General features: G+C 43.7%; 2 protein-coding genes across 2 annotated transcripts in view; both read left to right on the top strand.

Moving 5' to 3' along the window:
* The window catches only part of LOC137527607 (myosin-4-like), a 16,517-nt gene extending 12,776 nt beyond the window's left edge, over positions 1 to 3,741 (top strand). Inside the window, exons 28-38 of the mRNA XM_068248234.1 lie at positions 53 to 236; positions 321 to 486; positions 658 to 782; positions 895 to 1,203; positions 1,292 to 1,495; positions 1,589 to 1,714; positions 1,798 to 1,968; positions 2,050 to 2,154; positions 2,345 to 2,440; positions 2,578 to 2,712; positions 3,697 to 3,741. Of these exons, the coding sequence (XP_068104335.1) occupies positions 53 to 236; positions 321 to 486; positions 658 to 782; positions 895 to 1,203; positions 1,292 to 1,495; positions 1,589 to 1,714; positions 1,798 to 1,968; positions 2,050 to 2,154; positions 2,345 to 2,440; positions 2,578 to 2,712; positions 3,697 to 3,714 (1,639 nt within the window). The 3' untranslated portion in view covers positions 3,715 to 3,741. The remainder of the gene's footprint in view (positions 1 to 52; positions 237 to 320; positions 487 to 657; positions 783 to 894; positions 1,204 to 1,291; positions 1,496 to 1,588; positions 1,715 to 1,797; positions 1,969 to 2,049; positions 2,155 to 2,344; positions 2,441 to 2,577; positions 2,713 to 3,696) is intronic.
* Positions 3,742 to 64,890: 61,149 nt separating this feature from the next.
* Positions 64,891 to 141,994, top strand: LOC137528471 (myosin-4-like). The gene is made up of 39 exons (XM_068249760.1): positions 64,891 to 64,902; positions 67,826 to 68,038; positions 68,134 to 68,277; positions 71,551 to 71,707; positions 73,457 to 73,599; positions 86,474 to 86,566; positions 86,674 to 86,737; positions 86,808 to 86,906; positions 87,019 to 87,122; positions 91,431 to 91,569; positions 91,659 to 91,777; positions 91,867 to 92,016; positions 92,542 to 92,712; positions 92,815 to 93,121; positions 93,216 to 93,286; positions 93,374 to 93,461; positions 94,519 to 94,636; positions 94,790 to 94,913; positions 96,772 to 96,908; positions 96,998 to 97,253; positions 97,351 to 97,593; positions 97,697 to 97,873; positions 98,850 to 98,995; positions 101,465 to 101,555; positions 102,382 to 102,771; positions 102,854 to 102,980; positions 105,287 to 105,405; positions 105,495 to 105,691; positions 105,776 to 105,959; positions 106,037 to 106,202; positions 125,108 to 125,232; positions 130,300 to 130,608; positions 130,701 to 130,904; positions 131,354 to 131,479; positions 131,563 to 131,733; positions 138,207 to 138,311; positions 140,621 to 140,716; positions 141,627 to 141,761; positions 141,859 to 141,994. Exons 2-39 carry the CDS (start codon positions 67,838 to 67,840, stop codon positions 141,877 to 141,879), a joined length of 5,817 nt encoding a protein of 1,938 aa, XP_068105861.1. The 5' UTR covers positions 64,891 to 64,902; positions 67,826 to 67,837; the 3' UTR covers positions 141,880 to 141,994.
* Positions 141,995 to 144,179: the final 2,185 nt, after the last annotated feature.

Below are 144,179 nucleotides of genomic sequence, written 5' to 3'. Positions count from 1 at the left end.
TAAGCTATCACCACTTTATAAATGTGACAATAAATCTTTCACTGCCTTACAGGAAGAAGCTGGCTCAGCGTTTGCAGGATGCTGAGGAACAAGTAGAAGCTGTGAACTCCAAGTGTGCATCATTGGAGAAGACAAAACAGAGGTTGCAGTCCGAGGTGGAGGACCTTATGGTTGATGTGGAGAGAGCAAACAGTGCAGCAGCTTCTCTTGACAAGAAACAGAGGAACTTTGATAAGGTACACATGCAAACCTCATGCTCTGGTTCTTCAACTTACATTCAGGCGATGTAAGGTTTTTTTTTAACTGGATTGATTTAACAGGTCCTGGTAGAATGGAAGCAGAAATATGAGGAGGGTCAAGCTGAACTGGAAGCTGCCCAAAAGGAGGCACGTAGCCTGAGCACTGAGATCTTCAAGATGAAGAATGCTTATGAGGAGTCTCTGGAGCAAGTAGAAACACTGAAGCGGGAAAACAAGAACCTGCAGCGTATGTTATCTCTTAAATTACAATCTATTTAACTTTTATTTAATAGGAGACATAGAATTTACAGACAACTTTTTGAAATTCTATGATTTTATTAATGTAACACATGGATGCTTAAAGCAATAGCCATTTGTAATCAGAGTTGTTTAAGAAATATGGTTATGTTTTATTTAGAGGAGATCTCAGATCTGACTGAACAGATTGGTGAAACTGGAAAATCCATTAATGAGTTAGAGAAGGCCAAGAAGCAGATTGAGCAGGAAAAGAGCGACCTTCAAGCTGCTCTGGAGGAAGCTGAGGTATGATTAAGATTAATAAAATGTATTTTTAAGGTAGATTTCTGTAGTTTTTTTTAGAAGACTTGAAATTAATGAATGTAACCTTAACTTTATCTTAATTTCTTTATTGAAGGGATCACTGGAACATGAAGAAGCCAAGATCCTCCGTGTCCAGCTTGAGTTGAACCAGATAAAAGGTGAGGTAGACAGGAAGATTGCAGAGAAGGATGAGGAGATTGAACAGCTGAAGAGAAACAGCCAGAGAGCTGTTGACACCATGCAGAGCACTCTGGACTCTGAAATCAGAAGCAGGAATGATGCACTCAGGCTGAAGAAGAAGATGGAAGGAGACTTGAATGAGCTTGAGATCCAACTCAGCCATGCCAACCGCCAGGCTGCAGAAGCACAGAAACAGCTTAGAAATGTGCAAGGACAACTGAAAGTATGTTTAAGAACTGCTTAAAGTACCTCAAATACTTGGATATCTTACACATATTAGTTTTAGGCTTACATATTATATATTTTTCTAGGATACCCAACTGCATTTGGATGATGCTCTGAGGGGACAGGAAGATTTCAAAGAACAGGTTGCTGTGATTGAACGTAGAACCAATCTGCAACAAGCTGAAATTGAAGAGACCAGGTCTGCTCTGGAACAGACAGAGAGAACTCGCAAGATAGCAGAACAGGAACTTCTGGATTCCAGTGAACGTCTGCAGCTCCTGCACTCACAGGTAAGATTTGTTTCAAAACGTTTTTCCATTATCATTTACGTCTGTCTGTCTACAATATAAAATATACTTAATATATATCTTTTTTTACTCCAGAACACCAGCCTTCTCAACAGCAAGAAAAAGTTAGAAAGCGACATCAGTCAGCTCCAGAATGAAGTAGAGGAAGCTGTCCAGGAAGCCAGAAATGCTGAAGAGAAAGCCAAGAAGGCCATCACTGATGTATGTAGCCTTTAATAGCAGTGTATGGTTTAGCCATTGTATGATCAAACACTCTTACTTATTGCTTCCAAATATTACTCAAGGCTGCACTTATGGCAGAAGAACTGAAGAAGGAACAGGACACCAGTGCTCACTTGGAGAGGATGAAGAAGAACCTTGAACAATCCGTGAAGGACTTGCAGCATCGTCTGGATGAAGCTGAGCAGCTGGCCCTGAAGGGTGGCAAGAAACAGCTCCAGAAACTGGAATCCAGGGTAAGTACAAATTCAGAAATCACATTGGGTAATGAGAAAAAAAAATCAAAAAGCAGCAATTAATTTAATTGATCCACACAGGTGCGTGAACTGGAGAATGAGCTTGACAATGAACAGAAACGCGGTGTTGAGGCAGTGAAAGGTGTTCGCAAATACGAGAGGAGAGTGAAGGAACTCACCTACCAGGTAAATAGTATTTAAAAAATGTTATTTCTAAGACATTTGTAGTTAGATTTACTGCAAGTCAAACACTTTTGAATATTATGCATTGCATTCATACAGTACGGGGACTTTATATATAAAGGCAAGTATGAGACTATTTGTTTATAGAAATTGTATATTAAAAACAAGGGTTAAAACTTATATTTGTTTCCAGACTGAAGAAGACAGGAAGAACGTCCTGAGACTGCAAGACCTGGTTGACAAACTGCAGCTGAAGGTCAAAGCCTACAAGAGACAGGCTGAGGAATCTGTAAGTGTTTTTTGTTCCCATTTATAATAAAACAACACTGCTTTGCCCTTAATTTACTGGATTTACACTTTCTAGAGATGGTTTAAGTAATGAGAAATTTAGATCTGGCTATTGACTTTGTGATTGTTCTTTTTCAGGAGGAACAAGCCAATTCCCACCTGGGCCGCTTCAGGAAGGTCCAGCATGAACTGGAAGAAGCTGAGGAAAGAGCTGACATTGCTGAGTCCCAAGTGAACAAGCTCAGGGCCAAGAGCCGCGATGTTGGTGGAAAGGTATGTTTTCATTTTTAATATGATTAATTGTAGTTTATCCAGCTATAGGCAACAGCTCTATATCCAAACTCACCTTTTTCTTGACGTCTCACTGACCTCCTGCACCAACTCAGAGGAAAAGTGTTTTACTAGATTCAGATTTCCCAATGCTACAGGCCTTCTAACATCCCTATGGCTCCTCCACATGAGAGATTGTGCACATTTAGTGACCCTATGCTCTAGCTTGTGTGTTCACATGCTTGTCTTTCATAAGAAAGATCTGTGTAGTCAGATGTTGTTTTTTCCATGACTTCAGTAGCAATCGACTACTGAAACTAACCATATAGGAGTTTATAATACAATATGGCAAACTATCTGATACTCCTTACCAACAAATCATTGGATATTATTAATTGATACTAAAATTAAAAAACTCATCTTGATTAGATTTCCACAGAAAGTGAGAACTGATTCGACCACTAGTGTTTTACAACTTGATGCAATAAAAAGCCTTGTGACGATCAGTCTTAGTCTCGCTTCTACTCCTCATAGTTCCATAGTTGCATAGTTAGCTTGGTTAAAAAAAGACATCCATCCATCATGGTCCTCCTCCTGACGCTTAATGAACAGTTGTCAGTTAACAATTTAAAATTGATGAGATGTTGATATATCTGGTAAGCTGGTCAATGAGATGCAAATAATTTCAAGTTTCAGCAACTCTTACTAATATGCAGTACCAGCCAGGCTGGATTTGAGACCTTTTGCCACCTAATAGCAGACCACTCTTCAATGAAACCCAGATCAGTTTTGCAGGATCACTTATGTTTTTCAATACTCTACATCTCCAGTAAACTTTCTTTACTTTAATGAAAAATCTGCGAAGTAGAGATAAAATATATCATACAACTTGCTTTTCTTTTTCACAATACATTGACATTTATTTTTATGTTTACTAAGTTATAGCAAGGCAAAATATAACAAGATGAGCCTCTCTTTTGATTACAGAAAGAAAGCGAAGAGTGAACATGAATAAAGGACGGAAGACTGAAGAACTCTCAGAATGGGACTTTTTCAATCTGAAGACTGAACTTATGTCTATATAGTAAATAAAGTTAATGTTTGCTGATTATAAACTGTGTTGTGTGAAAGTTTTATGAAATGGTCACTCACTAAGAATCATGAGCAATTTAGAATTATCAAGTAAATGAATTTGGTTATTGTTTGATAAAGAAGAAAAGGCAAAAAGGAAGGAGGTCGTATAGAAATTAAATGCAATAAATGAAAGAAGGAAGAAAGGATATATGTGCCACCAAATACCACCTAGGAGAAAACTGGACCCTGGGCTCATATGCAATTCACTTTTTCTCCTAAGTTTTCTCCTTGGTGATATTTTCACATCTTGTCATAAAATTACTTTTAAGCCACCAGAAAGCGATAAAATACTCCAAATAAATGAATAGTACTTGTTTACCAACTTTTGGGTACTTTTTCAATTGTAAAATGCTCAAAAATTAGTTTAAAGAGAAGATGAAAATGATCTCCTAGGAGATAAGTCAGGTGAAAAAGCTAACTGCATATGGGCCCTGGTTTCAAATCTCTGCTCTTCCAGTAAGCCATCACCTATTCAGTAGGAGACCTTGGGCAAGACTACCTAACACTGCTACTGCCTATAGAGCACACCCTTTGGGTTCGCCAGGAGAAAAGTGCGCTATAAATGTTATTTGTCTAAGTTAGAGTATTTTTTCATTGCAGGGAAAAAATTGATAAGGTGTGAAAATATCTCTTGAGAGAAGACTTAGGAAAATAGGTCATTGCATATGGGCTATGCCATGGTATGAAAACATCAAGCAATATTGATGCATGTTCATTTGAAATATTTGAAACAGGAAACACTTGGGGGGGGGGCCCTTAAAGGAATCATCAGGCAAAATAAAAATGAGTTTCACTTACCTGGGGCTTCTACCAGTTCCATGCAGCCATCCTGTGCCCTCGTAGTCACTCACTGCTTCTCCAGTGCCCCACCACCAGCTGGTTTCGTTTTTGCGTACATTTTTACTAGTGCAGGAACATTAACGCATACATTTTCGCGTTGTAACGCTAACACTAAAATTTATTAGCGTTGCAATGCTAACACAAAAAAATATATGCGTCAATGTTCCTCCACTAGCGGGAATGCGTAAAAATGTATGCAAGTGGTTGCATGGGGCTGGTAGAAGCCCCAGGTAATTGAAACTCATTTTTTTTTTTTGCCTGACGATTCCTTTAAGAACTTACAGTGTAGAGGCGGTTGAGGCCCTAAGTAGGCTGACAAAAGAGCTAGCAGATGAGGCAGCAAGTCTTCTGATTTCTGATACATATGTGGATAATTGAAGGGGTATTATTACAAGGTATATTGGAGCAAAAGTAAAATACTGTATATTCCGGCGTATAAGACAACTGGGTGTATAAGACGACCCCCCAACTTTTCCAGTTAAAATATAGACATTGAGATATATTCGCCGTATAAGACTACCCCTCTTTCTATAAAAGATGTATCATAGGACATAGGTAAACAAGACATATCAAATATAAGATTGGTGCTGTAGAAAAGATAGTGGCAACTGGCTTTACCGTGTGCTGCAGTCATCCGGGGGAGGGAACAGAGATTGCGCTGTGCTGGGCAAAGCTTGCAGTTCCCTGTATCATTCCCTGTAGCTTTTTGCGAGCAGCTGCTCACGTGAGTAGCAGAGCAACTTCCTAGTTACGGGTCACCTGACCGGTGACGTGTGCGCTCCAGAATACAGTGTGTTCCGCCAGCAATCTCTTCCAGCGTGAGCGCACATGTCACCAGTGGAGCACACATGTCATCAGTCAGATGACCCCCCGAATCAGGAAGCTGCTCTGTTACCCGCGTGAGCGGCTATTTGCAATATGTGATGCCTGCAACGTTTCCCAGATTACCGCGGCACACGGAAACTTAAAGTCAGCCTGGCACCCTGCGGATAAGACGACTGCCGACTTTCCAGGAGATTTTCAGGGGTTAAAAAGTCGTCTTATATGCCGGAATATATTGGAGTTATCCAGAGCAATCAGGTTTCATCCGTGGAGTGAAACAAGGGATGCTTGTTGGGTCAATTGCTCTAATGATGCTTAAGTTTTTAAGCACCTGACTTGATAAATCAGTCGCAACAAATGATGATTTTCACAACCTTATTGGAATATATATTTGATTGTTTTTTCTTAATCGTGATGAAACTACATCTATGGGCTAATTAATTAAGTACAGCATAAAACTAACAGGAATAAAATATATCACTGGTTTTAAAGCTACTGGAAGGGTTGATACGCAAACCCCTACTTCACTCATAAGCTAATTGATAAGCTTGCCATTGCCATACCAACATTATCAGATTGTGTTTTGCTATTCTAAACTGTGTAAATAATGCAGTAAACGTTCTGCTGTATCCAAGGGGAAAGCAGAGAATTTTATCTTTTTTTGCACAGCAATTACTTAATTACAATACAATCTAATAATTTTGCCTGTAATTGCAATCTTATCAATTAGCTTCAGTGAAGTATAATTATGCCTGAAATCAGACCAGTGTATTTTTATGATTTATTTTTTTCTATTCAATTTCCTGCTGTGTTTAATGTTTTAGAGCAAAATTTAATTTCGAGTTTCTTACCACTTAAAGTCACCCTGTCAGATATGATTCAGGAAGTTTTACACACACACACACACACGCACGCACACACACCACCACCACCACAACCAGCAAACTGTCTAAACAAAGTTTGAGATGCTCAAGTCAGAGCTGAATTGTGGGCCATCCTCATGCTCCTATGTCAACAGCTGGAGTACGGTCACTCCACCAAAGGAGTGGGCATGGTTAGCACATAGACCATTATAATGAGTGGACATTGTGCAAAAACAAGCTGTACTGGAATTTGTAAGTTCAATTAGCTTTTAATTTATAAAGCAAGTAAAAAGTATCTATGTATAGAGACAGAGAGAGGGGAGCTGTATAAGTACACTGCTATTTAAAATTGACCTAGGTGGTATACTAAAATAACAATTGGAGAAATCTAACTCCCTGTATGTTCAAATCTAGAAAACATATGTTACCTCATAGGAAATATAACCCCTACAAAGGTATGTATAATATCTGAAAGAAAGGATTCATTTCTGAATCCTGCCACCCGTGAAGAAGCTGATAACTGCATCCAAGACAACACTGAATATGTTAAGGGATTAAGCAATCCATTTTGAAACACATTAATTGTATCACTTCAAATACACCACTGTTCCAGTATCATCAGTGCACTTTTGGCACTTAGCGGCTTCATTACTTCTAGCAAAGGTGAACTTGAGGTAAAACTCTTGTGGGTGATGGTCACTAGCTATCCTTAATCCTGATCTGGATTAAATACTATTAATTGATATAATATAATGACTTGTTTGCTCTAGCATTACAGTGAAAACCAATGTTCTACTTATAATACTTGCCAATGAAGCCAGAAGTTGGATGTATTTATAAATAAACAAATAAAAACATCAATACAGTAGAGTCCCGTTTAACTGGAAGTCAGGCATTCGGCAGTCCCAACTATCTGGCTTGCCGGGCAGGACACAATGGGGGCGTTACTTAATAGGTGTGCATCAGAAACTGCTTACGATTCCTCCAGGTGCTATTCTTTTCAGTTCTTGCAGCTCCTAGATGCTTTGTGGTGTCCTTGCATGGCTCTCCGGCCTGTCACCTTTCCCGCATCGGGTCACATGACACATTGGGGTCGTGCAAGGAGGAAGCTGCTGGGAGCTGGAAAAAGTGAAAAGGATAGTACAGGAGGATTTGTAAGCAGCTTCTGATGCACACCAATGTGCAGTTAATCCTTTGGGGGGAGGTTAGTGTTATTTTAATGCTGGTTGCTCGATTTCGCAGTCAACCGTCAAGCACACATATCTGGCATCAGGCAATCCCCACCTGTGCCGTGTATGTTTTCTATTTTATGTTTAATTCGAGAAGGGAAAATCTGAACCAGGAAACTATATATCTACAGATTCAACACATCTATAGTTGCCTGGTTCTGCTTTTCCCCCCTTCGTGAATAAGAGGAAAATATCAGCTATGCTCCAGTCAAAGGGAACTGCCCTACTTGAAAGAGAATTACAGAAAACAATATAAAGTAGCTTATCACCAGTTGTGTGTAAATTGTTTGAAAGTATCCCAAGTGATGCTATATAAAATTATGCACTACAGAATAATCTTATTTCAGTTCAACAGCATGTACTGTATTTACTAAAGGCAGGTCCTGTTTCATGCTCAGCTTTTATCAAGAGAGAGAATTAAGATTTTGGAAATAGATGTAGTATACTTGGACTTTGCAAAGGCTTTTGACACTTTTCCCATAACAGCCTGGTGCAGAAGCTGAAGATACAGGGACTAGGAGAAATATGTGTATGTGGATAGAGAACTGGTTAAGGGATAGAAGGCAAAGAGTGGTGGTAAACGGAACATACTCAAAACAGCAATGGCTCTAGGCTTATGGTGGTCGTGGGCAGAGAAAGAATCAGTGGCCCCTTCGCCCACTTAGGGCCCGTACACACTGCTACGCTTTTAAAATCGCATGCGATTTTTAAGTCGCAAGCCTTCATGAGAATAGAGATGGCCCGAACCGTTCGCTGGGTGAATCTCTCTGGGCCTTCAACTACTTCCGGGTTGCAATGACCCGGAGTAGTACGCCTGCGCTACCCGGCGGAGCGCGTCCTAGATCGCGCTCCTGTTGCTGGGCACTTTCTGCGCATGCGCGTGACGTCACTCATGACGCCATTCTAAAGACCTTCATCTGAAAAATCTAGAAAGTATATGTGATATTTGGCATTTACTCAAGAAAAAAGCCTTTACGTAAAGTATATATATAATGTAACCACTTGCCGACCGCGCACTCATACCGCGCGTCGGCAAAGTGGCAGCTGCAGGACCAGCGACGCAGTTCTGCGTCGCCGGCTGCAGGCTAATTAATCAGGAAGCAGCCGCTCGCGCGAGCGGCTGCTTCCTGTCAATTCACGGCGGGGGGCTCCGTAAATAGCCTGCGGCTCGAAGGCTAAATGTAAACACAAGCGGAAATAATCCGCTTTGTTTATATTGTACGGCGCTGCTGCGCAGCAGTGCTGTAAGGCAGATCGGCGATCCCCGGCCAATCAGCGGCCGGGGATCGCCGCCATGTGACAGGGGACGTCCTGTCACAGGCTGCACAGGACGGATAGCGTCCTGTGCAGCCCCGATCACCAGGGGGCCAGGTAGGAGAGGGGGAAGGGACTATCAGAGAGAGTGACTTGAGAGGTAAGTGACCCTCTCACTCTCTCCTCACTGTAATCATTCAATCCTCTCTCTCCCACCTACCCTTCAATAGCCTCCACTCCTCACATCCCTTACCGACTCTAGATAAGCCTTTCTTTCCCCACCCAAAACCCTCAATTGTCAATTGAAAAACAGACCCTCAGAAAGCCCCCTCCCTGCATCCTTAATAGCCTAAAACCCTAGCCATACACACGCTCAAGCAAGGATGCTCAGTACAAAAGAGAAAACAAATTTAAGTGGTAAAAAGATACGCCTTGATGTGCACACGATAATAATACATACCGCACGACAAAACGAGCGACTTCCTTAAAGACGCGTGATTGCCATATCGTTAAAGCCCCACAGTGACGTCTCTTCACCATAGTGCATATAGCATACAATTCAACCTCTTCTTATCTGTCATTCTCGCTCAGTTGTCCGCACGTCTATATGGGAAGACTCGTTCAATTTTCCCAAAACGTTTGATTTTCACTCACTCTAAAAGACGGCGGTTGAGCGTGTGTAAGAGGCTTAACTCTCTTCCCTCCAGACTTTGAATAAGCCCTCCCACACTTCAGTAGCCTCAATCTCTCCCCTCAGACCCTCAGTAAGCCCCTCTCTTTCTCTAAAGACTGAAGTAGGGAGTCAACAAACTCACTTAAAGAGACATTGAGCAGTGCCTTAAAAACAAATCGGGCTTTACCTGGGGATTCCTCCAGCCCCCCGTAGCTCATGAGGTCCTCCATCATCCTCTTGGTCCCTTCTGTGGTCCCGCTTATGGTTCCGGTTATCCGGCGACTTCGGCTGAAATCACGCACACCCCAGGCGTGTCATCATGCTGGTCGCCATAGGAGTCCTGCGCATGCGTGGTTGTCTAGTTAGAGAAGGGCGCTTACAGCGACCGGCGTGATGATGTGCAGGGAGCTCGCACGCACAAAGAATAACCGGAGCCACAAGCGGGACCACGGAAGGGACCAAGAGGACACTGGGAGACCTTGTGGGCTACAGGGGGATGAAGGGAGCCCCAAGTAAGTCCAGGTTTCCTTTATATTGCACTGCTCAGGGTCCCCTTAAGCGGTCACCTAAGGAGCCAATACCTGCCAGAGTAGGGAGAAGGGCTTACTGAGGGTCTGGAGGGGAGAGTGTTTTACAATTGACATATGAAGGTGCTGGGCGGGAAGAGAAAGGCTATGTCCAGGACACCAAACGCCTCTTCACCTATCAGGAACATTTCAGATGACAAACTTTAAGTGGATTGCCAGTGATGTTAGATCACTTTACTCCTGCATCTCTCATGTCCAATCTTAAAGGGTGTAGAGTACCCATGTGTACTCCACTTTCCATGTTGACTTACAGAGGTTCATCTGTCTGACTGACCATTGAATATCTGACCCACAATTATTTTATGTTTGATGGGGAGTTCTACTTCCAGAGGTGTGGGGCCTCCATGGGGGCAAAATACCTTCACTAGCCAATCTATTTATGAGTTGGTGAGAGGAGGACCACATCTTTGGGGGAACCAACTCCCTGGTTGAACATCTTTCATGGTACTGGAGATGCATCGACAAACTTCTAGTGATATGGAGTGGCCCACCAGAGGATGTATAGGATCTTTAGGGCTACTTGAATCGTGATAAAGTCTTGACAACTGGATGAACCTCAAGTTCACTTTAGACTGCCTTTCGTACGCAATTCATTATTTGGATATCCCACTTGAGTAGAGATGTCAGGAACATAGAACTTTCCATTCGCAAGTGGCAAACACAAATTTCCTCAAAAGTTTGTGAACCGCCTGTTCGAAGCAGGCTCCATAGACTTATATGGCAGGCGAATGGCCGCTGACTTTAACAGTTAATAGCAAACCCCCCTTATATGCTAGAAACACCAAATTTGCAGGGTATATGGAGGGGCAGTGTGAACAAGAGGATTTTTTTTTCAAAAAGAGAAAATAGATTTTTAACCACTTGCCAACCGCACACTCATACCGTGCGGCGGCAAAGTGGTAGCTGGAGGACCAGCGACGCAGATCTGTGTCGCCAGGTGCCTCCCTAATTAATCAGGAAAGGCCGCTTGCGCGAGCAGCCGTTTCCTGTCAGATCACGGAGCGGGTCTCCGTGAATAGCTTGCGAGCCGCTGATTGCGGCTCGCAGACTAAATGTAAACGTAGGAGACATATGTCTCCTTTGTTTACATTCAGCAGCGCCGTGAGGCAGATTGGCGATCCCGGGCCAATCAGCGGCCGGGGATCGCCGCCATGTGACAGGGGACATCCTGTCACTGGCTGCACAGGACGGATAGCGTCCTGTGCAGCACGGATCACCAGGAGGGAAAGGTAGAAGAGGGAGGGGGGAATTTCGCTGCGGAGAGGGGTTTTGAGGTTCGCCCCCGCAAACCTCAGGCAGGCAGGAGCGATCAGACCCCCCCTGCACATCATCCCCATAGGGGGGAGAAAAGGGGGGTGATCTGGTCGCTCTACCTGCACCCTGATCTGTGCTGGGGGCTGCAGAGCCCACCCAGCACAGATCACTAAAAACAGCGCTGGTCCTTAAGGGGGGGGTAAAGGGTGGGTCATCAAGTGGTTAAGTTTCATAGGAAAAAAGTATACATTTAAATCTGGTAAATGGCAGATAATGTAGCAAACAGTAGTTCAGATTTACATATATCAAAAGAAAGAGCAATGAATTTCATGACTGGGTTTCCAGGGGGTCCATACGCATTGCATACACACCCTCTGGAAACCCCTCTGGAGCCACAACGCTTTGGCCAGGGATCACCATACAACCGCAATATGGCTGTATAAAGATACCTGGCAACTTGACCTATTGTTGGAAACTTTTGTTTTAAATGTTCAAAGTGTGGGAAATAAAAAAAAATGACATGGGGTACCCCATCCAGAGCCTCTTTAACCTATTCTCCCCCATGCAGGCTAGGACATCCAGAATGCGGAGCCCCGGCCGAGTGGGGTTTCGCCCCCTGAGCTATACCAGCCCGCATGGTCAATGGTATGGGAGGGCTCTGGGGATCAGGGGTGGCCAAGCCTCCACCTTCCCCCACCCCCCAGGGCCCTTCTCCAATCCATGGACAAGGGGCCCTTCCCTGCCTCCGGTGCCCCAGGAGTAAAGTTCTTTATTAATTTTAATTAACCAGTAATACTTACCTGTACCTTTAAAAAAGTTCCCACTCCAATATCCTCAGAAAAGGTCGCACACCAATATCCTCTATCTTGCGATCTACTGTTACATTGATTAAAGATCTTAGCACACCCGACGTCACACACCGCCGCTCACCGCGCACAGTCTGCTATACTAAGTATAGCAGAGCTCAAAGCATCTTTGAATTTGGCTCCAAGGCTCACCCTTGGTCTGTTAATAGACCAATGGTGAGCCTTGAGAATACTGGCGTGGGACCTTTTCCAAGGATATTGGTGTGGGAACTTTTTTAAAAGGTAAAGGTAAGTATTTCTGGTTAATTAGGATTATTAAAGGACTTTACTCATTGTTGTGTTTTTATTTCATTTAACCCTTTGTGGAAATGGGTAAGGGGTACTTTGTACCCCTATACTCATTTTTCCTGGGAGGGGGCAGGCATTTGGGAGTCCCCTTCTTCTTCTTCACTTACATCTTCTCATAGGTTATATTTTCACATCTTATAAATAAAATACCATTTAAGCCACCAGTAAGGAAGGAAATGGTCAAAATACTTTGTATTTTTTCACCTACTTTTTGGTACGGTTTCAATTGCAGAGCACTGAAAATGTATTTTAAACAAAATAAGAAAAATGATCTCATGGAAGAGAACTTAGGAGAAAAAAAATGAATTGGAAACTGGAGAAAAAGAAGTGTGTGCTCTGACCAGGTTCATTTGACTATATACTGGCCGCCTAGTTGTCTATTGACTATGACTAACTAAAATGGCATAGCATTTGCTGAAATCTTCTGCCTGCCAGAATATGCAGGGTCTAAACTCACTGCTGTTCCCTGCAGGAGTTTGTCCATGCAAAATACTTTGTATCTCAATAGGGGCGCCCTCTTAAGGCCTCTTTGTGTCCTACACGTGGGGCCTCTGTTGAGATGCAAAGTATTTTGCGTGGGCCATCTCCTGCAGGGAACAGCAGAGAGTTTAGACCCTGCATATTCTGGCAGGCAGAGGCTTTCAACAAGTTCCAAGCCATTTTAATTAGTCAATAGACAAACAGGCAGCCAGTATATAGTCAGGTGAACCCGGTTAGAGTACACACTTCTTTTTCTCCAGTTTATAGTAAAAAATTAATTGGAGTGTGTCCAATATGTCATGTGGTTGTGCAGGAATGGTCTGCACACAACCTGAAAGTGTGAGCTTCTGTGGGCACTGGGATGGACATACCAGAGCTGGCAAAATGAATACCTGTCACAGATAACACCTTATATTGTCACTTGCTGACTGTGTGTTTCAAGGCACTTTGTAATTTGGAGGGTCAGGCTTATGTAGATAAATATGAGTTGAAAACTAGTTAGTTTACCAAAATGGCTAATCTCACAGTACTGTACAGCTGCTGTAATAACACTGGTTACTATAGCAAGAACACGCACAGCAGATACTGCATGTGTTAAGCCTCACGAATTAGTCAGGATGTGACTGACACTGAAACTAGTGCTGGTTTTGGCATGAGAGTCCATCCCAGACCCAGAGGACTGAAGCAATGTTTAGTGCACAGAGTGTCACCTTTGTATGCTGAAACCACAGAAACAGTTGTAAACAAAGATTTAGATTCACAGTACAGTCAGGTCTCCCACCCTGCTATATTTACAAGTCAGGTGCACCGTATTAAGGGAAAGGACACTAATTTATTAAAATAATGAAACTTAGAAGCGAATATACCTTTTAACTGAAATTATGTAGAATTATATAAACAAAGTGACCCAGGGAACCACCTGAAGTTTATACTCACAAAGTTTGGTTGCAAAGAATGCAACCATTCATATGAGCAGGTGAGGAGATACCGCCCTCACTCGGCATTGTCATCGTGGTTTATTGGTAGCAGCTCCGAAAAATCCACTCTTTGTGGGTCTCTCCTCGTAGAGAAGGTTCCCCTATACAGGAGTGACTAGATCTGAGTACAAGCAAGTTAGGTGCCCCCCCCCCCCCTCCCCAAAAAAAGGAAGCTGTATATATTTAAAAAAAGGATTAGAAAGTGATAATGTAGAAAGAGTAGGGTCTCCCTTAAATGAAGACCTTTCACGTGTATGGTAGTTTGCAAGAAGTTTAACTTTATTAATAAGCACTTTTGAGACAATGCGTTTCACAGCATTGTGAAAACACAACATTGTGCTTAGAGCTAACATAAAACCTCTAATATATAAATACACACATAAAAAGTAAGTATAGCAATATGAACACAAAAAAATGATGGGGATACCTAAACAATACTTCTGTAGCTTAAAATCAGTTAAATAACTTGAACTGTTATACAGTATCCAAATGGTACATATAAGGCATAAAAATGTTAAAATAGAGGATAAATATATGAATCATTTTAAGAGGTGGACTCAATGCTTCAATGCTTTATAATTTGTATGCAAGTAAGTTACACATCAATACACACTAAAGTAACTTTAAAGGATACCTGAACTGACATGTGACATGATGAGATAGACATGGGTATGTACAGTGCCTAGTACATAAATAACTATGCTGTGTTCATTTTTTTCTTTCTCTGTCTGAAAGAGTTAAATATCAGGTATGTAAGTGGCTGACTCAGTCCTGACAGGAAGTGACTACAGCGTGACCCTCACTGATAACAAATCCCTCTTTTTATCTCTTTCTTGCTCTCATTAGCCATTTTCTGCTAGGAAAGTGTTTTATAGTTGGAATTTCTTAGCAGTGAGGGTCACACTGTAGTCACTTCCTGTCTGAGTCAGGACTGAGTCAGCCATTTACATACCTGATATTTAACTCTTTCAGGCAGAGAAAGAAAAAAAGGAACACAGCATAGTTATTTGTGTGCTAGGCACTGTACATACACATGTCTAGCTCATCATGTCACATGTCACTTCGGGTATCCTTTAAGGTGTCCACATTCATATATATATATATATATATATATATATATATATATACTGTGTTTGTGTATATATATATATATATATATATATATATATGTATATATATATATATATATACATCCTAGAGGTATCTATATCGGGGCAACTTCCCATATATGTCCCCCAATAACTGGGGACCTATATGCTGGTGGGGAACAGTGCATAGCATAGGTGGTTCTGGTCCTTTAAAGAGGAGCTGTTAGGTATAAGGTCTCAGAGAAAATAAACACATATATCAGTAGCTAAAGATTGGCTGTACTTACATTACATATGCATTTCACTGTCCACGTTTGTACTTCACAGAATTTTTATATAGTATATGCAGAGAATGATGCTCCTGACAGCTCATGGCAGGTTCCATGTTTTTCTGTCTTCTATGAAGCCAATTGTGTCATCATGTCCTGCCTGCTTCCTGATCACAGAAAAGCTCGTACTGAATAACACAGTGTGCAGTGAATATTAATTAGCCATGTGGCTAGGAACAATAGCTGACTCCTGCAGTGTACTCTGCCTGGAGATTTATCAGTGCTACGCGCTGGACTGATTACAAGCTGCTGTAACGTCTCATTAGCAGCCGAGGGGAGGGCCCCAGAATGCTTTGCAGGATAGTATGCGGCTTGCGTCCTGCTTGGGTCTAACAGCTTTGCTGATAAGCACACATCAAAGGTAAGAGGATTTTTATCTTCACTAATGCCTTTTTGGCTTCCTTCTAAACTGTTTAACACAGGAGAATAGAGGTTTAAATTAGCTTCTGCAGCCTGACAGTTACTCTTTAAGAGGTCTCTGCCAGTTACTAATTAGTTTCTGTTAGGAAGACCATGAATGGTTGTGTTTTGTTGCTTGTAAAAGCAAATGTAAGTAGGCTGAAATAGTGTTTGCTAAATTTGCAATAATCAGAGCTGAACTGGAGAATTCATTAACCTAGGTTAGGAGGAGCGCCATAACTTATCTACGGGGTGCTACTCCTCTGGTCACCCCCGTCCCCATCTTCGCTTCACACCAGTCGCACCGACAGCAGTTTGTATCTTCCGGTAGTGTGTGCGCAGAGAATGTACTTGCATCCACAGACTAAATCTCCCAACATGCATTGTGGCGCGCATGCATGTGCTTGCACACTCATAACACTGCCAAGTTATTATACAAACTGTAGTTGGTGAGGCCGGTGTGAAGCAAAGATGGTGACGGGAGACCAGAAGAGCAGCATCCGTAGGTAACTAATGGTGTTCATCCTAACCCCCGCCCCTCAATGGCAGTGTAGGATTAGAACCTCCCTTAGGCCTCTTGCACACTACATGCAATTCCGATTTTTTATCTGATCCGATTTTTGATTCCAATTAAAAAACGTACTGCATGCTGCTACGTTTTTTAATCGGAATCAAAAATCGGACGTCTAAAAAAACAGAATCGCATGTAGTGTGCAAGAGGCCTTAAGGGGAGGTTAATTAAAAAAAATAATAATAATTATCAGGGCTTGGTTCCCTTTAACAAAAGTCAAATTTGCCTTTAAAGTAAATCTAAGAGGAAGCATAGAAGACGTTTTATACATACCTGGGGCTTTCTCTATCCCTCTTCATGCTAAGGCAAATAAAAAAAAATGATGGAGACTTAGTTCCCCTTAAAGTAAATCACAGAGGAAGCATAAAAGATGTTTTATACATACCTGGGGCTTCCTCTAGGTCCCTTCACACTGATCTGTCCCTCGCCGTTCTTCTCCGCCACCTCGTTCCTACGCAATCTGGCCAGTAACTTAGGGAGTTGGGGCTTACGGCGCATGTGCGGCCCAGCCAAGCTCGTGCACCCCTTTGCACTCCTGTCACGCTCCCATCGCTGGGAGAGTTCTGTGTCTGTGTAGTACTACTGCACTGGTGCAGAACGCTCCCGGCCACGGAAGAGCAACGGGAGAGCACACCTGGCCGTACTGCACCTGGGTTTACTGGTCCCGACTAGCCGAATTACCGGGCCAGATTGCGGAGGAACAAGGTGGCGGAAGAGGACGGCGAGGGAAGGATCAGTGTGAAGGGGGCTAGAGGAAGTCCCAGGTATGTATAAAGCATATTAATCTTACTGTCAGGAACCGGCCCGCGGGACGCCTGCATATATGGTTCCCGACTGCGGTTTGACCAGATCGAGAGGGGAAGCAGCCTTAGTCAAGCTAAAACAAGGCTGGGACCCCTCAGAACACCTCTCACTGCCACCACTAGCGGTTCGCTAGACACTTCCACTCTGCTGTCGAGTCCTCAGCGCGCACTCCGCGTTTTCGTATTCGGGTCAGCTTTGCTCTTAGGCCGAATACGGGAACGCCACGCACCCACACACACACAGTTGCAATCTTACACTGTAGTGAAGCAAAACCACTAACAGTCATTCTGAACGATACTGTTAGCCACTCAGCTGTTGAGCTACTCGCACTGGCGTTTTCGTACGTTGGGTCAGCTGCGCGCTTTAGGCCAATGTATGACAAACGCCCCACACACAATGCAATTACAATCTTATACGGTAGTGTCGCCCAATCATACAATCAGGCACGGACTTATACACACTTCAATCTCTTCTAGGCCATGAGTGTTAGTTTAGTACAGCAGAAGTCAAGCTTATTAAATAATAATTTAATATTCCAGGAAAAATGGAAGTGGAACAATGCAGAACAGAATATATACAAAAGATTACAAAAAACAAAATAAAAAGTTACAAAGATAAAAGTTACAAAAATAAAAGTACAAAAATACAAGTTACAAAACACACGGATATTTGCGTAAAAATAAACGTGGGAAAAAAAGAACGTTACCAGCTTAGGTTAGAACGTTGTTTGACGGGAGGACGCCGTTTCGACCAGGAGTCGCGATCATCCCTAGCTAAAGCGCTACCTCCAAGAGAAGATTCGTTCTAGGTATTTGGCTCTTCTTTTTATACTCTGAAGTGTCCCCTGGGGCATTTAATGTCCAGCCCCCAGGAACTAATGCAATTTCCCCGTTTGTGACATCACCGAACGCTTGTCATAATCTTCCTGTGATATGCAAACGTCAAAGGGTTCCTGTTTTAGCTTCTTGAAGGTTGCAGAATTCAATAGGTAAGATTGTATCCTACCAGACATCAAAAGGCTTCCTCAACATTATTTCCTAGGTTAAAGTGTATTTTAGCGCATACATGAAAAGACTTCCCTAGTCCACGTTACAGGTGACAACCCCAATGTTGACAGTATTTCCTAGCTGATCAAAGATAAGGATATAGTTTGCACCTCCACCAATAATTTAATTTCCTCACAACGAAATAGTGTTTGACACACAGGAGGCTCTTCCTCAACAGAAGTGTAAATGTTTCAAGTGTCAATGACTTCCACACTTCACTTCTACCATTGTCTGATTACCCCAGCTTATTCACTGAAGTCCCTTTAGATGCAAATGTAGTACAGCCAGATGACCATCACTTCAAAGCAGAATACACATGTGAGATATAGCAGACAGAAAAATGACAGAGATATGTTCCTGTACTCCCTAATATCAGCAGCACCTCATTATATCACCACACTTACTACAAGTGGTGCGCTTTAACCACAAAAACAATTTACAATACTTTCTCATTAGAGACAAATAATTTCAGTTTAGTTGGATCGCCAGTAACCAGGGTGTGTATATCCCTTTAAATCTTAAAATTATAAATGAAGGTATGGCGCTCAATCAACCTAGTCCCTGAAGCCAGGAAACACTAGTCTCTTTAGATTTATGCAAAACAGTTCCTTATGGTGTTCTTCAAGATATTGTCCCCATAAATGCACAGCCAATAATACTAGATTATGCACAACCGGTCGTACTGTGCCTGCGTTGACTGGCCCCGACTGGCCGAATTACCGGGCTGTATTGCGGAGGAACAAGGTGGGGGAGGAGGACAGCAAGGGACGGATCAGCGTAAAGGGGGCTAGAGGAAGTCCCAGGTATGTATAAAACAACTTTTATGCTTCCTTTCAGGTTTACTTTAAATCTAATTCAGTACAATATTTAGAACATTTCCAGTTTCCACTTTGAATAACACAAGCTATACAGATGTACATCTGAGACCACTCAGTGGCAGACGGAGGAGAGGGAGGAACTCCCTAGAAACGGGCATAAACATTTACACTTCTAAAATTCAGACCGCTGATGTACCAGATTAACACCCTCTCAGAGGCAAGCTTCTTATATAGCAACCCGTGCTCAGATTCTGAAGTTACAATCTAATCACTACATCTGTCAGTCCCTAAGATATATGGAATACTACATAAATAGCAACTTCAGTCAAACAATGAAATATTTTCTGCCAGCTGCCGGAGACATATGTAGAGGGTGCACTTATCTTGCGCAGACTGTCCGCAACTGGCTGAAGTTATGGGAGCTGGAGAAGGCTGAGGACGGCGGCGTGCGAGCGATCCGTGCGGATAGGGCTGGAGGAAGCCCCAGGTATGTATAAAACTTTTATTGTTACTGGTCTCTGGTTTCCTTTAAAGAACCACTATCACGAAAAAAGTAGGCAGTTAAAATGTGACAGAGCTGACAGGTTTTGGGCCAGTCCATCTCCTTATGGGGGATTCTCGAGGTTTTCTTTGTTTTCAACAGCAATTCTTGAACAGCAGTTGCAAAGTCTAACTGACAAAATAGTGTGCAAGTGTTATTTGTACATTGTAATTTTAGAAGACTTGGGCATTGATAGTATTCCTTTAAAGCCTTGCAACGATTCCTGGGTTTTGCCAATTTCTATAGGAAATGTATCAATAATTTCTCCAGTAAGGCCCCGTTCACACTTGCGGTTCTCTGCCAAATGGACCGGATGACCTGACTGGATCCGGACCGGATCCGGATCGGAACCGTACGGTTCTGATCCGGATCCGATCCGGATCCGGTCAGTTTGCATCAGGTGTTCATCAGGATGCGATCCGGATCCGTTTGGCAAAAGATAGTAGAAATAGAATAAAAATGTTGTGGTTTGGGAGGTCAGCAGAAGGTGGACCTGTGGAATCAGGCCCTCCGCTGTTTAGCACTCACCTCCACCTCCGACATACTGCCAACATCTCCAGCACGTTTAAAGTCACTGCTGCTCCACTCCAAAATGCTTGCCCATGTGTCCCCATCCAAAATCGCCGCTACAATACGCATAGGAAGTGGGGTAGAACATCCGGATTTTATAGCCAGTGTGTTGTGCGCTCTCCGGTTCTCATTGGTTTGTATTGGCCGGATGGCGCAGTCCGGCTCCGCTCCGGATACGTCTGCCGGAGGAGCCGGACCAAAAAATAGCGCATGTTGGGTCTTATGCCGGAGTCCGGATCCGGTCCGGATCCGGTCTGGACGAAACGGACGCATGTGAACGGACGCATAGACTTTCATTGCTATGCCGTGCGTCCGTTCCGTCCGTTCCGCATGTGGTCCGGCTCCGGCACGGCGATTCCGGACGGCGACCGCTAATGTGAACCAGGCCTTAAGTGGCTCTCAGTTACTGATCTCACTAAAAAAGGGGCTGGCCCAGCAAATTGGAATCCTAAGGCTGTTGCAGCTTTTAAAGAACTAAAACAGGCCTTCTGCTCTGCTCCCATTTTTAACCATCCAGATATAGAGAAATGTTTCATTGTGGAAGTTGATGCATCTGATGTGGGAGTTGGAGCAGCATTATCTCAGTTTTCTGGTAGTCCAGAGAGACTACATCCATGTGCTTTTTTTCTTGAAAGTTCTCTCCTGTGGAGAGAAATCATGACATTGGGAACCGAGAATTATTAGCTATAAAACTGGTTCTAGAAGAATGGAGACATTGGTTGCAGGCGCGGAGCTAGGGGGGGTCGGGGTAGGACAAGTGCCCCGGGGCGCCTGGTCCCCAAGGGCGTCCAGCTGAGCTTCGGGGGGGTTTTATGTTTTTTTTTTTGTTTTGCGGGGGGTGAGGGGAGCAGCGCAGAGAAGAGGGAGAGCTGTGCGGACGGTGTGGAAGGGGGGCCATCTCCCCCCTCCTTCCCTCACCTTAGGTGCTCTCCCTCCCTCGCTGTCCCCTCCAATGTCTGGGTGGCTGGCAGCGGCGGGCGGAACTCACCTCCATCTCGCTCCAGCGCCGGCCGGAAGTTCGGGTGCGCAGCCGCTGCTCTGGTCTGGACCAGACCAGAGTAGTGGCAGATCCATCCGGCGCTGCGATGAGACGGAGGTAAGTTCCGCCCGCCACTGCCAGCCACCCGGACATTGGAGGGGAGAGCGAGGGAGGGAGAGCAGCTCTTCCTCTTCTCTGCGCTGCTCCCCTCCTGCTGGGGAGGGGGACACCTGACCTGGCTACCTACTCTGGGCACATATACCCCTGCCTACATATATTGGGCACATATACCCCTAACTACATATACTGGGCATATACCCCTGGCTACCTACTCTGGGCACATATACCCCTGGCTACCTACTCTGGGCACATATACCCCTGGCTACATATACTGGGCACATATAACCCTGACTACATATACTGGGCACATATACCCCTGGCTACATATACTGGGCACATATACCCCTGGCTATATATACTGGGCACATATACCCCTGACTATATATACTGGGCACATATACCCCTGGCTACATATACTGGGCACATATACCTCTGGCTACATATACTGGGGACACATACCCCTGCCTACATATGCTGGGCACATATACCCCTGGCTACCTGTTCTGTGGACATCTCTACCCCTGGCTACCTGTTCTGGGGACATCTATACTGCTGGCCACCTATTCTGGGGACACCTATAGACCTGGGGCTACCTATTTTTGGAGAAGCACTGCTGTCAGATTGAATGTATTTTGGGGAACTGCTGCCAGGTGAGAGGTGTCTACCATATTAAGGGGGCATTCTGCCTATTTATGTGAAATGCTGTCTATTTATGTGCCTCATGACTGCTGAATTTGTCTTGTTGGGGGCCTCATGGTTACTGAATTTGTCTTGTTGGGGGCCTCAAGATCGCTGAATTTGTCTTGTTAGGGGCATCATGATTGCTGAATTTGTCTTGTTGGGGGCCTCAGGATTGCTAAATTTGTTTTGTTGGGGGCCTCAGGATTGCTGAGTTGATCATGTTGGGGGCCTCATGTTTGCTCATGATTGCGGAATTTGTCTTGATGGGGGGGGGGGCTCATGATTGCTGAATTTGTCTTGGAACATGCTGGAAGGTACATACTGAGGGAGGGTGGGTGAGCATGAGCCTGCTAACCTCCATGTACATTTAAAGGGGTGTGACCAAATGTGGAGCACCCATAACCACGCCCACATTTGGTCACGACCCTTCACCTTAGGGGGCGCATTAATAGTCTTTGTCCCCGGGCGCTGAAAACCCTAGCTACGCCTCTGATTGGTTGGAAGGTGCAGAAAATCCTGTAACAATTTACACGGATCATAAGAATCTCAAGTATATCGAAAGCTAAAGCCATGGAGATAAAGGAAAATGAGTCCTTGGCACATGGAAAAGCACGTTTCCACTCCACTCGCCACTCTACAGGTCAGGGGGTCTGCCATGGGTCTACATGAGTCGTGCAGCAGGCTCCTTTATTGCAGGGGTCCTCAACCTTTTTGTGCCCGGGGCCCACTATACCGACCAAAATTTTCTCCGGGGCCCCCTGGGGCGGGTGGGTTTGGGGTTGGAGGGGCGTGGCTAGTGGCAGCGGCAGTTAGCCCAGTATAGCTAGTACAGTTACCACAGTATAGCAAGTACACTTAGCCCAGTATAGCAAGTACAGTTAGCCCAGTATAGCAAGTACAGTTACCACAGTATAGCAAGTATAGTTAGCCCAGTATAGCAAGTACAGTTACCACAGTATAGCAAGTACACTTAGCCCAGTATAGCAAGTACAGTTAGCCCAGTATAGCAAGTATAGTTAGCCCAGTATAGCAAGTACAGTTAGCCCAGTATAGCAAGTACAGTTACCACAGTATAGCAACTACAGTTACCACTGTATAGCAAGTACAGTTACCACAGTATAGCAAGTACAGTTAGCCCAGTATAGCAAGTACAGTTACTACAGATTAGCAAGTATAGTTAGCCCAGTATAGCAAGTACAGTTACCACAGTATAGCAAGTACAGTTACAACTGTATAGCAAGTACAGTTACTACAGTATAGCAAGTATAGTTAGCCCAGTATAGCAAGTACAGTTACCACAGTATAGCAAGTACAGTTACCACAGTATAGCAAGTACAGTTACCACAGTATAGCAAGTACACTTAGCCCAGTATAGCAAGTACAGTTACCACAGTATAGCAAGTACAGTTAGCCCAGTATAGCAAGTACAGTTACAACTGTATAGCAAGTATAGTTAGCCCAGTATAGCAAGTACAGTTACCACAGTATAGCAAGTACAGTTACAACTGTATAGCAAGTACAGTTAGCCCAGTATAGCAAGTACAGTTACCACAGTATAGCAAGTACAGTTAGCCTAGTATAGCAAGTACAGTTACCACAGTATAGCAAGTACAGTTAGCCCAGTATAGCAAGTACAGTTACCACAGTATAGCAAGTACAGTTAGCCCAGTATAGCAAGTACAGTTACCACAGTATAGCAAGTACAGTTACCACAGTATAGCAAGTACAGTTAGCCCAGTATAGCTAGTACAGTTACCACAGTATAGCAAGTACAGTTAGCCCAGTATAGCAAGTACAGTTACCACAGTATAGCAAGTACAGTTAGCCCAGTATAGCAAGTACAGTTACCACAGTATAGCAAGTACAGTTAGCCCAGTATAGCAAGTACAGTTACCACAGTATAGCAAGTACAGTTAGCCCAGTATAGCAAGTACAGTTACCACAGTATAGCAAGTACAGTTACCACAGTATAGCAAGTACAGTTAGCCTAGTATAGCAAGTACAGTTAGCCCAGTATAGCAAGTACAGTTACCACAGTATAGCAAGTACAGTTAGCCCAGTATAGCAAGTACAGGAGGAAGCGGCCGCCCGCTCATAAGTTAACAGGAGCGCCGGCCCCGGGGGGGAGAGGGAGAAAGGCCAGATCCGCCGTGGCCCCCCAGAAATTTGCCCATGGACCACCAGGGGGCCGCGGCCCCCAGGTTGGGGACCTCTGCTTTATTGCGAGATGGGCTTGAGGCAGCTGCTTTTTTTTTTTTTTTTTGCCTTGTTCGTGGAATCCACACCTTGATGTGTCAAAGCTGTTTTGGTGGTGCAAGTGAGACCAAAACAATATTAGACAGGTGGATTTAATGTTTTGGCTGACCAGTGTGAAATGATTGAGTTCAGGTATGGAGTGTCCATGCTTCTCTCAGTCTGTGGCATGCCATGGCATAGTGCGCAGCAACTTTCACTGTGATTTCTTCTTTTTCAGAAGAGCATAGCATTTCCCTTCTTCCTCTAAGGAGATGAAGTCTGGGAAAAAAGTCCAACAGTTTGTTGAAGTGGGTGTCCCTGCTTGATGTATACTAGGGGCAGTGCAGCATGAAGTAGATCTTACCTTCCGAGATCTCCTTATCACAGTGTTGGCATAGTATGTTCTCCCAGGGTTGATTTACAGATTGTGGGCAATCAGTCTGTATAGACACAGGACTTGCCTCTATTTTAGGTGTTAGGACTCGATTTTCCAGGTAGGAGGACAGTTTATAGGCTCTCTGCAGTCACTGCTATGTGGTTAGCTTCTGTGCTTTTTAAATTTCACCGCTCCATTCACTGACAAAGTCCTCTTTGCTCCTGATTATATTGGATATATCTGGACTCTAGTAAGACACTGTGAATCAGTGGTGTAGCTAAAGAGCTGTGGGCCCCGATGCGTGTTTTACATTGGGGCCCCCCAAGCACTCTATACATAACAATTGATACGGCGCACCAAAACCTGCCAATGGCAGCTACAGTGTCAGAGGTGTAAGAAGGGGATGGGGAACAGTTTGTTAATGATTACCACTATTCAAAGTATCTATAGAAGTGATTATTACCAGCACAGGACCAACAGAGAGCTAATACTGCAGTTGAGTGAGGTCCCTTCGGGGCCCCTCTGGCCCAAGGGCCCCGATGCAGTCGCAACCTCTGCAACCCCTATTGCTACGCCCCTGCTGTGAATGTGAATTTGGGTTCAGCAGGGAACAATCAGCAGGGAGCCGATGACTTTTCCTGGTCTTCATTATGCAGCAATGTTTTTTTGGTGGATTGAGTCGACCACTGTTTTGTAGGTGAGCATACACTGTTTCCCCAAAAAATAATACCTAACCCAAAAATAAGCCCTAGTGTGATTTTTCTGAATTTTTAAGGATGCTCGAAATATAAGCCCTACTTCAAAAAATTTGCCCTAGTTACAGTTTGAAAAAAAAAAAGTAAATGTAAATAGTTTCAGGTAAAGTAAGAAAAATCAGTTGGCAATAAAATGAAGTAGGACAATAGTCCCTTGACCAAGGAAAGCAGACGCCTCCAAAAGAATTGCACTCAAAACACCTTGCGACTAGAAACAAAATAATAAGGGTGGACAAATGTAGATTGTTGTATAAGCAACAATGAAATGGCAGTGGCCTCTGACACAGGAGACCAGGGTTCGAATCTCGGCTTTGCCTATTCAGTAAGCCAGCACCTATTTAGTAAGGAGTTCTTTGGGCAAGACTCCCTAACACTGCTACTGCCCACTGAGTGCGCTCTAGTGGCTGCCTCACAAGCGCTTTGAGTCCAACAGGAGAAAAGCGCTATACAAAAATAGGAATTAAAAAAGGAATTATGAAATACTGTAGAGTTACAAGAAATTCAGGGTTTGAAGAGTTATGATAATGTCCCAGAATGTGATGAGATGACTATATTTTAGTATTTTATTTGTTTGTTTGTTTAACAATAAATGTAGATTGCTGTGCATATAAAAAATAAGACATCCCCTCAAAATAAGCATCTTTAGGAGGAGCATTTTATGTAAGACCCTGTGTAATTTACAGGGAAACATGGTAGTAAGACAGGTCCTTTTTTGTATGTCAAATGGTGATGGACTCTACCCAACCTTTCCCGACAGTCACTGCCTGAGATACTCCAGTGAATGTAAAGGTGGTGCTTGCAAAATTTCAGCGCTGCACCTAGTAAATAGACGGCGTGATCGCCGTCTAACAGTCTCCCGAGCGGCAATAGCCGCTTGGAGACTAAAGGCGGGGCGGAGCTCCGCCCTCCGAGCATGAGATGCGCGTGCACCATGCGCGCGATCTCATGCAAAACAGAGCCCCAGGACTTTACGCCAATTGGCGTTAGGCGGTCCTGGGGCTGCCGCCGCGGCCACGCCTACTGGCGTGACGCGGGCGGCAGAAGGTTAAACCCCCGGGTATTAAAGGAGTTGAGTTCAGTTATTGATGATAAGCCACTTTATATTGTTTTCTGTTATTTTCTTTCACGTGTGTCAGTTCCCTAAGACAGACATACAGCTGTTGTTTTTGCCTTATTCAAGAAGGGAAAAAATCATAACCAGGAAACTATAGAACTGTAAGATTAACATCAGTTGTGTGTAAATTGTTTGAAGGCATCCTAAGAAATGCTAAACAAAATTAGATAGCACAGAATAATCTTTTTTCAGTTCAACAGCATGGGCTTATTAAAGACAGTTCCTCTCTCACAAACATGCCCAGATTTTATGAAGTGGTGAATGAAAATGTAAATCTTGGTAAAGCAATAGATGTAGTATGCTTGGACTTGGTATTTGACACTGTTTTCCACAACAGCCCGGTGCAGAAGCTGACGACATAGGAACTAGGAGAAAATGTGTGTATGTGGATAGAGAACTGGTTAAGGGACAGAAGGCAAAGAGTGGTGGTAACAACTGTAATCAGAAAAGTGTGTAAGTAATGTGATTCAGTGTTGAGAGAATCGCAACGTGTTGAAATACTTGCTAGTTGCATTCAAATGCTACATCAATAAAAAGATACATAAAAAAAGAGTGGTCGTAAATGGATCATACTCAAAATGAGAAACTGTTAGCAGTGGGGTCGTGCAAGGGTGAGTACTAGGTCCATAATGTCTAGTCCCCCAGAGGGGATGCGCATACGTAGTTGCGCACGACTTCGGCAAAAGTGGCCACTCAAGTGGAGCTGCCGGGGGAAGAACGGTGGGAGCCAGGAGGACGCTCACGGACTACGAGGGGCTGGAGGAAGCCCCAGGTAAATTCATTTTACTGTCCTGCTCAGGGTCCCTTTATGCAACCATGAAACAGTGAAAGACAGGTTGAGATAAGGTTTTACAGCAGGAAACTTCAAAGAGTCCTTAGCTCTGCTCTTTTTTATACTTTAAAATACAGAGCATGGTTTGTAAACTGCAAATATGACAGAAGGACGCAATGATAAAAAAAAGCAGTATAACTGAAAACAAAAATATGAGACTCTTTTCTTTGCTACTAACGTTCTATTCCCTATCTGCACTACACATACAATTGATTGTATCATAAGTTTTTTTTCGCTTCAGATTTGCTTTAAAAGTATGTGAGCACCAGTGAGGAAGGTGGCCTGACTTCTTCCTTCCCTCTTACCTCTGGGGCCGCCCTCCTGAGAGAGCATGAGGAAGAGAGAGAGGAGTGTGTGAGAGAGAGGGGTGTGTGAGAGAGAGGAGTGTGTGAGAGAGAGGAGTGTGTGAGAGAGAGGAGTGTGTGAGAGAGAGGGGCTTTTTTTTTTTGCTTTGGTCACTTTATTATATATTAAATTATGCATAAAGAATCTAGATCTATAAAGTCTACAGAGTGCCAACAGCCTATATACTGTCAACCACCTGTCAACAAATGTCACATGGGGTTGGTCAAATGATCCACACTGTTTAAGTGGATAGTGATTAACCAGTTGGCTATCTAGATGTCCAGTGAGATTCTTGGCTGAGAAGCTGCGAACAAATTGTCTTCAAAAGAAGTGGTGATATGAGCAGCTGTGGTGACAGAGTGGAAGCTGCAGCATGTATTATAGTCAGCACTTCCATAACCGTCAAGGAATGACACGACAAAACAGCCCACTGCCATAAACAGATCAGCAGAAGCCAAAACTGTAGCTATGACTATATCGAGGGGTCTGGAGAGAATTACTCACATTTACAACCAGTCCAGTATCAGCTGCTTCTGGTAGTGTGGACTGACTGACTGGCAGTCTGTTAAGGTCTCACTTCCGACCTTCAGAACCATCACTAATGTCCCCCTGATTGGGAGAATCATCAAGCTCTGAGGGCAGCAGAATACAGCAATGTTATTGGTCTGTCAGTAGATCTGATCTACTTATCCCTTTTTTGTTCTATTTGGCAGGATGTGTAAAACACCTTGTGAAAGTCCATTTAAAATCACTTCTTGACAAACAGTGGGCCTGATTTACTAAGCCAAAAGATTGTTCCAAATTCCAGTCCTTTGGCTAAGGCTAGGTTCACTGTAACAGGAGGGACGCAACGCAAGGGGTAAGTGGCACCACGCGTTATCCATGCATATCATTGCGTACAGTGAAGCATAAAAGGAAAAGTACACTTCACTGTTATTGTTAAAGCTTGTGTTTTGTAATAATGCACTGTATGCACTGCAGTATAATGCCTCATGCCGCAATGCATCCACCGCACTGTGAATGTCGCATAGGTGGTGAATTGTAGTAGTAGAATTGTAGTGTAGCTGCGTTACAAAGCGGCCATTGTGCTGCACTGCAACACACCACTGTCAACATAGCCTAGGGCCCTTTTACACTTAATGCGTTGGTATGCGTTAGTGTGCATTAGTATGCGTTAGTACGCGTTAGTGCGCATTTTTCCATAGCAGTGCATTGTGAAAAAGCTTCCAGTTAAAACGCGTATAGTGGGAACTGTGCCATAAGAAAACATGGACATTACTTTGAAAATCAGTTGTTTTTTTTCAGTTATAATTGAGAGCATCTGATTAAAGGGAACCTGAAGCGAGTAAAATTATTTAAAATAAACACATGATGTAGATGCAAATGAATATTACATACTAACCTCACCATCAGTTGCTCTCAGAATCTCACCATTTTCTTCTTACAGTGATCCCTTCCAGTTCTGACAATATTTTGTCAGAACTGAAATATACCAGTTGTTGTCAGTTATGTATCAGCAACTGTCACTTTTAAACTGGTGCGCGTTCGAGGTTCGCGAACCAAAAATCAGAGATTCGAGCCATCTCTATTAATCACTACTAATCACAACAAAATGATCTATATATTGTTCTTTTCACCACCAATTAGGCTTTCTTTGGGTGGTACATTATGCTAAGACTTATTTTATTCGACAAGCATTTTAATGGGAATAAGAAGAAAAAAATGGGAAAAAAGTAATTAGTTCTCAGTTTTCAGCCATTATAGTTTTAAAATAAAATGTTCTACTGTGGATAAAACCCAAACAATGGTTACAATATTTCAATATTTTATTTAGAAATAAAGGTGCATTTTTTCAGGTTTGTGTCCATCACTAATTACAAGCCCATGCTTTAAAAAATAACATTAACATTAAATAACATCTTGACATACATATTAAAAATACTTCAGTCCCTAAGGTAAATGTTTATGTATTTTTTTAATTGTCATTTTATTTTATTTTTTGTGCAAAAGTTTTTTGGGGGTAACTATGGGAGAGTGGGGTGGTAAATGGGTTAATTTTAAATATATGTGTAGGTGTTTTAGTAAAAAAAAAAAAGTATGTAGGTGTAATTTTACTATTTGGCCACATGATGTCCTCATTATTTCCTGTTAGTGTACTATAATATGCTAACACAAAGTAATGCATGGACATGTAACTTCCATAATTACAATAACCACAGGCATCTCTTTGAAGCCGGCGGTCATGTGCATGGAGACTTAAATCAATGAATGGGAACTGCATTTCCATTCATCTCCCCTCTAACAATTTGCGTCGAGAACGCGCACAGGAGCGAACGGGACTGCACGGCGGCAATAGATGAATATCTACATCCCTGGAACGTCAGATGAAGTTTCTCAGGACGTAGATATACTGGACAAAGGAGCAGTAGTGGTTAAATAATAAAGTGGGGTTTTTTTCCCCTGTGGTTAATTTTAACCCCTGCCTAAATAATAAACCCCTTGTGTCACCTATACTTGGCCTTAAGATTCATAGACACATGTAATAGCTGCCGTCTGTAGTGATTGGAGGAGATCGCTAGGGTGATAGTTAGGGAAACCAACAGTGTATAGATGCTTTGTTATGCTGTTGCCTAGCAATGTTTGTATGGCATTGGGGTCCACAAACTATGTGCTATAGCAATCACATCCAGTCAGTACAGATGCACAGACTGCCGATAATGGTATGCTACTGTACATGTGCAACTAATGATGAAATATGGCATGTATGGTATAATTTTAATCGAGACAAGACATGTATTTTAAGGGGTTTTACAAATGTGGCACTTGTCATGTAAAAATTAGGAAGAGTGAAATATGAAAAAATGTGTCATCTTTATGCCTAATTTTCATCGATAAAATGCCTATAAAATTAAACAATTCTTGGAAACAAATATTACCTAAAGAAAGCTTAGATTGTCCTAAAAATAATATATTTTATCAATACACTTTAGTGGCATAAGTAATAAAAAGTTATTGCTATATCAATAGTGACACAGCCAAAACGCCAAAAATGTCAGTAATCTTAAGTGGTAAAAAATGTGAAGTGGTTAAAGAGAGATAAATCATGAGTAGCAGTGGCTTGCAAAAGTATTCGGCCCCCTTGAAGTTTTCCACATTTTGTCATATTACTGCCACAAACATGAATCACTTTTATTGGAATTCTACGGGAAAGACCAATACAAAGTGGTGTACATGTGAGAAGTGGAATGAAAATCATACAGGATTCCAAACCTTTTTTACAAATCAATAACTGCAAAGTGGGCTGTGCGTAATTATTCAGCCCCCCTGAGTCAATAATTTGTAGAACCACATTTTGCTGCAATTACAGCTGCCAGTCTTTTAGGGTATGTCTCTACCAGCTTTGCACATCTAGAAACTGAAATCCTTGCCCATTCTTCTTTGCAAAACAGCTCCAGCTCAGTCAGATTAGATGGACAGCGTTTGTGAACAGCAGTTTTCAGATCTTGCTACAGATTTTCGATTGGATTTAGATCTGGACTTTGACTGGGCCATTCTAACACATGGATATGTTTGTTTTAAACCATTCCATTGTTGCCCTCACTTTATGTTTAGGGTCATTGTCCTGCTGGAAGATGAACCTCCGCCCCAGTCTCAAGTCCTTTGCAGACTCCAAGAGGTTTTCTTCCAAGATTGCCCTGTATTTGGCTCCATCCGTCTTTTCATCAACTCTGACCAGCTTCACTGTCCCTGCTGAAGAGATGCACCCTCCGAGCATGATGCTGCCACCACCATATTTGACAGTGGGGATGGTGTGTTCAGAGTGATGGGCAGTGTTAGTATTCTAGAATGCAAAATCGATACACCACTGTCTACTATACAAATACACTTTATTTTCCATTGCTAATACAAAACCCCTCACAACCCATTAAAAAGCAGATCTGCGGAGTTCTTCCTAAGCTGACTAACAGCCGGCTGTGTCACCCATTCCAGACGAAGGCCGGTGGGCGGCCGATACTAGTGATGAACTGAGCAGAGGCGGTGACGTCACTTCCAGCTCCCACACGGCTGTGTTTGTTACATGCTGGGATAGCGTGCACCGAGCGGCTGGCTGATGAGCGGTGGAGCTGTATGCAGCGCGGAGTGGACAGAGCAAGGACGGCAAGCAAAGAGGGGCTGTGTAACAGGCCGGCTGAGGGAAGTTCTGCGCACGGAGGGATGGTGAGAGCCCGCAGTGGCAGACCCCACAGATTGCTACGCAATGCATGAACTAATGCTTATGCCCACTTACACCTATAGCGCTTACTAACAAGCTCATGACATGGCCTGCCGGCGGGAGGGGAGCTGTCCCTGCAAGTGACATTTTAGAAAAACTGCTACCACAGGAGGGAATTCCGAAATCTTGGAGTACAAAAGTGCGCTGCCAGTGCGGTGGCCTAGTGTGTGTTACTCCCGGGAGTATGTGGACTTCCTCATATGTGTGAATGCGGTGGTGAGTGAGTCTGGAATGGGTGACACAGCCGGCTGTTAGTCAGTTTAGGAAGAACTCCGCAGATCTGCTTTTTAATGGGTTGTGAGGGATTAGCAATGGAAAATAAAGTGTATTTGTATAGTAGACAGTGGTGTATCGATTTTGCATTCTAGGATAACATATTCCCCACTGGCTCCCCGAATAGGGTGCACAAAACAGATAGTTTGGGCGCAGGATATTGTTGGGATAGCTCGGATGATTGTAAAGTTTCCTTCGCTGCCCAGACGTTAAATATAGCTTATTGTGCAAGAGCACAGCAAAACCCCTCAGGGGTGTTTTTAATTAGATTGAAACAACCGATGGCATTTAGAACAATGGCATACTCACTATCTGTTGAATTGGAGACTGATATGGCTTTAGCTTTTGAACAAATTACTGTTACATCCACTGGGCAACAGGGAGATGACAACAAAGAATGGAGACGTACCTTTCGTACACATAGGAGGCTGACACTTAAGATGCTGAGGCGGAAATGGACGGTGGCTACACTTGAGTCTTATATCTCTAAAAAAGTCATCCCATGGGGATTGAGAGAAAAAATTAAACCGTCGGGGCATTTACTGAACCCAAGATTTCTGCCAAAGTGGAAGCAGGAATGTATTGAGAGGGGGTTGAGAACTATGCTCATGATGAAGGAGGAGGAGGAGGCCCAGGTAGAGGAGCTGCAAGCCGAAATCGAGGAGAGTCTCGAACGAATGAGTGGTTTTGAGGCTCACCCCGAGTTCGAAAAATTTAACGCCCAGCTGAAAAAGGAGATAGAAACCACCCAAAGAAAAATCAAAAATGTAAAAAGGGAGAAGTTCCTGATTGATGTAGAAGAGTGGGGGGAGGGGGCATGCTTTGAGCACCACCCCGGGCAGCCCAGAACAAGATCGGGATCGAAGTCAGGTGAATCAGTAGGTTCAGGGAGGAGAGATTCCTCAGATAAGTCTGTGGGTTTTTTAGACGACAGTGGAGAGGACGAAGAAAAAGAGGGGGGAGGGGAAGGGGTAGGAGAGGGGATCAAGAAGAAAAGGCCAAAGAAAAAGAGGAAACAGAAAAAAGATCCAAAATCCATTTTGAAAAGGGAGCATCTACCGAGAGCAGTCAAATCCAAGGGCAACATGTAACCGGGGAAAATCAAGAGGTAGCCACCGTTTATGAGAAGCTCAACATTGTCAATCTGTCAGATTTTAAGGTGGAGGAGTCACATAGGAAAGTGTTAAATAGAGGATTGTCCTTCTGTCCCACGCATCATGGAGATCACTTTGAAGTATACAAAGATTTGCGCCTGTTTCTGCGGAGGGTTATGTTTAGAACAATGTGGGCTAAAAAATCAAAACAGCCAGAAGAAGGTATGGAAAGGCTAGATACTGACTTAACCGTTTCGGATAGACAAGCTTTGATTGACTTAGAAGCCCTCATGGACATCAATACAGTTGAAACACAGGACATTGATGCACGACCAATAACATACACTAACTTGAAGCCGAGATCTAGGTACTTTCCTCCCTTGTCGCTGAGCCCACACTTGAAAACGTTCGGTGAGGCAGTTGAGAGGGAATTGAGATCCCTAAACTGGCAGCCGTCGGTTTCCAGGAATCTACCCCCAGATGAAGATCGAGCGTTGCAGGAATTGCGACGGGCTGATTCTGTTGTGGTGAGGCCCAGTGACAAGGGAGGTAATGTAGTGTTGTGGGGAAGGGACATGTATCTTAATGAGGTAACACGACAATTGGGAGAACAAGAGGTGTATAAGAAATTGACAGCAGACCCTTTTCCGGAAATTGTTAAAAGTCTAAATGGGAAATTGGATAAGGCGTTGGAACAAGGTGACATTAGCCATGACGAGTGGAGGTTCATGAAGGTTGACACCTATAGAATTCCCGTCTTGTACTTAATCCCAAAGGTACACAAGAACAAGGAATGCCCGCCGGGTAGGCCGATTGTATCGGCCATAGGTGGCCCATTCGAGAAGGTCACTGAGTTCCTAGATGAAAATTTAAAACATCTAGTGGAGGAGTTGCCGTCATATGCGCGCGATACACGACATGTGCTGTACCTACTGAAGGATATACGGGTTGGTCCTAGTGACCTACTTGTAGGTATAGACGTGGAAGGGCTGTACACTTCAATCCCACATCATGTGGGACTGAGGGCGGCTGAGTTCTTTCTGAGAGAGGTCGCCAAAGTGCAGAGGGCTAGGTGTCAGCTGATCATGGACCTCTTGGAAATGGTCCTCACCTGTAACTGTTTCAGGTTTGATGCCTCCTTCTATCGGCAGATCAGGGGGACTTCGATGGGCGCGGCGTGTGCCCCAGCCTATGCGTGCCTTCACCTGGGCTTGTGGGAGCGCCAGGAGGTATACGCGAATGTGGCATTTGGGGCGCACGTCGCGTCCTGGATCCGCTATGTGGATGATGTCTTCCTGGTCTGGAGGGGCACGCGTGAGGATCTCGCGGTCTTCCTGGATCATTTAAATATGAATGACAGGAACATTGCGTTAACGCACACAGTTGACGAAGGGGAAATCAGTTTCCTTGACCTGACAATACGAAAAGAAGGCCATAGTTTGACCACTGTAACTTTCACTAAACCAACAGCAGGAAATACGTTGCTCCATGCAACAAGCTTCCACCCTCCATCCCTGATAAAGGGCATACCAGTGGGACAACTACTAAGAGTGCGTAGGAATTGTACAAATGACGATGACTATGAGAGGGAAGCATCAGACATGTGTGAACGCTTTAAAAGGAGAGGCTACAACAATGAGACCCTAATTAGAGCTAAACAAAGGGCAGATGCGACTGCTAGAGATAACCTGTTGACGGGAAGTACAAATAAACAACGACCAAAAGATAGTCATGTGAGACTGGTAACGCAGTATGGCACGCACTGGAATCAATTACGCAAAGCAATGGCCAAGCATTGGCATCTCCTACAGTTGGATCCTCAAATTGTTGAGGCTGTGGGTGACTATCCAAAATTGGCCGCGAAAAGGGCGCCGAATTTACGTGACATGCTTGTGAAGTCAGACTTTCGAACGGTTACACCGCAATCGGCACGGATGTGGCTTGGACCATCGATGCGTCCGAATGGTATGCACCGATGTGGAAAGTGCAGTGTGTGCCATCTGTGTGACCGAGTAAGTGAATTCCAGGACACACGAGGACGGAAAACATACGAAATACAATCATTTATAAACTGCGAAAGTAAATTTGTGGTTTACATGATTACATGCCCGTGTGGGTTAAAATATGTGGGAAAAACGACGCAGATGCTCAAAAAACGAATACAGCAACATGTGTGCAATATAATTGGAGGTGACGAAACTAGCCCTCTGGGGTTACACTTTAAGTTAAACCATGGAAAGAATCCTGAAGGAATGAAATTCAAGGGCATCATTAAGATGACGATTCCTGGGAGGGGAGGTGACCTAGATAGGAAACTCTGTCAAATTGAATCTAGCTGGATATTTAGATTGAATACTGTAATCCCATATGGCCTCAATTCTGACCTCCCCTTGGCACCTTTCTTGCCCCAATGAAGTAATAGGATGAGTAACACTAGGAGGCCTTTAGAACATAACGCGTGATAAACGCGGTCAGTAGGCGGTCAGCACCTGATATAGTTCAGACAGTGAGTGCGGGTGAGTGGTCTGCATGATGTCTGTAAGAATATAATAGAATGGTAGTGCTGGAGCACCCTAAAGAAGATCTAATCTAAGTTAAGCTGTCTCAGAAATAAAGCAGTATAGGAAACCATAAGACACATTGGAATTCCCCCAGATGATCGAGAAATGACTTTGAACATACTAATTGTGAATGAGGCACACGTCTCTTTAAGAAAGCAGAGGGGAGGAGTATGCAAATTGGAAAGAATGCTGGGGATTGTTTTAAGCAAGGTTGAAACAGCCGCCCACCATCATCTGACGAAGGCCGGTGGGCGGCCGATACTAGTGATGAACTGAGCAGAGGCGGTGACGTCACTTCCAGCTCCCACACGGCTGTGTTTGTTACATGCTGGGATAGCGTGCACCGAGCGGCTGGCTGATGAGCGGTGGAGCTGTATGCAGCGCGGAGTGGACAGAGCAAGGACGGCAAGCAAAGAGGGGCTGTGTAACAGGCCGGCTGAGGGAAGTTCTGCGCACGGAGGGATGGTGAGAGCCCGCAGTGGCAGACCCCACAGATTGCTACGCAATGCATGAACTAATGCTTATGCCCACTTACACCTATAGCGCTTACTAACAAGCTCATGACATGGCCTGCCGGCGGGAGGGGAGCTGTCCCTGCAAGTGACATTTTAGAAAAACTGCTACCACAGGAGGGAATTCCGAAATCTTGGAGTACAAAAGTGCGCTGCCAGTGCGGTGGCCTAGTGTGTGTTACTCCCGGGAGTATGTGGACTTCCTCATATGTGTGAATGCGGTGGTGAGTGAGTCTGGAATGGGTGACACAGCCGGCTGTTAGTCAGCTTAGGAAGAACTCCGCAGATCTGCTTTTTAATGGGTTGTGAGGGGTTTTGTATTAGCAATGGAAAATAAAGTGTATTTGTATAGTAGACAGTGGTGTATCGATTTTGCATTCTAGGATAACATATTCCCCATTGGCTCCCCGAATAGGGTGCACAAAACAGATAGTTTGGGCGCAGGATATTGTTGGGATAGCTCAGTGTTAGTATTCTGCCACACATAGCGTTTTGCATTTTGGCCAAAAAGTTAAGTTTTGGTCTCATCTGACCAGAGCACCTTCTTCCACATGTTTGCTGTGTCCCCCACATGGCTTGTGGCAAACTGCAAACGGGACTTCTTATGCTTTTCTGTTAACAATGGCTTTCTTCTTGCCACTTTTCCATAAGAGCCAACTTTGTGCAGTGCACGACTAATAGTTGTCCTATGGACAGATTCCTACACCTGAGCTGTAGATCTCTGCAGTTTGTCACCATGGGCCTATTGACTGCATTTCTGATCAGCGCTCTCCTTGTTCGGCCGGTGAGTTTAGGTGGATGGCCTTGTCTTGGTAGGTTTACAGTTGTGCCATACTCCTTCCATTTCTGAATGATCGCTTGAACAGTGCTCCGTGGGATGTTCAAGGCTTTGGAAATCTTTTTGTAGCCTAATCCTGCTTTAAATTTCTCAATAACTTTATCCCTGACCTGTCTGGTGTGTTCTTTGGACTTCATGGTGTTGTTGCGCTCAATATTCTCTTAGACAACCTCTGAGGTCGTCACAGAGCAGCTGTATTTATACTGACATTAGATTACACACAGGTGCACTCTACTTAGTCATTAGCACCCATCAGGCAATGTCTATGGGCAGCTGACTGCACTAAGACCAAAGGGGGCTGAATAATTATGCACACCCCACTTTGCAGTTATTGATTTGTAAAAAAAAATGTTTGGAATCATGTATGATTTTCGTTCCACTTCTCACGTGTACACCACTTTGTATTGGTCTCTCATGTGGAATTCCAATAAAATTGATTCATGTTTGTGGCAGTAATGTGACAAAATGTGGAAAACTTCAAGGGGGCCGAATACTTTTGCAAGCCACTGTAAATTAGATTAGGAGAGATAAATCACAAGTTAAGTCATTTAAGGAGAGAGAAATTGTGAGTTAATCAGTAAAGTGAGAGAATGCAACAGAAAAGCTTTGTGAATCAGCCTCACTGTGTGGTTTCTAGCTACTGGGTAATTGCATCGGGTGTCTAACGCTGATATTAAATTGCAGCTGGAAAGTACTTGGTGGCTAGCAGATGGGAGGCTGAACTGCTTGACAAGCTCACAGTTCAACCTCCCGCTGAAAGAGGCCTGAAGGATATCCCCAGCATTATTAGGTGGAGTGACTTTAAGGAATGTAGTGCTTCAGCTGTGTGCCATGCAGAAACGGAAGGACACTGGGGCATTTGCCAAGAGAAAAGGACACCATATGTGTATAGTGCCAGCTTGTTCCTCTGTGAAAAAGAGCACCAGAGGTGACAAATGTCAATAATTTACATGGAACTATATCTCAGTAACAGACAAAAGACTGCCGAGGCTGAGGAAGCAGAGGTCAGCCACTGGTGTGTGTTTTACATCAAATAAGTTAGATATTACTGCATTTCTGAAGAGATACTGAGGCAGCAAGTTCCGGTAAAATTATTGTGCCTTGACAGCGCTCTGCAATTTTACCCATACTTACACCAGGTACATAGTGTATGTTGCACAATTGGCACAACCCACATTACCTAGTTAGCGTGTCTCTTCCTAGGGTAAACACACTTAGCAACACATTGTAAGGCTTGACAGGTTATGTCCCCAATCTAGTGCCACAGCTCTGATGCGGGCCCACGATCTTCACCTATAGGCAAGTCCCGCGTGAACAGGACATTTTATTTGTCTCCTGACTACGGTTACCCCCAGGTCTTAATGTGCAAGGCATACAGACTGAAGTAGAGAGGACAATAACCTGCCAGAGCCCCACTGAAGCAAGTATAACACAGTTCAATAGTCCATAAGTATCACACAGGACTAGTACCTTGATTTTAGGAGGATGAGGCCCTCAGCGTCGATTGCCAGTAATGACAGGTAGCTCAGGGCACAGGCAGTGGTTGATCCAAGCAGCATGTGAGAGAGTTCAAGCAAGGTCAGCATGCATGATTATCCAAGTAATAAGCAAGGGTCAGTCCAGGTAGCATGCAAGAGTATCCAGGAAACAAGCAACGGTCGGTCCAGGCAGCAGGCAAGAGTATCCAAGTAACAAGCAAGAGTTGGTCAAGGCAGCAGGCAAGAGTGTCCAGGTAACAATAATGGTTGGGGTGATACAGCACCCTATGGAAAAAGACACAGGAGACAGAAAACGGGAGCCCAGCAGTGCAATATGTTAAAAACCACAATATGAGTAAGTAAATGAAAGCACTACTCACAAAGGAAGGTTGCTGGGGGCAACCAACCACGGGAAGCAGGTGGAGACAATAAACCCGACTCCACTCGGGGTGGTCCTAGCCAGGACCGGAAGGATGGTCGCTCTCTTAATAGAAAAAAGGTTGAGACAACCACTGTGGGGACCCCACTGGTGGTATGTCCCCTCCCCTCGAACAGATTCTGTTCGGGGGTATACTTAGCACAACGGAGGAAAGAGGCGCCCTAGTGTCATTGAGGTAAGACACCTCATAATACTTACTATTTTAAGCTGTTTTAAAATGCTTTTATCACACTAGGGCGCCTCTTTCCTCCGTTGTGTCCAGGTAACAAGCAAGGGTCGATCCAGGCAGCAGGCAAGAGTGTCCAGGTAACAAGCAAGGGTCAGTCCAGGCAGCAGGCAAGAGTATCTAGGTAACAAGCAGAGGTCGGTCCAGGCAGCAGACAAGAGTATCCAAGTACAAGCAAGGGTTAGTAAACAGAAGACAAGAATGGTCAAATACAAGCCAATATCAAATCCAGATAGTTATCTGTCATATGAGTGCGCACCCAGCAACTAGCCACAGCTATGCTTATCACGGGCGATGACTGGGAGCACTCTGCGTGTTTACATACAACTTTCATCCAATCAGTGGCGGCCGGCCACACTCCGCACATCCAATCACAGCAGACGGTGCCAAGTGTCAGCCGAACAGTCAGCTGACACTGAACTGTCAGCTGACCGAAGTCACCTGACTATTGTTTACCTTTGCAAAGGGTGTACTGAGATCGCATCCTCTGCCTATCAGGAAGTGCGGCCTGTGTCTCAGCCTGCACGTCATCAGCGGGGAACAAGCGCAGAGACCCAGTAGCGGTGCATTATGCCCGGTTCTCGGCACAAACATCAGCATTCACAGGCAAGTTCCTTATACACATGCATTAGTTAGGTAACATAGGTTGCTCTAGTTGTGCACTGCAGGCTATATAGCTGCCTGTAATACTTTTGTGCTCTCCCTGCACACAATAATTTACCAGTATTTGCTAAATATGCCACAATGTGAGCAGGGCTGTGGACTCTGTCACCCTTGGTAGCTGTGTCTGATGTGAAGGTGAATGGCACATTGGAAACGGACAATAATATATTGAGGTTTACCTGAAATAGAGCCATGCTTTGATTCTACATCTGGTGGTCACCTCCAGACTTTTTTTGTTCTGCACCCCTTCATTCTGAAGGCTTAGATCAGTGAAGCAACACCTCAGGCTCGGTTCACACATGAGCCTAAAAATATTCTGATTCACAGAACAGAGCACAATGGATGATGGACGTGTTGGATCCATTGTTAACCAGTTCAGGTTCCTGGCAATTTCGATACAGCAATCATTTTTTTTTTATTACTGATGACATCTAAGTGATACATATGTGACAATGACTCAAAACACACAGCCAAGGCAACAAAAGAGTGGCTCAAGAAGAAGAACATGAAAGTCCTGGAGTGTCCTAGCCAGTCTCCAGACAAAAAAAATATAACATTTTTGGAGGGAGCTGAAGGTCGAGTTGCCGAACAACAGCATCAAAACCTTACTAACCTGGAGAGGATCTGCAAAGAGGAATGGGTCAAAATCCCTCAGATGTAAAAGGGGCTTTCCTGGGGATGAACAGGGCGGGTATAGAGGAGGATAACTTTCACTTTCTTACAATATCCTTCATTCTTCTTCCCAGTTGAAGATTTTGGGATAGTAGTGTGGGGACTCTTGGGGTCACTGGATGGTAAGGACATATGTCACAGCACCACACACAAAACCAAATTAACAAAATGTAAACCCCACTCTCAGTTCAGAAGTACTTTAAATGGGCAATCTGGCTGGATTACCTAGACACAGATGAATTTATATTAGTTATACATGTCCAGGGTAGAGATGGTCCGAACCTCCAATTTTCGGTTCGCGAACTTCTGCAAAAGTTCGGTTTGCGCGAACTTTCGCGTACCACAATAGACTTCAATGGGGAGGCGAACTTTGAAAACTAGAAACACTTATGCTAGCCACAAAAGTGATGGAAAAGATGTTTCAAGGGGTCTAACACCTGGAGGGGGGCATGGCGGAGTGGGATGGACGCCAAAAGTCCCGGGGGAAAATCTGAATTTGACGCAAAGCAGCGTTTTAAGGGCAGAAATCACATTGAATGCTAAATTGCAGGCCTAAAGTGCTTTAAAACATCTCACATGTGTATACATCAATCAGGGAGTGTAATTAGAGTACTGCTTCACACTGACACACCAAACTCACTGTGTAACGCACCGCAAACAGCTGTTTGTGTAGTGACGGCCATACTGGACTAGTGCGCACCATGGTGAGAGTGCAGGCTGTGGCGGTTTTCAAGCCCATATGGTCGCCGGGCTGGGGTAGCTGAATGACAGAACAGTGACTGTCCAGCTGATCAAATTTGGTCTGTCCACAATGAAGCAACGACCTTATTATCTTGGGTGTGCCCCCCCCCGACACACTCATATAGCCGTCAGTCATTGCTTCATTGTGATACGCAAGCCCTTTCACCGTGGCAAGGTAATGATCACGAAGGGGAATTGGCACATGTACATGCCTTTTGTTTTGTTGTTGCAGCTGAAATTCAGGAATCTGCATGGAGTCCTGGACCCTGTTGGTGGTGGCGGAGAAGACAGTCAACCAGCTTGTGAGCAGAGATGCTGTGTGGGGACTGACTTAGTCTTGGGGCAGGCAGTCACACGGTGTGCAGGCAGAGATGATGTGTGTGGGGACTGACTTAGTCTTCGGGCAGGCCTGAGCGTGCTTTGCAGACCAGGCATCCGTGGTCAGATGAACCCTTGACCCAACACTGTGTGCCAGAGATGTCACCACTTGCCTTTCAACATATAAACATATAGTTAGATAAACTGGGTTTATTTAGTCTAGAGAAAAGACGCCTTAGAGGAGATCTAATTAACATGTATAAATGCATCAGAGGGCAATATAATAGCTTGGCGGATGAGCTTTTTGTCCCTAGGCCTTCTCAAAGGACTAGAGGACATGATCTGCGCATGGAGGAAAAACGTTTTAGCCACTTATTTAGGAAAGGGTTCTTTACAGTAAGAGTGATTAAGATGTGGAATGCATTGCCACAGGAAGTCGTTATGGCAAACTCTATACCTGCATTTAAAGGGGGCTTAGATGCTTTCCTTGGGTTGAATGACATCCATGGCTACAATTACTAGGTAAGGCCTAATGATGTTGATCCAGGGATTTTATCTGATTGCCATCTGGAGTCGGGAAGGAATTTTTCCCTTTTGGGGCCAATTGGACCATGCCTTGTAAGGGTTTTTTCGCCTTCCTCTGGATCAACAGGGATATGTGAGGGAGCAGGCTGGAGTTGTACTTTGTACTGGTTGAACTCGATGGACGTATGTCTTTTTTTCAGCCAAAATAACTATGTAACTATGTAGCTATGTAACATCACGGTACAGTTTAGGTATTGCCTTTTTTTAGAAGAAATTGCGGCCTGGTATCAGTGTGTGGCTTATCTTTTGTGTGCTGCTTTTCCTCAGGTGGTCATCCTATTGCAGTTTGTGCTTTGTAATCATGTGCCTTCGTAAGGTAGTTGTCCCTACACGGGTCTTGGTCTTTCCATGGCTCAATTTTTGGTGGCAGAGAGTACAGATGGCATTGCTCTCATCTGAGGCAGACACACAAAAAAATTTCCACACCGCTGAGCCCTGGGGTGATGGTACTTTGGTGGTGGCGGCCGACTGAATGTTAAGTGGGGTGCTACAATCAGAGCAGGAGGAGGAAGATATGTCACGCTTCGGTGCGGAAGCTGAGAAAGATAAGGTGTTCTGTGTTAAATAGTCAACCACGTCCTGACAATATTGGGGGTTGATGGCATGTGCCTTCTTCTGAACACTGTACTTTGGTCGAGGGCCGCATGAAATCACGACCTCGAACAGACCTGCCAGGTGGCCTGCCTCTGCCTTTTGTTTTGTCCATATTGGGGGGATGAAGTGAAAGGTATGCACTGACGTGTCTAATACAATGTGCAGTCACACAGGTGCAGTTAACAGGTATGCACGGAGTGGTATATCACACTACGTGCACTCACGTAGGTAGGTGGGTGCACTGACCACAACAGGTAGGTATATGCAGTGATGGGTATTACAATGTGCACCTGTCACACATAGACAGGTACCGGACAGGCACAGTGACAGTGACACTGCATGCACTCACGTAGGTAGGTGGGTGCACTGAACACAACAGGTAGGTATATGGAGTGATGGGTATTACAATGTGCACCTGTCCCACACAGACAGGTACTGGACAGGCACAGTGACACTGCGTGCGCTTACGTAGGTAGGTGGGTGCACAGTGAACAACAGGTAGGTAGGTATATGCAGTGATGGGTATTACAATGTGCACCTGTCACACACAGACAGGTACCGGACAGGCACAGTGACACTGCGTGTGCTCACGTAGGTAGGTGGATGCACTGGGAACAACAGGTAGGTAGGTATATGCAGTGATGGGTATTACAATGTGCACCTGTCACACACAGAAAGGTACCGGACAGGCACAGTGACACCACTGCGTGCGCTCACGTAGGTAGGTGGGCACTGAATGTGCTGGGCCTGGCAGTGGCACACACAGTAGGAATTAGCAAGACTGTCTATGCAACACAAGTGTCAGTGGGACACACACACACACAAAAAAATAGATCACAAGAACAAGATTAGCTCTCAAAAGAGCTGTTGAGGGGTGCTTTTTTAGCAATAAGAATCAGCAAGGAGCAAGCTAACAAGCCTACAAGAGCCTAACTAAGCTTTCCCTATGAGAGTCTGCAGCAGCTTTCCCTTCTCTAATTAATGAAGGCACACGAGTGAGTCCAAAGCCTGACGCTGCCTGCCTTTTATAAGTATGGGAGTGGCTCCAGGAGAGAGTGTAGCCTGATTGGCTACAATGTGCCTGCTGACTGTGATGTAGAGGGTCAAAGTTGACCCTCATGATGCACTATGGGGGCGAATCGAACTTCTGGAAAAGTTCGCGGTTCTCCGCGATCGCGAACCCCGGAAGTTCGCCGGGAACCGTTCACCGGCGAACCGTTCGGGCCATCTCTAGTACAGGGTTGATTACTAATTACTGTATTGGTGTTGTGTGTTCTCATATGATAGAATTTGGGGGAGATACTTAAAGGTACCCATTAGCAGTACAATTCCAATAATTTCTGATCAATTACTATGGCAATGGGAAACGATTGCTCAGCTGCAGTATTCAATCAGAAATGACTGGTTGTGCCCATTCACAGACAAATTACCACTAACCAGTTCGATCAGAGTAATGGAATTCCATGCTTCGGAAACAACCAATCTGCTGCTGAATTGTACCATTAATGGGTACCTTTAGTGACATGTGCCCTCACTGTGTGTAGGATTTCATTATGTTTTTCTACCCATGGACAGCTAGAGGAATTTGGATGCGCAATCAGAGGAGTAGCTATGGGTGGGCAAAGGGGAACATATGTCCCTGGGCGCAGCACTGTTAGGGCACTCAGCACGGCCATTGCACCCCCACGTGCATGAGAGGCGGCTCGCTGGCGGCCCATAGTGCACCGGCTTCTCTCCCTCCCTCTGCAGAAGCATTAACAGTAGCAGAATAAGGCTACCTAAAGGGGGCACATCTGGCTATCTAAACAGGCTGAAGGGGGGCACATCTGGCTAACTAAAGGAGCTCACATTTGGCTATTTAAAGGGGGACATATATTACTATCTGAATGGGGTGAGGGGGCACATATAGCTATCTTAATAACTTTTGACTCCACCCATGACCACAGTTTGATGTGTGGCCATGCCCATTTTGTCCAGAGGGGGCGCGCAAAAACTGTCTTTGTCCCCAAGCTCTGAAAACCGTAGCTACGCCTCTGTAATGCGTTTAAATGCAGCGTGCTATCTGATATTTTTCTCACATGCGATTCAAAGGCAGGCTATTGATTTCAATAGGCTGTGTTTCCCCATCCAAATTTGCATGCAGGGAAACACAGCTAATTGCACACAATGGAAACGGGCACTAACTGAGAGCTTTGTCATGTGAACGCAAACATTCTTTTTTTTTTTTTCTCCATTGTATTGGTTGCTACCTGTGGCATTATTGCTGAACTTCTCAGACTCATACCGATTTGCTTGTGGTTTTTGTCAGAGCTAAAAACAGCAGGCCTGACACACTCATTGCAAGTGGCGCTTCTATTTTAGAGTTGAGAGTTTTTCTTCATTCGCAGCTTCTTCAGCCTAGCTCAGTGTAAAACAATCCTTTATTAATTGATTGATTGCAAATGTTGCTCTCAGCATTAGCACATACAAAGTCCCCTGCTGATTTATGCGGGTTATTTTTACTTATGATGAACTGACAAATTTTGGTGGAAGAACTCGGTTAAGGCAAATCAAGGACTTCTTCCTTAAGAGGAGTGTGAGCTGAACAGGCACAATGACGGCTTTATATAAACTTAATTGGGGGGTGTTGGCCTGGTTAGCTTCAGAACTGGTGAGTAACATTTGTGCATGCTGTCCTTGTCTGTGATACAATGGATGTTTGAAACAATATTATACTGATAGAGCAAATCACAGCTAAAAAGGGTTTTTATTCTATGTGTCAATGATAAAAAGGTATTAATATCACTTAAAGGAAACATGCAGTGAGAGGGATATGGAGGCTGCCATATATATTTCATTTTAAGCAATACCAGTTGCCTGGCTGTCCTGCTGATCCTCTACCTCTAATACTTATAGCCATAGACCCTGAACAAGCATGCAGCAGATCAGGTGTTTCTGACACTATTGTCAGATCTGGCAAGATTAGCTGCATGCTTGTTTCTTGTGTGATTCAGACACTACTGCAGCCAAATACATCAGCAGGGCTGCCAGGCAACTGGTATTGCTTAAAAGAAAATAAATATGGCAGCCTCCATATTCTTCTCACTGCAGTTGTCCTATAAGGAGAATGCATGGTTGTTTTTACAGTTTTTGTTTCATGTGATTATTAGGCTCAGTGTTGTTTTCGTTTTTCTATTTATGTCTTATTAATTTTATCCATTAGCGCTGGTGTTCAAATTCGGCTATTGAAATTTGGAAACCCACACTTCACACTGAACCACACTTCAGTACCCAGACATGTGGACAGGGTCAGCAGGGGAAGTTCACTTATTTGCGCTTCATGTTGCCTTTCACATGACTCACGTGAAGTGCAATGTGAAGCACAAGTAAGTGAACTACCCCTGACCCTGTCCACATGTCTGGGTGCTGTAGTGTGGTGAGGGGCAAACTTCAATGACCCACATTTGAACTCCAACACTATTCTCTCTCTCTCTCTCTCTCTCTCTATATATATATATATATATATATATATATATCATTGACATATTTTCTGCTGCTGTAGGAATGAAAATATACTGTCTGTCCTAAGAATTGTTTAGGGACAATTGAGGGGGAACCTTCTGGTGCAATTTTGGTTTGTTAATCTGGAGCACCTGAAATAAACTTTGAGAACATACAAACTATTCAACCTGGGCCTCTAGTGAGAAACTTGGGCCTCTATAGAGAAAGGGTCAACAGGACAGGTGAAATGAGAGTAATTTACACTGCTGTTTCAGTCACCCCAAAATTAAAAGGCGATAGCAACACATTTCCAACCTCGCCAATTGAGAGATATGTTTTTATTCAGTATGACTGGACAAATTGATCAATTTCGGGTGAAAAACAAATAAAGGGTGAATTGTTTGCAGTATTGAAGATCTAGCAGATTTGATCAAATTATATAGATGGAAAATATTGACCAGTGTAGGCCACCATAAGAATTTGAGTACACAGATAAAGAACTGGCTAAAGAGTTGTAGTAAATAGATTGTTCTCAAAATGGGCCAGTGTGCGCTGTGGGGGTCCCACAAGGGTCAGTATTGGGTCCTGGTCTCTTCTTTTGTTTTCAGTATAGAATACAAAATGACATTGCTATTTTTATGCTACAATTGTGTGTAAAATGATCAACACTCAGGTGACGTACTACAGAAATACATTGATAAGGTTAGTATATGGACACCTAAAAAAGGCACATGAAATGTGCCGGTTGGTGTTGATCAATGTAAAGGTGGCCACTAACAGTCCAATTTCTTGTGAAAAATCTTTTGAGCGATCAGAAATTCTGATCGGATTGGTTGTAAATAATCTCAGTTGATGGGCACAATCAATTATGAACGATTATAAAAATAGTTGTCCGATTGGATTTTTGTCAAACCAAAATTTGGATTTTCTTGTTGGTTGTGATAGATAGGAAGCAAAGATTGGTTCGTTGATGGTGTAGTGAACAAATTTTCCTCCAATCAGAATTTCTGATCGCTCGAACGATTTTTCTGTTAAAAACCACCTTAGGGTTATGCGTTTTGGCTGTGCTAACAGCATAGCACCATATAAACTGAATGGAAACCAGTGTTGAACAACACACTCACACTTGGAGAGAGAATTGAAAGTACAGACAGCCCCCCTACTTATAAACTAATCGAGATACACTGTTTTGTACATGTACAAAATGTGCAGTACTGTTCCCGCAACAGAACCTGTTTGTAAGTAGGGGACAGCCTTTAGTGGTGACAGTAAGTGAAACAATGCCAGCAGCATAAAAGAAAATTTTGCGATACCCATCAAAAGGAAATAAACACACGTGTTTATACACTGCCCGTGTATAAATTATTTGTAGCTTAACCTATGAAGTACTGTATGGAGTAGAGTTTTGTGTACTACGTAGCAAGAAAGACATTGAAGGACAAAATGCAGGCATAGAGTAAAGTAGATGATGTCATCTGGTTGGAAATGGATTCAGTGAACTATATGGAGAGCGGGAGGAGCATAGAGCTGTGGAGGACTACTTACCTTTCCTCCTTCCCTCCAATGCAGTGGCCCAACCTTCAGATCAGGGGTTTTGTGGTGACACATGATTCGGGTAGGGGGATCTTGATGGTCACACTTGTTATATGGCCCCTGGTAGATGGGATCCCAGGCTGTGGAGGTTAAAGTGAGAAAATGGGTTTGAATGTAGGAGGGAGCTATCAAAGATTTATTGGGAAGGCCACATGATGAGAGATTAAGATCCGGGCTTCTCTACAAGAAGTAGTTATGGCAAATGCTATATCTGCATTCTCCTTTCCTTGAAGGACATCCATAGCTATAATTACTACAGTAGGTATAAAACGGTCACACTGTACTCCAATAGGGGAAAAAAATTTACCTTTGTGACTTTTCCATACTTTAAAGCAATAGTAATATACAGTGAGGCTTAAAGAATTGAAATGATGGGCACATGATTTTTTTTATAAACCTAGATAAACATGAAACTATATTTTTTTAATCTCCACCAGCTGGTTTAACAAGCAAGTTTTATTACTATGAAATACTCTTGCTTTACTGCTGTGTAACAGAGTAACCAAGCAGCTCGGGGTGACACAAACCACTAGGGAAGTATAGGGGGACTAAAAGAGACCGAAAAAGCCCTCCTACTAAAAAGCAATGGTTGGCGTGATTTGCCTTCTTAAAGGGGTTCTCAGGCGGGGTTGAAAATAAAAACAGACACTTACCTGGGGCTTCTATCAGCCCCCTGTAGCTGAAATGTCCCACTCCGGTCTAGCGCGGCATCCCATCCAACTGCGGCTGTGCGGCCGTGCGCACACTTGCTCCCGTGCACGTTATCGGAAGCTTACTGTGCAGTACAAGAAAACTTTGTACTGCACCTGCTCAGTAGTGTTGGGCGAACAGTGTTCGCCACTGTTCGGGTTCTGCAGAACATCACCCTGTTCGGGTGATGTTCGAGTTCGGCCGAACACCTGACGGTGCTCGGCCAAACCGTTCGGCCATATGGCCGAACTAAGAGCGCATGGCCGAACGTTCCCCGAACGTTCGGCTAGCGCTGTGATTGGCCGAACGGGTCACGTGGTTCGGACCCGAACGCGCTCTGATTGGCCGAACTGTCACGTGGTTCGGGTAAATAAATACCCGAACCACGTCATATCTCCGCCATTTGTCTGTGGGTTTAGCTTTGGGTAGGCAGGCAGGGTAGTTCGCGCTCCAGCCACGCTAGCCAGGGTCCCCCCCAGTCATTGTGTGTCGCTGCTGGGAATAGTAGTACACCGCTCGCTCAGCATTCTGTTTACTGCCACTCTGTGTACCTCGCTCAGCCACACTATATAGCATTCTGTTTACTGCCACTCTGTGTCTGCTGGGAATAGTAGTACACCGCTTGCTCAGCCACACTATATAGCATTCTGTTTACTGCCACTCTGTGTACCTCGCTCAGCCACACTATATAGCATTCTGTTTACTGCCACTCTGTGTCTGCTGGGAATAGTGGTACACCGCTCGCTCAGCCACACTATATAGCATTCTGTTCACTGTTCTGTGTCTGCTTGGAATAGTGGTACACCGCTCGTTCAGCCACACTATATAGCATTCTGTGTACTGTTCTGTGTCTGCTGGGAACAGTAGTACACCGCTCGTTCAGCCACACTATATAGCATTCTGTGTACTGTTCTGTGTCTGCTGGGAACAGTAGTACACCGCTCGCTCAGCCACACTATATAGCATTCTGTTCACTGTTCTGTGTCTGCTGGGAATAGTGGTACACCGCTCGCTCAGCCACACTATATAGCATTCTGTTCACTGTTCTGTGTCTGCTGGGAATAGTGGTACACCGCTCGCTCAGCCACACTATATAGCATTCTGTTTACTGTTCTGTGTCTGCTGGGAATAGTGGTACACCGCTCGCTCATCCACACTATATAGCATTCTGTTCACTGTTCTGTGTCTGCTGGGAATAGTGGTACACCGCTCGCTCAGCCACACTATATAGCATTCTGTTCACTGTTCTGTGTCTGCTGGGAATAGTGGTACACCGCTCGCTCAGCCACACTATATAGCATTCTGTTCACTGTTCTGTGTCTGCTGGGAATAGTGGTACACCGCTCGCTCAGCCACACTATATAGCATTCTGTTTACTGTTCTGTGTCTGCTGGGAACAGTAGTACACCGCTCGCTCAGCCAGAGTATATAGCATTGTGTTTACTGCCACTCTGTGTACACCGCTCAGCCAGACTATATACCATTGTTTACTGACACTCTGTGTACACCACTCAGCCACACTATATACCATTGTTTACTGACACTCTGTGTACACCGCTCAGCCAGACTATATACCATTGTTTACTGCCACTCTGATTCTGCTGGGAACAGTAGTACACCGCTCGCTCAGCCAGACTATATACCATTGTTTACTGACACTCTGTGTACACCGCTCAGCCAGACTATATACCATTGTTTACTGACACTCTGTGTACACCACTCAGCCACACTATATACCATTGTTTACTGACACTCTGTGTACACCGCTCAGCCAGACTATATACCATTGTTTACTGCCACTCTGATTCTGCTGGGAACAGTAGTACACCGCTCGCTCAGCCAGACTATATACCATTGTTTACTGACACTCTGTGTACACCGCTCAGCCAGACTATATACCATTGTTTACTGACACTCTGTGTACACCACTCAGCCACACTATATACCATTGTTTACTGACACTCTGTGTACACCGCTCAGCCAGACTATATACCATTGTTTACTGCCACTCTGATTCTGCTGGGAACAGTAGTACACCGCTCGCTCAGCCAGACTATATACCATTGTTTACTGACACTATATAGCAGACTATATAGCATTGTGTGTACACCGCTCAGCCAGACTATATGCCATTGTTTACTGACACTCTGTGTACACCGCTCAGCCAGACTATATACCATTGTTTACTGACACTCTGTGTACACCGCTCAGCCAGACTATATACCATTGTTTACTGCCACTCTGATTCTGCTGGGAACAGTAGTACACCGCTCGCTCAGCCAGACTATATACCATTGTTTACTGACACTCTGTGTACACCGCTCAGCCAGACTATATACCATTGTTTACTGCCACTCTGATTCTGCTGGGAACAGTAGTACACCGCTCGCTCAGCCAGACTATATACCATTGTTTACTGACACTATATAGCAGACTATATAGCATTGTGTGTACACCGCTCAGCCAGACTATATACCATTGTTTACTGACACTCTGTGTACACCGCTCAGCCAGACTATATACCATTGTTTACTGCCACTCTGATTCTGCTGGGAACAGTAGTACACCGCTCGCTCAGCCAGACTATATAGCATTGTGTTTACTGCCACTCTGTGTACACCGCTCAGCCACACTATATAGCATTGCGTACTCTGCCAGTCAGTGTGTATATTGCTGGGATCAGTAATACTCCACTCACCGTCAACCACTATATGAGCTCAACATGAGTTCCCCAGAGACCTCCGCTGTGAGCAGCACTCCCAACAACAGCAACAGCCAACGCCCCACGCAAGCTATAACATCCACCCCAGCAGCCAGTGGTCAGCAGCAGCCCTCCCCGGAGGAGAACGTTGTGTCCATCAGTCCGTCGCCAGAGCGATTAATGAGGGCTGCCATTGAGGAGATGATGGGGCCTGATGTGGAGGAGGAGGTCTGGCTCAGGCCAGCATCCCAAGTTAATGTTGAGGACGATGAGGGGTCTGTGTCTGGGGATGTTGGGGTGGCAGAGGTGGTGGGTGGGTCAGACTCAGGAGAAGAGTTGTATGATGAGGATGATGATCGGGACCATCTGTATGTGCCTCAGAGTCCGACCCCGGAAAACATGTTGTATCGTGTGTTTAGGTACTAAAATCTGCGTTCCCTCCCAGTAGTGTTGGGCGAACAGTGTTTGCCACTGTTTGGGTTCTGCAGAACATCACCCTGTTCGGGGTGACTATATAGCAGACTATATAGCATTGTGTTTAATGCCACTCTGTGTACACGGCTCAGCCACACTATATAGCATTGTGTTTACTTCCACTCTGTGTCTGCTGGGAACAGTAGTACACCGCTCACCCGCCACTGTATAGCATTGTGCTCTGTGTCACTGCTGACAATAGTGGTACACCGCTCACCCACCACTGTATAGCATTTCTGTACTGCCACTGTACTGCTGCCAGTCAGCGTGTACTTTAAGGATAAGTGAAATGAGGAAGAAATCCGGTGAAAGAGGGAGGGGCAAGGGAAGAGGTGTTTCCCCTGACGGTTCACGTACAGGCCACAGGGGAGCACCCAAGAAAACCCACTCAATACTGCCCATGTTGTCCAGGACAACAACCCTCACAGATCCAAAAGAACAGGACCAGATAATTACTTGGATGACCTCTCAAGCGTCCAGCAGTGGGTTAAGCAGCACCAGCACATCACGCACGAGGTCCGAGTCCTCAGCCAGTTAAAGTCTGGGCTTTCTTTGAAGACTGCACTGAGGATGTTACCATGGCGATTTGCAAGGTGTGCAAGACCCGCCTGAGCAGGGGGAAAAGTATTAACAACCTCTCCACCACCAGCATGAGCCGCCACATTCTATCCAAACATCCCACTCTGTGGGCAAACGCGGCAGGACAGGGTACCACCAGCAACACTGCCTCCCTTGGGTTCACCAGACTCACCACCAGACCCGCCTCAGCAGCAGCAGTAGCCCAGCCATTGCGTGGTTCACAACATTCACAAACATCAGACGATGCTGACACTGTCACTTTCCGGACTAGTGCTCTTGAGGTCTCCCAGTGTTCATCAAACACAACAACCAACAGCCCTTCGGTGTGCAGCGCTACGGTTGAGTTGTCTGTTTCTGAGATGTTTGAGCACAAGAGGAAATTGCCAGCAAATGACCCCCGGGCCGTGGCAGTAACAGCCAGCCAGCATAGCCAAGCTTCTGGCCTGCGAAATGCTGCCATATCGAGTGGTGGAGACAAACAGCTTCAAGGGCATGATGTCAGTGGCCATCCCACGTTACGTGGTTCCCAGCCGCTACCACTTTGCGCGCTCTGCAGTGCCTGAGTTGCATGAGCACGTGGTCAGCTAAATAACCCGAAGCTTGAAGAATGCCGTTGCCTGCAAGGTTCACCTCACCACTGACACCTGGACGAGTGCGTTCGGCCAGGGTCGATACATCTCCCTTACCGCGCACTGGGTGAACCTTGTGGAGCCTGGCAGCGATTCCTCACCTGCTACGGCGCGGGTGTTGCCCACGCCGCAAACAGCTGGATAACAACAGCAGCACCTACCTCTCTGACTCCTTCTCCTCCAACGCATCTCAAAGCTGTACCTCATCCGGAAATGCTAACCCAGCACCAGCAGCAGTAGGATCGTGGAAGCAGTGCAGCACAGCTGTTGGCATGCGTCAGCAAGCGTTGCTGAAGCTGATCTGCCTTGGGGATAAGCAGCACACAGGGGAGGAAATTTGGAGGGGAATAAAGGAACAGACGGATTTGTGGCTGGCACCGCTGGACCTGAAACCGGGCATGAAGCTAGACACCTGGCACGAACTGGCAATGTACGCAATAGAGGTGCTGGCTTGCCCGGCAGCCAGCGTTATGTCGGAACGCTGTTTCAGTGCTGCCGGAGGCATCATCACAGATCGGCGTATCCGCCTCTCCACAGAAAATGCAGACCGTCTGACTCAAATTAAAATGAATCAATCCTGGATTGGAAACGACTACGCAACACTCCTGGACCCCAACCAAGTAACATGACCGATGAACATCTGGGATGGTTTAGCGTTTCCGGTCCCTGTTTATTGAACCTCTCATCTGTATTACATTTATGACTGCATGGCGGCAAAAAGCATTGCTGCTATATCCGCACGCTTTTTGTCCTCATGCAAGGCCTGGGTTGTTGTGTCTCACAAAGCGTGGCCTTCTCCTCCTGCGCCTCCTCCTGTTCCATCACGTGTGCTGCTGCTGCTGCTGGGTTACCGTTGCCGCGTGGTCCCTGTTTATTGAACCTCTTATCTTTATTACATTTATGACTACATGGCGGTACAAAGCATGCTATCCGCACGCTTTTTGTCCTCATGCAAGGCCTGGGTTGTTGTGTCTCACAAAGCGTGGCCTTCTCCTCCTGCGCCTCCTCCTGTTCCATCACGTGTGCTGCTGCTGGGTTAGCGTTGCCGCGTGGTCCCTGTTTATTGAACCACTTATCTTTATTACATTTATGACTGCATGGTGGTACAAAGCATGCTATCCGCACGCTTCTTGTCCTCATGCAAGGCCTGGGTTGTTGTGTCTCAAAGCGTGGCCTTCTCCTCCTGCGCCACCCTCCTCCTGTTCCATCACGTGTGCTGCTGCTGGGTTAGCATTACCGGTCCCTTTTCCTGGAACCTCTTATATGTATTACATTTATGACTGCATGCCGACAAAAAGCATGTTACCTGTGCAAAGAAAACAGACATTTCCCGCATTTAAAAGACAGTTTTCCCTTTGAAACTTTAAAATCGATTTTCTCAAAAACTATAAGCTCTTTTTGCTAAATTTTTTTTCCTCTTGTACCCACTCCCAAGGTGCACATACCCTGTAAATTTGGGGTATGTAGCATATAAGGAGGCTTTACAAAGCACAAAAGTTCGGGTCCCCATTGACTTCCATTATGTTCGGAGTTCGGGTCGAACACCCGAACATCGCGGCCATGTTCGGCCTGTTCGGCCCGAACCCGAACATCTAGATGTTCGCCCAACACTGCTGCTCAGTACGTTTCCGTTGACGTGTGTGGGAGCATGCATTGTTCGACTTGTTAGACTAATAATTGCCCGGTGCCGGCGGCGGGAAACGGGTGATCGGAGGAGGACGGCGCAGGACATTACAGCTACAGAGGGCTGATAGAAGCCTCAGGTAAGTGTCAGAGTTTTTTTTCAAACCTCTCCTGCTCCCCCTCGGAGAACTCCTTTAAAACAGAAGGTACTTTCGATAATTCAGCTTTAAATGAAATTTTACAGAGCCACATCAACCCCACATGTAGACAGCCTTTTTCAGACTTTTGGTCCTCTTCAGCACATTGCAGGGATGGTTCACTTAAAGCTGAATTATTGCAAGTACCTTCTGCTTTAAGAAGGCAAATCACTCCAAGCATTGCTTTTTAGTGGGGGACAAATAAAGACAAGTAAACATTAATAAAATCACGAGATGGAAAAATTAGAATATTGTGCAAAAGTCCATTTATTTCAGTAATTCAGTGTAAAAGGTAAAACTAATATATGAAATGATTATTATTATTTATTTATAAAGCGGCAACATATTCCGTGGTGCTGAAATAGGAAAATAGGAACCCCTTGCAGGTGTTTTGGATTTATTAGCTGATTAGAGTCTGCCACTCTGAGCCTAGAATATTGAACATTTTCACAATATTCTAATGGTCTGAGATTTTGATGTTGGGGTTCTCATAAGCTGTAAGCCATAATCATCAAAATTATAACAAATAAAGGCTTGAAATATCTCGCTTTGCGCGTAATTTCATTACATGCAAGTCTATTTCTATATTACTTTCACCTGTTAAGCTGAACTACTGAAATAAATAGACTCTTGCACGATATTCTAATTTTTTAAAATTCACCTATATAGGGAAATACAAACCCTCCTTCCCTTGTAGTGAAAATTGCTACTAGAACCCCACCAAAATGTCTTTGACACGCGCTCATGAGTATCCATTAAATGTACAGAATGTTTCATTATATCTACAATTTCAGGTAGTCAGTTGTTTTGCCAAAGATGCTATAAAAGAGTTAATGTCTCTAATCTTTTTTTCATTTTACATTTTTTCTTATTTTTTTCTTTTAGGCAGATATTCTTCCAAATCTCATCTAACATGTAAGTACTAGAAAATTGCATGTTTAATTAGTTTGGACCAAGTAAAATCACTGAGAGTTGTTAAATGTTCGAGACCCGAACTGGCTTGAGCCTTAGCAACTGACAAAGTGACTGAATACCCATGAAAGAATTCTAGGTGGCCTAGTCTTATCGAAAATCAGATATCTCTAATCAGATACAACCTTATTTTCTTTCTATGCTTGCTAAATAGCTTGGAGGCTGTAGTTGGCAAAGGTATTGTAAGGATCCCCCCTGTAGCGTATTCTGTCTGTTGCAGTGGAGCTGCAAACGGACAGTTCTGGCTTATCTGCTTGCATTCGGTTGTGCATTCGCAATAAGTCTCATTGTCATTTGCAATCGCTCTGCAGTTCTGGGCAGCTCAGGATGCTTTCATCAGTCCACCAATTGCTTGTTGCAGCTGAGCTGCGGCCAGATAGCCCTCGATTTCCTGCATACATGTTGTTACATAATACTGCATGTATTTCTTATGGGAGTCCTTTGCATTCAAAGCCAGCTAGCAAATGGTAATCAAGCCAGCTCAAGATTGAGTGATTACCATTCAGCTGTGTGGAAATTTGCATGCTTGCATCCATTGGCTGATGCCGGTTTAAAAGTCTGCCTCCCATTGTAGACCCTGCCTGTCATAGCGGTCAGTACGCTGGTCTGCTGGGCACCTTGTTACTCTGTATAGTTCTGTTATTGTAGTTCTGTGCGACCTTATTACTTGTGCTTTAGCTAGTTTCTTGATAAATATATGTGCAGACTTGCTAATATATATTTATCCGTTAGTTGAGCCGTTTGTTATTTTTCTTATTATTGTGTATTGCCTAGTTCCATGCTTGATGGACATTCGCTGTATCCGCGGTGGATGAATGAAGTCCATTATCCAGATAGCTTGGATTCTGCCATCGCCATGTTGGTGACTGGTAGTATTCCTGCTACTCTAGTTTCTGGGAACGTAACTATAGGCTGCAGTTGCTATTAGTTACGTTATATCCTGTAGTCTTGCCTGGGTGGATGCTTGCTGGTGACTGTTGTTAGCCTGCTTGCTCTGCTTCTGTGGACGTGACTGTGAGCTGCGGTTGCTACTAGTTACGCTCCAATCTATAGTCCTGCCTTGTACCTGTCTGAATGCTTGCTATCGCTAAGGCAGCGCAACATCGCACTGCGCTGCCATTGTGTTTTATTTGTAGCGATATCGGAAGCCCAGAGCTGTAGTTGCTCTGGGCAGCCTGTGTAGCCTCTTCCGTTATTCAGCTACCAGCCTAGTTGCTCTGGGTGGTCAAAGTATAACCCCCAAGCATTACATTATGACGGGCTCAACACAAAATCACATGGAGGAGGCGTCTAACACTGTGTGCTATGGTTCCCTGTCTTTTGAAAGATTCGAAAAGGTTGGTTGACTGTGAAACAGCAAGCAAATTTATGCCAGAATTGGTTAGATTTTTGTTAAATCCAGATTTTCAGGCTTCAGCATTTCCTACCTGGGCTGATCAGATAGTGTCAGTGGAAGTAGCTGCTGCTTACTTTTTTTGGCAGTTGGAAACAGCTGTTATTTCCCACAATGCAACAAGGTTCCCACAGTGTGATGTCAGCACCATGGTCCTGACATCACACTGTGGGAGGGGTTTCAACACAATTTCAGCCATACAGAGCCCCCTGAAGATCGGTTTGAGAAAAGGAAAAGATTTCTCATGGGAAAGGGGGTATCAGCTACTGATTGGAATGAAGTTCACTCCTTGATCATGTTTTTTCTTTAAATACTATTCCTCCTCCAAGTAGTAGCAACTGAGAGGGAGATGTAATTCGAGGGATCACCATTGCACTAGTGCGATGACAGTGCTCAGCTTCAGTGCTGGCCGCTAAGTGCCCGGCACAAAGATTACCTGCTTTAAAGCGTCAGCCCAAGGCACTTGCTCAATTAAAAATATGTTCAGTACTCATAATAATCCTATGGCTGTATATTACAGTTATCAGATTATCACCATGATAAACTGAATATAGCCAGCCAGAGCTTATACACCAAAAAGTCTTCATGCATGCATACAAATTAGACATACAGCAGCTGCCTCCCTTCAAAAGGGACGATGAAAGGTACCGGCAGTATGTATATCTTCATCGAAAACCTTGACTACAAGTCCATCTGACACAAAAGCCGATGTGCAAATCAATGCTTTCTCTGGCTAAATACTGACAAGATTTGAGGTAACAGCTTGGTGGCCAGACAGACGTAGGCAATGAGCGGCAGAGACATCATTAGGATATAGGTAAATTGAGACTCCAGTGTTCTCAGGCCCGTACAGTCACCTCAAAGACAGTCCACTTGCCTGCCGGTGATGCGGTCCATGAAGCTGGCATGGCATGTTTGGTTGGATTCTGGAGCTGTCGGTAACTAACAAACAGCCATTCAGAAAGTTATAGAAGGGTGGAAACAAAGCAGAGAAAAAGATGAAAACTAAAGTAAATAATACAAACATATTTCACAATATTATTATATAGTAATTAAAAATGATTAATAAGATACTAAGTAAATTGTATGCACCTTGGACTGGCACTTTACTTGTCAGTATAATAAATAAATGCTATCTGTATCACATCTTTTATCCATTCTCCCTGCACTGCAATAATCAATCAAATCCCCCCAAAAATACCGCATGATTTCTTAAAATACAGAATTAAATACTACATAGGTTAAAAATCTTAGTGATGTATTTTTGGGTAAATTACTGGGTTATTACTGCATGTGTGAAAATCATAGTGAATTCGGGTAAAAAAAAAGTTTTTAAACTACCGAAAGGGGTATTTTACTGACTATTTATGAGCTATTCACGAACGTGTCTCGTTGCGTTAAAGCCAAAAGACCATATACTTTTTTTTTGCTTTAAATATTTTTTACATACTTTCTTTTCTCCTAACTCACATCAAACATCAAACAATGAACAGAGAATACAACAGTATAAGAGAAAGGTCCATATTCAATTCACTTTTTCTCCTAGATGATATTTTTACAGCTTATCACTAATGCCTTTTAAGCCACTGGCAAGCAAGAAAATACTCAAAATAATGTTGACAGTACTTTTTCACCTAAACTAAAAATGAAACTGTATCTCCTATGAGAAAAAAAGTAAATTAAATAAGGGACAATTGCCCATATACAATTACATTTTTCTACTAGGTGATATTTTCACAACTTGCCAACAAAATGCCCTTTAAACCAGTGCTGGGCCGAAATTACGCATTAGCGTAATTACGCATCGTAATTCACTACAAATGCACCGTAAGTGTTACGTGTAAGGTTACGGTATTACGCGTAATTAATTACGCGTAGACCGTAGGTTACGTTATTACGCGTAACAAATTACGCGTAAGACAGTAAACTCCCATTGAAATTACACAGTCTGCTGTAATCGCGTAATATTACGCTCCCGTATAATATAAAAAAGCCGCCGACTTTAAGGGTTAATAGCAAAGCCCCCTTAAGTGCTAAGAGCCTCAAATTTGGAGAATATATTAAGGAGATCAGAAGGAATAAGAGGAACATTTTTTTTTTCAAAAAGACCTTATAGTTTTTGAGAAAATCGATGTTAAAGTTTCAAAGGAAAAATATATACATTTAAAAACCCGCCGACTTTAACGGTTAATAGCAAAGCCTGCTTAAAATGTAGGGACACCAAATTCACAGGGTATATTAAGGGGATCAGTGGGAATAAGAGGAAATTTTTTTTTTCAAAAAGACCTTATAGTTTTTAAGAAAATCGATTTTTAAGTTTCAAGGGCAAAAATGTCTTTTAAATGCGGAAAATGTCCGTTTTTTTTGCACAGGTAACAATAGTGTTTTATTTTCATAGATTCCCCCAAGTGGGAAGAGTTTTACTTACTTCGTTCTGAGTGTGGGAAATATAAAAAAAAAACGACGTGGGGTCCCCCCTCCCAGACCTCTTTAACCCCTTGTCCCCCATGCAGACTGGGATAGCCAGAATGCGGAGCACCGGCCGCGTGGGGCTCCGCACCCTGACTATACCAGCCCGCATGGTCCATGGATTGGGGGGTCTCGGAAGGGGAGGGGCAGCCAAGCTTTCCCCTCCCCCTCCGAGCCCTTGTCCAATCCAAGGACAAGGGGCTCTTCTCCACCTCCGATGGGCAGTGGAGGTGGAGGCCGCGATTTCCTGGGGGGGGGGGTTCATGGTGGCATCTGGGAGTCCCCTTTAAAAAGGGGTCCCCCAGATGCCCACCCCCCCCTCCCAGGAGAAATGAGTATAGAGGTACTTGTACCCCTTACCCATTTCCTTTAAGAGTTAAAAGTAAATAAACACACAAACACATAGAAAAAGTATTTTAATTGAACAAAAAACATAACCACGAAAAAAGTCCTTTAATATTCTTAATTAACCATTAATACTTACCTGTCCCTTTAAAAGCCAGTTCCCACGCAATATCCTCGGAAATATACTAATCAGTTACAATGTAACAAAGTTGTTACAATGTAACAACTTTGTTACTTTGTAACACCACCGCACCCGACGTCACTCGCCGCTCACCCGCTGGCCGCCGCATACACGCTAAGTCCCCGCCGGCTCCCGCCGTCCACTCCGCCCACACCTGTCACCCATATACATGCTGGCACCCATGGGTGCCAGCATGTATATAGGTGACATGTGGGAGAGGCGGGGAGGGCAGCGGAGCCGGCGGGGACTTAGCGTCCTAAACCTATTTTTTTCCCTGTATTCTTTTTTTCTTCTTTCTTTTCATTTTTATTTATTTATTTTTATATATTCTATTTTCCCTTTGTTTTTTTTGTTTTGTAACAAACCATGATGTTATAGAATAGCCCAATTCAAAGAGCGCTGTGACAAAGCTTATTTACTATGCTGGGCTTTCATTTAGCTCAACTGATAGGTTTGCAAAAAAAAAAAAAAAAAAGTACTTGTAGAGTTACCGATAATCCTGAACTACTGTTATTACTCAGAAGACATTTATAAAAAGACCTGTTTACAGCTATATAAGGGTCCATGGCATTCTCTACCACCCATAGTGGTGGATGGTATAGGAAATAGTGGAGAGCAACGGTGATTGTTTTAATAAGTCACCACTTTTTCCTCAAGTGAAAAACTAACAGCTTGCCATACTTGCTTGCAGCTTGCTGCATAAGTCAGGTAAATAAAGCTTCTGATGCCATTTTAGGGAATATACAGTTCTGCAGTTCTGAAATTTACAAGACCTGTTCACTATGGGAACAAAAAGTTCCCTCAGGACTTAAAAAGTGGATATGTTTGTTCAGATGGCTACTCTCAAAATAATCCCAGGGTGCTTGTCTGGTCACAGAGCTGGGGAAACAGCTTTCAGTGCAACTGGGCTAAATATACTCAAACCTGTTTGAAGACCTTTTTTATTACATCCCAGAATTCTATCTGTGTAGGGTCCTGTCCTATATGACCTTGACTTATATGTGAATACCTTCTCAGTGCAGCAATCAGAGACACTGATGCTGATTTATCTGGCCAGGTGCAAAGACTAGTTTCCTCGAGCAACCAATCAGGTTTCAGCTGTTCAATAAAACAGGAAGCCGACAGCTTGCTTTGGACAACAGCTACACTTATATTTTGCATTCAAAGATTGCAACTTCTGTAAACACTGTCAATTATAAAGTCAGTTTTAAATGACTTTTAGAACGTGTTTTTTTTCACCTGTTTTTTTTCCAGCAATTGCCCATCCATTCTGTTGACTAACTTTATTACTACGTTTTACATCAATCAAAAAATCTAAAATTATTGGCCATTTCTTTTTTGTGCAATCATTTAGTGGCAGCTCATGTCTAGCAGTATCCCTGTGTGACCCTCAGGTCTTCTAATTTTTGAATAAATTGTTTGTAACTATGTGCAAATTATACAATTTTAACCACTTTACAGGGCCGGATTTACCATAAGCCACTGTAGGCATGTGCCTACAGGCGCCTGATGATGGAAAGGGGCTAACTCCCCTCCCCGAGTGCCTCCCTTCCTCCTTCCCTATGCAGAGTCCCGATGAGATAATAAATAAGATATTATTCAACCTGTTCTTGGCATTCAACTCCCTTCAGTCAGGGGCACCTCTAGCTACCTGATACTTGGGGGCACCTCTAGCTATTTATTGTTGAGGTTGCTTTAGCTACTTAAAACTTAAGGGCAACTCTAGCTACTAAATGTTGAGGGTACGTCTCCGTGTACGTTAAAAAAAGGCGCCGGGAAAAAAGGGCGCAGGGTTTTAAACGATAAGCATGAATAACGTTTAAAAAAATTGTGCTATATTTCGTTTAAAAATAATGTTTTATAAAGTTATAAATCATTAAATAATGTGTATGAAATCGGGAATTGTAAAAACGTTAATCTTCCCTGTTAAGAAAGTGAAATGTATAATAACGTTTTATAAAAGATTAATAGGAATGTTACTAAAACTATACTTAACCCTACTCTCACACAGAACCCTCCCTGTACCTACCCCTAAACCCTAGACCCCCCTGGTGTTGCCTAAACCTAAGACCCCCCTGGTGGTGCCTAAACCTAAGACCCCCCTGGTGGCGCCTAAACCTAAGACCCCCCCTAGTGGTGCCTAAACCTAAGACCCCCCTGTGATAAGCATTAATAACGTTTTAAAAAAATATTGTGCTGTTTGTCGTTTAAAAATAACGTTTTAAAAAATATTGTACTGTTTTCCGTTTAAAAATAATGTTTAAAAAAATTATAAATCATTAAATAATGTGTAATCATGAGAAGCAGTTATAAAACATTAAAAGTCTCTGGGCGCCGCTTGTAAAACGTTATTTTTCTCCGGCGGGGGTTTGTAGATTCCTAGAGGGCAAAGTCTAAGGCGCCAGGACATCTGTGCCTATAGGCTCCTCTGAGGTATATCTGGGCCTGCCACTTTACCTCCAAAAGTTTTTCCCCTTACAAAACACCAGAGCAATTTTCACCTGCCAGCGCTCCTTCCATTCATTTGCCTATAACTTTATTACTACTTATCACAACGAAACAATCTATATCTTGTTTTTGGCACCAATTAGGCTTTTTGGGGTGGGGGGGGGGGGTACTTTTTTCTAAGAACTATTTTATTCTAACTGCATTTTAACAGGAAAAATAAGAAAAAAAATGAAAAATATTATTATTTCTCAGTTTTCGGCCATTATAGTTTTAAATAATACATGCTACCATAATTGAAACCCCACACATTTTATTTGCCCATTTGTCCCGGTTATTGCAACGTTTAAAATTTTTCCCTAGTACAATGTATGGCGCCAATATTTTATTTGGAAATAAAGGTGCTTTTTTTTCAGTTTTGCATCCATCTCTAATTACAAGCCCATAATTTGTATAGTAGCAATAATATACCCTCTTGACATACATATTAAAAAAGTTCAGTCCCTAAGGTAACTATTTATGTATTTTTTTAATTGTACATTTTTTATTTTTTTTTACAAAAATATATTTGGTAACTATTGGGGAATGTTGGAGGTAAGGGGTTAATTTCAAATGTTAGGAAATGTCTTTCAAATGAAAAAAAAAACGACACAAAGAGAAAGTTACATAGTTACATAGTTATTTTGGTTGAAAAAAGACATATGTCCATCGAGTTCAACCAGTACAAAGTACAACTCCAGCCTGCTCCCTCACATATCCCTGTTGATCCAGAGGAAGGCGAAAAAACCCTTACAAAGCATAGTCCAATTAGCCCCAAAAGGGAAAAATTCCTTCCCGACTCCAGATGGCAATCAGATAAAATCCCTGGATCAACATCATTAGGCATTACCTAGTAATTGTAGCCATGGATGTCTTTCAACGCAAGGAAAGCATCTAAGCCCCCTTTAAATGCAGGTATACAGTTTGCCATAACGACTTCCTGTGGCAATGCATTCCACATCTTAATCACTCTTACTGTAAAGAACCCTTTTCCTAAATAAATGGCTAAAACGTTTTTCCTCCATGCGCAGATCATGTCCTCTAGTCCTTTGAGAAGGCCTAGGGACAAAAAGCTCATCCGCCAAGCTATTATATTGCCCTCTGATGTATTTATACATGATAATTAGATCTCCTCTAAGGCGTCTTTTCTCTAGACTAAATAAACCCAGTTTATCTAACATTTCTTGGTAAGCGAGACCTTCCATCCCACGTATCAGTTTTGTTGCTCGTCTCTGCACCTGCTCTAAAACTGCAATATCTTTTTTGTAATGTGGTGCCCAGAACTGAATTCCATATTCCAGATGTGGCGTGGATGTGTAGGTATCGGTTTTGTGAATGGCGGCGCCCTCTAGTAGATGGCTGCGGTCATTCACACAGGGATCAATTAACGGGAACTGTGTTTTTTATTGTGATTGATATAAAACTTAGTTCTCAATATTAATTTGAGCCTCAGACTCTTTTGGTCTCATTGACACCCCTCTCAAAGGGTTTACATTTTTCTTCCCATCCCCTTTTTCCCCACTGCAATGACATTATCCTTAGGACTGCAAACCAATGAATCAATTTCTATACAGTAGTTATCTCCTCACTTAAATAAATAGAATGAGTTGGGCAATTGACTAAGGGCTGGGACTCCCTAGGCTCTCCTATACACTTTATATCATTTTCAATGAAAGTGGGGTCCACCACTAATGTAAAACTCTATCAGAAAAAAACATGTGAGCTTGTACTGTTGCTACATTTTTGCATTTTTTTGGGCAGCTAGCAAACAATACATTTCAGAAACTGACAGTAAGTTCTGTTAATTTTCAAAGTGTAATCTGTACTCTGTGTTGCTCTAGTTTTTAGTACAGACAGCCCAATTACCCCTGAAACATAATAATAACACGCAAGGGAGGTTTGTTGCCTGTAAATAGGTTAATAAGCATTTATTGAAATAGACAAGCATAAAAACAATGACTGCATGCAAAAGTCAGCAAAGCATACAAAAACAGGGACCAGGGCTATACATTGAGCAGGTGCAAGATGAAACCATGCTAATAAATAGTTATTCTACACATCAGAAATGACTGTTATTTTAAAGCACACATTAATCACTTGCACGCATGCATCACATGCAGACTGCTTGACTTGGTATGCAATGAGCAGGGAGTGGAATTCTACTGAAGGCCACTGATAACATAGCCATACATCAAACAATGTCCTACAAAAGAGGAAAATCCACTTGTGGAACTGCAAGTATTTATGTATGAAATCTTGATTTTCAAAGTCACCATTGTGAATCATGTGCACAGAACTCACCATAGTACTGTGGTATAACAAGGATCTGTGGGTACCCAATGTTGGAGAGGTTTTGGTGCATTGAACCACATCTTTCAGTCTAAGTGGAGTTGCTCAGAGACTCAGGCAGCCTGCAGTGTGCATCAGGCACAAGCTCTGAAAGCCCTAACAACGCATTTCATTGGTTTCCAAATTACTGGAAGGGTTAATACTGAGAATTTTCACTTCACTTAGAAGCTAATTGATAAGATTGTAATTTCCTATCAGAATTATCAGATTGACTTGAACTATACTAAGCTATGTAAACAATGCAGAAAAGTCTCTACTAAATCCATGGGGAAGCAGAGAACTTTCTCTCCATTTGCTCAGTAGTGACTTGATTACAAGTCAGTCTGATAATTTACAACAATTAGGAGGATAAGTGCTACACCTATACACGTAACCAGTAGGTCAGTAGGAGCTGCCCCTTCATGTATTCACATAAACATAAATACTAGAGGGTGACGCTTACACAACACATAGCACAAAATCCAATAGGGCACACAGAGAAGGACCTCAGAGCCAGACAGTGCCCAACATATCAGGGGAAATCCTGTCATAAAAACTCTGTGTGATCATTTTATCAAAGACTCTGAGAGTGCAATATCTTTTTATATTTTAATAAAGTAGTACATTTTTACACTATGTGAGGCCTTTCCTTTGAGGTTTCAACTGGATGGTGGTTGGAAGGAACCTTTTATATTGAAGAGAAGATAATTTGTCTATCTGTTTGTCCTATCTGTTTTGGGCTAGAGAGGTGGGGGGTGGCCCAAAGTGTCCCAAAGTGAAAATAGACCTAGGGAAAGGTTGTTTGGTCTGGTAAGTCAATTCTCATAGGGTAAGGTGGTGGTCACCCTGTCCTACATTGTCACATCAAAGACACAGTGTTTATGACAAGACATCAATAGGAGCTTATGACATATTGAACACACCTCATCTGGGACTCTCTGTTACGCTTGTCCCCTATTGGACTTTGTGCATACATCCTCGGGTCCTAAGGGAATTAAGTTCAGTTATTGATAAACCCCTTTATCTTATCTTCTGTGACTCTCATTCAACTGGCAGAGCTCCAGCAGATTGGCGTACAACCCACGTTTTCCCATTATTTAAGAAGGGCAAAATATCAGATCCAGGAAATTGTAGATCTGTAAGCTTAGCATCAGATGTGTGCAAACTATTTGAGGGGTTACTAAGAGATACTATACAAGACTTCATAGTAGAAAATAATCTTATTTCTCAGCATCAGCATGGGTTTGACTAATATGCTCAGCTTTTATGAGGTAGTGAACGCTAATGTGGATATTGGGAATGTTTTAGATGTGATATACTTGGACTTTGCAAAGGCTTTCGACACTGTTCCCCAGTCTGGTGCAAAAGTTGAGGATGCAAGGACTGGGGAAGAGTCTGTGTGCATGGATAGGGAACTGGCTAATGGACAGAAAACAAAGAGTTGTGGTCAATGGATCTTATTCAAGATGGGTGACTGTTAGCAATGGGATCCCACAGGGGTCAGTACTGGGTCCAGTGCTCTTCAATGTATTTATTAATGATCTAGTAGATGCAGTAGAAAGCTATGCTGCTATTTTTGCAGATGATACAAAATTGTGCAGAATCATCAACTCTCAGGAAGATAGTGACATATTGCAACAGGATCTGGATATGATGGCTAAATGGGCACATAAATGGCAGAAGAAATGTAATGTTGAAAAATGTAAAGTCATGCATTTTGGTCGTACCAATGGTCTAGCACCATACAAAATAAACGGGATACAGATGGGGACATCAAACTTGGAGAAGGACTTAAGAGTACTCATCAACAACAAGTTAAATAATCGTATTCAATGCCAAGGTGCTGCAGCTAAAGCTAATAAAATTTTGGTATGCATTAAAGGGAAATAAAAACTCGAGATGCTAGCATAATATTGCCCCTGTTGAACTCTCTAGTAAGGCCACATCTGGAATATGGAATTCAGTTCTGGGCACCACATTATAGGAAATATATTGCAGTTTTAGAGCAGGTGCAGCGACGAGCATCAAAATTGAAATGAGGGATGGAAGGTCTCACTTACCAAGAAAGGTTAGATAAAGTAGATTTATTTAGTTTCGAGAAAAAACGCCTTAGAGAGGATCTAATTAAAATTTATAAATACATCAGAGGGCAATATAAAAGCTTGGCGGATGAGCTTTTTGTCGCTAGGCCTTCACAAAGGACTAGAGGACATGATCTGCACATGGAGGAAAAACGTTTTAGCCATTTATTCTTTACAGTAAGAGTGATTAAGATGTGGAATGCATTGCCGCAGGAAGTAGTTATGGCAAATTCTATATCTGCATTTAAAGGGGGCTTAGATGCATTCTTTGCATTGAAAAACATCCATGGCTATAATTACTAGGTAATGCCCAGTGGTGTTGATCCAGGGATTTTATCTGATTGCCACCTGAAGTCAGAAATAAATTATTTCCCTTTTGGGGCTAATTGGACCGTGCCTTGTAAGGGTTGTTCGCCTTCCTCTGGATCAACAGGGATATGTGAGGGAGCAGGCTGGTGTTGTACTTTGTTTTCTGGTTGAACTTGATGGATGTATGTCTTTTTTCAATCTAAATAACTATGTAACTATATGTGTTGTGTTAGCGCCACCTTCTAGTGTTTTGGGAATCTGATAATTTGTCCTGAAACCAACAATGTTATGAGTTAGTTTCCATGTAGTGTTAGTTTGCCTTTAAATGTCATTAGTATCTTTCACAATTTCATGTTCATTTTTTAACTATGTTTAATAGTTCAGAGCAAAAAGTGAATTTTGATTCTCACTCCAATCTAAAAAGTAACATGGAGAAAATAATTTCTTACAGAAATCTGCAAACATGAGTGATGCTGAGATGGCGGTTTTTGGGGAGGCAGCTCAGTATCTCCGTAAGTCTGATAAGGAGAGGCTGGAGGCACAGAACAGGCCCTTTGATGCCAAGATGGCCTGCTTCGTAGACGATGATGCACAATTGTATGTGAAAGGTATGATCACTGCTCGAGAAGAAGTAAAAATAACTGTGAAGACCGAAGATGGAAGGGTAACTATTTCTACCATTTACTAAATTTTTCTCTTTAAATTCAGCATCAAACTGCATTAGGGAATGGAATTAAATCATATTTGTTTTCATTTCAGACTGTAACAGTCACTAATGAGCAAGTTTATCCCCAAAATCCTCCCAAGTATGATAAAATCGAAGACATGGCGATGATGACTCACCTGAATGAAGCTTCTGTGCTGTTTAACCTCAAAGAGCGTTACGCAGCCTGGATGATCTACGTAAGTCACAAAACATGCTCTGTTTTTTTTACACATATATTATTAAGCCTAACATAAGATGAAGCAAACACAAACATGAGTAATTTATTGATGCTGAAAATGAAAATTGTTCTTATAATTACAATCCTTGAAGTTAAAGTAAACCTGAGATGATGGAATGCAAAAGTTTTATACACACTTAGGGCTTCCTCCAGCCCACTTCAGCCTGATCATTCCCTCGCCGTACTCGTCCGTTGCCTCATTCCTCCGCTATGGCTCCCGGTAACTTCAGGAGCCGGGGTTTACTGAGAATGCTCTGGCCGGCCTAGCTGCTTGCCCTGCTGCGCTCTTGTTGCTGGGAGCGTTCTGCACCTGCGCAGAACTACTGCGCAAGCGCAGAATGCTCCCAGCCACAGGAGCGAGATGGGGAGCATGCACACCTGCACTGCCCCTGCATCGGCTGGCCCCGCTGGCCTTTTGAGGGATCCGGCTGTGCTTACTGGAAAATAAAAGCATAAGGCAGGGAACACACTTGTCTTTCAGTTTTCTGCGCACGTTTTTCTGCGTTCGTTTTCTGCACACCAAGTGTGTTTCTATGCAGAAAAACGTGCGTGTTTTTTCACTACAGCTAATGTGATAGATACAGAAAACTGACAAAATGCAGAATCATGATGCAGAATGTCTGTGCACGAAAACCACATGCGAAACGCAAGAACGCACGCAAAATCACTACCTCAGCCATGATATGAGTTATCAAGGTTTAGTGGATCGAGCCCATTAAGTGTGAACTAGCACATTGCTTAACATGATTTCTTAGTTTTTCTGTGCAGAAAACGTGTACGAAAACAGTCAAGTGTGTTCACTGCCTCAAAGTTACTGAAGTGCTGATGAGTGAGTTCTTTGTAGGAGACAAAAAAGACACAGAGAGACCGGGAGCCCAATCTGATGTATTATCAAAAGGACACCAGAATATGTGTGCAGATCATAGGAAATACACTCACAAGGTTTGGGTTGCTATATATATGCAACCACTTTTGATCGCATGTGAGGAAGTACCGTCCTCACTCGGCCTTGCTTCTAGCAGTGTGGTTGGTCGCAGCTCCAAAAAAAGTATGCCACTGGGAGAACCTTCCAAGTGTGCACGCCCCTAGACAGGGGTAGGATAAACTGGGAGGAGAATAGGAGGCGCCCGTGGACATGTAACTGTAAGTTTAGTAATAATTAAGATAAGGTACTTAAGTTCCTACCTTAACACAGTAGGACTCATACGTACAGTAGTAGTTGAAGTTTTTCAAGCTTTATTAGGGCACTACTGTGTTAAGGTAGGAACTGAAGTGCTGATGGTTTTTGTGTGTACCCTTAAAGTGTACCCAAGGCGACGTGTGACATGATGAGATAAAAATGTGTATGTGCAGTGCAAAACATATTAATAACCGTATTAGTAACCAGGCTGTTTTTCAGGCAGCAAAATAAAAAAAGAAAGAGTTAATGTTCAGGCATGCAAGTGACAACTTCTGTCTTGTCTGTAACTTGCCGGGAATATTGTAAACCTTACTGATGAGCAAATTACAGGCATAAAAGTTTTCCTGGCAGTATACAATTTCTGAGGGCAGGAGAGAGATAAAAAAGGTCAATAGTTCATGTATTTTAACTCTGGAAGTCTTGATAGGCTGGCACTGAGCAGAGGAAATAAACCATTTAATTTACTTTGTAAGTGTTTAAATATAAAGTAAAACCTAGGGAGAGCTAAAAAATTTCATTTTTAGGAGTAAGAGGATAAATACAATTGTTTATCTCATAAGTTCACTTTGAAGAGGCGAACCTTAGGTTAAAAATCACATATTTACAGAAGAAGAGGGAAGCCTCTGGATTCTGTAGAGGCTTCCCATGTCCTCTGCGCCGGGACCATCCACAAGATCCATTCCAGCCCAGGCCACACTCCTCTTCATACATAAGCGCAACTTATACACACTCATGTGAGCATGGCCACCCACAGTAGCACATAGCTGCTCATGCACAAGAGGCTCCAGCTTACTGTGCAGGCGCAGCCATACTCACGCAGGAGCAGTATGGCCATGCTCGTTCTTGAAGAGGTGGGCAGCCCTGATCTTACATCCGACAAGGCCTTGTTGAATCCCTTCGAGGGGGGAGGGGGGAGAGGGGTCTGTGAGTGGCAACTATGCAGGGTCCAGAGGCTTTCCTCATCTTAGGCAAGTATGTGTTTTTTACAGGTACACTTTAAAGGGCAGAACTTTAAAGGGCAATCTTGTGACTACCAGTTAAAAATATTTGCCATGCAAACTACAACAGTATTCATATAAACTCTTATCACACCTGACACAGCAGAAGCTTACACCCAGCACAACAGATGCAGCACACTATTACAATGAACACATTCAGCGCAACTACATGTTGCACCAAACAAAACAAACCTGCCACCAGCAGCGTCGCTAGCCCTATTTTAGGGGGGCCTGTGCCCCCAACATGTCCGCGGGTGCCCCCAATCTGTTTGCAGGGGTGCTTGCTGCTCCCCCGGCCGCCGCTGCACAGTTTAGTTTCTCCATGTTTTCTCAAAACTACACACACCTGTCTCTTTATGGTTCTTCACTGTTTCCAGTTATAGCATTTACTCTCTGTAAGGGCCCCATCATTAGGCATGGTCAGTGAGAGGCAAATGATTCCGAGTTGATGCAGAATCATGCAAAGCCTGTATGCAAATGTATACAGCTCTTAAGAACCAATCCTTCCAAGATAGAATTCAATTGGTCCATTTTCAAGCTGCGTACTTTTGCATACATAACTTGTATAATCCTGCATCAACTCAGAATTATTTGCATCTCATTAACCAAGTGAGGGCTGGGTCAGGTTAGGTTAAAGCCAGATATACACACATACAATTTTGATTGGCCAATGACTAGCCAATTTTACCACCTCCATGTAGTATGAGAACTTACTTGCACAATCTGTTCGTACTATTCAAAATCTTCAATCTCCATTGAAATGGTAAATCTGGCCAATCAAAATTGGATGTGTATACGGACCCTTTGGATTTTCCAGCTGTGACTGGAAAACGTGTGATAAATCATAACCTCCATTTGGTACCTAAATACTTATTTAATTCATTTACTGCCCAGTGAAGGAAAATCATACTGCTATTCATGTTCATTACAGTATTTCTTCACACATGTGATAGCCGAAATATCAAACTTTACACTTAGCTGGTTGCAGTGTGGAAACCGGGTACTTACTGCCATTTTTATACAAATCAACTTCTTTCAATTTGATGCTTTACAGACCTATTCTGGACTTTTCTGTGTAACTGTCAACCCCTACAAGTGGCTGCCAGTGTACAACCCTGAGGTGGTGGCCGGCTACAGAGGCAAGAAGCGTATGGAAGCCCCACCACACATCTTCTCCATCTCTGATAACGCCTATCAGTTCATGCTGACAGGTACTTTTATTGTATGATTATTACTAATGTATGTATTTATGGCACTGACTGCTAAAGTGAATTATAGAGCACACAGAAACAATCACATGGCTCTCTGTCAAGGGCCTCACAATCTAATATGTCTCCTTCACAGTAAGACCATTTAGGGAGAAGGCAAAGAGGGCCTGATCCAATTCTCTTTTTTTTCCTAAGTTTTCCCCTAGGAGATCATTTTCCATCTTCTGTTTAAAATAGCTTTTTAGTACTCTGCAATGAAAAAAGTACCAAAAAATAGGTGAAAAAGTACTGTCAAGTTTATTCTGAGTACAGGTGAAAATAGCTTGAGTGACCCCTCCGGGGGATCTTTTTGATGTTACAGAGTCTCTTTAAGTCCCCAGCATGCAAGAAAATATTCAAAATATTTTTGATAGTACTTTTTCATCTACTTTTTTGTACATTTTCAATTCTAAAGTGCTGAAAAGTTATTTTAATAGAAGTTGAAAAATTATCTCCTAGGAGAAAAGTTAATTGCATACAGGCTAATATGTCTTTCAGCCATGCTAGGAAAGTGAAAAAAAAAATGTTACAAACAGGCAGATTATAACAGTTCCCTGCAGATTCTGTACTTGGTAGAGATCAATGTGTACGACAATAGTGCTAGCCACAGAAGGTGTTGTAACATGAACGATTACTGTCGATTCCTTGGTTTAGACGACCAGAGAAACAATATTGGAGGTGAAGCCCTAGAACACCAGGGAAGGCATATGGGGGAGGGATGGGGAAAGCACTAAACACCAGGGAACTGTATAGGGGAGGGTGGGGGCCACTAGACGCCAGGGAACTGTATATGGGAAGGTGGGGGCCACCACTAGACACCAGGTAACTGTATAGGGGAGGGTGGGGGCTTCTAGACAACAGGGAACTGTATAGGGGTTGGAGGAGGGCCATTTGCACACCCGGGAACTTTATAAGGGAGGAAGGTGGCCACTAGACATTGAGGTTGGCCCGTGACTAGGTCCCAGTGTACAATTTCGGCCCACTTTGTATTTGAGCTTGACACACCTGCTATAGAGAGAGGCAGAGGAGCGACATGCGGTGCACTAGGGAGCGGGAGGTATGAGGGAAGAGAACAATAGACTTGGCCGGCACTCAGACAAGATGGTCCAGTAGCCCAGATCCTTCTCTGATGCATGGGGAGCATTAGGGGCCACCGTATACACTCTAGATACTTGGCCCAAAGCTTACATGCAAATTTAGTACAAAAAATGTAGCAAATATGTAGGCCAACCAAAAAAGTTTACTTATGCATCAAGTTCCAGGTTGCATAAATTTGCATGCAAGTCAGAATTATTACCACTAGTGGTGGTGAGCTCCGCCGCTCAAAATCAAAATTATGAATGCAACTTGCTGGCCGCGACAGAAGGGGGTTAACTTACCTATGTCACCACCTATAGCTGATGTGGTTCACTCGCACTCCACATCACTCACATTCTTCCTCCTGCCGGGTTTAAAGGAGGAAGCATGTGAGTGAAGTGGAACGCGAGTGAACCGCATTGGCTATAGGCGGTGACATGGATAAGTTAACCCCCCCTCTGCCGCGGCCAGCAAGTTTTACTCGTAATTTCGATTATGAGCGGTGGAGCTCACCACTAAATACTGTTTCCTTACCATCTATTTTAGCCACCATTCCTCTACACTTCTGAATGCCTATTACATAAATACTGTATGTATAGGTGATCATCTCTCATTAATAAACATTTCATTTGGCAGATCGTGAAAATCAGTCTGTCCTGATTACCGGAGAATCTGGTGCAGGAAAGACTGTCAACACCAAGCGTGTCATCCAGTACTTTGCAACAATTGCAGCTATTGGTGACGCCGGTAAGAAGAAGGAGTCCAGCAGTAACCTGCAGGTATGTTAAGCATTTGGGAAACCATGAAACTGGTTATTTTAAACCTTAAGTGTAAGCAAATAAAAATTATTTTGTAGATACTCCCACCTAGCTTTTCTTTCTCTGCTTAGCTAGACTGGCCAGATTTGCACTGTAGCATTGTGTTCAAACTCAGGGATCAAGTTTCATATCATCCCCCAAATCCAGGTCCACAGCACTGCACTCTTATTGTATGTACGCATAATTAAAATGTGGTTCCTACAGGAAAGTCCTCTTTAACACACTAAAATATAACTTTTATGTAGTCGTTTAAAATCTAGGACTGAAGAAACAATGACATGGTGCAGATCTATATATGTATAGTGAAGCAGAGGTCAGCGTAAGGTACTTTAAATGCACATATATAGTTTATAAGTATAAATATAAATAAAGTATGCACGCAAGACAAACAGTTGGAAGTTTGGTTCTGGTAATAATGGGATAGGAGTCAGCAGGACCCAACACATTCAACATAAGTTAATACCGTACTTGTCATTTGATTTAAGCCACATACGACTAGACACACAAAAGACAGTACTAGGTACTAGGACTGTCTGTTATATACACATCAACCCAACGTGTTTTGCCCAACTAGGGCTTTGTCAGGGGTATGAAGCCCTAGTACAGCTGTACTAAAGAGAAGGACTGAATGGACTTGGCACCAAAATAAGTAATATACATCACCACCAGTGTACTAGTCTGGATGAAGGAGCAGAAATAATAAAGTAGCTCTAGAAGGTGGACCTATAACTGATGGAAAGAGGTAAAACACTGAGCCATCCCCTGTCACAGTGGCTGAGGGGACTGTTCACCTGGTAGTCATGCAACTGAATAGAGGTCGCCAGCTACTTTACAGTCAGAACTGAGGTTGACATACCAGTAACTTAAAAGAAGTAAAACCTATTCATGTAAGTATTATGCATTATAGATCAAAACCATGCATTATAGATCCGTTTTAAGAAAACGTACTCCTAAGTACACTTGAAGTATACCTGAAACATTGTAATAAAAGTATTTATATTTACCTGGGCCTTCCTCCAGCCCCCTGTAGTCCTTGGGCTCCTTGGTGTCAGTCCAGTCCCATCCGTTCCACTGCTGGCAGTGGTAACATCCTCAACTGAGCCAGTCGTGGGACTATGGAGCATGTGCAGCCCTGCCCTGGCTGCGTGCCGGTTTGATAGTGGCCTGGAGCATTCTGCGCCTGCACAGTTACAAGCTATGGGAGCGCAAAGCGCACAGACAAGGTCACGCATGCGCAGTACTCCCCGACTACTAGGGCTGACAGCAGGGGATAACATAATAGACTGGACTGACACAGAGGGAGCTCACAGACTACAGGGGGCTGGAGCAAGGTAAGTATACATCCTTTTTATTCTCAGGTTTACTTTAAGAACCTAAATGCTTTGCATTTTTATATATGATTTATTAATGAAAGGAAAAGAAGAGCAACTTTAATATGTCTGCCATTGCCCATGAGATGCATATAAATATACAATAAAAGGCAACAGCTGTCATTAATGAAATAACTATATTGTATGTAATAGTCTCCTCTGTGAACTATATAACACACATAAAATCCTAAAGGGCTCCTTTGCATTCACAGGAAACCATATTACATAAACATATGTTAACAGCTATGTAACAGGGAAGATGATTAAAGTTCCAATGCCACGAGTTAGATTCCAGCATAGAGATATATTAGAGCTGTGTACGGTAACACACATTGATGGGAGTCTATTACACGTCTGCCCCGCACAGTGCATATGTTCTCCTAGAAACCCGATATGTACTCAGAGTACTCCGGCTTCTGACAGCAAGGCCACTAATGTAATTAGGATGTCATTTGCCACAGAAAAGCTGCTAGCTTAGTTTGGATTATATGCTCATTGTACTCATTTAATTATTCAGCTAGCCTTCTTATAAACTACTACTTCAAACCAAGTGAGTACTTGAAGAATGGAACTCTTGCTACATTATGCAAAGCGAAAAAGCCACACAAAAAAATATGGATTTTGGCTTTCAAATAAACATGAGCTAAACTTATCTTCACTGATCTCATGGGATTCATGTTATACATACTTATATTACATTGTTTTAGTAGAATACATTCCCATTTTACCTAGCTGGACAGAAGTGTGAAAAACAAATACTGAGTCTTTGTTGGCTGGGGGGTGCTGCCTGCTTGCTCTCTACATACTCTAAAAATAAGGTCGGACCCAAGCTGCCTTGTCGAAGCTTGGGTCCTCTCCGGTGTACTGCTGGCCGCCGGTAAGTATCGCCGACCCATCGGTGGGTCGGCGCTTTTGCACATGTGCAGTAGTACTGCACTGTAGTACGTGTCCAATGACAAGGGTGCAATTGCATGCGAGTGCTCTTGCGTAGATGCACAATGGGTCTGTAATACTTACAGGGGGCCAGCAGGACACCAGGGAGGACCCGAGATGTGGCGAGGGACCCAAAGGATATCTTGGGGCTGGAAGGTGGACAAGTACAATCAAAATTTTCTGAGTATTTTATTGCTTGCTGTTGACTTAGAATGCATTTTAAGGTGTGAAAAGTTCGCCTAGAAGAAAAGGTAAATTGAATAAGGTCTTACATGTCTGGTCACCTTGAGTGACTCATCGGAGGCATCAAACCTTTAAAGTATCCCTGAACCGGTTTTGATAAACATAATTTTAATATGGCTTTATCTGTGGTGCTGTGACATATGTCACAGCACTATCCTTCCCTCTCCAGCGCCCCCTGTGGCCCCCGCTCTGCTCAGCCATAATATTCGACTTGGCAGAATGTTGATTATGGGTGCGGAGGGAGTGGCAGTTCATTCTCCTCTCTGCCAGTCCTTAGTTCCACTCTCTGTACTCACCGATTTAGTTCCCGATATGAGTTACTGCTTACAGCGTGCAGGAAAGCTAGACCGTGTGCAGGCTTGTGGTAATTGAGGTTAGAACAGCTGTATTAGTACACTATTGTTTCAACCTCAACCTCAAACTAATCAACTAATTATGAGGGGGCTTTGGGGAATGTTCACAATAATCTGTTAGAAGGTTGTTGAGCTTTGGGATCAGTTGAAAAGGGCGCCTGAGCTGCCTAAATGAAAAGGGCACCTCCATAGACATCAATATTATTTCTGCAAATATCGTCTACAAGGTGGTGAAAAGGGCACGTGAGTTTTGATATAGGCTACAAGCGGGTGCCCCTTGGTAGCCCATATTTTATTTGGTTACTTTCGGCTACAGTAGGGCACCCCTTTGTAGCCCATATTTTTTATTCCGCTACAAGGTTTTCGGCTACAAAAGGCCGCTCCTCCGTAGTCCATATTTTTCATTTGGCTACAAGGTTTTCGGCTACAGTAGGGCGCCCCTTTGTAGCCCATTTTTTATTATTCGGCTACAATATTTTTAGGCTACAAAAGGGCGCCCTACTGTAGCCCATATTTTTTTATTCAGCTACAAGGTTTTTGAATCTGCTACAAAAGGGCGCCCCTTTGTAGCCCATATTTTTTATTCAGCTACAAGGTTTTCAACTACAAGGTTTTTGATTCTGCTACAAAAGGGCGCCCCTTCGTAGCCCATATTTTTTATTCGGCTACAAGGTTTTCAACTACAAGGTTTTTGATTCTGCTACAAAAGGGCGCCCCTTTGTAGCCCATATTTTTTATTCATCTACAAGGTTTTTCATTCTGCTACAAAAAAGCACTTTTTATAGCCAAGATTTTTGATTCGGAGGTGCAGGGGGATTAGTATTAGGAATCACAAGTGGGGGGGGTCTTAAGGTTAGGCACCACTAGGGGGGGTTAGGGTTAGGCACTACCAGGGGGGACATAGGGTTATGCACCACCAGGGGAGTGTTAGGGTTAGGCACCACCTGGGGGGTCTTAGGGTTAGGCACCACCTGGGATCTTAGGGTTAGGCACCGCCAGGGGAGTCTTAGGGTTAGGGACCACCTGGGGGGGTCTTAGGGTTAGGCACCACCTGGGGGATCTTAGAGTTAGGCACCACTGGGGAGGGGGGTTAGGGGAGGGTTCTGTGTGAGAGTAATGAGAATTTAGGTCACAGTAATCACCAGGGGCTGTCTTAGGGTTAGGCACCACCAGGGAGGGGTTAGGGTTAGGAACTACCTGGGGGGTTAGGGATAGGCAACATCAGAGGAGGGTTCTGTGTGAGAGTAGGGAGAAGTTAGGTCATAGTAATCACCAGGGGCTGTCTTAGGGTTAGGCACCACCAGGGAAGGGTTAGGGTTACGCACCACCAGGGGGGTTAGGGTTAGGCAACATCAGAGGAGGGTTCTGTGTGAGAGTAGGGAGAAGTTAGGTCATAGTAATCACTTTTCTCAGCTATATCTAGAGCCCTTTTATAGCCCAACAAATTTTCCAATAACAGCATGCTTTTTATAAACTAAAACTAGATGTTTTGGCTACACCAGGCGCCCTTTGTAGCCAAATTTGGCATATATGGGCTTCACTAGGCACCCTTTTTTCCAGGCGCCCTTTTTAAATGGACACTGAGCTTTACCCCAGGGCTCTTGAGTAGAGATGGGCCGAACGGTTCGCCGGCGAACGGTTCCAGGCGAACTTTGGGGGTTCGCGTTCGCCTGCATCAGGCGAACTTTTGCGGAAGTTCGATTCGCCCCATAATGCTGTATTGAGCAAAATTTTTAGCCTCCATTTCACAGTCAGCAGACATGTTATTGTCAAACACACTGCTTTCAGTGCTAGAGAACCCGCCCACCCTCCCTTCAAGCTAGGTCCTTTATACCATTTGACTCAGTTGTCTGGCTACACTAATTAGTTATGGGACAGCTGCTACACACTCTGCTAGGGAGATTTTAATTGGCCTCCCTCCACCCTTCTACCTATTCCCTCCTCCCTCCACCCCTCCACCCTTCTACCTATTCCTTCCCTCCTACCGGAGGGAGGAGGGTCTCTTCTGCTAGGGAATTATACTATTTTAAAAACCAGTATACATCATACCATAGCTGGGAATACATACATGAGTATACATCATACCATAGCTGGGGATACATACATGAGTATACATCATACCATAGCTGGGAATCGAACCCAGATCTCACTGTGTGGTGGGCACGTCACCCTAAGCACTGTACCACTACAGAAGTAAGTGAAGCTAGCCTAAAATTTAACATTTATGCTCAATGCAATAGAACCATTAGGTTGCTTAACCTCCCTGGCGGTTTATTAAAATCCGCCAGGGGGCAGCAAATACGTTTTTTTTTCTTTTTTTTTTTTCTTTTTCATGTAGCGAGACAATGTCTCGCTACATGAATGACACTGATAAACAACAACAATCAAAGGAAGAGCTTACTTAACCCATTACTTCCCAAAGAGCAATGTTAATCTATACAGCCAGCTTCTTACTATCTCTCAGGCCATTGAGAGCTGCATCTCACATTGGAAAAAAACAAGCTAATTTGCTGGAATCTCTAGGGATTTTAAATAAAACGCACAGAGGTAAAAAAGGCGGCCAGGCCCATAAAAAGTACCACACTCAGTCTCAGTCCAACTTCAGGGACCCAGGTCCATTCAAAGAAAAGAACTTTCCAGCGATCTCTAGTGATGTGTACTGGAAATCAGAGGCTGAAAGTAGCAGAAGTTACCATGTCCCTAGTCAGAGATGCAGTAACACCCCGGCAGTGAACCTAGTCGCCATTGCTAAGCCCCATGCAGTCACTGCATTGCTCTGCAATGCCCGCTCTATAAACAATAAGACAGCCATTATTGCGGACCTTATTCAGACATGCGATTTTTCATGCATCACTGAAACCTGGATTGATGCCAATGCGGGCCCCACATTGGAAGCAACCATCCCATACAATTACTCAGTCCTAAGTGAGGGAAGACGAGACCGCAGAGGAGGGGGTGTAGCAATTTGTATCAAAACAACTCTGCAGCTCAGGGCCCTGAATGTTGGCTCAACAAAGTCCTTTGAATGTATAGGTGCCCAGATCTCAGCTGGTAAAGGCTTCAAAATTTTAGTGGTTTATCGTCCCCCCGGAGATGCTGACCCTTTCCTACAGGAATTCCCAGAACTTCTGGCCATGCTGGCTCTGTCTTATCCGAGATGGATCATCCTTGGTGACTTCAACATCCGGGCTGATAACACTCAATCACAAGATGCAAATGAACTAATAAATCTCATGGGTGGACTAGGCTTCACACAAGTTGTAAAATCAGCTACCCACAGAGGAGGGCATACGCTAGACTTACTGTTCCACCTCGGAATGGACATTAGTAACATAACAGTAACCCCAGTGGTGTGGTCAGACCATCACATAATACAGTTTACTATTGAACATCACCCTATCAAGCAGCTCCCTAAAGAAACAATCAAAACCCGTCCCCTGAGTAAATTAACACCGGAGAGGATAACTGCCAACCTGGATTTTACAAATCTGCTCCACAGTCAAATGGACCCAAACTCTCTAGTAACCCAGTACAACAACACGATATATGAAACACTTGACAGTATTGCCCCATGGCGCACCAAATCAGCAACCAAAAAGCAGAAAGCTAATTGGTTTGACAAAACCATCATGGATCTAAAAAAGAAATGGCGCAGACTAGAAAGACAGTGGCGTAAATCAGGGACTGGGGAGCACAAATCTAGCCTAGTTCAACACCTCAGACAATACCAACAAGCAATAACCAAGAAAAAATCAGACTTTATCTCGCACAAAATATCTACAGCCAACAACAGAGCTGCTCAACTCTTCCACACAGTGGAATCACTCTGCAATCCTTCCTGCCTAAAAGCCCCAACCACATACTCCAGGGAAAGGTGTGAAGAATTCTCTGCATTCTTCACAAACAAGGTGTCTACCATCCGTGCCAGCATTACACCAACAACATCAATTGACCACTGGACGTTGCATATGCCTACTACCGTACCACCATGGCAAGTCTTTGACACTCTGAGTGTAGAAGATTTTGGAATTCTCATTCAAAGTCTCCGCCCCACTACCTGTGACCTGGATCCTGGCCCAACTGGGTCCTTAATGCAGTGCCCAGAGCTGATCAGGCCAGCACTTCACAAAATCACTCAGTGCTCCTTGCAAAGTGGACTTTTCCCAGAAGAACTAAAGAAAGCAATCATAAAACCCCTCCTGAAGAAACCATCACTAGATCCTGATTCTGTAACCAACTACAGACCTGTGGCGAACTTACCATTCCTATCAAAAGTTATCGAGAAAGCAGTCGCCAACCAGCTAGAAGCCAGGCTTACAGATAACAACATCTTTGATACTTTTCAGTCAGGATTCAGGAAAAGGCACAGCACTGAAACAGCATTAGTCCGAGTAATGAATGATCTACTTACTGCAAGGGACAAGGGTGATTGCTCAATTCTGATTCTTCTTGACTTGTCAGCAGCATTTGATACTGTGGACCATGAAATACTAATCCAGCGACTGAAGAATTACTGTAGCCTAAGGGGTACTGTTCTTAGCTGGTTTCAGACCTTCCTATCTGGCAGGACACAGCAAGTATGTCTGGGCACACACTACTCTAATCCAGTGCCACTTGCCTATGGAGTTCCACAGGGTTCAGTACTATCACCATTACTCTTTGCAGTCTACATGCTCCCACTGGGCAAAATAATCCAGAACTATGGTTTAGGATACCATTGTTATGCAGATGACACACAACTGTATCTGTCCTTCAAGCCTGGCACCCAAGACCCATCAGCATCCATAAATGCGTGTCTAGTGGATTTACAAAATTGGATGAACACCAGCTGGCTGAGGCTGAACTCTGACAAAACAGAGGTGTTGGTGGTAGGTGGTCCACACATGATGGATAAAGTTCAAAACGCTCACCACCTCAAACTAGCAATTGGGGGAGATACTGTACAGTATAAAGACTCTGTGCGAAACCTTGGGGTGATCCTGGATGGAAATCTAAAACTCAGACAGCAGGTATCAGCTGTCGTCAAGTCTTCCTTCTTCCATCTAAGAAATATAGCGAAAATAAAACACCTTATCCCAGCTGAAGACCTACCTGCCCTGGTTCACGCATTTGTATCCTCCCGCCTAGACTACTGCAACGCCCTGTTAATCGGATCTACAGATAAGGTTCTGCTCCCCTTACAGCTAGTACAGAATGCTGCAGCCAGACTCCTAGCCAATGCCCCCCGCAGCTCACACATCACCCCAGTACTGCAAACTCTTCACTGGTTGCCAGTAAAATGGAGAATCAATTTTAAGATCTGCCTGCTGACATTCAAGGCTCTACACCACATGGGACCCAAATACATAGCGGATCTATTGGAACTTTATGCCCCTCCACGCACCCTCCGCTCTGCCAACAAGATGAAGCTGGTTATTCCCAGGATACACTTAACATTTGGTGCTCGGGCCTTTTCCTATGCAGCCCCTACTCTATGGAACTCACTTCCACAATCAGTACGAGAGGCTCCTTCTCTGGACAGCTTTAAAAAAAGGCTAAAAACTCACCTCTTTTCCCGAGCCTTTGAGACTGCATAATGCAGGGTCACAGCGCTTTGAGTCCCCAGGGAGAAAAGCGCTATATAAATATTATTGTTATTGTTATTGTTGTTACATGATAGCCGCTGCCGATCGGCATCCCCCCAGCCCCTCCGAACGCCTTCGGCGATCAGAGATCAAGAGATCCCGTTCAAAGAACGGGATCTCTTGGAGGGCTTCTCCCGTCGCCATGGCGACGGGGCGGGATGACGTCACCGACGTCATCGACGTCATGACGTCAAAGGGGAATCCGATCCACCCCACGGCGCTGCCTGGCACTGATTGGCCAGGCAGCGCACGGAGTCTGCGGGGGGGGCGGCTGCGGCGACGCGTATAGCGGCGGATCGGCGGGTAGCGGCGGCGATTGGAGGTTACACACAGCTAGCAAAGTGCTAGCTGTGTGTAACAAAAAAAAAATTATGCAAATCGGCCCAGCGGGGCCTGAGCGGTGCCTCCCGGCGGCATAGCCCGAACTCAGTTCGGGCTTACCGCCAGGGAGGTTAAAGGAGAACTGTAGTGAGAGGTATATGGAGGCAGCCATATTGATTTCCTTTTAAGCTATACCAGTTGCCTGGCAGCCCTGCTGATCTATTTGGCTGCAGTAGTGTGAATCACACCAGAAACAAGCATGCAGCTAATCTTGTCAGATCTTACAAAAATGTCAAACACCAGATCATACCATAGCTGGGAATCGAACCCAGATCTCACTGTGTGGTGGGCACATCACCCTAAGCACTGTACCACTACAGAAGTAAGTGAAGCTAGCCTAAAATTTAACATTTATGCTCAATGCAATAGAACCATTAGGTTGCTTAAAGGAGAACTGTAGTGAGAGGTATATGGAGGCTGCCATATTGATTTCCTTTTAAGCTATACCAGTTGCCTGGCAGCCCTGCTGATCTATTTGGCTGCAGTAATAATAATAATCCAAACATTTGTATAGTGCTTTTCTCCTGTCAGACTCAAAGCGCTCAAGAGCTACAAGCCACAGGGACGCGCTCAAGAGGCCACCCTGCAGTGTTAGGGAGTCTTGCCTTGAACTCCTTACTGAATAGGTACTTGACCTAGCCAGGATTCAAACCCTGGTCTCCCATGTCAAAGGCAGAGCCCTTAACCAGTACACTATCCAGCCACTGTAGTGTGAATCACACCAGAAACAAGCATGCAGCTAATCTTGTCAGATCTTACAAAAATGTCAAACACCAGATCTGCTGCATGCTTGTTCAGGGTCTAGGGCTAAAAGTATTGGAGGCAGAGGATCTTTAAGCAACCTAATGGTTCTATTGCATTGAGCATAAATGTTAAATTTTAGGCTAGCTTCACTTACTTCTGTAGTGTGCTTAGGGTGACGTGCCCACCACACAGTGAGATCTGGGTTCGATTCCCAGCTATAGTATGATCTGGTGTTAGACATTTTTGTAAGATCTGACAAGATTAGCTGCATGCTTGTTTCAGGTGTGATTTACACTACTGCAGCCAAATAGATCAGCAGGGCTGCCAGGCAACTGGTATAGCTTAAAAGGAAATCAATATGGCAGCCTCCATATACCTCTCACTACAGTTCTCCTTTAAGCAACCTAATGGTTCTATTGCATTGAGCATAAATGTAAAATTTTAGGCTAGCTTCAATTACTTCTGTAGTGGTACAGTGCTTAGGGTGACGTGCCCACCACACAGTGAGATCTGGGTTTGATTCCCAGCTATGGTATGATGTATACTCATGTATGTATCCCCAGCTATGGTATGATGTATACTCATGTATGTATTCCCAGCTATGGTATGATGTATACTGGTTTTTAAAATAGTATAATTCCCTGGCAGAAGAGACCCTCCTCCCTCCGGTAGGAGGGAGGAGGGAATAGGTGGAGGGAGGAGGGTGGAGGCCAATTAAAATCTCCCTAGCAGAGTGTGTAGCAGCTGTCCCATAACTAATTAGTGTAGGCAGGCAAATGGTATAAAGGACCTTGCTTGGAGGAGGGAGAGTGAGTGGGTGGGTGGGTCCTCCAGCAGTGATGTGTATTTCACTCAATTAGGTGTGGCTCCAGGTATTAGAGCTTTTGAAACATGTTTTCTATCATTTTTCCAGATGATAGAATTTTTTTAAACTTTCAAAGTTCGCCTCCCCATTGAAGTCTATTGCGGTTCGGCCCAACTCTACTCTTGAGGTCACAGAGCTTTCAATAAAACATTTCACTTTCCAAGCGGACTGAGAGGAGCTTGGGCATCTTGCCTAAGCTCCTCTCAGTCCACAACAGCAAGAGTAGATGCAAGGAAAACCAGTGCATGGAAAACATGAGCAGAATTGGTGCAAAAATGCAGCAGATCCCAAAATCAGATTTGTTTCATTTCAGCTTTCTTTAAAGAGACACTGAAGCGAAAAAAAATATATGATATAATGAATTGGTTGTGTACTATGAATAATTACTAGAAGATTAGCAGCAAAGAAAATATTCTCATATTTTTATTTTCAGCTATATAGTGTTTTTCTAACATTGCATCATTCTCTAATATGTGCAGATTACACAACACTCAGCATTCAAAATGATTCTTTCAGAGCAGTCTGTGAACTAATGACCTCTCCTCTGCCAGAGGAAAAGTAAATAGTTAACTAACAGTTGAGATAATAAAAGTCAGATAACAGCCCTCTCCACGACTTTGAAAGTCGTAGAGATAATGGCTTTTTTGTATAGAGATAACAACTGGAGTTTCTTAACTCTTCCTCTACTGGAAACAATTAGACTGATGTATCTGATGTTAATGTTTTATTTCTTAGCTGTACTACACATACAAATGATAATATCATAGTTTTTTTTTCGCTTCAGTGTCTCTTTAAGTGCATTTCCAGGCACAAATGTTATGCTAGTTCTGTGAAAATGCTTTGTGACAAAGCTGTTTTATTTTCTTCATACTGTATAAGCTACCTGCAGTGAAAAAAATAAATAATTACGTTTACATTACCTGTTTAAGAGCTCCTTCTCCCGTCACCTCTTGTAGCATAGACTTTTGGCTCAGATGGTTGTGACCATCACAAAAAGTTTCAGCCTGTGTCCTGCCCCTTTTCAATTCTAAACAGCACAAGGATGCTGAGATATTGAGCCATATTAACTGAGGTTGCCTTTAAAGAGAAACTCCAACCAAAAATTTAACTTTATCCCAATCAGTAGTTGATACCCCCTTTTACATGAAAAATCTATTGCTTTTCACAAACAGACCATCAGGGGGCGCTGTATGACTGATATTGTGGTGAAACCCCTCCCACAAGAAGCTCTGAGGACCGCGGTACTTTTGACAGTTTGCCACAATGTAACAAGGTTCACAGACAGGAAATAGCTGTTTACAGCTGTCTCCAACGGCCAAAACAGCTAGCAGCTGCTACATAACCTGCCCACAGTAAAAATGTCACCATGTAATAAATGTCAGAATGTAAATTGTAATGTAAAAAGGGAGAGGAAAGTTTTTACAATGAACAAACACTGACTAAATCATTTATACATAATTATTGTAAAAATGAAGCACTTTTTTTTATTACACTATTTTCACTGGAGTTCCTCTTTAACCTCTTTTGCATTTAGGTCATGTGACCACAGGTTTTTAGCAATGCAAGGCTTTGATTTAGGCTTGCTTGTGTAGAAAACATATCCATTCAGTACATTTTGTATACCACCATTCAAGAAAGGAAATGTATTCTATTGTTTAAAATAGGATCCACTTTCACATGTAAAAATAAAACAAAACAAAAAAAAACAAATCTGTGTGCCCCCAAAAAATGCCCAACCTATTGCATTTTTTGCTGGTCTACTGCATTTCTTTTGCTTGTTGCAAAATGTCAATACCCACGTGCCCCGGTTTCAACACTACTAACTCCTCTGCTCAGTCCTGAAGTTGGGTAAAAAGACCAGAGCCTGGCAGAAGCATTAGGCTCCCCATTGGATAGGAAAAGGCCAATGGGCATCCTCAGCAACAGAAAGGACTCTCATTGGTTTATGGTGGATCAATGAAAATCCTCCCTGTTGCTAGGGAGAATTGGTGTATTGTAAACCAATGGGGAGCCTCATGCTCTGCCGACCTCCAGTCTGTACCTGCTCTTCCCTGGACCAAGTGGCGGTGGATGGTAGCAGGCATTGCAGACAGAGCATATGCCAAACAGCAGGTAATGCAAATGATGCCATGGATGTGTGATGGAGCACAGTGTATCCTGAGTGGATGTGCTTTTACCGTGCCAATGTGCGTCCAATCTAGTGGGAGCTGAGCAGCTATTTGATGGTATATTTGAAAAATGATGATGGTATATTTACAAATGTGCCCACAATTGGGGATTCATTTTACAGCTTACAAATCATTTAAACGTCTTTGTCTTTAGGGTACTCTGGAAGATCAAATCATCCAGGCAAACCCTCTGCTGGAAGCCTTCGGCAACGCAAAGACCTTGAGAAATGATAATTCCTCTCGTTTCGTGAGTATTGTTGGAGTTCATCTTCATTTTTTAACTGCTCACATTTGGGTCCATGACAACTGTGTTACCTAGAGCTTTGTGGTCTAAGGATCTCTTGTCCTATTTAGGGTAAATTTATCAGAATCCATTTTGGCACCACTGGAAAGCTGTCTTCAGCTGATATCGAAACATGTAAGTGAGAAATCTTTATCTGTGTAAGGTGTTTGTATTTCATGATATGTAACACTATATATATTTACAGATCTGCTGGAAAAGTCCAGAGTTACTTTCCAGTTATCGGCTGAGAGGAGCTACCACATCTTCTACCAGATCTTGACAAATAAGAAACCAGAAATTATTGGTATGTTCCTTTATATTTTAAAATAAGAAATCAGATGACAAGCCCTTCAAACCATAAGAATGTGTTTATTTAAGTTGTTATTTATCATTAATTTCCATGTCTTCATGTCTAGAGATGCTACTTCTGACCACCAACCCATACGACTTTCCATCAATCAGTCAGGGGGAAATCTCTGTGAAGAGCATTAATGACGAAGATGAGTTGCTGGCAACTGATGTAAGACTTTAATGTTTGAATACATACAAAAAACACTACGCCCAATTTTCAGGGAACAATTCAAAGGCACCAAATTGCCTGGACTGGACAGGGATTCACACAGGCCCAATTAGCCTCTAACAACTCAGATAAGGTATAAGGGCTAGTAGAGTGACATGGGCCAGAATTTCCTTTCTATTCAATGGTAGACCACAGAAAATGTGCTAAAGATGGTTCAGAGACCAGCCCACTGCCCTGCACAGCACTCTCATCTTCCTCCCCGTTTTTTCTTGCCCCCCCCCCCCCTTTGGGGAGGAGGTAGCATTTGGAAAGGACATAAAATTAAAATTCCATGCAAACATGATGTCTCCCCACATACGTCAGGCTGTATGCCCATATGACTGACCTATAGCCCAGCCCATAACACCTGCACAAACTCCTACCTAGCACAGAACTACAATAACCCTGCAGGTAGATGTAGCATACAGACTGACAGATAGTATCCACCAAACAGAACCAATAAATATCATACAAGGCATAGTATCACAAGTGTAATAGTCACCTGAGGCCTGGAGGATGAGGCAATCCAGATGAGAGTCAGATGACTGCAAGCAGGAGTAATGATATGCAGATTAGGCACTTTAGAGAGAGCGTGGTCAGTACTAGCCAGATGTCAGTCCAGGCAGCGTTCTTGCAAGTCCTTATTCAGGCAGAGGTCGATCCAGGCGGCAAACAGGCAAACTCCAGGTTGTAACGATTGGTGTCAGCACGCAGAGAGAATCTGATTATTGGTGATCTGCAGTATCACCAAGAATGCAGATATATACCTGATTATTGATGATCTGCAGAATCACCGATAATACAGATATATTGCTAACCTCTGGACACCTATAGGTATGTGAGTGTTTGGTGTAACAGTAGTACTTTGAGTAATGCACCTGCTGAGCAGGTGATCATAGGCAGTAAAGGAATACTGCTCTTGAGGGCACAGGAACCTTCCAGCAGCCTGAGACTCTCCAAGGGGTGGAGTTAGGCTGGAGATAGGAAGGACCAGAGAGTGAGTGACACCTGAAGGTGGATGTCACTATCTGATCTGGAGACTATCTCTTAAGAGGAGAGATAGCTCTCGAGGTCGGGCACGCCTGGTCGGCAACACACGGACAGATAAAGTACAAAGACAGAAGGCTGATTAGGTATCCAAGGCAAGCAGGGTCTGGCAACGGAATATCAGATATGCGAGGTACCGAATCAGAGATCAAAGGGATAGTCAGGAAAGCAGTAAGTCATAACAGATGTCAAAAATGCCTAGTCTGGGTGTGAGGTCCTTGGTCTCTACACCCTGGAACTAGTCTGATGAATAACAGATAGATAACGCAAGTTCCCTAGTCTGGGTGTGAGGTCCGTGGTCTCTACACCCTGGAACTAGTCTGAAGTATAACAGATAGATAACACAAGTTCCCTAGTCTGGGTGTGAGGTCCGTGGTCTCTACACCCTGGAACTAGTCTGAAATATAACAGATAGATAACACAAGTTCCCTAGTCTGGGTGTGAGGTCCGTGGTCTCTACACCCTGGAACTAGTCTGAAGCATAACAGATAGATAACACAAGTTCCCTAGTCTGGGTGTGAGGTTCGTGGTCTCTACACCCTGGAACTAGTCTAAGCATAAACATAATAATAGTACAAGAAATCTGGCTCAGTGTGAATTCCCAGGTCCACCTGGTTTAAACACACTGTTGGATATGACTAAGGTCTGAGTGCTTCCACATAGTGTTTGCATCGGCAGACAACTTGAGACTGGCCAGCAGTAACTATATATGGAGTAGTGCTCTCCGGCACTACCCCTAATTGATCAACCTATAGTAACCTGCTCTGGAGTCAGCTGATCGGCGTGATCAGCTGATCTCTCCTTGCCCAGTATAAGAGTTCTGCCTCTCAGCGCGCGCGCGCGTATTCCTAAGCCTGTGTGCACTAACAGACTCATCCACACCAGACACATGCTGCCGCATGCAAACCGCCGTGCTGGACACGGAACCAGCCACCTTACTGTTGTTACATGCGGCGGCTTTTCCGCGTTCTGCCCTGTTACCAGACGCACGCTTCCGCGTGCAAACCGCCGCATTAGACGCGGAATCCGCCACCTCCTCAGCAGCACACGCAGCGGCTTTTCCGCGTTCTCTCACACAGGTACAATAGAGTTGGCAACAGGTTATCCAATAGAGCGTGGTCAGGAAACAAACAGAGTTAGCAATGGGTAATCCAATAGAGCGTAGTCAGGATACAGGCAGAGTCGGCACCAGGGAATCAATCTAGTATAAACGTGGTCACGATACAAGGCGAAATCGGCAAGAGGAGTCAGAAGGTTTTGTGAGCGCATACCCAGCAACAAGCCAAAAGCTAATGCTATCACGGGCGATGTCTGGGGGCGCTCAACATGCTTAAATACGAGGACTAACCAATCAGAAACAAACAGAATTGAAAACAACCAATAGAGACTCAGCATGTCATCTGATCAGCTGGCATGCAACATACACACGTGGTTACTGTTTACAGCAGCGGATCGCATACTGAGAGCGCGTCCACCACCTATCCAATGGGAGCTGAGTGCCAGGCTTCACTCCAGTGACGTCAGCAGTCTGCCGAGACCCGGAAGCTTTCACCTCAGCCCGGGTCTTGGCATTTCCCCACCATGAATGCCCTAAAGATCTTACACATAATGCCAAACCTTACAGCAGACCCTAATGTGTTTAGGGGCAGTCTGAAAAACAGGAGGCAAAGACAAAGTTTATTTGAATACAGGGTTCAAGTGATACTGAATAAAAAAAAACTTATGATATAATGAATTGTATGTGTAGTACGGATAATTAATAGAACATTAGTGGCAAAGAAAAGAATCTCCTATTTTTATTTTCCGTTATATAGTCGTTTTTTTCTAGAATATTGCATTATTCTCTAATATTTGCAGTTTACAATTTACACTCTGTATTTTAAATGATGAAACAGAGCAGAGCTAATGACTATTTTAACTTCTTGGCAGAAAAAGCTCAAACAAACAAGAAACAGTGAGAGACAGGTTGAGATAAGTGCCTCAGAAAATAGCATTGCTGTCTGATTAAATTCATCGGATAGCTCAGAGAAGGGTAACAGTAAATTCGGGCGCCTGAGGCAAGTGGACAAATCGGGCGCCGCCATTTACTCCCATAATAAATATCGTTTAATGGGCGCCCGACAGGAAAAAAGGGCGCCGGAGAAAAATAACGTTTTATAAGCGGCGCCCGGAGACTTTTACTGTTTTATAACTGCTTCTCATGATTACACATTATTTTATGATTTATAATTTTTTAAACATTATTTTTAAACGAAAAACAGTACAATCTTTTTTAAAACATTATTTTTAAACGAAAAACAGCACAATATTTTTTTCACACGTTATTAATGCTTATCACAGGGGAGTCTTAGGTTTAGGCACCATCAGGGGAGTCTTAGGTTTAGGCACCACCAGGGGGGTCTTAGGTTTAGGCACCAACAGGGGGGTCTTAGGTTTAGGCACCAACAGGGGGGTCTTAGGTTTAGGCACCACCAGGGGGGTCTTAGGTTTAGGCACCAACAGGGGGTCTTAGGTTTAGGCACCAACACGGGGGTCTAGGGGTTAGGGGTAGGTACAGGGAGGGTTACTTACTATTTTTTTTTAAACGTTATTATACGTTTCACTTTTTAAACGGAAGATTAACGTTTTCACAATTGCCAATTTCATGCACATTATTTAATGATTTATAACTTTATAAAACATTATTTTTAAACGAAATATAGTACATTATATTTTTAAACATTATCCATGTTTATCGTTTAAAACCCCGCGCCCTTTTTTCCCAGCGCCCCTTTTTAACGTACGCTCAGAGAAGCTCTTTTGAATAGATAACAACTAAAGTTTCTTAATTCTTCCTGTACTGGAAACAACATGAGACTCATATTTGTGCCACTAATGTTATATTTCTTAGAAGTACTTCACATGCAAATGATCATCTCATAAGTTGATTTTCACTTCAGATTCCCACTAACGCTGATAGAATGTTAAGGGTTTTGATCTTAATATTTCATGAAAAGTGTCATGACAAGTTTATTATGTAAATGTTACTGAAAGAACAAGGAAGTCATGATCTGATTCTGCATGAGCATAGCTGATGTGACAAAACCTCTAACTTGGATGAACTGAACATTAGAAATGTTGAATAATTAGTAATGTTGTACTGAGCACTGTATCTGAACTCATAAAAAATGTATTGCTTATTTAAAAGGCACCAAATTCACAAGTTATTTTTTTTTCCAATAGACTGCCATTGGCATCCTAGGATTCAACCAAGATGAAAAAAATGGCATCTATAAGCTGACTGGTGCAGTCATGCATCATGGCAACTTGAAGTTCAAGCAAAAGCAGAGGGAGGAGCAGGCTGAGCCAGATAACACTGAGGGTTGGTCTTTCACAGTTTATTTAGAATATCTATGAGCATTTCTCAACCACTGGTATCTGTATGGATTTATTTCATATTCATTTCTCTAGTTGCTGACAAGATCTCCTATTTGATGGGCCTGAACTCTGCTGATTTATTGAAGGCTTTGTGCTACCCAAGAGTAAAAGTAGGCAATGAATTTGTCACCAAGGGACAAACTGTGCCGCAGGTACCAGTCAAAGTAAAAATTATCCAAAGATATAGTAAAAAAAATGTGTATTCTGCTGCCTATAAGTTGTTCTTCTCATTGCTTTCCAGGTCTACAACGCAGTTGGTGCCCTCACCAAGTCTGTCTATGAGAAGCTCTTCTTGTGGATGGTCACCCGCATCAACCAGCAGCTTGATACTAAGCAGCCCAGGCAGTACTTCATTGGTGTGCTGGATATTGCTGGATTTGAAATCTTTGATGTACGTTCTTCATTTTCTGTCGACTCACAGACCAAGATTTTTCAGTCTAATGGCCCATACTCACGGGCAACATTTCTGGCCTGTTGCTAGCACACGGAAGTGTGTGTGCAACAGGCCGGCGAAAGCTCGTCGCCAGGTCCCTCCGCATACACACGGCGGAGGGACCTGGCAACTGACGCGAAGGAAGCTGTCGCTGATGTTTCTCCTCCCGCCGGAAGTTCAGGATATTCCCTGCTGGTTGCTGTCGCTAGTCCGCATACTCACGCGGACTAGCAACAGTTGCGGCGGAGTTGCGGCGGCAACTGTAGCCGGGCGATTGACCGCGCCAATCGCCTGGTGACAGCAGCGACGAGCGACGTTTCGGGGTGCGCGCCCGCGTTGTGCCTCATACTCACGGGCGACCTGTCGCCGCAACACGCGCGCGCCGCGTGTTGCGGAGACAATTGTAGCCCGTGAGTATGGGCCATTATGACTTCGCAAATGAGGCCCCTACTGTATTACCTAATTTTTCTCCTTCATTTACAGTTCAACAGCTTGGAACAGCTCTGCATCAACTTCACCAATGAGAAACTGCAACAGTTCTTCAACCACCACATGTTCGTCCTGGAACAGGAGGAATACAAAAAAGAAGGTATTGACTGGGAGTTCATTGACTTTGGTATGGACTTGGCTGCCTGCATTGAACTGATTGAGAAGGTATGTTCATTACATTATATTGTATTAAACATATATATATATATATATATATATATATCACTCTATTACTATGAAACTCAGTGATTCATTATTGGCTTTCAGCCCATGGGTATCTTCTCCATCCTTGAAGAGGAGTGCATGTTCCCCAAGGCTGATGACACATCCTTCAAGAACAAGTTGTATGAACAGCATCTAGGAAAGTGCAAGAACTTTGAGAAACCCAAGCCTGGCAAAGGAAAGGCTGAAGCCCACTTCTCCCTGGTGCACTATGCTGGAACTGTAGATTACAACATCAGTGGCTGGCTTGACAAAAATAAGGATCCACTGAACGAGTCTGTTATTCAACTCTACCAGAAAGCTTCAATGAAGCTGTTGGCCCTCTTGTACGCCACCTACAATTCTCCTGATGGTGAGCTGTTTATCTCTTTGCTTTGTATTTTCAGCTGTGCCTTTCTCACATTGAGATTAAGTTGCATGATAAATCTTCCATTACACATCATTAGCTGATGCCGGTGGCAAAACAGCAAAGAAGAAGAAGGGATCCTCTTTCCAGACTGTATCTGCCCTGTTCAGAGTCAGTATGATGTTAAGCTCCATACAGAGCTATATATACATGTATTCTGCTTTTAGGCATGTTATGAAAAAATTGTTTCTTTTGCAGGAAAACTTGGGCAAGCTGATGACTACCTTGAGAAGCACTCATCCTCACTTTGTGCGCTGCCTTATCCCCAATGAAACCAAGACACCAGGTATAATATTTATCAATTCTTTAGCACTCAGATCCAGACCTTATAGGTCCACTTACTGCCTCGATCTACCACCTTGAATTATGTTGCAGCCCGCTCCACCACCGCTCACCCGTTGCAATGGCCATTAGACCCATTGAGACTATTCACATTACCTGTGGATGCGGTGTAAGTAGCTAAATCGATACTAGGAGATTATGCAGCAAAGCAAGTCTATGGTGATGCATGGAAAAGCGGTAAAAATGCACAAGCGATCACGGTAGTATATGCGCAGAGCAACGGTAAACCAGTGAATTCAGTAAGATGTGGGGGGAGGTTAAGGTTTGACATGGGGGTGTTTTAAGGTTTAGTCATGGGGGGGTGGTTAAGGTTATATGTGGGAGGGGTGTTTTCAAGGGTTAGGTGTGGGGGAGGGACAGTTAAGCTTAAGCAATGTTAAGGGAAGGGTTCTATGTGAGAATAGTTGTTAAGTTTGAGTAAACTATTGGTTTTATTTACTGATATTTTACCTCAGTAACTTACACTTTTATTTTATAGATATAGTTTTGTGTTTTTTTTTTTTACAAATTTTACTAGTTGAAACTGGGCGCCCAAATTTCCTTGCGTCCCTTTTTCATGCACGCTCTACAGGATCACTCAATAAGTAATGATGAGTGAGCACTACTGATTGGTATCTCACTCTTACTCGTCACTTGCATGTTGACTCATTCCACAGTAGCCGAGGAGTGTGTCTGCACATAGCGATTGTCATGTCTAGGAGAACTCATAGAGAAGCATGTTATGAGTTCTGTCAGATGATAGATACGAAAGCCTTTGATTTGCTAGTCATGATCATGTGCTAAACCTTGACGTGATGACAGCAAATCAGAGTTTTGCAAATCTATCAGTTGATCAAACAAATCTCATGCATCTTCATGAGTTCTTCAGGACAGGACCATCATTAACTGCACACAACTTGTTTCAAAAATGCTATAACAAATACTTAATGTTTATTTAGGACAGCAGAGATTAGGCATCTGTATAAAACTTAACCTTGAGCATCATGACTGTTTACTCCCAGGTGTCATGGATAGCCATTTGATCATTCACCAGCTGAGATGTAACGGTGTACTTGAGGGTATCAGAATTTGCAGAAAAGGATTCCCCAGCAGAATCCTTTATGCTGACTTTAAGCAACGGTAAGTATTCAAGTCTAGTGCATAAGGGTATTTTAGTTTAAACTTTTTAAATGATTATTACAATCTAAATGCATATGCTTAAATACTCACCCTATTTTCCATGCAACCAAAGGAACTTTAAGTACTGATGGCTTTTTCTCTCTCTCCAACTAGCTACAAAATTCTGAATGCGAGTGCAATCCCAGAGGGACAGTTTATAGACAGTAAGAAGGCTTGCGAGAAACTCTTAGGCTCCATTGATATTGACCACACTCAGTATAAATTTGGCCACACCAAGGTACAGAATCATGAGTTTTCAGACCTGTTCTTTCTTATAACTGTGGACTGTAATTTAGTAATTAGGACAACTAATCCCAGAGTAATTCTGTTATTCAGAATACTGTAGGTTTTCAATACTGCAGATTTATTAACCGGTACCAGACCTTGCTAGTTGAAATCTACATCCTGTTTCTGGGCTATTACCCCTGCCAGGTCATAGGTTTCAGCTACTCACGCTTTGCAGTCTCATCACTGTTGACTTTTTGGCTGCTCTGCCGTTGCTGCAACTTGCTCGCTGATAATGACAGCAGAGCTCCATGCACCGCAGTGAGCCACAGTGATAACAGCTTAATTTTTAGAAAAAAATAAGTGTTTAAAGGGCCAGAGACTGCCTGTCTGCAATAGGTTAATGTTTTAAATGTTTTAAATGTACAAAAACTGTAAACAAATCCTTCTTCGATCTTTGGACTGCTCCAAACAGTAGCTGCTATTTGAAACACCACAACTAATACTTTCAACTTCATACAATTTGATCTTTATAGTCAGTGGCATATCCATTAATCCATATTGTTTAGAAAGTTTTAAGAAATATTTCAAGTACAATTATGTTGCAAATGCAAGTTGAATAATAAGACCTACTTACAGTAAGCCATCTGTGCTTGCCAACACAGGGTAGATCAAATATCACTGGCAAGCCCTGTAATGATTGGGCAGCACAGGTCCAACCTACAGGCCACATTAGATCTGGAATAAAAATTATTGATGGAATTCAGACAGGTAATGCTATTGATGACATGTCCATTAAAGTAGACACAACGGAGTAGTCAAAACTTGCTGGGACCGCATAGCGGATTGCACATCAGATCCGCTGTGCAGGCCACCCATTGAATGCGAGAATGAACCCAGTCTTAAAGCAACCTAAGCACTGTATTTTTCCCCATAAAGGAGATTCATAATAGGGGGCAGGGGTTTGGGTGAGCTTCAGTAATTACCTAAGGGGTAGTGGCCCCCAGCCAATAAGAGATGCATCATGTTCTCTACCCCACTGGCCGCATCTGCCAGATTTTGTAGTCCCTACCAGTGTCCTGTGCACTAGCCATTATGCATGCCAGGAGATGTAGTCCATGTACTCACATCCACGGACTACATCTCTCGGCATACATTACAGCGCAAAGGAGACACTGCCGGGAACGAAAAAAATCAGCAGATACGGCTGGTCAGGTGTGCATTCTCTATGTACTGCAAGCCAGAGAAGCAGCAACCCTTAGGTAAGTCCTGGGGGACACTCCAACCCCCCACCCCCAAGTCTTATATAATTTTTTTCATAATGGAGTGGTAAAAATGCACCTCCCCCTCCCCCATCTAAAATGGTGGAGGTTCAGCTGTCATCTGGAAGCCAAACACTTCCCCTTCCATCGCCACCCAGCTTCCTAGAGAGGGAAGGGAGAGGTAGCCACATAATTGGTTGGGAGGGGAAGAGAGGGCTTTAGCTTCTGGGTGAAAGCCAAACTACCTTCTATTTACACAAGACTAAAATAATGTCAACACGATATTACTGAAAAAATGGTAACACTTATTTAGATGAAATCAAGGCATTTTATGAGAGCATTAGCATAGTTGGCTGGGTGCCTGTTTAGTTCTAGTTTTTTAAACCACCTTAAATTCTCTTTAACTTTTGTTCAGTAAGGACAGGAGTCAAGGCTTTACCTGTTGTAAACTGGCACCTGATGTAAACAGAGTTGGATACTGGATATTTGGCTTCAGTGCTTAGATGTTCACAGTAATTTTGATTGAAAATGCTAAGTGGGTAATACTGTGTCGAGAACGAGCAAAGCAGAGACCAGAGTTCAACTTTAATTGTATTTCTCCCTTTAAAGGTGTTCTTCAAGGCTGGTCTCTTAGGTACCTTAGAGGAAATGAGGGATGAAAAGTTGGCAGAACTCATCACCCGAACACAGGCTCTCTGCAGAGGTTACTTGATGAGATCAGAGTACAAAAAGATGATAGAGAGAAAGTAAGATTTCTGCTTTACTAATGATATTACAATGCAGATCTCAGGCTGTGAAGTAAAAAACAATGCTTGTTGATAAATTTCTGTAACAGGGAGGCCCTCTACACCTTGCAGTACAATATCAGATCATTCATGAATATCAAACATTGGCCGTGGATTAAGCTGTATTTCAAGATTAAGCCCCTTTTGAAGAGTGCCGAAACCGAAAAAGAGATGGCAAATTTGAAAGAGGAGTTTGATAAGCTCAAGGAAGCTCTGGCCAAAGCAGAAGCCAAGAAGAAGGAATTAGAGGAAAAACTAGTTGGTCTACTGCAAGAGAAGAACAACTTGCAGCTCCAAGTGCAATCGGTAGATACAGTTACCTAGCGATACTTTATCAAAGAAATGTACACATAATGCATCCAATAACCACAAATATTGCCTACATAAAAATGTTTTCCAACAGGAATCTGAGACTCTGGCAGATGCTGAGGAGAGATGTGAAGGTCTTATCAAGAGTAAAATTCAGCTTGAGTCAAAGATCAAGGAGCTCACTGAGAGACTCGAAGATGAAGAAGAAAGCAACGCTGAGCTTACAGCAAAGAAGAGGAAACTGGAAGATGAGTGCTCTCAGTTGAAGAGAGACATTGATGATCTGGAGCTTACCCTGGCCAAAGTAGAAAAGGAAAAGCATGCCACAGAAAACAAGGTATAGATTACAACAGTAAGGCTAATATTTCCTAAAAGAATTTGAAATTACTTAATCTATTTCCCTCTCCCCCCTCCCCCCACCACCACAACTTTATTTATAGGTTAAAAACCTTACTGAAGAAATGGCAAGTCTAGACGAAACAATATCCAAACTCTCCAAAGAGAAGAAAGCTCTCCAGGAGTCCCACATGCAAGTTCTTGATGACCTTCAGGCTGAGGAAGACAAAGTCAGCTCCTTGACCAAGGCAAAGACGAAGCTGGAACAGCAAGTAGATGATGTAAGTATCTTTAAAGTAATCCTGAAGTTAGAAAATAAAGGATATATATTTAACATGGAACGTTATTGCATCTTCGTACACCCTACTGTTCGAACGCCAGGTCCCTCTAATCATATTCAACCCAGTGGGTCAAATTTGTTTCCTCTGAGTGGGAGTGTGGCCATGAACAAAAGTGTCTGTACTATGTATGTGCGAGTAGGGTTCAGGCAGGCCCAGTGCAACAAAGGCACTCATGCACAGCTTTTTTCCTCCCTGTACAAGTGCTTTTATTTTACTGAGACTTCATGTCCATACATTTGTATGTGTAGTATGGCCATGCTTGCACTGAGAAGAAACCGAGGAACACGCTGCTAAAATGGTGGGGTGTACCAAGATACAAGAAGCCTCTGGACTAGCCAGAGGATTCCCTCTAAAGAGGTAAGTACCTATCTTTTAAAAAAAACTTCAGGATTTATTTAAAGGGAACCTGAAGTGAGTAAAATTATTTAAAATAAACACATGATGTAGCTGCAAATGAATATTACATACTTACCTCATCGTCAGTTCCTCTCAGAGGCTCACCATTTTCTTCTTACAGTGATCCTTTCCAGTTCTGACAATATTTTGTCCGGACTGAAATATACCAGTTGCTGTCAGTTATATATCAGCGGCTGTCAGTTACAATTGAGTGTACAAGGTAATGTCCATGTTTCCCTATGGCTCAAGTGGGCGATATTGCAGTTTAACAGTGTGCTGACCAGGAAGCTGTTATGGGGTAATGCCCATATTTCAAATAGAGGTCATCATTGGTCACAGTGGACAAACAGGATGCAGGAGAGGAGAAAGAGATTGAGGAGTAGACTGCAGAGGAGGTAAGTATGACCTTTTTTATGGTTATTTTGACTTTTTATTTTCAGTTCAGGTTTTCTTTAAATACCAGTTTGTAAACTGACAAGATAATTGTAAAACAGCCAATTAATATGTTATGGAAATCTAGTTGCAAGGTTCCCTGGAGCAAGAGAAGAAACTTCGTCTTGATTTGGAGAGAGCCAAGAGGAAGCTGGAAGGTGACCTGAAACTCTCCCAGGAAACAGTCATGGACCTGGAAAATGACAAGCAACAAATTGATGAAAAATTGAAAAAGTAAGAATTTCTCCCTTTAAAATAAAACAAGTTGCAAACCTAAACCATAGACATGAAGCATATGACAAAAACATACATACTCAAATCATGTACAGAGGTAACGTTGTATTTGCTAAAAACTGCATGTCAAAATAATTAGATGTTTCTAGAGATATAAAAAGCTGAAATAAAGGACAATTGGGTATATTCACTAAGTTATGGTAAGGAGTGTGCGGTAAGTGTTACCCATGATAAGCAGAGCATAATGCATTGCATTCATCATGCGAGAAGACTTTGTGCATTCATTCTGCTCACTGCAGCTTAGTGAATACACTCCAATGATAGCAACATACACTGAGCTACTGAGATTACCTATTGCTCAGTTAAGGCATCCATCACATTGCAAGACCAATATAGAGGCTTGCGCATTTGAAAAGGAAGGTTGAAGTCTGACATTTTAGCTCGGTAATGCACACTTTATAATTAGAGGTACTGATTATTTTGACAATCAGTTTTTAAAACCCTAGATCTAGTACATTTATGGCACTGCAAGATCCCATGATGAAAAAAAATTGATACCTTAGTAGTGGGAAGCCTCTGGTGGATCTACATCCTCCCTCTGACCTAGTGCTGGGATCCTCAGATGTTTGCAACCATGTTCCTGTATGCAACGAAGTACAGGCACAGGATGGTTCGCACCTGTAGCATGGATCTACTGCTTGGACTCAGCTTGTGTAGCATGTGTACCGTTGTCTTCTCCATAGACATACTGCTTGTTTGCCATAGAAGACTCCTATGTGCTAGCCTCACTATCAATACTTAAGGTCCGCATAATGCTCATTGCCCAAAGGAATCATTACTTCATCCCTTTGGCAATGATCCAGGAACCAATGCTGTACAGATGCAACATGTCTATTGCTATGGAGGAGGGGAGGGATGACTCATAGTGCACTACACAGTAGCTTTCAACAGGGTGGAGGTGAGAGGATCGGTAAGGAGGGGAACAATGGATGCTTAAAGATCGGGCACATGACTTTGGCAGGCCTGGTGAGACACCTGTACAGATGCAAGATTCTCAGCCAAGTCGCCCCTGACTGCCCGTCCAGCCAAGAACAGTGAGGCATGTGTACAAGGCTTTAGGATTGATCACATTACAGATTACAATACTGGATGAGCCATTATGATGTACATTAAGCCTGTGAACTCTTAAATATTAACCACTTCACAGCTCCAGTACAGTATATCTACTCCCCTGCAGACTTCATCTAACCGCCCAGGGGAGTAAATATACGTACTCCCGCTGCTACCACTGCTGTAAGCGCTCCCGCTTATTTGTGCGCTCGTTCATGTTGCCATCTGCCCGCCAGGAGATCAATGAATGGGAAAGCAATTCCTAATCATTGATCTAAGTCCCCGTAGCAATTATCGGCGCCTTTTATGAGAAGCTGCACGATCATTCTAATAAATAAAAGTTTCCCATCTTCAGTACACTTCCTGTAAGCATACATATTTCGCTTACAGGACATATAACAAAAAAAAGACTGAGGCCATCTTGTGGCCAAATAGTAAAACTACATCTAAAAGTACTTTTTTTAAATGCAAAGACCTGTTTTTACATTTTAAATTAACCCCTTACCTCCCACACTCCCCAATAGTTACCAACATTTATTTTTTTTGTAAAAAAATACAATGAAATAAATTTACAATTATAAAAAATGCATTAATAGTTTTCTTAGGGACTGAACTTTTTTAATATGTATGTCAAGACGGTATAATATTGTTACTTTATAAATTATGGGCTTTTTATTAGTGATGGATGCAAAACTGAAAAAAATGCATCTTTATTTCCTAATAAAATATTGGCGCCAGACATTGTGATAGGGACATCATTTAAATGGTGTAATAACCGGTACAAATGGGCACATTAATTACGTGGATTTTAATTACGGTAGCATGCATTATTTAAAAATTATAATGGCCGAAAACTGAAAAATAAGGATTTTTTTCCAATTTTTTCTTATTTTTCCATTAAAAAACATTTATAATAAAAAAATTCTTGGCATAATGTACCACCCAAAGTAAGCCTAATAAGTAATAAAAAAAACACATTTAACACATTTCATTCTGATAAGTAGAGATAAAGTTATTGGCAAATGAATGGAAGGAGCTGAAAGGTGAAAATTGCTTGGATGCTGAAGGGGTAAAACCCCTCAGTTGTGAAGTGGTTAAAGCCTCTGTCTTTCATTAAATCCCCTTTTTTTCATATACTATATAATGTGTTGCCTACATGGTTTTGCACATCTCATTGTACGCCCTATCCATATTTTAGTAGAACCCTCCCTTTTGTTTTGTTTGCTTAACAATGACTTTATACAATTACATTCCTATGAAATGCACTTGATTTTGATGCACAGATTTGTTACCCACTAAAGAAGAAATATAGAAAAAGTACCATTCCATTTTCTAATCAGGATTGTTCTTTTATCACAGGAAGGACTTTGAAATAAGCCAGGTCCAAGCAAAAATTGAGGATGAACAGGTCTTGGGAACTCAACTTCAGAAGAAGATCAAGGAATTGCAGGTAAAATAGAGTATTACAGAATAGTCATTACAATCTTTCTATTTTGGGGCACGGTCAGTCTTTCTTCCTCATTTGTTCCTCTTTTTAATCCAACATACAGATCTGAATAAATTATTATTATTATTTAGTATTTATATAGCATTGTCATCTTCCGCAGCGCTGTACATAGTATATTGTCTTGTCACTTAACTGTCCCTCAGTGGGGCTCACAGTCTAATCTCTACCATAGTCATATGTCTACGTATGTATCGTGTAGTGTATGTATTGCAGTCTAGGTCCAATTGAGGGGGAAGCCAATTAATTTATTTGTATGTTTTTGGGATTTGGGAGAAAACCGGAATGCCCAGAGGAAACCCATGCAGACATGGGGAGAACATACAAACTCCTTGAAGATGTTGACCTGGCTGGGATTTGAATCAGGGACTCAGCACGGCAAGGCGAGAGCACTTACCACTACGCCACAGTGCTGCCCACTTAACAAATTTATTTTACCTACTAAAATAAGTTTATTGTGGTAAACTTTACATTCAACCTCTAAAGAATTGCATTTTTATTATCAAAAGAAAGCATAACAGAAAATACTGAACGTAAGCACCAGTGTAATCTGAAATGTTAAAATATGCCTTTTACTCGTTAATTTTTGAGTTACTGAAGATGTAGTAGGGCACAACTTGAGATGTGGTAGAACTGGTATGCCCTGTACCCTGATTTTTGCACTCTAACAATGACTTTTATTCTCATCTCAGGAAGTTAGGAGGTATGCATTAAAGTTGTACACGTTGTTTGTTTTAAAGTCACATTCAGTAAAACCAACTGCAATTTTTAGGCTCGCATTGAAGAGCTCGAGGAGGAAATTGAGTCTGAGAGGGCAGCTCGAGGCAAGGTTGAGAAACAGAGAGCTGATCTCTCTAGAGAGCTTGAGGAAATTAGTGAAAGACTTGAAGAAGCTGGTGGGGCAACATCTGCCCAAGTTGAGCTCAACAAAAAGCGTGAAGCTGAGTTCCTGAAAATGAAACGTGACCTGGAAGACATCACCCTTCACAACGAAGCAACTACTGCTGCTCTACGCAAGAAACATGCTGATAGTGTAGCTGAGTTTGGGGAACAGGTTGACAACCTTCAGCGCATTAAACAGAAGCTGGAGAAGGAGAAGAGTGAACTGAAGATGGAGATTGATGACCTCGCTGGCAACATGGATAGTGTTTCTAAATCCAAGGTGATTAAAAATAGCTTTATATGTACTGTGTATTACTTTTCTTCAGGAAGGAAAGCAACAACCTTACCAAACATTCTTGTAGGCCAACCTTGAGAAACTCAATCGTATACTTGAAGATCAACTGAGTGAATCCAAGGCAAAGGAGGAAGAACATTTACGTTTGCTTAATGATCTCACTGCCCAAAAGGCTCGTTTGCAAACGGAGAATGGTATGTTAAAAACATTTCAACCATGGGTTGGTTCATGCTAGGTTTGCTGCTGGACTGTTTTGTAGAGTGGGCATAAGTAGAACATCATATACAGTGGACTCATGCTTTCCTATGGGCCCTATCACACAGTCTGACATTGGATTCGATATTGCAATGGACATTCCCGTATGGCATCTGAAGTAAGATTCCACCTTTGTTGAGAAATAAGTAATTCCATCAGCTTTGCATATGAGTAGGATTAATTGGCCTCATGCACCAACTAGCGGTAAGACTGCCATTTTTTTTTTAACAAGAGTGGAATTTCTCTTTAAGTGAGAGATTCAGAAGCCAAACAAATAATATAGAAGCCATTGATATGTTAAAGCAGACCCAAACCAAACAATTTTTTAAATTCAAAATATTTAGCTGCACCACTCTGACACATACATAGATAAATAAACACTTCTTCAAGCCTATGAGCATTTCAGTTCATGCTTTTCACCCTTCTATTTTCATAACTAGGGTTATACAGGTGGCAGCCATTAGCAATTTCTCCATTGCCGGACACCACCTACTCCACCAGTTTGCCGGATTCTGTCCCGGCAATATGAAAGGAAGGAAAGGGGTTCCTCCAATAAATGTAAAATATTTTATATTTGTCGTCATGCAGCTGAAAAAAAGGCTGCTATTTATTATTTTAATTTAGAAAATAGATTTTATTTCTGAAATTTTGTATTTTTAATTTGGGTCCACTTTAAATGAAGATTAATAAGTAAAGCATGACTTTAGTTTTGATTAATTTCCAATTCTAGGAAAAAGATTACTTTATTTCTAAAGTACACCTGAAGTGATAAAAGCACAAAAAGATTCTAACCTCTTTAGACACTATTCATAACTAAAATAAAAATAATAACAAAAAAATCCTAGAATTGAGCTTTAAGGCTGGTTTCACACCAGGACGTTGCGTTTTAGGGGACGTTATGGTCGCATAACGTGCCCCTAACGCAAGCCTGGTGCTCCCTGCTTTGGACGTCAGAGTGAGCCGCGTTGTGCAGCTCACTCTGGCGTCCGTGATGCCGTGATGCGCACTCTTGGATGCATGCAGCATCATGTGGTCCCACTGGCCAATCGCCGCACAGAGCGGCTGCTCCAGGAAGTAAACACTGCACGTCACTGAGTGCAGTGAATAATAATTAGCCATGTGCCTGGCCGCTCTCCGCTCCTCCCCAACATTACTGAGCATGTGCAAACAGTCTAACGCGGCTCTGCCGCTTACAAAGTACTGCATGCAGTACGTTATTTTATGGCGCAGCGTTACACTGTAACGCAACGTGGGCACTGTGAACAGCCCATTGATTTTTCATTGCTGTGCGGTGGGCTGCGTTACAGGCTGCTCTAACGTGCGCCTGTAACGTCCCACTGTGAAACCAGCCTAAAGGGACACTTTACTCATCTGGGGCTTCTACCAGCCCCCTGCAGCAGTCCTGAGCCCTCGCAGCCACTCACTAATCCTCTGGTCTCCCGCTGCCAGCTAGTTTTGCTTTTGCCGACAGGACTGGCCACGCGTAGCTTCCTCTGCATTCCCGACCGCAATTAGCACTATTGTGTCGCGTTACCAACGCATAGATATGCGGCAACGCGTATTTTTGTATGTGTTGTGGTCCGCTAATTGCAGTCGGGGAATGCGGAGAAAGCTACGCGTGGCCTGTCCTGTCAGGCCTGTCAGCAAAAATGAAACTAGCTGACAGCGGGGGACCAGAGGATTAGTGAGTGGCTGCGAGGGCACAGGACTGCTGCAGGGGGCTGGTAGAAGCCCCAGGTGAGTAAAACTCATTGTGTCCCTTTAAGGTGATCCTGTATTTTTGGTAGTAAGGCTTTATTCTAAGCAGCTTTAGCACCATGCTAGTGTAGCCTTATATGAATTTCCATAGCCACCTACTACAGCTACTCTAGGGTAAGCTTTTATACTACATGAAGATGGTAAAATTGGCCAGTCATGGGCCATTCAAAATTGGAAGTGTGTATGCGCCTTATCTATCTAAAAAATTCTCCAAAACTAGCAAAATACATGAATTTAAATTTACATAAACCTATTTTGAAGTATTAAACCTGATAAAAAATAAAAAAAAGTCTCATTGTCCTACAATGTCATGCTGACCAGTGAAGGACTACAGCAGCTAAACCACAGAATCATCTGTTGTCACCTAGTAGATATTCAAGTAAGGATGTTCATCACTCAAACATTGGGCCTGAGGTTTTACTGTTTAGATGTGATTTAAGAAACAAAAAAACTTGTGTTCATGGTAGTGATTTTTACATCATTCTAGGTGAGCTGTCTCACCAGGTGGAAGAGAAGGAGTCTCTAGTTTCTCAGCTTTCCAGGGGAAAACAAGGATTCACTCAGCAGGTTGAGGAACTTAAGAGACAACTAGAGGAAGAAATAAAGGTAATACTAGTCCACTTTATTACATTTTAAAATAATAAAATAGTACTTACTAAAAAATGACAGTGTACATGTTTATCTATATATTTCAGGCCAAGAATGCCCTTGCTCACGCTCTGCAGTCTTCTCGCCATGACAATGACTTGCTCCGTGAGCAATATGAGGAGGAACAGGAAGCAAAGGCTGAACTCCAACGTGCTTTGTCCAAGGCCAATAGCGATGTTTCTCAGTGGAGGAACAAATATGAAACTGATGCCATTCAGCGAACTGAGGAGCTGGAGGATGCCAAGTATGTTGAAACTCAGAGAAAAAGATATACTTAACCAATACACTGAATACAAAAGTTCCCTAACAATCTTTATCTGTCTTACAGGAAGAAGCTGGCTCAGCGTTTGCAGGATGCTGAGGAACAAGTAGAGGCAGTGAATTCCAAGTGTTCCTCCTTAGAAAAGACCAAACAGAGGTTGCAGTCTGAGGTGGAGGACCTGATGGTCGATGTAGATAGAGCAAATAGTGCAGCAGCTGCTCTTGACAAGAAGCAGAGGAATTTTGATAAGGTAAATATGAAAACCAACTGCTGTTGTACTAGAACTTGTATTACTTTTACAATATCTCATGGATGTCATGGTTATAGATTCTTTCAGACTGGAAGCAGAAGTATGAGGAAGGTCAAGCTGAACTGGAGGTTTCTCAGAAGGAGGCTCGTACGCTAAACACTGAGATCTTCAAGATGAAGAATGCTTATGAGGAGGCTCTGGAGCAAAATGAAACCCTAAAACGTGAAAACAAGAACATACAAAGTAAGTTATCTTTGACAGTCAAAAGGCATTTATTTACTGTATGCCTTTTAGGGGTCTTAACCTTTTTATTGTCATAGAGTTTATGCTAGATATCTCTATTTAAATAAACTTATAGGCCTATGTGCAATTTACTTTTTCTCCTTATGCTGGGTACACACCATACGGTTTCCCGCTTGATAGATGGGTTCGATAGATAATTTCCGACATGTCCAATATTCCTTTTGATCGTTTTTTGGGCCGATTTCTCATAGAAGTGAATGGAAAAGATAAGAAAAACGAGCGGAAGATAAGAGAATCGAGTGCAGAATCGAGCGGAAAAAACAATAGGATGGAAAATCAAGCGGGAAAACGTATCGTGTGTACCCAGCATAAGTTTTCTCGTAGGTCTTCTCTTTAAAATAACGTCAGCATTTTGCAATTTTTAAAACTACCAAAAGTAGAAAAAGTGCTATCAAAATTATTTTGTGTATTTTCTTGTTTGCTGGGGGTTTAAAGGGCATTTTATTGACAAGGTGTGAAAATATTAACTTTCAGAAAACTAAGGAGAGAAAGTGAATTGCATATGGGCCACAGGCCCTTTTTCAATTAACTTTTTCTCCTGGGAGATATTTTTTCATCCTCATTAAAATAACATTTTAGCTCTCTGCAATTGAAAAAGTACCAAAAAGTAGGTTAAAAAGTGCTGCCAAACCAGTGTGATGATGCGACCAGTGTGCACCGGGGGTTGCGCATGTGCGACTTCAGCCGAAGTTTCCGGATTACCGGAGCCCCCGGTGGACCTCGCGGGCTACGGGGGGCTGGAGGAAGTCCCAGGTAAGTCCAGAATTTGTTTATTTTTACAGCTCAGGGTCCCTTTAAATGGATTAAATTTTTTTGATAAGGTGTAAAAATATACCCTAATGCTAGGTGCACAAGATAAGTTTTTGCGTTCGATAGATGCGTTCAATAGATAATTACCGTAATGTCCGATACAACTTTTGATCATTTTACCACTTGATTTCTCATTAATGGAAATTGATAAGAAAAGATAAGAGAATCGAGTGGAAAATTGAGCGGAAAAACTAATTGAAAAACGATCGAACGGAAAATCTACCCAAAAAAAAAGCTTCATGTGTACCTAGCATAAGAGAATACTTGGGAGAAAAAGTGAATTGAATAACTGCCATAGCCTGTTTACCCATGTGCACATGTGATATTTTATTAACAAGAAATAGGCTGTGGTTCAGATGAATCAGGTGGATTTGGCAACTACCAGCAGCTTTTATGGTGCGGGATCTGTCACTAATTGAACGTATTCCATTTGTTTAATTAGTGTGCCACAGTTACACCAAAACTGCCTAAGGGTTGTGGCCCACTAGATGCTTTTTGCTGCGCTTTAGAATCGCTGGCAATCGTCAGCAATTCAAAAAGCGCTAGTCTAATGGAAGTCAATGGGTGCAAACCCACAGGAGTGATTGCGATTAGGGAAATTGCAATTGCGGAATCCTGCAGCATTTTTGAGAGTGATAGCACTCCAATACAAAGAATAAGAACGCTGCAAAATCGTTTTTGAATCGGTGTTCAAAAGTGATTCTGCAATGATTTTGTCTGCTGCGATCGTGTTTGGAGGAAGACTTTACCTACATGCCAGTTCGGAGTGTTTTGGCTTCCGGCACATAGATAGCCCTGCCCCCTTGCACACTAGTGATGACATCTTGCGCAAGGGGCGGGGCGACGCTCCAGAAGCCGGAGCCCACAGACCTGGCAAGTAAGATAAAACTTACTGCACAGTCCCATGTACAGCACTTACAAACGCTGGCAAATCATGGCCAAAAATGGTCCACAAAGCCCTTGCACTTTAGGAAGCACAAGCGCTGCTCCCAGTGAGTGCCTGGCCTTAGTGTTGTGTAATCCTGGCCAAGTGTTAGAACCATCAACACCAAAGATTTTGGCCCTGGATGTGTTTATTAGGTGAACATTTTAAGAGTTTTTTATGTTTGGATGGGACAACGTTAGAGTAAAGATGCATACACATTTTAGATAATTTTTTCTTTAAACCATCATGCATGATTATTTCAGGCACCAGTTTAATAAAAATCATGCTATTCATCATTTGGCTAAGCAACATGTTCTGGTTTATAAAAACTGTAGATCAGTGTCGCGCCTAAAGTGCTTGCAGCAGCTTGACCTAGTATGGGGTAGCCCAAAAACCCCTATTGGACAAATGAGATTATGTAAAAAACTAGGCAGCGCTAACTACTAAAATATTTAATGATATAATATTGCTCAATTACAGCATTAAGATCAAATCAATAAGACAAAAATCTTCACTCACAGATAAAAGATGACCATGCACCCATACATACACCAATCGCCTCCACAACCTACTGCAGTAGGAAAAATTAATAAAAATTAAAATAAAAATAAAGTGCACTTTAGTAGAGGTAAAAATAGGAGCTAAGAGTCAAATTGTTCCAATTGATATCAACAGAAAAATAAAAATATTGCAGCATAGATAGCTCAAGCTGTCTTCAGTATAAATAGATCAGCATAGAAATACTGCAGCATAAGTAGATCAATGTGTCTTCAGTGTATACAACACATCTAGCGCATGTGTGTTGCAGAAAGTACAGTCCAATAATGTCCGTATTAGGAATAAATAGAGGTGTCTTCACAGGTTAGAAGTCTTTCATGGTAATGAGTTTTTTTCTAGAACAGGATGGTGAATTGCCTGCTGGCCAGATTCGGTTTATCCTCCAGGCTGTCCAATTCATCCTGGAACACAACTATTTTGTGTTTGGGGGACAGTATTTCCTCCAGGGCACCGGGACGGCGATGGGGACCCGGTTCGCTCCGGCCTTTGTAATTGAGCAATATTATATCATTAAATATTTTAGTAGTTAGCGCTGCCTAGTTTTTTACATGTTCTGGTTTATGCAGATAAGTAGGGGGAAGATGAGTAGATAGTGTCTTCAGATTTCACAGCAACAATAGCTGTTGGGTGAAAGCAGCCACTTGAGGCCTCAACCTTACCAGGGGCCACCCATACAGCCAGAGTTGTCCTATCTGTAACTTGTATGGACACCGCTGCCTCCCTGTCACTCACACACAGACTTCAGATCTGCAGCAATGTGAAAAAGAGGAGAGAGCAGAGCAGTGACCATGGAGTACACGTCAGATGTGGAAGTGAGGTCATTGCTCACTCCCTGCATTTGAAGTGTGCAGCACGGTTTCTGTGCTCCATACCTCCCAACTTTTTGAGATCAGAAAGAGGGACACTTAAAGCGGACCTAAATAAAACATTTTTTAATTCAAAATATTTAGTTGCACCACTCTGACACATACAAAGATAAATAAACACTCCTTCATGCCTATGAGCATTTCAGTGCATGCTTTTCACCCTTCTCTTTTCATAACTAGGGTTATACAGGTGGCAGCCATTAGCAATTCTTCCTTGGCCGGACACCTCCTACTCCACCAGTCTGCCGGATTCTGTCCCGGCAATATGAAAGGAAGGGAGGGGTTCCTCCAATAAATGTAAAATATTTTATATTTGTCATCATGCAGCTGAAAAAAGGCTGCTATTTATTATTATAATTTAGAAAATAGATTTTATTTTTGAAATCTTGTATTTTTACTTTGTGTCCACTTTAAAGTGAACCAGACAAAGCACCCTCATGTATTTTACCATATATATCAGTGGGAACATTAGAGAAAACACCTACCCTGCTCTCTGTTTCATTCTTCACTGCTCAGCCTGCTTCAAATCAGCCCTGATAAAATCCCCTACTGAGCATTAAGTCTGGCTTTTCTCAGGAATCATTATAGTTGAGTCATTATAGCAGAGCCAGAAGGGGACAGGTTTGGGCTTAAAAAGACATCACAGAATCATTCAGCGATAATTATTCCTAAGCAAAACCAGACTCAATGCTCAGTCGGGGATTTTATCAGGGCTGATTTGAAGCAGGCTGAGCAATGAAGAATGAAACAGAGAGCAGGGTAGGTGTTTTCTCTAAAGTTCCCACTGATATATATGGTAAAATACATGAGGGTGCTTTGTCTCTGGTTCATTAAGCCACACCCCTGACACACCCCTAGTTACACATACTATAAAGATTTCATTAGAAAAATATGTTGTTTTATAATTCAAACCACACTGGTCCTTTCTGTTCTTGTTCATTTTCCTTCATACTAACATTTGAAAATAAGAAATATATAAATTTAAAGGATAGGAATGAAGTTGAAAGTCAAACTCATTTTTCAGTAGAAAAATACATGTATTTACATAAATCTGTACATGAGTCCTGAAAGAGGGACAAATGAGGAAGAAAGAGGGACACAGGAATTGGGTTCTCAAAGAGAGACTTTCCCTTCAAAAGAGAGACAGTTGGGTGCTATGTATACGCTGCTCTCCTCTCTTCCGGATGCCGCTGATCTGTAGGTCTGTGAGTGTTGGGGATGGGAGGGAGCTGCATACTCCCACTGACATCAAAGCCGTATATGTGGGGGTAGATCTTTGGCTATCTATACTGGGGGTGGCTACCTATACTGTGTGGACACCTTAGGTACCTATACAGGGGTTATTACGTATACTGGGGGAGCACCTTTGGCTACCTACTGGTGGCTACCTATTTTTAGTGGGGGAAACCTTCGGCTACCTATTATAATGGGAGAGGGGGCCTCTGACTGTGAGGGAGCCATAAACCACAGTATATGCCTCTTGGGGCCACAAAACCCTTAGAAACACCCTTAGGTGAGAGTACTAAAAGGATGCCAACAGGGGCGTAGGGCCTGTGGTCGCAACGGTCGCCACGGCGACCGGGCCCGGCTCCTGAAGAGGCGGGGGAGGGGCCCGGGGGGGCCCATGTCTTTTTGTAGTGCCCGTGCGCGATATTGGGAGGGGGAAGCCGCAGCCGCGGCGAGGGCAGCCCGACCTCTCCCTCCCTTCTTCTCCCCGGGCCCCCCCCCCCTTCAAATGCAGAGTGCGCGGCGCACGGAAGCGCTGTAGCAGGCAGAACTCACCTCCGTCCCTGTGTTCCAAGCGCCGCTGATCTCCTCCCGCTCTGGCTGTATAGATGCTGATACACACTGCTTCCGGGTAAACAGGAAGCAGTGTGTAACAACATCTATGCAGCCAGAGCGGGAGGAGATCAGCGGCGCAGGGACGGAGGTGAGTTCTGCCTGCTACAGCGCTTCCGTGCGCCGCGCACTCATACCTAATCCTGGGGGGGCACCTACCTAATCCTGGGGGGGGCAGCTACCTACCTAACCTATCCTGGGGGGGCAGCTACCTACCTAACCTATCCTGGGGGGGGGGGCAGCTACCTACCTAACCTATCCTGGGGGGGCAGCTACCTACCTAACCTATCCTGGGGGGCAGCTACCTACCTAATCTATCCTGGGGGGGCAGCTACCTACCTAACCTATCCTGGGGGGCAGCTACCCACCTTACCTATCCTGGGGGGGGCAGCTACCTACCTAATCTATCCTGGGGGGCAGCTACCTACTCTAATCTATCCTGGGGGGCAGCTACCTACTCTAATCTATCCTGGGGGGCAGCTACCTACTCTAATCTATCCTGGGGGGCAGCTACCTACTCTAATCTATCCTGGGGGGCAGCTACCTACTCTAACCTATCCCGGGGGGCAGCTACCTACTCTAACCTACTCTGGGGGGCAGCTACCTACTCTAACCTATCCTGGGGGGCAGCTACCTACTCTAACCTATCCCGGGGGGCAGCTACCTACTCTAACCTATCCCGGGGGCAGCTACCCTACTCTAACCTATTCTGGGGGGCAGCTACCTATTCTAACCTATCCTGGGGGCAGCTACCTAATCTAACCTATCCTGGGGGAAAGCTACCTAATCTATCCTGGGGGGCAGCTACCTAACCTATACTGGGGGGCACCTACCTCATCTAACCTATACTGGGGGGCAGCTACCTAATCTAACCTATACTGGGGGGCACCTACCTATCTAACCTGGGGGCACTTACTTGTCTAACCTGTATTCGGGGCACCTAGCTAGCCTATACAGGTGGCAACTATACTGGCTACCTATATTGGAGGCACCTACCTAACTAACCTATACTGGGGGCACCTACCTATCTAACCTATGCTGGGGGCAGCTACCTAATCTAACCTATACTGGGGGGCACCTACCTATCTAACCTGGGGGCACTTACTTGTCTAACCTGTATTCGGGGCACCTAGCTAGCCTATACAGGTGGCAACTATACTGGCTACCTATATTGGAGGCACCTACCTAACTAACCTATACTGGGGGCACCTACCTATCTAACCTATGCTGGGGGCAACTATTCTGGCTACCTATATTATAGGCACCCACCTAGCTAACCTGTATTGGGGACACCTATCTATCTAGCCTATACCGGCGGCGCCTGCCTATCTAACCTATACTGGGGGCAACTATACTGGCTACCTATGCTGGAGGCACCTACCTGGCTAACCTATACCGGGGGCAACTATACTGGCTTACCTATGCCTGGCTACCTATACTGGGGGGACCTATAGCTGGCTATAGGGATTTGGATATGTGTGTGCGTCGGGTGTTGCCAGGGGAGGGGGGCTGTTGTTGCCGTGGGGGGGGCCCACATCCAGATTCCGCATCGGGGCCCAGAGGTTTGTAGCTACGCCACTGGATGCCAATGACAATGAGGAACACCTATTTACACTTGAGACTACTCTAAACAATTGATTTGACTGGGAAAAGTCTGAAGTATGAGTAGAATTAGATGCTAAAGAGGTCTGTAAGGACAGGAAGGGATAACTTTATACAATAGAGGTGTTGAATTCTAAACCCTTTAATCTATTAAATAAGTTTTAAAGTGTACCTGAGATAACAAAGTAATACATACCTGAGGCTTCCTCCAGCCCCCTTCAGGCTCATTGATCCTTTGCCATCCTCCTCCTGAATTCTCCGCTAGGCGGCCCGGTAATTTATCCAGTCAGGTCCAGTTGGTGCAGGTGCAGCTCGGAACTGGCTGAATTACACCTAGCGGAGGTTCCATCCAGCTTTGAATGATGGCGAAGGACCTATGTATATTTTTTTTATCTGATCTCAGGTTTCCTTTAACTCACCTTCCTGGTCTCCAGTGTGGCCTCTAGCTGGTTCAGCTGTTTTACAGCTACAGCTTCCTTCTCTACAACCTTAGTGGCTCCACGTTATCCACAGGGCTGACTCACCTTTTCATTAGATCATGTATTGGGACTGGCTGCTTGCTCTCCAGCAGCCCTGTATGGGGGATACTCATCCTGCTCCTCTGTCACTGCCAGCATCCTGGTCTACAGTGACAAAAGTGTTCCTACTAAGCATGATATTACACTCCTGTCCAGCCACTATTGAGAGGTGCAATCCATCTTTAAGGCCCGGTTCACATTAGAGTAAAGAAAAAGTCAGTTCCCAGATTGGAAGGGAACAGATCGTAATGGACGGGATCAGATCCAATGCTAACCTTTGGATCCGTTCACATCTGCTGAACAAATCGCAACTTTGGTTCTGCAGCAATTTTTCTGGACCGCTGAGCTCAGTGGAACGGAAACGGAAGCTGAAACACTACACTGGGGGCAATGAGAAAAGGGAACATTTCTTCACACTAGTAAAGAAACGGACCGTCCTAAATAAAAAAATATAAATACTTTGGGGTTGGGGGTCTGGGGAGGATGTGGGGAAACAGAGCGGAAGCAGCGGAATGGAAATGGAGTGAAAACAGATCCAATCGACCGTTTTCACAGATCGATTTGCCACTTCAATGCAAGTGTGAACCAGGAGAAAATAATCTGCCCACAATATTCCCTTACACCAACCATCTGTGAAGTTGGGTCCTAGGTTTATTGGTCCCTACCCCATTCAGGAGAAAATTAATGATGTGGTGTATAGGGGAACACTACCCCAGTCTATCAAGGGAGTTAATTCTTTCCATGTCTCTCCTTTGAAACCAGCTGCCAACACCATTTCACCTTCAGCTCCTCCTCCTCCTGTTGAGGTGGATTGTGAACCCAAATATGAAATAGAGAAAATTCTTGACTCTAGAAAAGTTCGTGGTTCTTTGCAGTATTTGGTGGACTGGAAGGTGTTATGGTCCTGAGCAGAGATGCTGGGTTCCAGCCCGTCAAATCCATACTGATCAATTAATTCATGATTTTCTTCTAAAATTCCCTGATAAACCAGGAAGTGAGTGTTCAGAGACCACTCCCCGGGGGGGAGGGGGGTTTAACAACCTCACCTTCCAGCGGCAGGTCCCATGGCGTCTCTAGCGGAGTCCGGGCAGGTGGCGAGAATTCTGCGCTGGCATCCTCCAGCGGTGTCCCCAGTTCCCCTGCGGCAGTGAGTTCTGGTGCGCGTGTGCGCAGTGTGCCCAATCGGACACGCGTGAGGTCAGGCAGGCCTTATAGGCTGAGGAGGCGGGTTTAGGTGATGTCAGCGGTGATGTCACTAGGTGACATCACCATGCAGGAAGTGCTGTCAATTTTTGGAGTGGTTTTCTGGAGCTATCAATGTGTATTTAAGGCCAGAGCACTCAGTCACTCACTGGCCTTGATACTAATCAGTTCGCTGGTTCTTGGCCTAGCTAGTGAGATTCTGAGAGCTACATTTATACATTGTGCGCTGCACAATATATATGTACTCTAGTCAGTCAGTGCTATTATTTTGTAGTTATATACATTCGTAATATTATTGTAATATTATTGAAGTAACATCCTATTGTATATTTATCTGTATACCGAGCTCTTGCCTGCCCCTTGACCTCGCTATTGTCTTGTCTTTCTATACCACTGCCATCTGATACACGTGTTTGACTCGGCCTGCCCCTGACTTTGTTACTACTTGATCCTTTCAATACGACTGACATCTGACTTATGTGAATAACCCTGCCTGTTTATTGACTAAGATATTGCCTTGCAACTCTGTACAACGATACCTCTAACTTTGTGTACGACTATGGCCTGATCTTGACTACGCTTACGCACTACTGTTTGTGTATTACACTAGTACGTTACCTCATCATGTATCAGCCTATGGCGGCTTGCAGTGTCTTTTGGCCTCACGAGTGTCCCATAGTAATTTCACTAAGAGAAACAAATGGATGCAAAATGGATTTTGCACTAAATGTTTGAGTCTAACTCAGGGCAACAACAATGCAGCATCCACTCCTCGTGTTTTCTAACACTAGTGTGAATTTAGCCTCATCCGAACTGTTGTTAATATGTAGTGGAAAAACACAATCTACACATCTAATATATTACCATTATGGATGGTACACAATGGGTGGAGCAACTGAAAAATACACAAAAAACAAGAAGCTACCCCAGCTCATTCACAGCAAGACAGAAAAGAATGACTGTACCTAAACTTACATAAAACAGATATTAGTTTCCCATTCCTGAAAAAATGAACACTATCAGACATAGACAGCAGCATCCCAACACTGGAGAGAAGATTTATGGTACCAAGACTGCCTTATAGCTAGCTCTAAGCGCAGAGCCAGATTTACTGTATAATTTTCCTATGTGCAATTAAACAGAGGCGCCAAAAGAATAAAATAAGCAAAAAGGTTAAAAAAAGAGGAAGCAGTAGACTTACCTCCTCCAAGTAGACACAAGATTGTTGTATATCAAAACAAAGTAGTTTATTAACATACACCACGACTCAGTGTTGCAACGCATTTCGCAGGCGTGACCCTGCTTCATCAGGCAATTAAATATGGAGCATACAGTAAATGCAGGTCTGGTTCAAACCAAGCGCAGAGGGCTGAAACTGATGAGGACGGCCATCACCCTTGCTACCAATAGTATATAATCCTAATTTACCCCCACAGTGTGGAGCTCAAGCATGGAAAGCTTGGGAAAATATTAAGAGCCTGACCCTTGCGGATTTCTCAGATAGGGGAAAATGGTTAACTTTGACTGAACTCCAACGTAAATTTTGAAACACAGAATTAGATTGGTGGGGTTATTTCCAACTGAGATATCTGATACAGAGAATGGGCGTGAACCCCTTGCAGGTAAGGCACCAGACAGAATATGAAAACTATGCACGGACTTCGAACCAATTAAGAACACTCTTTACAAAATATATTATTCACTGCTTATTATGTCCCCTGAACAAGATGCACCTTTTTTTATTAAGTGGGAAAATGAATTGGGGAAGACTTTATCTGTAGGAGAAAGAAATAGAATATACATATTTGCTCATAAGATTTCACAATCGGCTAGAATACAAGAAATTTATTATAAAATTCTCTCCTGGTGGTACTATACTCCGCAGAGACTGCACAATATTTTTCCCAATGTAGATAAGAGATGCTGGAGGTGTAAAAGTGCTACAGGTTCCCTCATTCACATATTATGGTCATGTCCATTAGAGATGTAGCGATTGGTTCGCCGGCAAACGATTCCAGGCGAAATTTGGTGGTTCGCGTTCGCCTGCACCAGGCGAACTTTTGCGGAAGTTCGATTCGCCCCATAATGCACTATGAGGGTCAACTTTGACCCTCTGCATCACAGTCAGCAGGCACATTGTAGCCATTCAGGCTACACTAAGCCCTGGAGCCCCACCCCCCCTTATATAAGGCAGGGTCCGGTGGCCATTACACTCACTAGTGTGCCTGCTAGTGAGAGGAAAGGGACAGCTGCTGCAGACTTGTTCTTCTAGGGACAGATTAGTTAGGATCTTGGCTGCTTAGCTTGCTCCTGGCTGATTATTATTGCTTTTATAGCACCCCTCAACAGCTCTTATCAGAGCTAATCCTGTACTTTTTTTTTCTGTGTGTCAAACTGACACTTTTGTTCCATGCACAACCTTGCTAATTCATAGTGTGTGTGCCACTGCCAGCAGCCCAGCACATTCAGTGACTACCTGTGTGTGTGACAGGGAGCTGCACATTGTACTACCCAGTACTGCATATACCCAGTACCTGTTGTGTTTACTTAACCCACCTCATCACTGCATATACCTAGCTTTGTGTTGAGTTAACGCAGCTCACTGCATCTAACTACCTGTTGTGTTGAGTGAACCCAGCTCACTGCATCTAACTACCTGTTGTGTTAAGTGAACCCAGCTCACTGCATCTAACTACCTGTTGTGTTCAGTGAACCAAGCTCGCTGCATCTAACTACCTGTTGTGTTCAGTGAACCCAGCTCACTGCATCTAATTACCTGTTGTGTTGAGTGAACCCACCTCACTGCATATAACTACCTGTTGTGTTGAGTGAACCCAGCTCACTGCATCTCTCTACCTTTATTGTTCAGTGAACCTAGCTCACTGCATCTAACTACCTGTTGTGTTGAGTGAACCCAGCTCACTGCATCTCTCTACCTTTATTGTACAGTGAACCCAGCTCACTGCATATAACTACCTTTATTGTTCAGTGAACCCACCTCACTGCATATAACTACCTTTACTGTTCAGTGAACCCAGCTCACTGCATCTCTCTACCTTTACTGTTCAGTGAACCCACCTCACTGCATCTACCTGTTGTGTTCAGTGAACCCAGCTCACTGCATCTAACTACCTTTACTGTTCAGTGAACCCACCTCACTGCATATAACTAACTACCTGTTGTGTTGAGTGAACCCACCTCACTGCATATAACTACCTTTACTGTTCAGTGAACCCACCTCACTGCATCTAACTACCTGTTGTGTTAAGTGAACCCAGCTCACTGCATCTAACTACCTGTTGTGTTCAGTGAACCCAGCTCACTGCATCTAACTACCTTTACTGTTCAGTGAACCCACCTCACTGCATATAACTAACTACCTGTTGTGTTCTGTGAACCCACCTCACTGCATATTACTACCTGTTGTGTTGAGTGAACTCACCTCACTGCATATAACTATTAACTACCTTTACTGTTCAGTGAACCCACCTCACTGCATATAACTACCTTTACTGTTCAGTGAACCCAGCTCACTGCATCTCTCTACCTTTACTGTTCAGTGAACCCACCTCACTGCATCTACCTGTTGTGTTCAGTGAACCCAGCTCACTGCATCTAACTACCTTTACTGTTCAGTGAACCCACCTCACTGCATATAACTAACTACCTGTTGTGTTGAGTGAACCCACCTCACTGCATATAACTACCTTTACTGTTTAGTGAACCCACCTCACTGCATCTAACTACCTGTTGTGTTAAGTGAACCCACCTCACTGCATCTAACTACCTGTTGTGTTCAGTGAACCCAGCTCACTGCATCTAACTACCTTTACTGTTCAGTGAACCCAGCTCACTGCATTTAACTACCTGTTGTGTTCAGTGAACCCAGCTCACTGCATCTAACTACCTTTACCGTTCAGTGAACCCAGCTCACTGCATCTAACTACCTGTTGTGTTCAGTGAACCCAGCTCACTGCATCTAACTACCTGTTGTGTTCAGTGAACCCAGCTCACTGCATCTAACTAACTATCTGTTGTGTTCTGTGAACCCACCTCACTGCATATAACTACCTGTTGTGTTGAGTGAACCCACCTCACTGCATATAACTACCTTTACTGTTCAGTGAACCCATCTCACTGCATCTAACTACCTGTTGTGTTCAGTGAACCCAGCTCACTGCATCTAACTACCTGTTGTGTTCAGTGAACCCAGCTCACTGCATCTAACTACCTTTACTGTTCAGTGAACCCACCTCACTGCATATAACTAACTACCTGTTGTGTTCTGTGAACCCACCTCACTGCATATTACTACCTGTTGTGTTGAGTGAACCCACCTCACTGCATATAACTATTAACTACCTTTACTGTTCAGTGAACCCACCTCACTGCATCTAACTACCTGTTGTGTTCAGTGAACCCAGCTCACTGCATCTAACTACCTTTACTGTTAAGTGAACCCAGCTCACTGCATCTAACTACCTGTTGTGTTCAGTGAACCCAGCTCACTGCATATAACTACCTTTACTGTTCAGTGAACCCACCTCACTGCATATAACTACCTTTACTGTTCAGTGAACCCATCTCACTGCATCTAACTACCTGTTGTGTTCAGTGAACCCAGCTCACTGCATCTAACTACCTGTTGTGTTCAGTGAACCCAGCTCACTGCATCTAACTACCTTTACTGTTCAGTGAACCCACCTCACTGCAAATAACTAACTACCTGTTGTGTTCTGTGAACCCACCTCACTGCATATTACTACCTGTTGTGTTGAGTGAACTCACCTCACTGCATATAACTATTAACTACCTTTACTGTTCAGTGAACCCACCTCACTGCATCTAACTACTTGTTGTGCTCAGTGAACCCAGCTCACTGCATCTAACTACCTGTTGTATTCAGTGAACCCAGCTCACTGCATCTAACTACCTGTTGTGTTCAGTGAACCCAGCTCACTGCATCTAACTACCTTTACTGTTCAGTGAACCCAGCTCACTGCATCTAACTACCTGTTGTGTTGAGTGAACCCAGCTCACTGCATATACCTAGCATCCCCCCGAGATGGACAAAATGGACAAACCAGGTCGAGAAAGAGGTAGAGGCAGACCCAGAGGAAGGCCACCAGGCACCGGCAGGTCTGTGCGAGGTGGTGTTGCTGTGATTTCGTGTTGACCTGGCCCAAAATACAGTGCTCAGAAGAAGGCACGTGCCATCACTTCCCAAAATTGTGAGGACGTGCTTGAGTATTTAACACAGAACACCTCATCTTTCGCAGCCACCAGCGTTACAACAAGCACCACATCCGCTGCATTTGACACTTCGCAGGAGTTATTTGGTGGTGGTGAAATCACTGATTCACAGCCACTACTGCAACAACAAGAAGAAGGCGCAGGTACATCACCTTATACGTCTGAGTTAGGTGGCGATAGTATGGACGTAACGTGTGAGGAGGGGGATGATGAACCACCTGAAGTTGGTGCAGTTGAGGGGGTGTCTAAGGAAAGCGAAGCTGGGCAGGAGGATTATGATGATGATTATACGGATGCCACGTATGTAGAGATGAGCGTAATGACCTAATTACGATTTCGCGAAATTTCGCGTAATTAGTGTAATTACGATTATGGCCGTAAGTACATAATCGTAATGAAGAAGGATTTCGCGAAATTTCGCGTAAGCGTAATTTTCGCGTAATTTTCGCATTGCAGTGGGTTCATGCCGTAATTTCGCATTAAACGCTACCGTAATTTCGCGTTAAACCGTAACGCTCCGTATAATATAAAAAAGCCGCCGACTTTAAGGGTTAATAGCAAAGCCCCCTTAAGTGCTAAGAGCCTCAAATTTGGAGAATATATTAAGGAGATCAGGAGGAATAAGAGGAAAAATTTTTTTTTCAAAAAGACCTTATAGTTTTTGAGAAAATCGATGTTAAATTTTCAAAGGAAAAATGTAAACATTTAAAAACCCGCCGACTTTAACGGTTAATAGCAAAGCCTGCTTAAAGTTTAGGAACACCAAATTCCCAGGGTATATTAGGGGGATCAGTGGGAATAAGAGGAAAAATTTTTTTTTCAAAAAGACCTTATAGTTTTTGAGAAAATCGATTTTTAAGTTTCAAGGGCGAAAATGTCTTTTAAATTCGGAAAATGTCAGTTTTTTTTGCACAGGTAACAATAGTGTATTATTTTCATAGATTCCCCCAAGTGGGAAGAGTTTTACTTACTTCGTTCTGAGTGTGGGAAATATAAAAAAAAAACGATGTGGGGTCCCCCCTCCCAGACCTCTTTAACCCCTTGTCCCCCATGCAGGCTGGGATAGCCAGAATGCGGAGCACCGGCCGCGTGGGGCTCCGCACCCTGACTATACCAGCCCGCATGGTCCATGGATTGGGGGGTCTCGGAAGGGGAGGGGCAGCCAAGCTTTCCCCTCCCCCTCCGAGCCCTTGTCCAATCCAAGGACAAGGGGCTCTTCTCCACCTCCGATGGGCGGTGGAGGTGGAGGCCGCGATTTCCTGGGGGGGGGGGGTTCATGGTGGAATCTGGGAGTCCCCTTTAAAAAGGGGTCCCCCAGATGCCCACCCCCCCTCCCAGGAGAAATGAGTATAGAGGTACTTGTACCCCTTACCCATTTCCTTTAAGAGTTAAAAGTAAATAAACACACAGACACTTAGAAAAAGTATTTTAATTGAACAAAAAACATAACCACGAAAAAAGTCCTTTAATATTCTTAATTAACCATTAATACTTACCTGTCCCTTTAAAAGCCAGTTCCCACGCAATATCCTCGGAAATATACTAATCAGTTACAATATAACAAAGTTATTACAATGTAACAACTTTGTTACATTGTAACTACGCCGCACCCGACGCCACTCGCCGCTCAGCCGCCGCACCCGCACGCACCCGACAGAGCTCTGAGCTATATAGCTCAGAGCTCCGTAAGCATCTTTGTATTTGGGCTCCAAGGAGCCCCATTGGTCCTTAGCAGACCAATGGGGTTCCTTTAAATCAGAAGGAACCCCATTGGTCTGCTAAGGACCAATGGGGCTCCTTGGAGCCCAAATACAAAGATGCTTACAGAGCTCTGAGCTATATAGCTCAGAGCTCTGTCGGGTGCGTGCGGGACGCTAAGTCCCCGCCGGCTCCCGCTGTCCACCCCGCCCACATCTGTCACCCACATGTCACCCACATGTGGGTGACATGTGGGTGACATGTGGGAGAGGCGGGGTGGACAGCGGGAGGCGGCGGGGACTTAGCGTCCCGCACGCACCCGACAGAGCTGTTTGCTGTTTGCACATATTTTAAATTTTACAGTTCCCCTTTAAATTATGTCCCTATCACAATGTATGGTGCCAATATTTTATTTGTAAATAAAGGTGCATTTTTTCAGTTTTGCATCCATCACTATTTACAAGCTTGTAATTTAAAAACTATTAGTAATATACCCTCTTAACATGCATATTGAAAAAAAAATGCAGACCCTCAGGTAACTATTTATGTTTTTTTTTTGTTTTGTTTTTTTAGTTAAAATTTTTATTTGTGTATTTTTTTGGGTGTGGGAGGTAAACAGTTAATTTTAAATGTAATGTATTGTGTTTTGTGTTAACAAATATATGTACATGTAGTTTTACTATTTGGCCACAAGATAGCCACAGTCATTTTTTTTTATTCCATCCTGTAAGCAAACACTCTCGCTTACAGGAAGTATAAGGAGGACATGATTTTTTTTTTGGGAATGACCTGATAAGAAACTGTCAATCTTTCTACCGGGGACTTAGATCAATAAATTGGAACTATGTTCCCATTCATTGATCTCTGGGATAAAGGGGGAGGCATGGGAGCATGCGTTCACGTGCACGAATACGCACAGGAGAGTGAAGCAGTGCAGCAGCAGCCTTTTGGACGTGACAGTCACGTCCAAAATGCTAAAATGGTTGAAATAAAAGGTCCTCAACAAACACAGTTTCCTGCCGCAAAGATTGTTTGCTATTTTGTAATTTTAATTTTGTTTTTACAGTGTTCTCTTTATAGAAATAGAAAATGCAGGAGATGCTTTTAAAATTCATATGGAGAAAATCACAGAAATGTTTATTAATTAAAATTAATGTTCAGCGCTGCGTAATATGTTGGCGCTTTATAAATACAATAAATAATAATAATAATTGTCTTTTTATTAAATAACTCAACCCATTACCATTCAGCTTGAAGATATAGGGCTTGATTAACAAAATGGTGCTAACTGTTAGCACGCTGTAAAAAGTGCTTTGCGCAAAATTTCGCGTGATAACGGTTTTCGTGCGCAAAAATTTGAATTTTTGCTCGCAAAAATGCAGTGAAACGCGTAAAAACCCATGCTAACAGCCGTGCTAACAGTTAGCACCGTTTTGTGATTCAAGCCCTTAGAGGGAACCAGAGACGAAGCACCCTTGTGTATTTTACCATATATATCAGTTAGAACATTAGAGAAAACACTTACCCTGCTCTCTGTTTCATCCTCACTGCTAAAAGTGTCTGTTATCAGCTGTGGTAAGAATCCCGGACTGAGCATTCAGTCTGGCTTTGCAGGGAATAATTATAGCTGAGTCATTATATCTGAGCCACAAGGGGGCAGGCTTGGGCTTGAAAAGACACCAGAGAAGACAGACTCAGCTATAATCTTTCCGTAGCAAAGCTAGACTGAGTGCTCAGTCGGGGATTCTTATCAGAAGTGATAACAGTCAGATTAAACAGAGAACAATGAAACAAAGAGCAGATTAGGTGCTTACTGTCATGTTCCCACTGATTTATAAGGTAAAATACATGAGGGTGCTTCGTCTCTGGTTCTCTTTAGTGTCTAGTCTGCTACATGTACATCGTCCGCACATTTATCTACCTATATAGCCAAATGACTAGACTTCATTTGTAGGGTTGCAACAAACAGGAAATGACATCATCTATTCAATTCACTCAATCCTGCGACCTTCACTAGACAGTAGAGGTGGTCAATGGGAAGCTTGGGATAATTCCGAATTGCATGCAAATTCAGTTTAGGATTTGGCCAATCAGTTGCACTTCCAGTTGTTTTGGGTAGGCTCCAAGCTGCATCCTTTAAAGTGACTCTGTAATAAAAATTACAATGTTTTTTCTACCATCCTACAAGTTCCTAAACCTATTCTAATCTGTTCTGGCTCACTGCAGCACTTTGTACTATCACGGTCTCTGTAATAAATGAATGTATCTTTCCCCTGTCAGACTTGTCGGCCTGTGTCTGGAAGGCTGCCAACTCTTCCGTGCTGGTCTGTTCCTCTATGCACACTCCAGTGTGTGTTTTATTTACATAAGCCAGCAGCTTCTCTGCTATCTTATCAGTGATAGAAGAGTGCTGGATAAAAATCCTCCTCTGTTAGGCTGTGAAAGTAGCTGGCTGGCACATACTTAGGAATTACAAACACAGGCACAGGCAGAGCTGTCTGCAGGAAGCCTGTCACTTCAGTGCATGAGAGAAGAAGGGGACAGAAGGTAAACACACAAATGATCTTTTGAGATTCAAAAGGAAAGCTGTATACAGCCTGCTTGTGTATGGATGTATTTTCTATGTGTGGACATATTGTACATCAATCTACTTCCTGTTTTGGTGGCCATTTTGTTTGTTTATAAACAAACTTTTTAAAACTGTTTTTGACTACTTTTAATGCGGCGGGGAGCGGCGAAATTGTGACAGAGGGTAATAGGAGATGTCCCCTAACACACTGGTATGTTTACTTTTGTGCGATTTTAACAATACAGATTCTCTTTAACCTTTTCGGGACCGCGTGCAGTAGATTCTACGCCGCACTTGTGGCTATTCTAGCCTGATGCGGCGTAGAATCTACGCCGGCCCGCAATTTCCGCTCCCGACGCGATCGTGCGCACCCGGAGGGGGAGATTAAGCTGTCATATGACAGCCGACATCTCCCCCGAGTGATCAGCAGCCATCGCGTATGGCTGCTGATCACACGATCACTACGATCGCCGTCGGATCGTAGTGATCTGTTTGACAGCTGCGGCGGCAGGGGGGGAAAGAAGAGGATCCACTCCCCTCCCTGCCGTTCCAGCGACGATCGGCGCCCCCCTCCGCTCTGGCCGGCATCTCCGCTTCATCTGACGTCAGCGCCGGGTCCCGGCTTGATGACGTCATCAAGCCGCGACCCGGAACTGCTCGTCAGACAGAACGGAGATGCCGGCCGGAGAAGAGGGTCCCGTGCGGCTCATCGCTGGAGGCTGGAAGGTAAGTGAAGGCTGCTGGCAGAAGGGGGGGCCCAGGCCACCAAGGGGGGACACAATGCCAGGCAGCCACAGACGGGATCCGGCCGCCTGACCCCCCCAAATGCGCGCACCCCCTTCCCGCGCAAAATGCCTGGTCCTTAAGGGGGGGTAGGTGGCCGGTCCCGAAAAGGTTAATGCCTATATTTATATGTTTTTGTTTTTGTTTTTTTGTTGTTGTTTTTTTGCTGGAGTTACTGCCTGTATTGAAATAGTAGTAACAATACTTGATTTCTTTTCTAGTGGAGGTCATGGAGCTAAGTGAACATATTTCAGAGAGTGCAAAGTCTATTATTGAGCTAGAAAAGGCCAAGAAGCAGAGTGATCAGGAGAGGAATGATCTTCAAGCTGCCCTGGAGGAGGCTGAGGTACGTGTAACAGTTAAAATAAGGGGTTTGTTTAATATGTTGTGCGACTTTAGGACTGATGTCATCTTGCTGTAGTTTAAAGGAAATCTGAAGTGAAAATATACTTATGAAATAATGATTTGTATGTGTAGTACAGCTAAGAAAAAAAAAATTAGCAGCAGAGATATGAGTCTAATATGTTTCCAGTACAGGAAAATTTAAAAAAACTCCAGTTGTTATCTATGCAAAAGAACTTCACTGATCTCTCCGACTTTCAAAGTTGCAGAGAGCTCTGTCTTCTGAAGCTTATTATTTCAAGTGTCTGTCACTGTATTTTGTTTTTTTCTGCAGAGGAAAGTTCAAAAGGTCATTAGCCTGCTCTGTAAAATCATTTAGAATGCTGAGTAGTGTGTACACTGCAAATATTAGAGAATGATGCAATGTTATAAAAAAGCTATATAACTGAAAATAAAAATATGATACTATTTCTTTGCTACTAATGCTCTATGAATTATCCGTACTACACAACCAATTCATTATATCATAATTATTATTTTTTAACCGCTTCAGTGTCACGTTAATGTATGATGTACACGATTATTCCTTAGGCAAGGATCACACACACTTGCTATCTTGCGGTGCAACGCATTGCACGGACATCGCATGTAGTAATGGTCATGTCAAGAACTCATGGAGAAGCATGCAACCAATTTTTTTAGGTGATAAATATGTAAGTCTCTGATTTGCTAGTAATGATCATATGCGGGGAAAAAAGCAGGCTGGGATCACAGCAAATCAGAGTTTTGAAAATGTATCAGCTGATCAAACAAATCACATGCTTCTCCATGAGTTTTCCTGGACATGACCATCATTAATTCCATAGGGTTGATTCATTAAACGGTGCTGCTAAAGCAGTGCAGCTTAATGAGAGGAGATCAAGCTATGCTACGAGCGGTAATTTCAGCGTAGAGTGCGCTGCTAAGTTACTTGCGCTCCTTCAAAGTAACGGCCACTCCACTGAACCCGCCCTGAGTCCCGGCGTGTCCAGTGGCTTTAATGGACGTTGTGGGGATCTATGTGATGATGATGATATGTATGGTAATATGCAGAACATAGAAGCCATAATTTTCATTTTGTGTCATGTGTAGGGCTGAAGGAAGCTGCTACTTTGAGCTTCTGTATTATTATTATTTATTGTATTTATAAAGTGCCAACATATTACGCAGCGCTGGACAATAAATAGGGATACATACATTGCAACAAGGGGTGACAGACAGAGAGGTAGCAAACGGTTATACAACATAGCACAAGGTTATACATGAAATCAGGGTATAAAATGCAGTTTACAGCTTCCAACTGTCCAGACTCATTTAATCTGGAACTGTATTCAGTTCCTCTGGAAGTTGGACGCTGCTAATTGGATCTCCTGTAGGCCAGAATAGTACATTTGCATCTGAAGGTGAACGCTTGTGAACAGTAGAGCAGGAACTGCTAATGTGGTTGCCTGTATGTCAATGACACTACATTTGCATTCAGTTCCTCTGGAAACAGGTAATTAGGTAACAACCCTCTATTCTGTTGTGGATCTTGCATTCGTTTGAACTTTGTGTATATGTAAACAAGCCAAAATACAATCCAGATTAAATGAGTCTGGACAGTTAGAAGCTAACACAGGAATGTTTGAAGTTTACATATGACAGCCTGCTGGAAGTGTGTGAAGTGTTTTGAAATCTCTAAAAGATCAAAAGTGGGACAGGAAAAACCTTGGAAGTTTGCATATCACAGGATATGACAAGCATTCTGTGCAAACCTTCGGAGGCGGGTTGGACTTGTACCCCCAGGCCCCAAATGGGCCTAGAAGAACCCGCACAGGTCCTTCACAACTCGTAGCTCCTCGGAGATAGCAAAGACGCTAGAGCTGCCCCGACTACTGGTCGGAAGCTGCGTTCTACCGCAAACAACGCTCTGTATTAGCTGGTAACGTTTATTTCCCTTTTATTTCTGCAACCTGTCTTGTGTGTACCTTTGTAACTTTTATTTTGTAATTTTTACTTTGTTTTTGTAAATCTTTTGTATATATTATTTTCTGCATTGTTCCACTTTTTTCTGGAATGTTAAATAGTTATTTAATAAGTTTGAATTCGGCTGTACTAAGCTAACGCTCATAGCCTAGAAGAGTCTGCAATGTAACTTGCGTTACAAAGTCAGTGCCTGATTGTGCCTTGCTACTGTACGATTGTAGTGTGTGTGTGTGTGTGTGTGTGTGTGTGTGTGTGTGTGTGTGTGTGTGTGTGTGTGTGTGTGTGTGTGTGTGTGTGTGTGTGTGTGGTGTTCCCGTATTCGGCCTAAAGCGCAAAGCTGACCTGAATACGAAAACTCGGATTGCGTGCAGATCACTCAACAGCAGAGTGGAAGTGTCTAGCAACAGCTAGTGGTGGCAGTGAGAAGTGTTCTGAGGGGTCACAGCCTTGTGTTAGCTCGACTAAGGCTGCTTCCCCTCTCGATCTGGTCAAACCCGCAGTCGGGGCCGGTTCCTGACAGACGTGATATCCTTCTACTCCTCACAATGAATGCTAACAAATACAGATTAAAACATCACCATAAATCAACATGTTTCACCCCATATTCATTGGGGCTTCATCAGGGGAAAATAACAATGTGCAGTAGTGCCAAGGTGCTATACAGCAAATAAAGTGCATTCAAAAATTCACAATGACATAGCCTCATGGCTATATAGACAGACTAACTGTGTCTGCATGGCTCAGTAGCTCCCTTTATCTAAAGCTTATGGGCGTGCACATCTGTTTACCAGGATGCTTATAGTGCCTCTGAGTCTCAAAAAGGGTCTTTATACATTTTCAACGATTCCCTATTAGAATTCAACAGCACGGGCTCATTCCCAAGTGGTGGGTTTTGCTGATACAAGGACCAGCCAATCTGTAGCCATGTCAGGCTCCGTACTAATACCTCAGCCAATCATCATCTGGCGCACTGCACCTCCCTCCAATTACAGTCCCAGTTTCATCCCTCTCCTGTCAATCATCATTACCCATGATATAAGCTCTTACATATATCGCCATTCATTGGTCCATTTTATTTTTGCACAAGTCCAGATACAGGCACTCTGATATAGGCGCCGGTAGTATTGTGGGCAGGACTCCAAAAGTCGACACAAATGCAGGCACTGCTGATTGGTGCCAGCTGTGATTTAGACATGGCTTTAGGATGCATCGAAATCCCTCAGCCAATTGCTGTCATATAATGGGACCCACGCACCATTTATTGCATAGGTACCAAAATCTGTAAGGGCGGAATATGTGGCCACATCATCCATCAAACATCACGTCCATAACAATGAGTTCATGCACCGCCAATTGCTGCCTGTAATGTTATGGGAAACTAGAAACTATTAATGAAGTAGAGTGCAGTACCAAGCTATAATTGGATGACTTCAGGCATTGTAAAATATTGCCAATAGATGCAAATGCATTTGTGGGCAGAATTGTTGATGGCATATCCCCACAACTTGTGCCAATCACTTGCCTTAGGTTGAGTAAGAGAAACCTCATTCCAATCGATCATTGATTATCCGTTATTGATGGGTGGGGCTATATTCTAGTACAGAGGCATCACTAGGGTTGGTGTCACTCACTACAGAAACTCATGGTGTCACCCCTTCTTACCCTATGAACCTCCAACCCACCAGGTAGCAACGTTGCTTGTTATAGCGGATGTTAAGATGATCACCATGTTTCCCTGGTGGCCACTGAACTCCGTTATCAGCGCAACACAGAGCAGCCATAAGGGAGAAGAGCAGGAGGGAGAAGTACACCAGGCACTAGCCTGGTCTGTATTTAAACAGCCTACTCTACTCTCCCTTAGCCTGGAGCTTGGTGTCACCCCCTCTGCTGGTGACACCTGGTGCGGACCGCACCTACTGCACCCCCCTAGTGACGCCACTGTTCTAGTATAGTAATAGCTCTTAACCTCTCCCCTTAAGGACCAGAGACTATTTTTTCACAAATACGAGCAGTGATCATTGTGATTGGCTCACAGTCATCATGGGGTCAGGAGCCAATGAAATTGTCTCCTGACTGAGATACGGAGCTTTGTTGTCAGCGTGACAGCAGAGCAAGTGCAGCCATACTGCTCATGTTTAAGTATGGCCACGCCTGCAAAGTGATTCAAAGCTGCTCATCCACGAGTGTACTTGCCCCTGTGCACTAGAGCCGCACTTAGGCTTGCGTGGCTGCAAACTAGAACATGGTCCCAGCCAGTGGTGGTGGGGTCAAGTAGAACATGGGAAGCCTATGTACCATCCAGAGGCTTCCCTCCATGTAGGTATCTAGATTTGTTTTTTTATTTTTGAGCAGCACAGGTTTGCCTTAAAGAGGAGCTGTTAGGTATAAGGTCTCAGAGAAAATAAACACATATATCAGTAGCTAAAGATTGGCTGTACTTACATTACATATGCATTTCACTGTCCACGTTTGGATTTCACAGAATTTGTATATAGTATATGCAGAGATAGATGCTCCTGACAGCTCATGGCAGGCTCCATGTTTTTCTGTCAAATGTGTCGTCATGTCCTGCCTGCTTCCTGATCACAGATAAGCTCGTACTTGAATAACACAGTGTGCAGTGAATATTAATGAGCATGTGGCTAGGAACAATAGCTGACTCCTGCAGTGTACTCTGCCCAGAGATTTATCAGTGCTACGCGCTGGACTGATTACAAGCTGCTGTAACGTCTCATTAGCAGCCGAGGGGAGGGCCCCAGAATGCTTTGCAGTTTAGTATGCGGCTTGCGTCCTTATGGGTCTATAACAGCCTTACTGATAAGCACACATCAAAGGTAACTGAGATTTTTATCTTCACTAATGGCTTTTGGGCTTCCTTCTAAACTGTTTAACACAGGAGAATAGAGGTTTAAATTAGCTTCTGCAGCCTGACAGTTACTCTTTAAATCAAGGTAAAAGGTGGAATTGTATTATAGAAACGCTGAATGCAAATGATGGTGGTAGGTTGGGGTTAAGCAAATATCTTTGGTACTAAGCCCATAATCAGGTTTTCATTCAATTTTCAAAGGCATCATTGGAACACGAAGAAGGTAAGATCCTTCGCTTACAGCTGGAGCTGAACCAAGTGAAATCTGAAGTGGACAGGAAGGTTGCGGAAAAAGAGGAGGAGATTGAACAGCTGAAGCGTAACAGCCAGAGAGCCATTGATGTCATGCAAAGCACACTGGATGCTGAAATCAGGAGCAGAAATGATGCTTTGAGGCTCAAAAAGAAGATGGAAGGAGACCTGAATGAGATTGAGATTCAACTCAGCCATGCCAACCGCCAGGCTGCTGAATCACTGAAACAGCTCAGAAATGTGCAGGGGCAACTAAAGGTATCCCTAACTCTGACCAAAAAAAGTAACTGAAGAGTGAAATTGCTGTTCTTTTATGTTCTTTTACAACTATGCAAATTTTTGCTTACAAGGACTCCCAGTTGCAGCTAGATGATGCTCTGAGGGGACAAGAAGAATTGAAGGAACAAGTTGCTGTGATTGAACGCCGAAATAATCTTCAACTGGCTGAAATTGAAGAGATGAGGGCTGGCTTGGAACAAACAGAAAAATCGCGCAAGTTGGCAGAACAAGAACTTATTGAAGTCAGTGAGCGTGTGCAGCTATTGCACTCCCAGGTAGGATGTCACATAGGGATCACTGTAGCAGCCACAGTGATTGCTATGGGGCCCATAGCCAAGGAGGGGGGCATTGGTTTTGTCTGGCAATAAGGGAGCCCGCTGCAGACCTTGTCTATGGGGCTATTTATACAAGGTGGCTAATCTGGCTATCTATATTGGGGGGCACATCTGGCTAACTATACTGGGGGGCCCCTCTTGCTACCCATACTGTGGTTACCTCTAGGTACTTATACTCTGGTTACCTAATACTGAGGGGAATCTCTAGCTACCTGTTCTGAGGGGCTCCCTGGGACACAAAGTTACCTCAGGATTTTTTGAGTAGGGGGCCCCAATCAAAATTTTTCTATGGGGTTCCATGATTTCTTGCTACACCCCCTGTATGGCCGACATTGAATGTATTATTTAATATAGCCTTATCTTACAAAATAACAAATTATTTACTCTAGAACACCACCCTAATCACTAGCAAGAAGAAGTTAGAAGGTGATGTCAGTCATCTCCAGAATGAAGTAGAGGAGGCTATTCAAGAATCTAAAAATGCTGAAGAAAAAGCCAAGAAGGCCATCACTGATGTACGTATCATCTCATGCCAATTTACTGCTTGGACGATGCGTAGTCTGATATTCCAAATTGTTGCTTCTCTGTTCTACTCCAGGCTGCATTGATGGCAGAAGAACTGAAGAAGGAGCAGGACACCAGCGCCCATCTGGAGAGGATGAAGAAAAACCTTGAAATAACTGTGAAGGACCTGCAGAACCGCCTGGAGGAAGCTGAGCAGCTAGCACTGAAGGGTGGCAAGAAACAGCTCCAGAAACTGGAGGCCAGGGTAAGTACAGTATAGAAATACTACTTTAGATTTTCATTGTTTTACTCAAGCTTTCATGGTTTTAGTTTTTATCTAATTTTAATAACTCTCAAGCTCACAAAGTAGTGTTTTAGTAGTGTTTTATAAATGTATTCTACAAATTCATCATCCAATTTAATACTTAGTATATCCATGATTCCCAGCTTGTAACTCATACTGGTATTTTCTGCATTAAGTTCAGCAGTGCCTGCATTTTTGCAGGACTCACATGGGTAAACAATAAATGTAGTTTTACTCACCTGGGCTTCTTCTAGCCCCTAGAAGTCATTGGTCCTCTATCTACAGGATCCCGCTGGAAGCCTCTAAAAATTGCTGACGCCCGATGGGGCAGTGTCTTCTGTGCATGCACGGGCGCAGTACACTCCCGGTGACGTGGGGGTGTTCTGGCGCGAAGCAGGCACATGCTGAAGCATGCGCAGAATACACCGGCCTCCCAATGGGTCGGCGATTCTTAGAGGCTGCCAGCGGGACCCCGGAGAGGACTGGAGCTGCGCTGAAGGACCCAAATGACTTCTAGGGGCTGGAAAGCCCTAGGTAAGTAAAACTACATTTATTTTTTGGCTTTGTGAGTCCTTTAAGATAATCCTGTGTCTAAATCCAGTAACAGAATGCCTGTACAAACATTTTACAGGTTGCCATGTAATAATTGCTTCATATCCGGCTTCAATGCAATTTTTCTTTGCTCTGAAATTGCCTTTTTTTCTGAAAGTGCAACCGGGGAAAACCTTAGGCCAAAAGTCAAATACCTAAGAAGAGGGAAGCCTTTGGATCCTGTAGAGTGTAGAGGCTTCCCACCCCACCCTCCGGTTTACTTTTGCCAAGTGTGGACCCCCACCCAAAAGATTCTGACAAGCTCTTGCCGGATTCCAAGCTCGCTACCACGCTCCTCTTCAAGCATGAGCACAGCTGTACTGCATGAGCATGTCTGCAACTGTGCAGTACACGGAGCAGCTCGTACTCCGTGCTACTGCGCAGGCGTGGCAGTGCTCACACAGGTGCGAGCGTGCTCATGCATGCATAGGAGCGCTGTTGCAATGTGCAGAATGGTCTCGGGAGAAGCAGAGGTTTGAAGGAAGACTTTGTAAGCCTCTGGAGAATCCAAAGGCTTCCCTCTCCATTGGTAAAAATATGACTTTTGACCTGAGGTTCAACTCGGGTTCTCATTAAAGGACCACTCCAGCTAAAAAAAATTAAGCAGTTAAAATCTGACAGAGCCGACAGGTTTGGGGCTAGTCCATCTCCTCACGGGGGATTCTCATGGTTTTCTTGGTTTTCAAAAAAATTTCCTGAACAGTAGTTGCTAAGTGTAACTGACAAAATAGTGTGCCAGCAAGTAGGGAGGCTGGCTGGTGTCTTTCTATTTTGGCAGTTAAACTGCCATTCAAGATATGCTTTTGAAAATAAAGAAAACCCTGAGAATCCCCAATGAGGAGATGGACAGGTCCAAAACCTGTCAATTGTGTCAGATAGATTTTTCGCTGGAGTGGTCCTTTAAGTGTATGGAGTGAGACTCCAGTCATAAATGATGCCGACCTCTACCTCCCTAGCTATGTTGCTGCCATTGGCAAACTGTCACCATCTGTAGTTATGTGACCTTGTGACAGGATTAGCGGGCACCAGTTTTTAGATAACCTACAACCTACAACTAAAATCTGCAACCATAGCCTCATGTTAGCTTATTCAATCTTCAAATCAGGACTCTAAAAGTGACAAAAGCAGGGCAAATGTTACAGGGGAACCAACATTCATTCTGACTTGCACTCAGGAAGGAAAATTCCGTGCACAGAGCCGCAGACTTCATATCCCCCTCCTACTCTTATACAAAAACATGAATTAGATAAATAACAGAGCACATACAAGAAAACAACAACTACAATGCTCCTATTATTACTCATTAAATTTGTACAACCATTCAGCTTATTAAGCTGATTCCTGACCCTCCTTTGCTTTAAGGTAAATCCACACTTTCAATAGCTGTTGCCTAGGAAAATCCTTTGTGATCGTTCCTGGCCACATTCTAAGAACAGTTATGCATGTTGCTGATCTCTCTGCAGAACAACCTGTTCTAGTCTATGGAGAGAGGACAGTATAGGATAGGTGAGAGGTGCCCTGTTGTGGGAGTACAGTAGAACAACTGAGATACATTTGGTCACCAGTGGTCAAACATGACAGATAACTAACAACTTCAATCAATGGTGTGGCCAACACTTGTGCTAGAGGCACTGTGTGACACAGTGAACAATATGAGTTGATTTGACTAGCCTAGAACAGGATAGGTGTTCTATTGCTGCATGAGTCAGGCTGCAGATTAAGTTAAATTGACCTCACAGAAAGTGTCATGCATTTAATGCTGTCAAATCTAGACTTTAGCACGCTGATACGTGCATAGGGCTAGCATAACAAGTGCACATCACAGTACTAGTGAGAAAAGGGTAATCAGAGACAGGCCGAGTTCGTTCACGTTAGCAGATGTCTGAGGTACAGAAGGGCTAGGCAAAATCGTAGTCAAATAACAGGCAGAGTCATACACATAAGTCAGATGTCAGTCGTATTGGAAGGATCTAACAGAATCGAAGTCAGGGGCAGGCCGAGACGTACACAGAGATCAGATGGCTGTAGTACAGAAGAGTTAGGCAGATTCGTAGTCAAGAAGCAGGCAAAGGTCGGTACACAATACAATGTACAATATTACAATAATACAATACTGACTGACTAGATCAAGATGGAGCCGGACTTGGACGCCTCGGCCACAGGGTTCCGGCCTGTTTTGCTTTTTTAAGGGCTATCTCTCCTCCACTCACCTCTGTGTTTCTACCTCTTGCTGAGATAGGAGGCGGAGGACATGGGCACTGCCGATCTGGCTCTGCATCAGCCACGGACTGCAGCAGACGACGGCCGGCGAGAGGATCAGCTGATTGTGGCCGGCGAGAGGAACAGCTGTTCACGCAGTGCGCAGGCATGGAGAGGCAGTGCGGAACTCTGCTGATTTGCCGCCGCTGCCCCCGGATCATCAGCGGCACCACCTGCGCCGACCCCATCACGGCTCCCAGCGGAGAGGCTGCCGTCCTCCACACGTTCCAGCTACGGAGGACGTTACCGTGCAGGCCACCGGCCACCCTGTCGGGTGCGCCCAGCTTCACACAGCCGATCAACTGTTCGGGTGCTCGTGCACTTCCACCGTCATCGCTGCCCCAAGCCAGCCCCTTCAGCCACGACAGAGGCTTCAGAGGGTCAAGGGAGAGCGTCCACGTGGTGCAGGCCGTATGGTCTACAGAACATGGCCTGCACAGATGACGCCGCTCTCGGCTGTTCCGGCCACCACGATCAGCTGATGCTGAGCCGCTGATGAGGACGACACATGGAGGGAAGCTACAGCTGCTGCAGGAGCCACCGATCACAGCAGCATGGAGCATGGAGCCCCAGGAGACAACCCACGCAGCTTCTCTGCAGCCGCTTCCAGCCGGCTACAGCCACGCGAAGACTCCCACAGTGCACACAGTGCACGACCAAGCCACGTGAAGCCTCAGCCATGGAGACCCAGAGAGGAGCCAGAGCTAGTACCACGCTGCTGCTCCCAGCCCTCCAATGCACATGGGAGCTGAGTCACTGGAATCCTGGGGGGCATCCAAATAGCTGCAGAGCTGTTGAGCGCTGCAAAGAAGGTAGCGCTCCACTCACATAGCACTGGATGCCTCCTCGGGACCTCCCACTATGTAACTATGTAACTAAGTATTATGTTCCATGCACTGTGTACTCACTACTAATGTAATGTACATTACTGCTTGTGTTTTTGCTGTACCATCACCGACCCTGTATGTGCCAAAAATAATTCCAGGTACAACCCCCGTTGTACTTGGCGAAATAAAATGATTCTGATTCTGATTCTAGAGTACATATATATCGTGCTGATGCGCAATATATGAAATGTATCTCTCAAACTCTCACTAGCTAAAGGCCAAGAACCAGGGAACTGATTAGTATCAAGGCCAACGAGCAAGTGATTATTCTGGCCTTAAGTACCCAGGAGGCAGAGCAAAAGCCCAGCCCCCAGAATTGACAGCACCTCCTGCAAAAAGGTATCAGCTGATGACATCCCAGCTGACACCTCATCAGACATGCCTCCTCAGCCTATAAAGGCAGCTCTGAGCTGCGCGCGTCCTGCCAGAAACAACACGCCAACCCACATCTACAGGGGAGCTGGGGATACCATCATGCTGATTCACGTCTACAGGGGAGCAATTGACCAAAGAGGAAGAGGAAGCTTCCTCCAGCTGCTCCACGCTATCAGAACAGCCTCCAGAGACCATACCAGATAAGTTTGTTACAGACTTAAAGTGTAATTTAACCTGACCTGTTACACAAATCACTGAAACAGTAGCTTAACCCCTGTTCTGAAAAAGATGTGCAATGAAAATGAATTGTAAACAAGGGCGTAACAATAGACACTGCAACCCCTGCATCCGCTGGAGGGCCCGGAGGCTGTGGGGCCCACTCGTCCTTCCTCTCCTGACCCACATGCACAGGTAGTGGAGTAAGGTTTACCTGCTCCAGTACTGTGGGTCTCCTCCATGCATCAGAGCCACATACTTTCTGCTACCATTCGCTAACTTCAGATCACATGACCGATGCGAGTCACGTGATTGAGAACTTGCGAATGGCAACTGAGAGATGCAGTTGTGATGCATGAAAGAGGCCCACAGCACTGGAGTTGGTAAGTATTTCTCTGGTCCATGTGCTATTCTGCATGCTTCTCAGGCCAAAGTGTGTGCACGGAGGGATTGGTTACAGTGGGAAGTTTGGATTCCAGGGGGCCCCACGACAATTTCGCAGAATGGCCTTATGAGTTGTTGTTACGCTCCTGATTGTATACAAAGTTCATGGATAGACACACACAAGTAATGCTGGGAACACATGATGCAATTTCCTGTCTGATCGACGAGTGATCAGTACCATGTGTACATGTCCAACCTGCTCCTGACCGGTAAAGGAATTCATTTTCCGATGATAACTTCGCAAAATTGATTCCTTGAACGGAAACACATCGGACACTTAGCAAATAATTGTCTGATTGTAAAATTGCATCATGTATTCCCAGCATTATGCTTGAAGGCCATGAATGGCATGGGCTCTTGCAGAGACAGTGTTACTCTTTGGCCTCATTTACACTAGAAGTTATAAAGGTTGTAAGATGCAGAATTTTACTACCTTCTAAAGCTGCTCAATGTGTAAAAATATGGTGCCAAACACATAGGGACAGTTTATAGCAATTTGGGTTCCTGGGAAAATGACCAAAAGAAGTGTAGAGACCAATATATTTTAGTACTGTGCTGACTATATACTTGTTATGACAATCCCTGACTTAAAGGCCCCTAGGGAGTTTGGGGCTGAGGGCAATGGCCCAGTTTACCTCTACAGAAGTGCCAGCTTTGTGTATTCTCTGTTACAGTTGGGGTGGTTAGTATCAGCAGCCTCAATATGCAACTACACTCTTTTTGCACACACAGCTGTTGAGGTCTTACTACTTTAGTTGCACTTAAAACTCTGCCATCTGCTGGCTGCAAGTATTAAACATAAAGGGCCTGATCCAATTCACTTTTTCTCCCAAGAGATAATTTTTCATTTTCTGTTTAAAATACGGTAACTTTTCAGCACTCTGCAATTGAAGAAGTCCCAAAAAGTATGTGAAAAAATACTGTAAAAATTATTCTAAAAATGTTCTTGCTTGCTGGTGGCTTAAACGGCATTTTATTTATAATATGAAAATATGAGAAAGCTTAGGAGAAAAAGTGAATCGGATTGGGCTCAAAATGTGTCATATGTAATATTTAATGTTAATTTATTCAAAATATTTTGTTGGAAATGGACCTTACATAAATCAATGGGCATGATTCACAAAGCTTTTTCACCTGTTTTCACTCTGTTTGCACCTCATCTGTGTTACATTTTTAAGCTCCCAAAGAGCAAAAATATAATATAATTAATGTAAGAAAAGTAATATTGAAATTAAGTTAATCAGGAGCAACTTACTTTGAGTGATTATTTTGCCTGTAAATGTGCTGAAAGGTTATTTTTATCAATTAGGTGAAAAATAAGTCAATTATGAGAAGCCCAATGTAGCTAAAAAAGACATAGGCCTCAATTCACTAAGCTTTATCATACACTTTATCGAACGTTTACTAATTTACCTCATGAGTAAAATCTAATTTTGAATTTACTAAGGTGTTATAGATTTATTGATTTATTGAACATTTTATCCATAAAACATTCGATAAATCTATAACACCTTAGTAAATTCAAAATCAGATTTTACCCATGAGGTAAATTATTAAACATTCGATAAAGTATTTGATAAAGCTTAGTGAATTGAGGCCATAGACAATTTAACAGTGACCTTAGAACGTTAACAATAATAACTGTTTAACTGTTTCCTGCAGGTGCATGAGCTGGAGAACGAGCTGGACAGTGAGCAGAAACGTTTTACCGAAGGGCTTAAAGGTGCTCGGAAATACGAGAGAAGAGTGAAGGAGCTGACTTACCAGGTAAAGTGACTTATGACACGGTTTCCTAATATCTACTCATAGGCTTAGTAGGTTTTCAGGGTTTCTTCAGGATACACAAATTGAAAGGAATATGGAGGCTGCCATCTTGATTTGCTTTTTAAAATACTCCTGTTGCCTGTGCCTGTGTGTCTTGCTGATCTTTTGTGTCCAGCAGTTTGAGGCACACACTTGTGACACACATCCAGAAAGTAGAGACAGAATAGAAGCAGAAAACCCAAACTACATACGGTTGTAGGTGAGTGGTTTAGAAAATATTAAAGTGTACCTGAGACAGGGGTGACGGGGAAATTAATGCATACCTGGGGCTTCCTCCAGCCCCCTTCAGACCTTTGGCTTCCTTGCTGTCCTCCCGGACCGTCTTTATCTTCCACTAGGGTTCTTTGACATTTCTCCAGTCAGGGCCATTCGGCACATGTGCAGTTCGGCTGCGCATTCACCCCCACTGCGCTTTCCTCACCGGGAGAGATCTTTGCCTGCGCAGTAGTACTACACATGCTTGGTACATTTCCGGAGACGGGAGAATGATGGGGACATGCGCACACAACTAAGCCACACATGCGCAGGACGCCCTGACTGGAAAAATTTCAGAGGAGGCTCGCGGCGGCCCAGGAGGACAGCAAGGGAGCCAAAGGTCACAAGGGGGCTGGAGGAAAACCCAGGTATGTATGAATTTTCCCCTCAACCCCATCTCGGGTTTTCTTTAAAGCCAGAGATTCCGTACAATAGCCAGGCAAGTAGCTTTGAAGGGAAGTAAGCAGAGATTATTACCTATTCTTCTCTGATTGGGTCCCCCATAATAATGAACGCGTGTAAAACAACAATGGAAGAAAGTCTGGATAGTAAGGCTGTATTTTGTACAACCCTGTCTACTCAGCTTGATTTATTTATTTGCAGAGAGACATGTTGGAATTTGTGATATTTAGACTTGTTGTTATGGATATAAAAGATCATCCAGAGGAGTTGCAGCCAGGCCCCCTGACTGCACTCCACACTCCAGCTTCTGGCAAACAATGCACATTGCCTGGCTTTCCTGCTGATGCCTGAAATACTTTTGTCCATAGACCCTGAACAACCATGCAGATCAGGTGCTCTGACTGAAGTCTGACTAGAGTAGCTGCATGCCTGTTTCAGGTATGTGATTCAGATGCTACTGAAGGCAGAAAGATCAGCAGGACTGCAAGGCAAGGGATATTGTTTAAAATAAAAATGGCAGCTTCCATATGCCGCTCACATTTTAAAACGCATCAACACTTTTAACATTTTTGCTGCCCTCTCTTCCTTCTCACACTCAACATTAGTGTGGGGTAATCTACACCCAAAACGTCCTGTTTATACTCAAAAGGAGCCAAACGTTTCACTGATGACATAACACTGATTTGGTTTAGGTTCCTGTTTGTTTCTAGAGGCTCTGCTGGATCATTGCAGTAGTGACCAATCTCCCACTGTGACTCCTGAGAAGAAGCATGGTGCTCACAGCACTCCCCACTCCCTTCACTGTTGATTGGAGGGCTTATCATGGCTGTCCCTACCCCTAGTAAACTGACCAGTGGGGAGTTTCCTGAAAGAGGGAAGATCCTGACCAGTGCTGACCAGTGCCAAAGCAGCTCTGTGGCTGCCAGGCAACATGATGGCATCACATGACCAGGGCAGTTTGTAAGTGAATTTGCTCCCAGGGCGAGTGTTGAAAAATATACCCCCACCCAGTATAGGTAGCCAAATGCCAGCTGTATACCTAGCCAAAACTCCCACACAAGCAAGATCCTCCCCCCATTACCACCCCCACACACAGTATAGTCAGCCAGAGCTCCTCCCCCTCCCACCCACCGTATAATCATCCAGAGTACCCCCCCACATGCAGTATAGTCAGCCAGAGCCCCCCTCCATTCCCATCCCCCCACACACTATAGTCAGAGTTCTCCCCTCCCTTCCCACCCCCATTACCCCAGAGGCAGGGAAAGCATGGGCACACGCAGGGAGCATGAATCTACCTTTTTTCTCCTAGGCCTCCGACACATTGGTAACAGCGCCTCGTGTGATGACGTAACCACATATCATCACAGAGGGCGGTGCTGTTACCAAAGCAACGGACGGTGTGGCTTGTCCCCTCCCGTCATCACGCTCCAAAAAACGGGGCTGTACATGACCTGTATGTAGAAGCCCCCTATAGGGTGTTTTGTAAATGGAGGGTACACAGGTTGGTTGTGTAGGAAGGACAGTGAGTAAATAAAAATGAATGGAAACTGACTTCAACTTAAAAATGTATTCTAAATTTTCCTCTCTGTTTGCAGACTGAGGAAGACAGGAAGAACATCCAGAGACTGCAGGATCTGGTGGAAAAACTGCAGCTGAAGGTCAAGGCCTACAAGAGGCAAATTGAGGAATCGGTAATTACAAATAGATTTTGTCATTCAGGAAAAAAGTTTGAGATCACTTCTCTTTGTAGACTACCATTGTGATAAATATCAGTAAAAAAACATGGGCATTACCTGTGGTTCACATTGTCATAAGCAAGAAATAACAGTTTTACGTACAGAGAAAAACCCAGTGCTGTGGTTCTTACTGGCTCAGACACACATTCTTTCATATCCTATAATCACATGCTGAAAACCCCTAACCACAAACATCTAAATATATTCAGCAAACTTCTGCATTTTACTGAGCACCACCCTAAAGCCTTGTTACAATGGTATTTCAATATACTCCATAGGCCTTAATAAAGGGACTCCGAGCAGTGCAAAAACTATGGAAAGATGGAACTTTACCTGAAAGGGGAAAAAAAATCAATACATTGCAAAGAAAGAAGTTGAAAAATAGAAGAGATATCAAGAAATGATTGATTTTCGCCATGTAATTTGTTCATATTGTTTAGTCCACAATCAGCCTGCACGACATCATCTTTACTACTGGCAGACATGAACAAATAACAGACAGCACCAACTGCCATTTTCTAAAACCACACCCCCTAACAATGCAAACGGCTAAATACCAGTAGTTGCAATTTTATATACTGTACATACATATGCACAGAGGGAGATACTCACTGCATGGCAGTTGGAAACAGCTGTTATTTCCCACAATGCAACAAGGTTTACAGACAGGAAACTGTCAGTACCTAGGTGCTGACAACACACTGTAGGAGGGATTTTACCACAATATCAGCCATATAGAGCCCCCTGATGATCTATTTGTGAAAAGATAAGAATTCCTCATGGGAAAGGGGGTATCATCAACTGATTGGGATGAAGCTAAATCTTTGGTTACAGTTCTTCTGTAAATTGAGCTTTTTGCTGGCAGGAGGTACAAGCCAACACCCACCTGACCCGTTTCCGGAAGGTCCAACATGAGCTTGAAGAGTCTGAGGAGAGAGCGGACATTGCTGAGTCCCAAGTGAACAAGCTCAAGGTTAAGAGCCGTGACATTGGAGGAAAGGTAAAATTATTATTTTTTTATTGCTTATAACTTTGCTTGTGTTCCTATGTGGATGTGTATAATAAAATGTTTCTTTTTTTTCCTTTTTGTTTTGCAGAAGGAAGTGAGTGAAGAGTAAATTCTCCTTAATATATAAAAGCACTGTATATGAAACTGAGCTGCGATTGTCCAGCTCCAGTTCTCATCTCCACTAAAGTGATACTAAGTGAAAAATGTATTAAAATTCATATAAAAAAAGCCTAAAAAGCCTACTTTTATTTTGGAAGGTAACCATATTTTTTGCCAGATAAATTCATATAATAAAGCTATAACCCAGATAAGTATGATACTGAGGTACAAATATCCTAAAATATTTTAAGTTTCCTTAATTTGCTTTGGAAGGCACCCTTACAACATCACCTAGTTACCATTCTTGAAAATGGAGTTGGTCCAGGGAGAGGCTTCAGCACAGCTGACTTAAAGAACCACTATCACGAAAAATTGTAACATTTAATATGCATATGTATGAACTGTACATTTGTTCCAGAGTGAAATAACACTATAAATTATTATTTTTTTCCTGTGTCACTGTCTGTTACAGAAGGGTTGTAAAAATCGGATAGATCTGACAGGTTTTTGGACTATTCAATTTGCTCATGTCGGATTCTCATGTTTTTTTTTATTTTCATAACCACGTGCTCAGCCCAACTGCCAAAACAGTGCGCATGTGTGTAGGGTGGCCAGCCACAGTCTTTGTATAGATCTTTTCCATAGAGTGCTTTAAAAAAAAAAAAAAAAAAAAAGTGAATCCTCCATGAGGAGATGGGCTAGTCCAAAACCTGACAGATCTGTCAGTTTTTACTGCCTACTGTAAATGACAGCAAAATAGGGGAAAAAAAGTAATTAATAGTGCATTTTACTCTAAGAGAAATACATCTTATATGTATGTATTTGAAATTTTAAATGTTTTCACAATAGCGGTCCCTTAACCTCCCTGGCGGTAACCCCTCCCTGGCACCGCCCCGCGCTCGATCGCCGCTATCCGTCGCGGCACGCCGCCCCCCGCCCCCCAGAACCCGTGCGCTGCCAGGCCAATCAGTGCCAGGCAGCGCTGAGGGGTGGATCGGGACTCCCAATGACGTCACGACGGCGCTGACGTCCGCGACGTCATCCCGCCCCGTCGCCATAGCGACGGGGGAAGCCCTCCAGGAAATCCCGTTCTTTGAACGGGATTTCCTGATCGAAGCGGGTGGGGCTCGCTACATGATTTAACAAAAAAAAACAACTGCTGCGCTCCCTCCTGGCGAAATTAATTAGACTGCCAGGAGGGTTAAGACAAAACAAGACACAGAACATCTAAATTGCGCTTTTTTCCCAGCGGACTCAAGGCACCAGAGCTGCAGCCACTAGGGCAGCCAGTAGGCAGTAGCAGGTCTCCTCACGGAATAGGTGCTGGCTTACTGCACATGAAGAGCCAAGACTTGAACCCTGCTTTCCTGCAGAGCCCTTAACCAGTACACCACTCAGCCACTTGACCTGGTCCCTAAGGCCTCGTTCAGACTATATATGCTGCCATGTGCATTTTGGCAGCGCGTATAGTGTGCGACACGCAAGAACGGTAGAAGGGCATAAACAGCCCTTCTACCATTCCCATCATAGGCGATTGCGCTATCGCGTGCTGCACGCATTTTTGGGAATCGCAGCGCAGATCCCATTCATTGTAATGAATGGGATCTGCAGCGCAGTGCATAGTAGCGCAGATGGCGTGCGATTGGACGCGTTGCGTTCCGATCGCACAGCCATCTGCGCTAAATGATGTGAACGAGGCCTGATACTTTTAACATTGTTTTATTACTGGTGCTGTGACTAGAACACAGCACCATCATTCCCCCTCCAGCGCCCCCCCTGTGGCCCCATTCTGCCATCAAATATGGGCTGGAAGGAAGTGGCAGGTCTTTCTTCCCTCTGCCCGTCCATAGTCCTGCCCCTTCGACTCGCCACCGTTTGTGGGCTTGTGGTAATTGAGGTCAAAATGATATCCGATCTCAATTACCACAAGGCCACACACAACGCAGCTCCCCTGAGTGCTGTGAATCAAATGTGGAACTATAGCAGTGAGTGGAGGGGGCGGAATTATGGACGGGCAGAGGTGAGGAGGAACTGCCACTTCCTCCACATCCATATTCTGTGTTCTGCTCAGTCGAAGATTACGACCGAGCAGAACGGGGGCTTACGAGGGCGCTGGAGGGGGAGGATGGTGCTGTGTTCTAGTCACAGCACCAGTAATAAAACAATATTAAAAGTATCGGGGTGGAGGGACCAGGTCAGGGGTACTTTAAGCTGTCAACCATCTCAGATGACCACAGTCCTGGGCAGAAAAGTATGTGACAACACATGTCTGTGTGGACTGCAGATTGGCCAAGCAAAGGTGTCATGATG

This window comes from Hyperolius riggenbachi, chromosome 8 (genome assembly GCF_040937935.1).
Source record: "Hyperolius riggenbachi isolate aHypRig1 chromosome 8, aHypRig1.pri, whole genome shotgun sequence".
Classification (NCBI taxonomy): Eukaryota; Metazoa; Chordata; class Amphibia; order Anura; family Hyperoliidae; genus Hyperolius; species Hyperolius riggenbachi.
This window is presented reverse-complemented; position numbering and strand designations above follow the sequence as displayed.

Excerpts from the sequence above, each read along its gene's own strand:
- LOC137528471 (XM_068249760.1), top strand. The coding sequence starts at position 67,838 with ATGAGTGATGCTGAGATGGCGGTTTTTGGGGAGGCAGCTCAGTATCTC. Across the intron at positions 68,039-68,133 it reads TGAAGACCGAAGATGGAAGG|ACTGTAACAGTCACTAATGA; the intron begins GTAACTATTTCT and ends TTTTCATTTCAG. Across the intron at positions 68,278-71,550 it reads ACGCAGCCTGGATGATCTAC|ACCTATTCTGGACTTTTCTG; the intron begins GTAAGTCACAAA and ends GATGCTTTACAG.